Here is a 109340-nt window from a genome sequence, read left to right as displayed (position 1 = left end):
TTGCAATCGGCTGATGCAATATTATTTGATATGGATTGGGAAATTCCTCAAGATAGTGGAATCCATATATAGCAAACCTACAGCCAACATCATACTCAATGGACAGAAGCTGAAAGCATTCCCCCTCAGATCAGGGTCTAGACAGGGCTGTCCACTGTCACCATTACTCTTCAACATAGTATTGGAAGTTCTTGCCATAGCAATCAGGCAAGAGAAAGAAATCAAAGGAATACAGATTGGAAAGGAAGAAGTCAAGCTCTCACTATTTGCAGATGATATGATAGTATACATAGAAAAACCTAAAGAATCCAGCAGAAAACTACTGGAAGTTATTAGGCAATATAGCAAGGTGTCAGGCTACAAAATCAATGTACAAAAATCAGTGACATTTCTTTATGCAAACACTAAATCTGAAGAAGACATCCAGAAATCACTCCCATTCACTGTTGCAGCAAAATCAATAAAATACCTAGGAGTAAAGCTGACCAAAGAAGTGAAAGACTTGTATGCTGAAAACTCTGAGTCGCTACTCAAGGAAATAGAAACTGATACCAAGAAATGGAAAGATATCCCATGCTCATGGATTGGAAGAATAAATATCATCAAAATGAATATTCTCCCCAGAGCCATATACAAACTTAATGCAATACCCATCAAAGTTCCACCAAGCTTCTTTAAGAGAATAGAACAAACACTACAATCATTTATCTGGAACCTGAAAACACCTAGAATTACCAAAACCATCTTGAGGAAAAGAAACAGAAATGGAGGCATCACACCCCCAGATCTCAAACTATATTATAAAGCCATCATCATCAAACCAGCATGGTACTGGAACAAAAAGAGGCACACAGACCAGTGAAACAGAATTGAAAGCCCAGAAATAAATCCCCATACCTATGGACATCTAATCTTTGATAAGGGGGTCCAAAGCATTAAATGGAAGAAGGAGGCTCTCTTCAATAAATGGTGCTGGGAAAACTGGGTTGTAACATGCAGAAGAATGAAATTGAACCACTTTATCTCACCAGAAACAAAAATCAACTCCAAATGGATCAAAGACCTGGATGTTAGACCAGAAACTATCAAATACTTAGAGGAAAATATTGTAAAACACTTTCCCACCTACACCTCTAGAAGTTACATTTATTTATCTTACTCATAAGAATTCTGTTGGAATGTGACTGCAAATGGTATTTTTGTTATTGATTAATTTCACTTTGTTCCTTGCTACTATAAGATACAATTTATTTATTTATTTTTGTTGGATCGGACAGAGAGAAGTTGAGAGGGGAGGGGGAGACAGAAAGACACCTGCAGACCTGCTTCACCACTTGTGAAGTGACCCCCTACAGGTGTGGAGCTGAGGGCTTGGGTCCTTGTGCATGTACTATGTGTGCTTAACCTGGTGTCATGTCATGTATACACACACACAGACATGCACACACACAGACACACACACACACACACAGACACATTTTACTCTGACTTATGGTGGTGCAGAGTATTGAATATGTGACCTCGGAAGCTCAGGCATGAGAGACTTTCTCTCTCCCTCTCTCTCTTTTTTTTTTATTTGTAAAAAGGAAACATTGACAAAACCATAGGACAAGAGGGGTACAACTCCACACAATTCCCACCACCAGATCTCCATATCCCATACTTCCCTCTGGGAGTATGGACCCAAGGCCACTGTGGGATGCAGAAGGTGGAAGGTCTGGCTTCTGTATTTGCTTTCCCGCTGAACATGGGCGTTGACAGGTCCATCCATACTCCCAGCCTTCCTCTGTCTTTCCCTAGTAGGGTGGGGGCTCTGGGGATCTTTTCCTAAAACCATTATGTTATCTACCAAGGCCCTGCCTCCACATACTCTAAATTTTAACCCTAACCCTACTTTCCTTGTCTAATTTGCATATACTTTTATTTCTTTTTCCTCCTCATTCCCCTAGCTAGAATCTTCCTATAGACTACTGAACAAGAATGGCTGGAGTAGAAAACCTTGCTCTGTTCCAGAATTATGGGAAATGCTTTTAATTTTCACCACTAATAAGTGGGCTATTGAATGTGGATTTTCCTTCTTGCCTGCCTGCCTTCCTTCCTGCCTGCCTCCTTCTCTCTCTCTCTTTTTCTCACTTTCTCTTTTCTCTCCCTCTTGCTCTCCTTTCTTTCTTTTCTTTCTCCCTCTCTCTTTCTCTCCTTTCCCTCCCTCCCTCCCTCCCTTCCTTCCTTCCTTCCTTCCTTCCTTTCTTTCTTTCTTTCTTCCTTCCGTCCTTTTCACATTTTGTTCTGTCTTTTTAGGCCTTCACTGCTCCAGGCAGAAATTTTCATATATAAAATCAGAGACTGACCTTCTGCTCCCCATAGAGATCTTTGGTCCATACTCCCAGAGGGATAAAGAATGGGGAAGTTTGTAGTGGAGGGGATGGGATATGGCGCTAGTGGTAGGAGTTGTGTGAATTGTGCCCCTTTTATTCCACAATCTTGTCTGTCAGTATAAAACACTAATAAAAAAAGAGAGAGAGAGAGAAGAGAAGCTGAAAAATATGAGAATACAAAGCAGAACTTAGACTGAAGTTGGTGTATTGCACCAAGGTAAAAGACTCTGGGTTCGGGGTGGGCATTCAGGTCCTAGAACATAATGACAGAGGAGGACCTAGAGGGGGTTGAATTATTATGTGGAAAACTGGGAAACGTTACACATGTACCAACCACTGTATCTTACTATTGACTATAAACCCTTAATCACCCTAACAGAGAAAAAAATTAGCAAAAAAGAAAAGAAAAGGAAAAAAGAAAAGAAAAGCAGAGACAGAGACAAAGAGATAGCACGAGAGAGGGAAAGATGCCACAGAACCAAAACTTTTCCCAGTACAGCAGGGGTCAGACCTGGGTCATACCCATGGCAAAGTGGGCACCTTACCAGGGGATCTATTTCACTGGCCTTTTGACTATGAGCGTTTGAAATTTGTATATATTAATTTAATTTTGTAGGAGAGAGAATTTGAGAGGGATGGAGGACAGAGAGGGGGAGAGAAAGAGAAAGATACCTGCAGCACTGATTCACCTTTCATGAAGCTTTTCCTCTGCAGAGGGGCTTGAACGTAGGTCCTTGCACACTGTGATGTGTGTGCTCAAGCAGCTGTGCTACCACCTGGCCCCATGAGTTTGTTTGTTTGTTTTTTAAAGACTTATTATGGGAGAGAGCGAACCAGAGTATCTCTCTGGTACATGATATACTAAGGATAGAATTCAGGATCTCACTCTTGAGAGTCAAGTGGCTTATCCACTATGTACACACACACACACACACACACACACACAGAGACACACAGACACACACACACACAGACACACACACACACAGACACACACAGACACACACACACACACACACACACACACACACTTTATTTTGGCTATGGTAGTGCAGAGAATTGAACCTGTGATCTCAGAGACTCATGCATGAGAATCTTTTTCCAGGACCTTGACTGTGAGTTTTTAGAGATGACTTTTACTGTGTTGAGGAAGATCCCTTCTATTTCTAATCTGAATGTACTTAAGATGAAATGGTTTTAAATTTTGTCAAGTGACTTTTCTCAGTCTGTTGAAATAGTATGTAGTTTTGTTCACTTTCTATTGGTATGATGTATTATATTGAATGGCATTTAATAAAATGTTAAAGGTCAAGCTACCTTGACTTCCTGGAATAAATACCAATTTGGTATAGATAAGTTTATACTTGTATCTTCCTGAAAAATTGACCTTTTTGTTTATATAATAAGTTCCTAATTAGCTCTAATCATGTGCCTCCCATCCTCACACTTATTTTGTCTGGTATTTCTATAACCATTTCAGCTCTCTTAATATACCTGTTTATGGCATATTTCTTTCTCTTTAAATATTTATTTATTTCTTATTGGACAGAGACAGAGAGAAATTTAGAAGAGAAGGGGAGACAGAGAGGGAAAGAGACAATGAGAGACACCTGCAGCCCTGCTTCACCACTTTCCCCTGCAGGTGGGGGCCAGGGACTCAAACCTGGATCCTGCATACTGTAATGTGTCCGCTTAACTATCTGGCCCCTTCTTAAAAAATTTAATTAGTGAGCTAATAATAGTTTGCAAGATTATAATATAGCAAGGGGTATAGCTTCCCATCAGACCCATCATAGCACTTCTGTGCTCATCCTCTACCCATCCTGACTCTCCCTGCTCTCCCTCTCTCGTGGATAACCATGAGAGCATTCAAAGTCTTAGTGGCAGACTACTTTATTTATTTTTTAACATATGTTTCCATTATTTCTTAGTATATGTGTTCTTATGAATGATTTTATGATGGTATAGAGGATTATAAGATAATAGAAGTATCATTCCACACCACCCCCACGTCATAGTTCTGTGCCCCCATCCTCCTCTAATGGTAACCACCATAGTTCTTCCAAGCTTACAGATATGAATATATATATACATATATATATATATATATATTTTCCAAGTCCATGTGTTTCAATTCTCTATATTCCACATATAAGTAAAGTAATCTCATTTTTCTTCACTTGCTTACTTATTTCACTAAGCGTAATCACTGCCAGTTCCATCCATTTAGTCTCAAAGGACACACTGCAGTCCTTTTTTTTTTTTTTAACTGCTGAGTGGTACTCTATTGAATATATGTCCCATGATTTCTTCTTTGTGTGTGTGTGTGTTTTTTTTTTGTATTTATAAGACTAAAGTTAGTGATCTTTATTTCATTGTTACAGGCTTTTCTTCTCCTAACTCTAAGTATTCCTCATAGGGTTGGCACTGCTACTTTCAATATTTTACACTTTTAATCAGGTGGATGAAGAGGTATGAGCCAGAGAAGCACATGGGTCATTTGGACAAAGATGACTGACATCATATGGAAGTTGATGTTCATTTTATTCACTTCTTCTTATTATTCTTTTTAAATTTTCTCAGTGACTTAATATTGATATACAAAACTACAAGGTAATAGGGGTATAATTCCACACTGTTCCCACTACTAGAGTTCTGTACCCCCAATCCTTCCATTGGAAGCTACATTAGTTCTCCCAAGGTTGCAGATATGGGTTGAATATTATTTCTATAACAATCTGTCTATATTTTTATATATTTGCCCATTTTAAAAAAATATTTATTTTATTTATTTATTCCCTTTGTTGCCCTTGTTGTTTTATTGTTGTGGTTATTATTGTTGTTGTCGTTGTTGGATAGGACAGAGAGAAATGGAGAGAGGAGGGGAAGACAGAGAGAGGGAGAGAAAGATAGACACCTGCAGACCTGCTTCACCGCCTGTGAAGCGTCTCCCCTGCAGGTGGGGAGCCGGAGCTCGAACCGGGATCCTTATGCCGGTCCTTGTGCTTTGCGCCACCTGCGCTTAACCCTCTGCTCTACAGCCCAACTCCCTTATTTGCCCATTTTTAATGGTCCTACCTTCTCTTCCCTTCTAAGTCACACCTACATTTATCACTACTTCTGAATGTTCTTCCTATTTCCTCTTCTCTCTGAGGGTCTTGATGAAATTGGAGTTCAGAGCCCTCTGGCCATCTTCCCATATCATTTCTACCTCTCTGGGAGTATGGACCAAAGATCTTGATGAAGTGCAGAAGGTGGGAGTTCTGGCTTCTCTAGTTGCTTTTATGCTGGACATGGGCATTGGCAGGTCAATGCATACCCACAGCCTCTTCCTATCTTTCCCTAGTTGGGTAGGGTTCTGAGGAGGTGAGATTCCAGGACACTTTGGTGAGGTCATCTGCCCAGGGAAGTCAGGATGGAATAATGATAGCACCAGCAACTTGATGGCTGAAAGGTGGTAAGATATAGGTAGGACAAAATGATTAACGAACAGGAACCAAAAAGTAGGAATAGAGCAGATAAGAATAGGGATCTCAGGATGAAAAGAAGTGAGGAAATCTATTTTAGGTATGTTCCTAAGGGCCTACGACTTTTGTAGTTTTTGCTTGAGTTTGATAGCTAACATGGAATTGGACAAAAATATTGTCTGGGAAGATGGTGTCAGAGTTGAGAACAGGGCTAGAGAGTTGGATTAGGGCAGAGAGTAGCTTCCAACTTGAGGAAAATCCATGCCTAAAATTAACTGTTTACCACATCAACCTGAGCCAGGGCCCACATATATTCATTTTTACCACATATGTCTGTGTAACCTCTGTCAGTCTGAGCTCACAGTCCATGGCCACAGCTGGGAACATTCTAGGCTGCACTCATTTCAGAACCAGTTTTCCTTGAATGTCAGGGTAGGATGACCCTACCTCCCTTTGGAGAGTGGAGCAGCCCCTACCATTACTACTTTACAGTGAGGACAAGGTCCTGAAGAGGCCCACAAGAGGGCTTATCTTGAACTTCCTGATGGAAGTGACCAGTGATGGTGGAGAGAGAGATCTATTAGAAGTCTAGGACCATCATATCTGTGTGGGAATTCAATGATTCCCTGACTAGAACCCCAGTTGATGGGGTGGTCTGGTATTGACCAAAAAGGCCATTATTAAGTGACTCAGTCTCTTGCCCTTATACAGTTTTATTTATTTATTTATTTATTTGACCACTAATCAGTTCTGACTTGTGGTGGTGCAGGGGATTGAATCTCCTGGGGCTTTGGAGGTTTAGGCATAAGAGTCTCTTTGCATAATCATTATGCTATCTACCTTCACATGCCCTTATCCAGCTTTCATAGTCCTTTCTTTTTCTGAGGAGTTAGATTTTCTCGCAGTTGTTAAAGTATTGAGTGTCTTTTTTTTTTTTTTTTTTTTTTTTTTTTTTTTTTTATCCAAACCAGTATTAGGTTTGTGGGGTCTGCCTTCTTTGGGTCTTTCTTTTTTCCTTCCTTCCTTCCTTCCTTCCTTCCTTCCTTCCTTCCTTCCTTCCTTCCTCCCTCCCTCCCTCCCTCCCTCCCTCCCTTCCTTCCTTCCTTTTCTTTCTTTCTTTTTCTTTTCCTTCATTGTTGTTGCTGCTGTTGTTGTTGGATAGGACAGAGAGAAATTGAGAGAGGAAGGGGAGATGGAGAGGAAGAGATAAAGAAATACACTTGCAGATCTGCTTCACCACTTGCGAAGTGACCCACCTGTAGGTGGGGAGCCAGTAGTTCCTTGCACTGATCCTTGTGCTTTGCACTATGTGCGTTTAACCTGCTGCACTACCGTCTGGCTCCCAGGCTGTTCTACTATATTGCCAAGCTTATTTGCTCTAAGTTTAATGGGTTTGAGAATTTATGATGCCTTCTTTAGGCCCTTCTACAAAGATCCCAGGCTTATTAGGTCTAAGTCTGATCACAGAAGGCTATTAAGCACTTTTACTGTGAGTAATATAATTGCCCCTTGCTTATGGATGCATGTACACCTGTACCCAGTACCCTAGACCTTAGCCAGTAGCTACTATCTGTAACTTAGATAATGTGTCATCTGAAATGGGGCTTGGGAGTACCATGTGTTAAGAAAGATCTCACTAGGTTAGTTTTATCCATATGTTTTGGTTGCTTTGATGGCCAGCAGGTGGCACTGGGTTCTGCTCTGTATGTGACTTCTGGGGGAGGGGAGCAGTTTTGAAGAAGTGACATATTATAGTATCATGTCACCCGATGTTCCTATAACAGAGCTGTACAAAAATTAGTAAAGTCATGGCCCCCTTTAAATATACCTAAAATAGACTCCCTAGCTTCTTCCCACATAAAGACCCCAAATCTGCTATATTCTTATCTTTAGGTTCCTGATTCTTAAACAATTTGTTTATATCTTAATGCTTTTCAGCCACCAATTTGCAGATGCTACCATGATGCCAACCTGACTTCCCTGAGCAAACAACCTCATCTATGGCTCCTGGAACCCCACCTCCCCAGAGCCCTACCCCACTAGGGAATGATAGAAACAGGCTGGGGGGTATGGATCGACTTATCAACACCCATGTCCAGTGGAGAAGCAATTACAGAATCCTTAATTCCCACTTTCTATACCCCCAAAATAATTTTGATCCATACCTCCAGAGGGATAAAAAACAAATAGAGAAACTTCCAATTCAGGAGATGGGACATGGGACTCTGGTAGTGGAAATTATATGGAATTGTACCCCTCTTATCCTACAATCTTGTTAATCATTATTAAATCACAAAACAAAACAAAGACAAACAAACAAAGAAAGAGCCCCTAACAGAGCCCTAGTCTGGGGGTGGGAAACGATGAGGGGTGATAAATCCCAGGCCTCCTCCTATTCACAGACAGATTCTAGAAAATGGGAACTCTGCTGTGAGAACCTTAAGACAATCTGATCCAGGGTCTCTACGGCAGATGGGACACCTTTGAGTTTGTTTAACTTCTCCGTTGCCACAAGCGTACAGTGTTCAGTTCCCTGTTTCTCCTGAATGGCTCTCTGGGATTCACTTAAGTACTTGTGGTATTCACAACTCTAAACAGCTGTTCTGAGCACCTTTTTTTTTTCTTTCACTATTGGGGGGATTAATGGTTTGCAGTTGGCAATAATAAACATCCTTCCTTCCTTTTTTTTTTTTTTTTTTTTTACTAGACCATTGCTCAGCTCAGGCTTATGATGTATGTGGGGGGGGGGAGGGGGGAGGGGGTGATAGTGGGGATTGAACCAAGGACTTTGGAACCTCAGGCATGAAAGTCTTTTTGCATAATCACTATGCTATCTTCCTCCACCCGTAAACACCTTTTCTTTCTTTTTTTTAAAAAGTTTTTCTTAATCTTTATTTATTTATTGGCTAGAGACAGCCAGAAATTGAGAGGGAAGGTGGTTATAGAGAGGGAGAGAGACTTAAGCCACTTAGCTCTTGAATTATTCAGCATAGGCCCTTTAAGTTTATTTCATAGATTTGAAGCAATTGCAGATATGGTACTTGCTGGGCTTCATTGCTTGTGAAGCTTTCCCCTTGCATGTGGGGACCATGGGCTTGAACCTGGGTCCTTGCACATGGTAATGTGTGCACTCTATCTGGTGCACCAATTTCTAGACCCATCACTGTTTTAAATAGTGTCCTCAGACTTCAACATGTTTGCTTTATGTTCCAAATAAGATTAGTCCCACTACAGATACCTATGAAGTTCTCTGTCCTATGGCATGCCTTCACAATCTCTCTCTATCCCACTCTCCCTTTCTTCTTTCCTTCCTTCCTTTCTTCCTTCCAGCAGAGCACTGCTCAGCGCTGGTTTATGATGCTTCTACATTTTGTATGTGGGACTTCATATTCTTAGGTCATGAAATTTTTTTGCAGGACCATTATGCTGTTTCCCCAGCTCTGCCTCTATTTTCTTTTTTATTTTTATTTTTATTTTTTTTTAACAAAACCATAGGGTAGGAGGGGTACAACTCCACACAATTCCCACCGCCCAATCTCCATATCCCACCCCCTCCCCCGATAGCTTTCCCATTCTCTATCCCTCTGGGAGCATGGACCCAGGGTCATTGAGGGTTGCAGAAGGTAGAAGGTCTGGCTTCTGTAATTGCTTCCTCGCTGAACATGGGCGTTGACTGGTCGGTCCATACTCCCAGTCTGCCTCTCTCTTTCCCTAGTAGGATGGGTCTCTGGGGAAGCTGAGCTCCAGGACACATTGGTGGGGTCTTCAATCCAGGGAAGTCTGGCCGGCATCCTGATGACACCTGGAACCTGGTGACTGAAAAGAGAGTTAACATACAAAGCCAAACAAATTGTTGAGCAATCATGGACCCAAAGCTTGGAAAAGTGGAGAGGAAGTATTAGGGAGGTACTCACTGCAAACTCTAGTATACTTCTGCTTTCTTACTTTGGTGCCATACTCCAAACTCAGTCAATTTCTGCTTTTCTGCCTCTATTTTCTAATGGTCTTTGCTGAATGCGTGTTTGTGTGTATGTGGGAGGTGCAGGGGAATTATCCTCTGTACTCACTAATGTGAACTAGAAATATGATTGGCCTACTGTAAATTAGCATGTGTCACTTTGGTGCTAGGCATAGTGTGGATCTAGACATTGTAACCTTACAATCTTGTAACACATTATTAATAACAAATAAGAAATTATTAACAAAAACACTTGTCACATGCCTATTATATCTTAAACACTTTACCTGCTCATAAGATAAGTATTATTGTCCTCTACCTTTTCAGATAAGGACACTTGGATGTAGCAGATGCAAGGACTGCAAGGAGAAACTAGCAGGTTCACAAAATCGATTTAAATTTTTTTTCCAGAAATATCCTATTATGCAAATGTACCTTTTTGAGCAGATTGTCCGTAATCAAATTCTTTAAGGTGATGATTTTGGATATGTCAGGGTGTTTTTCAAAACTCCTTGTCATCTTGGATTTTTTAAAAAAATTTTATATTTATTTATTCCCTTTTGTTGTCCTTGTTGTTTTATTGTTGTAGTTATTATTGATGTCGTCATTGTTGGACAGGACAGAGAGAAATGGAGAGAGGAGGAGAAGACAGAGAAGGGGAGAGAAAGACAGACACCTGCAGACATGCTTCACCGTCTGTGAAGCGACTCCCCCTGCAGGTGGGGAGCCAGGGGGCTTGAACCGGGATCCTTACGCTGGTCCTTGCGCTTTGTGCCACCTGCGCTTAACCCGCTGCCCTACCGTTGGACTCCCGTCGTCTTGGATTTTATAAAGTACTTTGTAAAGTTAATGGAGAGCTGGAATTCTCTCTGAATTACAACCCATGGAGTCCAGGGCTGCTCTACACTAGCTCTCCCACCCCCACTCCCTCATTCTTTGTTTATAAATACCACAGGACACACTTGGGATGCATTGGATCGACCTTCTCGTGGTGCATCCCGTGAGTATCCATTCATTGGGGAAACTGACGATCCTTCCTAGCCGACTGAATCCACATGGATCCCAGTCACTTTCAAAGCCAGCAACAAGCAGCTCCTGACAGCTTTCAACCTGACCTGTTGACTGGCTACGGAAGAAGGGCAAACGCTAGAAGAAGAACAGGACACACTTTCAAAGTACAATCATACTTGGTGCCAGAATCCTGCACAGTTGTCTATGACAGTTCTTTTTTTTTTTTTTTTTCTCAGAAGTTTCTGGTTCTGTGTGTTAACCATACGTTCATTTTTTCCTTTTTTTTTTTTTTAAATTTTTTATTTAAGAAAGGATTAGTGAACAAAAGCATAAGGTAGGAGGAGTACAACTCCACACAATTCCCAACACCCAATCCCCATAACCCACCCCCTCCCATGGTAGCTTTCCCATTCTCTATCCCTCTGGGAGCATGGACCCAGGGTCGTTGAGGGTTGCAGAAGGTAGAAGGTCTGGCTTCTGTAATTGCTTCCCCGCTGAACATGGGCGTTGACTGGTCGGTCCATACCCCCAGTCTGCCTCTCTCTTTCCCTAGTAGGGTGTGACTCTGGGGAAGCTGAGCTCCAGGACACATTGGTGGGGTCTTCAATCCAGGGAAGCCTAGCCAGCATCCTGGTGGCATCTGGAACCTGGTGATTGAAAAGAGAGTTAACATATGAAGCCAAACAATTTGTTGAGCAATCATGGATCCCAAGCTTGGAATAGTGGAGAGGAAGTGTTAGGGAGGTACTCACTGCAAACTCTAGTGTAGTCCTGCTTTCAGGTATATATTTTGCAGTAGTTTATGGATACGTGTGCACATAAGCTCTCTCTCACAGAAACTGGTGTATATCTAGGTTATGGGACTTTGTTAGAAAGTGAACTACCTGAGATGAAATTAGAGTGTACTATTAAAGGAAAGGTCTCACCCGAGTAATGAAGCTGAAGGGTTGTCATTCCACACGTGGAGTCTCTGGATACATTCTGAGGTGAAGCATGTTGAGGTAGCAATCGTTGCTTTGGTTAGGTTGTGATCGGCAGATGCAATGTTATTTGGTTTGGATTGGGAGATGCATACGGGAAAGTGGGCCCTATCCAAGGGTTCCAGGACTGGGGGAAGTAGGGGCTCTATAGTGAAGATGTGAGGTTCCTGCTGTCTTAGGGTTCAAAAAGACAATCAATAGTTAATATTATCATCACATTATTTGTTAATTGGGTTAACTTTGAAAAGTCCCTTTGTTATGGTTTGCTGGACAGTACCCAGTATCTTGTATATAGCTGTGCTATTGGAAGCTTCTAATCTACTTGGTCTAGGCTTTTGAGAGAGTCCGCATATCAAATACATAGCCTATATATTAAAAAGATTCAGTTTGTCTTTTGAGAAACTTTGAGACATACAATTGATTTCCCCCTCTCATATTAATTAGCTACTGATTTATATGTCTACATTTTAAAAAAATGTATGTTCACCTTAATCATGTGTCCTTGAACCTGCTAAGGTGTGGTGTTGCAACTGTCCACTAGGTGTCAGCATTGTAACCTACTGCAAACCCCACCTTTCACTGTAAAAGTCAAATAATTAAGTAAAGCCCAAAGCTACCTGCAGCCTTAACCATTCAAAACAAGTGGAAGGGGGGGGGGAGGGAGGAGGAACAGGTGCAAACAGGTAACTCCTGCTTGTTCTCTGGTAGACAGACAAGTCCTTTCCTAAACTCACTCTCTGGAATGAGCACCAACGGATTTCAATCTTTTATTCACAAGACAGAAACAGTGTACAGGGAAAGGAGGAAACAGCCGTGAATGAAGACACACATATATATTTGCCCTTCAGGAACAGCTCTTCAAATCATGATCTGGTGAAGATTTCACATGTAACTCCTTGAATTGTAACCAGTCTGTGGAATGCCTGCAGTTGAGTCAGAAGCTGAGCTTGTTGAATCCTTTCAAGGCATTTTTTTTTTCAAACGTCTACACTGCTTTATGAGGCACACCTGACTCCTTCTTGAAATGACCCACAAACTGTATGTACATCACCTTTGACCCGGGTGGATGCCGCTGCTCTCCAGCAACCCTCCTCACCTCTAGTGTGTGGCACACTGTGCCACACCAGGGAAGAGACATGGATTGTGACAGGTCTTTGCATTTCAGAGCTTGGACTTGGTTGCTCTTGTTAGTGGCCCTTAACGATTCTGAAGCATCTTCTGATCTGAACAAATCCACAAATTCCACTGCCCAGCCTGACCCTAATGTTCGGTTTGCGGCTGCCAGCACAGAGCCCGATGAGAAGATAGCTGTTTTTGCACTGGATTATGACTATGTGCAGATTCCTTATGAAGTCACCCTCTGGATACTTCTAGCATCCCTGGCAAAAATAGGTAAGTCCCCCATGGTTGTGGGAGTTGTTATCCACAAGAGATAATGTGTGTGAAAATGCTTTGCAGATGGGGAGATCCATGTCTTGTAACTGCTGCTATCAGGCAGAAAGAATTCTGCTCGGCAAAAATCCCGTGTTTTTTTTTTTTTTTTTTTCAAAGCCATTTCATTCTGATCCCAGGTTGGTTTGATTTTTTTTTTCTTTCTCATTTCTGAGTGGCATCCATGTGATTTTATTTGACATGAGGATTTGGCTCAAGCTCTGTGCTTAAAAACAAACAAAAAGGTGGATTAAAATATATAGACTCTTGAATGATGGGGACTTCAGGAGCCATACCACCTTTTATAAAACATTCTCCCTAGATTCTTGGCTACTTAACCATGAACTTGATCAATGGCTCTCATTGTTTATTCTTGAAAAGTGGCACATGCTTCATGCATACTGACAGAAGGAAGAGAGCAAGACACTTCTTATATGGCTCAGTGATGGAACATGGGGGCAAAGGAGTAGATAGCTATCAGTAAAATTTTGACTTACATCTAAGCTAACTGGAGTTGGAGGGATGACTCTGATTTCCTTTGTGAAATAAAGAGGATTCAATTTGATGGGTTAGATTTTAGTTAAGAGTTCTTTGTGCCCAAGGCCAAAGTGATAGTTTACACTCTGTGGCTGTTAATCCCTGACTCCACTGTCCCTTGTCTTCTTAAAACCAGCATAGCCCCAAGTAAAGAACTGATAAAATTATCTTGGATACTAAGAAAAACCACTTCTCTACCTCAATTATGAGCGCTGTTATTTTTGCAGCTAGGTCTCCTGACTGACATAGAATCTGTGAAACATTTTAATGCTCATTTATGTACTTCGTCTGGAAAGAATGTGAGAAATGGGCTTAGGCATAGGATTTTTGAGTTAACTTCATGGTATCAGGACTATTGTCTCTTAATTTAACTTCCTCCACTAGGTTGTTGTGGGCATTGATATATTCATTATTGCTTCCCCATGACTTCTGTTTATTTTCAACTACCAAGAAGTGAGAATTAAGTCGAAAATGTCAGCTTGAAGAACATGCATGTTATTTGTCAAGAAATTAAATTCTTTAAAAAAATATTTTATTTCCCTTTTGTTGCCTTTGTTTTTATTTTTTATTGTTGTTGTAGTTGTTATCATTGTTGTTATTGATGTCATCATGTTGTTAGATAGGACAGGGAGAAATGGAGAGAGGAAGGGATGACAGAGGGGGAGAGAAAGACACCTGCAGACCTGCTTCACCGCCTGTGAAGAGACTCCCCTGCAGATGTGAAGCTGGAGGCGCTAACCAGGATCCATAAGCAGGTCCTTGGCACTTTGCGCCACGTGTACTTAACCCGCTGTGCTACCGCCTGACTCCCAAGAAATTAAATTCTATGAAGGGCTTTACATTTTCTATGAAATGGCACATGCAAAGGTCTAATAGGATATTTTCAACAGAGAGGTCGAGATCTGACACCTCCTGTGCAACTCTGTGGACACAGAGAATATTCCAGCTGATTTTCTGAGTGACTTGAGTTTCCTCTGTAAACAGTTGCTAGAAACTCTGTCCCAAATTCTCTTTCCTACTCCACAGTATGGACTAAATTGGTCAGGAAATCGGAAACTAGATCTGCCCTTGAGTCACTTTGTCTTAAGTCTCAGTTTGCCCATCTGTGAGATTTCTAAGATCTCTTTTTGGTCCAAGCAAGAGTTTCTTGTGTAAACATGGCTTACACTCTATGCCATCAAGCAACTGAATAAAGAATTTGATCTTGATTTCATATTAACTTAAAACAGAAGTTGTTCTCTATATTGTCTATATTTACATTCACAGGTGTCTAGAAGTTTACAGTGCTGCCTAAGTGTACCTTTCTAGAACTGCTGGTTTTAATCTTTTTCATTTTTTTAAAAAAAATTATCTTTATTTATTGGATAGAGACAGGCAGAAATTGAGAGGGAGGATGAGATAGAGAGGGAGAGAGACAGAGAGACACCTACAGGTCTGCTTCACCACTCATGTGGCTTTCTCTCTATATCTGGGGACTGAGCGTCTCGAACCTGGGTCCTTGTGCACTATAACACATATGCGCTTAGCCAGGTGCACCACCACCTGGCTCCTAATCATCTTGATTTCCATGTCAGTATAATATAATATGCTTTAGAAGAAAGGAAATAACTTAAGTTGGTAATTTGTTATACCTAATTAGATATAATTTCATTATTGTTGGTCTTTAATAACAATCATATTATTATTATATTACAAATGGAAAGATTTGTCTATAAATATATAATGTATGCTAAATACTAGACTTGTAGCTTTAAAATTTCTTATTTGTGTTTATATTTATATATTTGTGGGTTACAAGATTGTAAGATTACAGCATATAGTTCCACACCACACCTACCACCAAAGTTCTGTGTCCCACCTCTTCAAAGATAACCATAATAGTACTCACAATGGGCTTAAAGTCTTATATATGGTGAATCTGAAGCAAAAAAAAAATCAGTAGTTCTGTTTTGTCATGTGCTCGACCCAAATTCAAGTCCTGACCCCACTGCATTGAAGGAAGCGTCCATGTTGCGACACCCCCCTCTCCCCTTCTCTCTGCCTCTTTGTTGCTATCTAAAAAAAAATAATAATAAGGGGCCAGGCAGTGGTATATCTGGTTAAGTGCTCACACTACAGTGCTTAAGGACCCAGGTTTAAGCCCCTGGTCCCGACCTTCAAGGGGAAAGCTTTATGAGTTGTGAAGCAGGGCTGCAGGTGTCTCTCTGTCTCTTTCCCTCTGTATCTCCCCTCTGCTCTCAATTTTTCTTTGTCTCTAATAATAAGTAAATAAAAATTAAAAAAAATAATAGTGAAGACAGGGGGCTGGGCAGTAGTGCAGTGGATTAAGTGCACATAGCACAAAGCTTAAAGACCAGCATAAGGATCCTGTTTCGAGTCCCCGGCTCCCCACCTGCAGGAGTCTATCTTTTTCTCCCCATCTCTGTCTTCCCCTTCTCTCTCAAGTTCTTTCTGTCCTATCCAAAAAAAGAAAAAGAAAAAGAAAGAAATAATAGTGAAGAGATAAAACATATTGCCCATGGAATTTGTGGGAATGAACACAACAGCACTGACCTCATGGGAGCTATATGCTAGCTCTGCCCAGTTGTCACTCTGGGAGAGGATGAAGGCACCATGGGGTGCTGGTGTGTCTCCTAGACACCTCTGTAGGGGAGATGAGAGGCTATGCCTATGTGTTAAAGACTATACTGCAAGCCATTAACCCCCCAATCAAAAAAAAATACACTACAACTCTTCCCCAACCTTTCTTCTCCCCTGCCAACATAATTGAAACCTAATTGACAAAAAGATGTGATATATATATATATATGTATATATATATAATCTTTAAATATATATTTAAATATAAGACAGGAAGAGAGAGAGAGAAGGAACCAGACTCACTCTTGTGCTGCCAGAGATTTACTTGGGACCTGATGTTTGAAGAGTCCAATGCCTTTTCCACTGATCCATCTCCTGGACCACAGATGTGTAATACATATATAGGACAGTAGAAATTGAGAGTGGTGGGGGAAATAGATAGGGAGAGAGACAGACACTTGCAGACCTGCTTCAACACTCATTAAGCGTCCCTCTTGCAGGTGGGGAGTGGAGGGGCTTGAGCTGGGGTTCTTGCACTTATCCTTACCCATAGTCCTATGTGCACTTAACCTATTACTCCACCACCTGGCTTCTGATGTGTGATATTTTGAGTATACAATACCCCTAATCCTTTTTAGCAATTATTATTATTATTATTTTATCAGAGTCTTCTCAGCTCTGGTTTATGGTGGTGTGGGGGATTGAACCTCTGACATCAGAGCCTCAAGCCTCAAGTTTCTTTGCATAACCATTATGCTATCTATGCCCCACCTCCAATCCTTTTTTATGCATGTCATAAAACAGAGGTGTTACACAGCAAAAATAATAGTTACCTCAGACTCTATAGTTTGTCTTTTTTATTTATATAATTTTTATTTATAAAATAGAGATACTGACAAGACCACAGAAAAGAGGGATACATTTCCCACCACCAGAACTCCATATCCCATCCCCTCTCTTGATAGCTTTCCTATTCTTTATCCCTCATATTTTTTTTAATTAAAAAAAATATGAGACAGAGAAAAACTGAGAGGGGGGAATAAATAGAGAGGGAGAGAGACAGAGAGACACCTATAGCCCTGCTTTACTGCTTGTGAAACTTTCACCCTGCAGGTGGGGACCAAGGGCTTGAACCTGGGTCCTTGAGCACTCGGTCCCCTTAGTTTGCCTTTTGTTTTAGCTTCATTTCTTGGAAGATTATAAAGGAAGATTTCTGGAATTCTTGGGTAGAATGGAACTGCATGACTGTCTTTGGCTAGTAAGCAGTATGTCAAAATTTGTGACTATTCATGTTTCAGTCACTAGAACTATAAAATCTCAACTTGACTGGCCTTATTGCCCATCATGAATGGGGAGAGAGTTGTAAACTGTGAAATATATAGTGTTTCCATTAACAATGTCCTACTTATAGGCATAAAGCCCTTTCCTGTTACTAGTGAGTAGGTGCAACTTAGCTTAACATAGGTAGAATTGGAGCCATTTCAAAATACTCAATTCCTAGAAGCAGAACCAAACTGGAAAGACTTGTGGCCTGAGGAAATCATGCAGGGGCCTCTTGTACTTCCTTTGCACACCGAGAAGTTAAATGTGCTTAAAATAAGCACACTGGAGAAGGAGGAAGAATAGGGAGAGGGAGAAAATTGTCATTCAGTAATGGCAGAAATAGGATTTCTGAGGGAGCTCTTAATCTGGTCTTGAAGTCAATAGGCTAGGAATGTGGTTTGGCATTGTGTCTCTTGGTACTAATCATGTCAAGTTGTAGTAACCTACCTGCTATTCTGCAACCCATAATTCCCCTGGGTCCGTACTCCCAGAGGGATAGAGAATGGGAAAGCTATCGGGGAGGGGATGGGATATGGAGATCGGGTGGTGGGAATTGTGTAGAGTTGTACCCCTCCTATCCTATGGTTTTGTTAATGTCTCCTTTCTTAAATAAATAAATAAATAAATAAATAAAGAAAGAAAGAAAGAAAGAAAGAAAGAAAGAAAGAAAGAAAGAAAGAAGAAAACAGAGACATTCAGAGCTATGGGCTAGGAAACCCACATGTTCTTTGGAAGGAAGAATGCCCAAATTCCCAGGGAGATTTTTAATGGTTCCCATGGCCCTCCATTACTTGGCTCATTATCTTTTAACCCTTCTTCCAATATTCTCCAAGTTCAAATTTTGTTCCAACCAGGTGGGTGTTGTCTGTAAATGTCCAAAAATGAGCTGGTTTGGCCAGCCTTACCTTTTTTTGTTTGTTGGTTCATTTGTTTTCTCTTGAGGTTTTTCTTCACTAAACTGTTTTCTATTCTCTTGCCCAATAATGTAAATCATACTAATTCTCCAACAGCCCTTTCAATTTCTACCTCCCATTCAAAACACTCTCCTGTGAATGTTCACTCATTCACTTAGTCACAAAAAATTCTCCCAGCAAATCAATCAGCAGCTGTGGCCTAAGCCACTTGCTAAATTTTTGGGGGGAGAGGTAAAGATACATACCTTTCTCCCAAGTTTAGTGGTTGGTAGGGGACATAAGTCATGCACTCCCGAAATAGCTGAAGGACATTGTTGTTAGGCACACATAAAATGCTACAGTAAGACATTATTTCCTCGAAAAAATATGGGCAAAAGTGTAAGCTCAGAGAGTGAATAGAGTCTAAATAAGTTGAGGAAAAATATAAACCTTACTGCTATTCCTCAGTAGCAATAGATAGAGACAAGAAAGGGGTTCTGTTGTGTAATAGAGCCTGAGTTTGATTGCAGTGTGAGAACATACGAAGATAAAGACCAAAAAGACAGTGTAGGGAATAGGGACATAGACCTAGAGAAAGCCCAATTGTACCCTGACCTCTTAACATATATTTTGGTATAATCAACACACATTTTGTTCTTTACTTACACGTTATAATCTTATTAGTTACTCACGTCTTATTTCTAACGTTTCATCAAAAGTTGGAATTGTAGGAATCTTGCTTGGTCCTCTATCTTAAACTACTTGTCAAAAAATTGGCCTTTGGGAGTTGGGTGGTAGCACAGCGGGTTAAGCGCATTGTTGTATGCTTTACATTGGGTTGTTCTAGCTCTCCCCCACCAAGAAAATTGGATCAGTCCTGCTAATTTCGCGGGCCCGCTTGGCCCCGCCCCAAGGAACCCCAAGAGGGTTCCAGAGTTCCAGAGTTCCAGAGTTAGAGAGTTGGAGAGTTGCAGAGTTAGAGAGTGCTTGGCGCCGTCGCGGGGGAAAGAGGCAGCAGAGTTCTGTTTGGTGATTAGTTTGGTTTAGTTTATGAATCGTTGTTCTTGAATAAAGAAATACAGCTTCCCTGCCCAGCCGTATGTCTCTGGTCGTCTCTGTTACCCGCCTGTGAAGCTAGCCCGGTCAGCTAGAGCCACCGAATTTTAACAACAAATGGTGTCCACGTGGACCTGACCTGCGAATCTCTCAGATAAGTGAAGACAATTTGGCTACCTATGTACTATGGCCTTCTCTTCTGCTTGTGAAGAGATCTCCAAAGGCCTCTGCTCTTTCTTCACGAGACTGTTTTGCTGTTTCTGGAACATTTATCTCTTGACCACTCTGTGGTTTCCACTCGCTTGGGCGAACTCAAAACAGCCAGAGGATTTGGGAAGAGCCAGTGGGCAAGAGGCGAGGCGCGGAGCTGCCTTTTCCACCTGGTGGAACAGCCAGCCAGCCGGCTGCACCCAGACAACCCCGCGCACCGCGCCCGCAGCCCCGCAGCCCCGCAGCCCTGCAGCCCGCAGGAGGCCGACGCCAGCACACAGGAGCCCGACGCCAACATGCTGGAGCCCGATGCCACCACACAGGAGCCCGATCCCAACATGCTGGAGCCCGATGCCAACACGCTGGAGCCCGATGCCAACACACAAGAGCCCGAGGCCAACACACAAGAGCCCGAGGCCAGCCCACAAGAGCCGGCTCTCCACCGCCTGGCTCGCTGCTCAGCCACTGCGAGCAGGGCAGCAGATATGACAGGGCCATGGGGCAGGGCTGCGGCGGCCTATCATGGCCGCCACCCCTGGGCACCTAGGCCCACGCCTTCTACAAGGCTGGCCCGCCCACCCTCGTGCTATGAATTCTGGAACGATCCCGGACCTCCCGGACCCCCGGCTCCTTGCCAAAACTGGACACGCTGGCCGAGATCCCCAGCTGCCAGTCCAGTCTGAAGGCAGACAAGCTGGAATACACAGAGATCGCAACCTGCAATTCCTTGAAGTGGAGCTGCGCAGGAAGCCATCTCCAGATGGTGACCCCCCCCCAACAACTAAGACAATACAGATTTAAATTCGTGTTTAAAATGACATGTCTTCGTAACAAAGGTTTCTCTCCTTGTGCATTAATGACCATGTTTGTGTGTGTGTTTAAAGTTTGGTAAACAGTAACTTTAAGGCTAAATTCTTACTAGTGAAAGTTAAATGAAAAAGGTTTTCAACATAATTCTCATAAAGATAAAATTAACTTACATTTAAAGTCTGAGGTAAAATTAGTTAACAATCAATATATTTTAACTAAGTTGGTCTAAACAAAAGGTTAAATAGACTTGTTGATATGTAAAACTCTCCATTACCTTCTCTATTAGAAATGGTAGATCGCACAATGGCTATGCTAATTATTCTCATGCCTGAGGTTTCCTTTCCTGCACACACCTAGGGTGTGTCTCCATCTTGAATGGGTGTAACAAAAGGTTAAAAAGACGTTGTTGATATGTACAAATTCCTTCTCTATTAGAAACGTTAGATTGTGCTATGGTTATGCTAATAAGTTTTGTTTCATAGTAAGTATTGCAGCCAGCTGCCTTTGGGACTCTAGGCCATTCCCCACCCCCATGCAAATGCCTGTCAAGACAAGTACACCCCCCAGAGGCAAGAAATGTTTTTTTTTAAGCTGATAAAGTTTTGCCCACAGAGGCAAAATATGGCCCCCTCAGGCCTTCCCTTGGCAGCACACTGGTTCTTGTTACTTGCTTATATGTTTCTCCATGTTTGTGCCAGTTTCTTTTTTTAAAAAATGCCTGTACGATATAGGTTTCTGTTCACCCCACACCCTTGATACTGTAGTCATTTAGTTAAAAAGAAAAAGGGGAATTGTTGTATGCTTTACATTGTGTTGTTCTAGCTCTCCCCCGCCAAGAAAATTGGATCAGTCCTGCTAATTTCGTGGGCCCGCTTGGCCCCACCCCAAGGAACCCCGAGAGGGTTCCAGAGTTCCAGAGTTGGAGAGTTGCAGAGTTAGAGAGTGCTTGGCGCCGTCGTGGGGGAAAAAGGCAACAGAGTTCTGTTTGGTGATTAGTTTGGTTTAGTTTATGAATCGTTGTTCCTGAATAAAGAAATACAGCTTCCCTGCCCAGCCGTACGTCTCTGGTCGTCTCTGTTACCCGCCCGTGAAGCTAGCCCGGCCAGCTAGAGCCTCCCAATTTTAACAACAGTGCATGTGGCGCAAAGCACAAGGACAGGAGTAAGGATCCTGGTTCGAGCCCCTGGCTCCCCACCTGCAGGGGAGTCATTTTACAGGTGGTGAAGCAGGTCTTCAGGTGTCTGTCTTTCTCTCCCCCTCCCTGTCTTCCTCTCCTCTTTCCATTTCTCTCTGTCCTATCTGACAGTGACAACAATAATAACTACAACAATAAAACAAGGGCAACAGAAGGGAATAAATAAATATTTTAAAAAATTGACCTTGGTTTACAGATGCCTAACAAATCTTCTCATTCTTTTATTTTTTATTGCCAAAGGTAAGTACAACTCCCAAAGATAACCACAATAGTTCTCACAGATTTATAGGTTTATATCCGGTGAAGGAAAAAAAAAAGTAGTAGTAGCCGGGTCAGCACTTAAATTATGTGCTGCTTTGCCTTGGGCTCCAGCCAGCTTCAAGTCTTGCCCCTACTGCATTGAAGGAAGCTTTCATGCTGTGATCTCTCTCTCTCTCTCCCTAAATTAATAAATAATAATAGGGGGGCAGGTGGTGGTACATCTAGTTAAATACACACATTATAGTGTGCAAGGACTGTTGGATTGTTCCTGCTGCTCAGTGACAGCACTACAGATCCATTTCTCCCAGTGGCCATTTTTTCCTTTTTTTTTTTTTTCTTCTATTTTTATTTGATAGAACAGAGTAATTGATAAGGGAGAGAGAAATATAGACACCTGCAGACCTGCTTCACTGCTCACAGAGTTTACCACCTACTGGTGGTGATGGGGAGGGTGGGGCTTGAACCTGGGTCCTTGTGAATGATAACGTGTGCACTTAACTGGTGTGCCACTGCCTAGTCCCTTCAGATATACTCATTCCTAAATCCATGAGTGTCTGGGTGAGGTAGTAGAATGGTGGTATTCCAAGTTTCATCCTCAGCATCATATGTGCCAGAGTGAAGCTCTGGTCTTCTCTTTCTCACTTAATCAATAAATGCATTTTTTTTAAAGTAAAAAAAGGGATGAGGTTGATGAGATATCGCTCAGTGTCAGAGCACCAAACCTGCCTGCCTGATGTCCCGGATGCTTCAGGTTGATCCCCTGAGGCACTGTCTGCCAGAGACGAGCAGTTCTCTAGTCTTTCTTATGAATCCTTAAAAATTTTAAAAAACTAGAATGTAAACCCAGGAGATGCTTTGTGTGCCTTCAATCCAAGGTGGGAAATGAGATGGATAGAGGCACATGATGTGGGAAAAATCATCTGGTAGCAGGATGAGGGATGGGCTGGAGGGTTGAGGGTGAGAACCGGACATCACGACGGTGATGCAGCAATTCCACTGAGGAGTGGGAAGGCATTATAAAAAAGGTAATAGCCGGGAGTTGGGTGGTAGCACAGTGGGTTAAGCACCCGTGGCGCAAAGCGCAAGAACTGGCGTAAGGATTCCAGTTCTAGCCCCGGCTCCCCACCTGCAGGGGAGTCATTTCACAGGTGGTGAAGCAGGTCTGCAGATGTCTGTCTTTCTCTCCCCCTCTCTGTCTTCCCCTCCTCTCTGCATTTTTCTCTGTCCTGTCCAACAATGTGACATCAATAACAATAACAACAATGAAAAACAACAAGGGCAACAAAAGAAAAAGTAAATATAAAAAATTTAAAAAGAAAAATAAAAAAAGGTAATAGCTGCAGAAACTGAAATAAGATAATGAACACTAGGGGCAGTGAAGGAGAGTTGTGGGAGGAGGGGTCTGATTGAACAAAAAGGCAAAGGTCATGGAAAGTGGGGTCAGGAGAAGTTGACATGTTTCCATTTGATGTGACTGACCAGACATAATGCCATGAGTTTTAACTATGAAAAACAAAACTGAGAATGCACATTTAAAAAATTTGTTTGGTGGAGAGGGATGTGAAGTAAACTTGGAGTAAGTCCAAGTTGAGGGGACTGAGATAGACTCCATATAAATTTTACTTTTTTTTTTTTTTTTTTTTTTGCTTCCAGGGTTATTGCTGAAGCTTGGTGCCTGCAGTATGGTTCCACTATTCCTGGAGGACATTTTCCCCATTTTTATTGCCCTTGTTGTCATTGTTGTTGTTGTATAGGACAGAGAGAAATGGAGAGAGGAGGGCAAGAAATGGAGAGAGAAAGATAGACACCTACAGAACTGCTTCATTGCTTGTGAAGCGACCCCCTTTGCAGGTGGGGAGCTGGGGGCTCGAACTGGGACCCCTATGCTTTTTGCCATGTGTACTTAACTTATTGCACTACTGCCTTTCCTCCTGAGTTTTACTTTTATATATTTGTTTTTGCAACCAGGGTCATATGCTGCTCAGTACCTGAAGGACAAATCTACTGCTTCAGGAGCCTATCTCCTCCCTCTCTCTCTCTTTCCCTCCCTTCCTCCCATCCTCTTCCTTCCTTCATTTGTTACTTTTTCTTTTCTTTTACTTACTTATTTTTATTAGTGATTTAATATTGATTTACAAAATTAAAAGATAACAGGGGTACAACTCCACATGTTCCTATCACCAGGGCTCTGAATCCCTAATCCCTCTATTATAAGCTACAGCAGTTCTCCTAAGGGTGCAGATAGGGGTTGGCTATTATTTCTACAACTACTTGTCTATATTTGTATATGTTTGCCAGTTTTTATTTTATTTAATTATTTTAAAAATTTTAAATTAAAAAATTGTTTTTTATTTCCTCCAGGGTTATCGCTGGGGCTCACTGTCTGCAACATGAATCCACTGCTCCTGGAGGCTATTTTTCCTCCTTTTATTGCCCTTGTTGTTTATCATTGCTCTTATCATTATTGTTGTTAGTAGTACTGTTGTTATTGTTGTTGGATAGGACAGTAAGAAATGGAGAGAGGAGGGCAAGAGAAAGATAGATACCTGCAGACCTGCTTCACCACCTGTGAAGTGACCCCCCCCCCCTGCAGGTGGGGAGCCAGGGGCTCGAACCAGGATCTTTACAGTGGTCCTTGGGCTTCAGGTCATGTGCGCTTAACCCGCTGTGCCACCACCTGGCACTCTATGTTTGCCAGTTTTTAAAAGTCTCATCTTTTCTTCCTTTCCAGTTCACACATACACCTATTACTACATTCAAATGTCCCTCCCCTTTTCCTCTTCTTTCTCTGGGTCCTGATGGAGTTGGAGTTCAGAACCCTCTGGACATCTTTCCTCTTATCATTTCTCTCCCACTGGGAATATGGACCAAAATTCTTTTTGGGGTACAGAAGGTGGAAGGTCTGGCTTCTGTAATAGCTTTTGTGCTAGACATGGGTATTGGTAGGTGGATCCACAGCCTCAGCCTGTTTCTGTCTTTCCCTAGTGGGGGTAGGGTTCTGGAAAGGTGAGGTTCCTGGACAGATTGGTGTATTTGTCTGTCCAGGGAAGTCAGGATGGAATCATGATAGCTTCTGTAACTTGGTGGCTGAAAGACAGCAAGATATAAGCAGGACAAAATTATTAATGAACTGGAACCCCAAAATAGGAATAGAGCACATGAGAATAGGGATGTTGGGATGGAAGGAAGCTAGGAAATCCATTTTAGGCATGTTCCTAGAGGCCCACGGCTACTGTACTTTTTGCTTGAGTTTGATAGCTAACATGGAGTTGGATAAATATATTGTCTGAGAAGATGGTGCCAGAGTAGAGAAAAGGGCTAGAAAGTTGAGTTAAGGCTGAGAGTAGCTCCCACTCTTGGAAAAAGCCAGAACAATTTTCTAACTTCGGTTCTCTGCTCTCTCCCAGGCTTCCATCTGTACCACAGACTACCTGGGTTCATGCCTGAGAGTTGCCTCCTCATTATCGTTGGGGCTCTGGTGGGTGCCATCATCTTTGGTACCGACCATAAATCACCTCCGGTCATGGATTCCAGCATCTACTTCCTGTACCTCCTGCCACCCATTGTTCTGGAGGGTGGCTACTTTATGCCCACCCGGCCCTTCTTCGAGAACATTGGCTCCATCCTGTGGTGGGCGGGCCTGGGGGCCCTGATCAACGCCTTTGGCATTGGCCTCTCCCTCTACCTCATCTGCCAGATCAAAGCCTTTGGCCTTGGTGATGTCAACCTTCTTCAGAACCTGCTGTTTGGCAGCCTGATCTCTGCCGTAGACCCTGTGGCCGTGCTGGCTGTGTTTGAGGAGGCGCGGGTGAATGAGCCGCTCTACATGATGATCTTTGGGGAGGCCCTGCTCAATGATGGAATCAGTGTGGTGAGTGCTCAGTGGGGACTGAGGGACAGGGTAAGGACAGTCCTATTCCAAGGCTAGTGACTGAGCCTGGCTGGGCTGGTTGTAGCAGGCCAGAGACAGACTTTGGCCAAGTCAGAGTGGCCTATGGTCTAATGACTCCTTCAGATGGGCCTGGTGTGCATAGCTCCTTACTTAGGCTACTTGCCTTTCATACACCAATAGCTTCTTTTAAAATTTTTTTTATGTTTATTTATTCCCTTTTGTTGTCCTTGTTGTTTTATTGTTGTAGTTATTATTGATGTCGTCATTGTTGGATAGGACAGAGAGAAATGGAGAGAGGAGGGGTAGACAGAGAGGGGGAGAGAAAGATAGACACCTGAAGACCCGCTTCACCGCCTGTGAAGCGACTTCCCTGCAGGTGGGGAGCCGGGGGCTCGAACCGGGATCCTTAGCAGGTCTTTGCGCTTTGTGCCATGTGCACTTAACCTACTGCGCTATTGCCCGAGTCCTGGACCAATAGCTTCTTTAAAGAGAAGTAAAGTGAGGGGCTGGGTGGTAGCACACCTGGTTGAGTGCACATATTATAATGCATGAGGAGCCGAGTTTGAGCCCCCTTCCCTACCTGCAGAAGGAAAGCTTTGTGAGTGGTGAAGCAATGTTGCAGGTATCTCTCTTTCTCTCTCCTTCACTATCTCTCCCTTTCCTCTCAATTTCTGGCTGTCTCTATCCAATAAATAAAGATAATAATAAAAAGAGAGGTAGAGTGAGCAGGCCAGGGAGCTCACCCAGGTCTGAGCCCAGCCCTCACTACACTGGAGGAAGCTTCAGCATTTTGTTGTCTCTCCCCCTGCCCCTGTACTATCTATGTGAGAAAGTTGGCCCAGAGTGTTGAAGCCTAGTGTTGACAAAAAAAATAAATTAAAGAAAGTAGAGATGAAATATAGTATACAGAGAATTCTTTTGTCTGAATCAGTTCTTGACTTAGTAAGCAGAAGCTGTTGCCAAAGACTCTTCTGGATTTTCATATAGACCAAGTAGTGGTTTATGTCTTTCTTTCTCTTTCCTTCCTTCCTTCCTTCCTTCCTTCCTTCCTTCCTTCCTTCCTTCCTTTCTTTCTTTCTTTCTTTCTTTCTTTCTTTCTTTCTTTCTCTTCTTTCTCTCCAGGGTTACCACTGGGGCTCAGTGCCTAGGAGTCTCCACTGGTCCTAGCAGCCATTCTTTTCTTTCCTCTAGATAGATGATGAAAGGTAGAGATAGATAGAGAGAAAAGACAGAGAGAGAAGGAAAGGCATTACACTCCCATGTGGTGGCTTAGAGCTCAAACCCAGGTACTCATGCGTGCACTTTATGAGGTCAATCATCTGCCAGCCTCATGACTGATGTTTTTATCTTTTCTCACTCACTGAACCTCACCTGTGCTCTCTCTCTCTCTCCATATATATATAATGTTTATATCTCGTAATACATAAAATGATGGAATTAAATGAAAGGTGGGGGTGGGGAAAGATGGCTGAGGATTGGTACAATGTGCTAATTTATAATTCAATCTCAAATGTATGAGTCATAAGGAAAATACAAAAGGGGCATTTTTACATAAGAGTCCTTCTGGAGAGAAGAACCTACAGTTTAGATCAACACAGTCTGAAGATCAGGAGAATATCTTTGGCTGGGTGTGCCAGACTCTGTCAGACTAACCAGTCCCGTCAGATGTTGCTCTATGAAGCTTTTATATACACCTTAAAAGACTTTTCTCATTTAAAAATCTATGCCAACACACACGCACACGCACACGCACACGCACACGCACACACACACACACACACACACACACACACACTAGAATTCACTTTCATTGTAAAAGAATCAATCAAGGGCTGGCAAAATAGTTCCCCTGGATAGTACGTTGCTTTATCAGCTGTGCAACCTGGGTTCGAACTGGCCCCTATCATATTGGAGGAAGCCTTAGTGCTGTGGTGTCTTTCCCTTACTCCCCCCTCTCTCTTTTTCTTTTATGTTTTCTTAAAAACATTAAAATTTTTTGAATCTTTATTTATTTATTGGGTAGAGACAGCCAGAAATCAAGAGGGAAAGGGGGGGATAGTGAGGGAGAGACAGAGAGATACCTACAGCCCTGCTTCATCACTCACAAAGCAGGTGGGGACTAGGGGTTGAACCTGGGTCCTTGCACATTGCAACATGTTCATTCAACCAGATGCACCACTGCCCAGCCCTTCTCTTATGTTTGTTTATTTGTTTATTTATTTATTTAAGAAAGGAGACATTAACAAAACCGTAGGATAGGAGGGGTACAACTCCACACAATTCCCACCACCCGGTCTCCATATCCCACCCCCTCCCCTGACAGCTTTCCCATTCTCTATCCCTCTGGGGGCATAGACCCAGGGTCATTGTGTGTTGCAGAAGGTAGAAGGTCTGACTTCTGTAATTGCTTCCCTGCTGAACATGGGCGTTGAGTGGTCGATCCATACTCCCAGTCTGCCTCTCTCTTTCCCTAGTAGGGTGCAGCTCTTTTAAGTTTTTATTAGTGGTTTAATAATGATTAACAATTTCTTTTTTTTTCACTTTTTTTTTTATACTGTCATTTCTTTAACTCAGACCTGACCAAAATTTAGTTGCTCTCACTGGGACATTTGTTAAACAATACTTTCAGGATGCAAGTGTTCTTTGGGGGGTGACTAGCATATCTGAAAGAGTACTGCTCTCCCCACAAGTGGGCAAAGCTGCTGGAGCACTGCTTTGGCATGGGGTCAGGCTCTCATTCCCGCGTCACTCTGGTCACCAGCAGTGCAGTGTGCGCTGTGGCTCTTCTGTGTGTGGATGTGAAACCAGAGAAGCTCCAGGGCAGATTTTGACCGCACTTTGAAAGCAACTGGTATTTCCTGCTTCCTGTTGTATTTTGAGCCCAGGGCTTGAACTCACCCTCTCATTAAGGAGAGATCCTTCTAAGGGGTGGCAGTCATTGTCAGGCCAAGTTGGAAACATCTGAAAAGTGGCCTGTGATTTGTGGGCTCTTTGTGACAACTCCATAAGTCTTGATCCACTTCGGGAACTGACTACTTCCTACAGAGAAGAATGTACCACAGAGCTGTGCTGCAGAGCTTTCTCTCTCTCCCTTTTTTCTCTGTCTTTCACTTTCTATCAATAAAAATGCCTACCAGGAATGGTGGAGTTGTGCAGGTACTGAGGCCTAGCGATAACCCTGGTGGCAAATAAATAAACAAATAAAATAAGTGAACCTGGTTCTCCAGGTCCCTGTCTCTCTCACTCCTTCCTATTGTGGCATGTTTGGGGTTCAGACCCATTAGCAGAACATAACCATCATGATAGGCAGAGGGAACAGGAACAAAACCTAAATAGTTCTAAACTGAAATTCTCTGCAGTCAAATCTTATGTCCAAAAATCATAGCAGGCATAAAGGTGAATGGAGTGCTTTCTGGGGTCTCTGTATCTATCCTGGGTCCTGTGCAAGCTTTACCTTTACCGTCACACGATTAAGTACTTTGGTTGTACTATATTCACATTTTTCAGCTGAGAAAATTATGGGGGAGGAGTTTAAAATAGAGGAGCACAGGCACACAGCCTGAGCATGCCAAATCAGACACAGGTGCACAGGTCTGTCTTGTTGCAGTCTCTCTCTTTTATTCTTTTTTAATTTTTTTATTTATAAAAAGGAAACATTGACTAAACCATAGGATAAGAGGGGTACAAATCCACACAATTCCTACCACCAGAACTCTGTATCCTATCCCCTCACTGATAGCTTTCCTATTCTTTAACCCTCTGGGAGTAATTGCTTTCCCACTGAACATGGGTGTTGACAGGTCGATCCATACTCCTAGCCTGCGTTTTTCTTGCCCTAGTGGGGAAGGGCTCTGGGGAAGCAGAGCTCCAGGACACATTGGTGGGGTTGTCTGTCCAGGGAAGTCTGGTTGGCATCCTGCTAGCATCTGGAACTTGGTGGTTGAAAGAGAGTTTACATTCAAAGACAAACAAATTGTTAACTAATCATGAACCTAAAGGCTGAGGTAGTGCAGATGAAGAGTTGGGGTTCATTTTGTAGATATCTAGTAGGTATATTTTAGTTGTATTCCAAAGGTCCTGTGGTTGTACTAGTGTTTTTTCTCTCTTTTATTCTTACAAAGAGGATGCAAGTGAGAGAGAAAGGCAGAGAGAGAGAGGGAGAGAGAGAAGGAGAGGGAGAGGGAGAGGAAGAAGGCAAGGGAGAAGGAAGAGGAGAGAGGAGAGAGAGAGACAGAAAGAGAGAGAAAAGAGATCACTATACCAAAACTTCCTTCAGTACCACAGGGACTGGATTTGAACCTGGGTCTCTTATGTGGCAAAGCAGTACACCAACCAAGTGTGCTTTGACCAGACCCTCTCCTTTCATTCTTCCCTTCTGAATTTTTAAATTTTTAGCTCTCAGCATTAGGACAGAAGAGATCCTATGGGCTACTGATGTGGAGGCTAAACTCAAGGCCAGTGAGTAGTGAAGACAGAGTCTTTTTCCCAGACAGAATTGGCCACCTTGGCAGAGTCCCAATCATGGCTCTGAGAAAGATTCCAATAATCTATGTGCCTTGTTTTTATAAAATTAGAATGATGGTGTGCTACTTAGCTCATAGCATTGTGGGAAAATTATAGTAAACTTTTGGTACAGTGACTGCCCAGCATGTAGGTAATAATTAGCATTCGCTCACTGCTATCTTTATATCACACCAATGACTTTTGATTTGCTCTGAGTAGGAAGCCATATTTGATTGTCACATTGTTCTTTTTTTATTAAAACATTTTTAGTGATTTAATAATTACTAACAAGATTTTAAGATAAGAGGGCTACAATTCGACACAATTCCCACCACCAGAGTTTCATGTTCCACCCCCTTCACTGAGAACTTTCCTATTTTTTATGCCTCTGGGAGTATGGACCAAAATCCTTTATGGGGTGCAGAAGGTGGAAGGTCTGGATTCTTTAATTACTTCTGCACTGGATATGGACTCTGGTAGGTGGATCCATACCCCCAAACTATTTTTATCTTTCTTTAGTGGAGGTAGGACTCTGTAGAGATGAGGTTCCAGGATACATTGGTGAGGATATCCCCTTCTCTTCTCTTCCCTCCTCTTCCCTCCTCTTCCCTCCTCTTCCCTCCTCTTCCCTCCTCTTCCCTCCTCTTCCCTCCTCTTCCCTTCTCTTCTCTTCTCTTCTCTTCTCTTCTCTTCTCTTCTCTTCTCTTCTCTTCTCTTCTCTTCTCTTCCCTTCCCTTCCCTTCCCTTCCCTTCCCTTCCTTTCCCTTCCCCTCCCCTCCTCCTCCCCTTCTTCTTCTACTTCTTCTTCAACTTCTTCTTCTTCTTCTTCTTCTTCTTCTTCTTCTTCTTCTTCTTCTTCGTCTCCTCCTCCTCCTCCTCCTTCTTCTTCTTCTTTTTCTTCTTCTCTCTCTCCCCCCCTTCCATCAGGGTTATTACTGTGCTTGCATGACAATACCATACTGTTCCCTATGACTATTTTTTTTTGTTTTGTTTTTTTCCTGCGGATTTTTTTTAATTTATGAAAGGATTAATTAACAAAACCATAAGGTAGGAGGGGTACAACTCCACACAATTCACACCACCCAATCTCCATAACCCACCCCCTCCCCTGATAGCTTTCCCATTCTCTATCCCTCTGGGAGCATGGACCCAGGGTCATTGAGGGTTGCAGAAGGTAGAAGGTCTGGCTTCTGTAATTGCTTCCCCGCTGAACATGGGCATTGACTGGTTGGTCCATACTCCCAGTCTTCCTCTCTCTTTCCCTAGTAGGGTGGCAATTCTAGGTGTTTTCAGTTTCCAGATAAATGATTGTAGTGTTTGTTCTATTCTCTCAAAGAAGCTTGGTGGAACTTTGATGGGTACTGCATTAAATTTGTATATGGCTCTGGGGATAATATTCATTTTGATGATATTTATTCTTCCAATCCATGAGCATGGGATATCTTTCCATTTCTTGGTATCAGTTTCTATTTCCTTGAGTAGCGACTCATAGTTTTCAGCATACAAATCTTTCACTTCTTTGGTCAACTTTATTCCTAGGTATTTGATTGATTTTGCTGAAACAGTCAATGGGAGTGCTTTCTGGATGTCTTCTTCTTCAGATTTAGTGTTTGCATAAAGAAATGCCACTGATTTTTGTACATTGATTTTGTAGCCTGATACCTTGCTATATTGCCTAATAACTTCCAGTAATTTTCTGCTGGATTCTTTAGGTCTCTCTATGTATAGTATCATATCATCTGCAAATAGTGAGAGCTTGACTTCCTCCCTTCCAATCTGTATTCCTTTGATTTCTTTATCTTGCCTGATTGCTATGGCAAGAACTTCCATATGTTGAAGAGTAACGGTGACAGTGGACAGCCCTGTCTAGTCCCTGATATGAGGGGGAATGCTTTCAACTTCTGTCCATTGAGTATGATGTTGGCTGTCGGTTTGCTATATATAGACTCCACTATCTTGAGGAATTTCCCATCTATTCCCATTTTTTGTAGAGTTTTGAGCATGAATGGGTGTTGGATTTTGTCAAAGGCTTTCTCTGCATCGATTGAGATAATCATGTGGTTTTTGGCTTTGCTTTTATTGATGTGGTGAATGACATTGATTGACTTACGGATGTTGAACCAACCTTGCATTCCTGGGATGAATCCTGGGATGAACAATCTTTTTGATATGTTGCTGTATCCGGTTGGCCAAGATCTTGTTTAATATTTTGGCATCTATGTTCATCAGAGACATTGGTCTGTACTTTTCCTTTTTTGTTCTGTCCCTATCAGCTTTTGGTATCAGGGTGATTTTGGCTTCATAGAAGGTGGAAGGGAGTATTCCTGTTTCTTCAATCTTATGGAAAAGCTTGAGAAGTATGAGTACTAATTGTTTCCTGAAAGTTTTGTAGAATTCGTTTGTGAAGCCATCTGGTCCCGGACTTTTGTTGTTGGGGAGATTCTTAATAACGGTTTCAATTTCTTTGTCTGTGATTGGTGCATTTAGATTTTGTAGTTCTTCTTGGTTCAGTTTTGGAAGGGCATATGTTTCTAGGAATTGTTCCATTTCTTCCAGATTCTCTGGCTTGGTGGCATATAGTTCTTTATAGAAGTTTTGCAGGATTCTCTGGATTTCTGTGGTGTCAGTTGTGATATCTCCTCCATCATTTACAATTCTATTAATTTAAGTCTTCTCTCTTTTTTGTTTGGTGAGTCTGGCTAGGGGTTTGTCAATTTTGTTTAATCTTTCAAAGAACCAACATTTGGCTTCATTGATCTTTTGTATGGTTCTTTTATTTTCGATGTTGTTTATTTCTGCTCTAACTTTAGTGATTTCTGTCCTTCTGGTTGCTTTAGGGTTCCTTTGTTCCTATTCCTCCAAGTCCTTGAGGGGTGCAGTAAGGTCATTCATTTGAGCTTCTTCTTGGTGTTTAATATGTGATTGTATGGCTATAAGTTTCCCTCTCATTACTGCTTTAGCTGTGTCCCAAGTATTTTGATAGGTTGTGTCTTCATTTTCATTAGTTTCCAGGAACATTTGAATTTCCTGCTTGAGTGAGTCTCTGACCCAGTGGTTCTTAAGGAGCATGTTGTTTAGTTTCCAAATTCTGTGTCTTTTAATAATTTTCTGTTTTTTGTTAAATGTTAGTTTTACTCCACTGTGGTCTGAGAAGATACTTGGGATGATTTCAGTGCTCTTGAATTTATTTATGCTGTCTTTGTGGCCTAACATGTGGTCCATCCTTGAGTATGTGTTATGTGGATTTGAAAAGAAGGTGTATTCCAGTTTTTTGGGGTGGAGGAGTCTGAAAATGTCCAAGAGGTCTAGTCTGTCAATCTCTTCATTCAATTCTCTTGTATCTTTATTGGTTCTCTGCTTTGTTGATCTGTCTAAGTGTGAGAGTGGGGTATTGAAGTCTCCCACTATTATTGTAATTCTATTGATGTATTTTTGAAATTCTTTCAGTAGATGCTTAATGTATTTAGATGGTTCCTCATTGGGTGCATAGATGTTAATAATTGTTAAGTCTTCTTGGCTGATTGATCCTCTAATCACTATGTAATGTCCTAGCCTATCTTTTATTACTTTATTTAATTTAAAATCTATGGTGTCTGAGATGAGAATGGCTGTTCCTGCCCTTTTTTTGTGGTCCGTTAGCCTGTATGATAGTTTTCCATCCTTTCACTTTAAGTCTGTGTTTATCTTGTTGTGACAGATGGGATTCTTGCAAGCAGCATATGGTTGGGTTATGTTTTCTGATCCATCCCCCCACCCTGTGCCTTTTGATGGGTGAGTTTAAGCCATTGACATTTATTGATATTAATGATTTAATGTATTGTAGTGCCATTGTTCAAAAAAAATTGTTTGCTCTGATTTTGCAAACATATAATATTGCAAGTATTATAGTGATGTTCTTATTTATAAGAGGTCTTTTAGAACCTCTTTCAGGGCCGGCTTGGTGATGGTTGCCTCCTTTAACTGTTGTTTATCTAAGAGGGTTTTGATCCCTCCATCTAGTTTGAATGAAAGTCTAACAGGATATATTATCCTTGGTTGAAACCCTTTTTCATTCAGGGCTCCATAGATATCTTGCCACTCCCTTCTGGCTTTTAGAGTTTGAGTGGAGAAGTCTGCAGATAATCTTATGGGTTTTCCCTTGTATGTGACTTTTTGTTTCTCTCTTGCAGCCTTTAGGATCCTTTCTTTATCCTTAGTACTTCTCATTGTGACTATGATGTGTCTTGGTGTCTTCAGGTCTGGGTTGATTCTGTTTGGTACTCTCTGGGCCTCTTGAATCTTGATGTCCTTTCTGTTATTCAGGTCTGGGAAGTTTTCTTCTATTATTTCCTCTAGAATGTTTGCTTCCCCTTCCTCTCTTTCTTCCTCTGGCAGGCCAATTATACGAATGTTACTTCTTTTGAGATCATCCCATATGTCTCTGTTGTTGTTTTCAGTGTCTCTCAATCTCTTTTTAAGCTCTTTCACCTCTTTCTTTGTTTTCTCTAACTCATCCTCTGTCTGACTAATTCTGTTTTCTGCTTCTGTTGGTCTGCTTTCCCTTGCCTCAGCTTCTTTCTTCATTACAGCTATTTCAGCTTTCAGTTCTCTAATTGCCTCAAGATAGTCAGTATTTTCCTTGGGGGTCTCAACTGTTGTTTCCCTAATACTGCCATTCCTTTCCTCCAATGTTGTTTTCATTTCTGTGATTAATAAGTTTATTATTGCTTGCATACTTTTCTTATCTATGGTTACTTCTGGCTGATTTGTAGTTTCTTCTGGGCTCTTGTCTTCATTCATTGGAGTAGCAGTTTTATTTGTTTTTGATCTACCCATTTTTTTGATTTATGTGTTTCCTTTTTTTTTATGCTCTGTTGTTCCTCAGTTGTTGTGTCTTGAGTACAAGTAACACTGCACTAAATACCTTTATGACAATTGTACTCACCAACCTCAGGAATTACAGTAGCAACTGAAGCAAGTATTGAAGTAGTTTAATTGTTACCAGTTAGCCAAACAATTTCTCCAATCCGTGAAAAAATAGTAACCAAATCCCCGTGAAGAAAGAGAAAAGAAGGAAAGGATAGCAAGAATAGACAGTTATGCAAATCTACTATCCACTGTATATTTCTAGTGGTAACAAGAGGGTAAAGGGAACTAGAGCAGAGATACACACAGAGAGTCCACTCTGAGTCAGATTTCTTCCCCAAAATAATTCACAAATTCAGAACGGCAAAGAAGAAGGAAGAAGTGTATGACAAGATTAAAAAAAAATAGAGAGACAGAGATAAGAGAGAGAAAAGGTAAAAGATAAGAAAAAGAGCTGTAATTAAAGAGCAGTGAAAGGAAATTCCCAAATGTGTATCAGTGAATTCAAAAAAGCACACTGTGGTGTGGGGGTTGGGGGCTGTAGGATTTTTTTTGACTTTGGAAGCTGTAGTATTAAGGAAGAAGGGATGACAAGAATGAGAAAAAGAAAAAAAAGAAAGAGAGAGAGAGAAAAAAGAAAAAGATAAGAAAAAGAACAGTCATAAAAGGGCAGTGAAAGGAAAGGGTTTTTTTGTATTTATGTTTAATTATTTAATTAGCTATGTGGGGTGAGGTGGGGGGATTGGCTACTTAGAAAGAGAAAAAAGGCCAGAGGTTTCAGAAGGGTATAGACTTAGAATTAATGATACTCCCTGATGGGGCAGGAATTTGGTAAAGAAAAGGAGCTCCCCTCCCCTGCTAGGAGCTGGTCCCCAGGGACTGGTTATGGGGGCGGCCGGGAAGGAGGTATGCTTAAAAATTAAAAGGAAGAGAAAAAAAATTTTTTTTTTTACCCTTTTTTCCCTACTCTAATTCTTAACCTAAGTTTAGTTATAGTAACCTCCTTGGTGTCACCGCTAAGACCCCTTATTGGCTGGCCTGCTAAAGGCAGAAAATCCTACAGTTTCCAGGAGATGTGGTCAGAGCTCAGCCACTAGCAGCTTCTCAGTCCGCCATCTTCCGGGAAACCCCCCCTCCCCGAAGCTTTTTTAAAGGATTTCTCAAAGATGAAAACTAGCTCCAAGTCCTTTTGACCCAATGAGAGCTGTACTGAAGGTTGTCCTCGGATCCGCCCTCAGGGTTGTGGTGGTCCCCGGAGACTCCCAAGAGAAAGCCCCCGAGCTACAGTGCTCCCTTCCAGTCCTCTGCCGGCCGCCCAGCAGCGCTCTGCAACCGGCGGAGGAGCCGCCTTCCCGGGCTGAGGACAGTGCCCGGTGCACCCGCCTTGCCCACTGCCGCCTGGGAAGTCTGGAGCAGCCCGCCCGCTAGTCCGCACCACCTCTACTCTAATTCTTAACCCAAATTAAGTTATAGTCACCTCCTTGGTGTCACCGCTAGGACCCCTTATTGACTGGCTTACTAAAGGCAGAAAATCCTACCGTTTCCAGAAGATGTGATCAGAGCTCAAGCCACTAGCAGCTTCTCAGTCCGCCATCTTCCCTCCTGGGCCCCTATGACTATTTTTTTCACTTTCTGATAGAGACAGAAAGAAAGACAAGAGAGGAGTGAGGGAGAGGTAAAGAGACAGACACCTATATACTGCTTCATCAGTCATGAAGCTTACCCCTGAAGGTGGGGGCTGGGGCTTGAACTCAGGTCTTGCACATGATAAGCCATGTGGTCTAGCAGACACCCCAGATTGTACTTGCATTTACATTCTTCCCTGGTTGTCCTGGATCAATTTTCTGAATAAGCAACAGTGAAATGCTGCCAAGGTTCCTGCCATCACCCATCCCTTCCAATTGTCATTTGCTCCCACTCATCTGAGAGATATGAATATCTCCTCCTTTTTCTCCTCCTTCTTCTCTTCCAACTCAGCCAACAGGTTCCAACATGTCTCAGTCAGGCTTCACATCTCTGTACTGTCTCTTCTTGGTGCTTTTGACCTCTCAGGGGAGTTATCAGCCCTATGCTTTTTCACTGTTACTGTTATTCTAAAAAGACAGATTCTCTGAGTAGTCATCTATTCATTGAATGGAATATATTTTGTGCAACTTGAGTATCCCTCAAAATAGTCAGTGAAAGATACACTCTTGCTGCTTTTCCCAGCCTACAATTAATTCCCTTCTGCAGAGACTATAAGCAACAGCTGTTTCTCAGTAGATACATTGTACCTTGCATTCACTCTATCCTCTACTTAACATATGTCCTTAAACCTCAAGTAAGGCCTCTCAACCTTGGTTGGCTGGTCGGTTTCTGGTGCTCTTGGGAGGTGAGGGTGGGGTGGGGGGAGTGGACTTCATCCCCCAAGGATGCAATACCTGTATCTGTAATGACAGGAGGAGGGAGTTGGCTCCTTGGGATTGTTTCTGACTCTCCTCTAGAGGAGCTTAGATGTTCGGTGACATGGAGGTCCAGTATTTTCTTGTAGATATGCACTCTCATCAGTACACCTAGTTGTTTATCTGGTGAACTTCTGAGTCAGTGAGTGGCCTCCAGAGATAGTGAGATAGGGTGCTAGGTGTGTGTGTGTGTGTGTGTGAGAGAGAGAGAGAGAGAGAGAGAGAGAGAAATGGGGGAGAGAAGTATGTGGCTATGGCTATGGGTTTGTATAAGTGTGCATTGAGAGTTTGTATGTGAGATACAATACACCTTGGGATGATACTTTGTCCAGATTGAGGAGGAGCTGGGTAGAATGTCAGTCACAGCAAATAGTGACACTGGAGAGGACAACAGCTCACTCACAAGGAGAAAGCAAGTGTGAATATTAAACTTCTCCAATTAGACTTCACCTTCGCCTCCACATATCTGGGGCTTAAGTTGTGTTGACCTTGTAATACCTGTCACTTAGACACTGTTAATTACTCAAAGACATGTTATTGCTTCAGTGGGATTTGTCAAATTGCATTTATCAAATGCAAGTCTGGTTCATTGTTTCCTGGCTGAAGAAACTGAATGATTGAAGTTCAATCCATCTGTTTTGTGAGCACTTAATGGGGTCACCAGGGGTTGTGAGTTCCCTTCCTGAAAAACTGTGTTGGCTCTTGTCTGAGTAGCAAAATAGGTATTCTAGATGTGAACTCCATCAGTAGGTCTTGTGAAAAAGAAAGTTTAGGGGTTGGATGGTGGCACACCCAGTGGAGTACATACTTCTATGTGTTGCAAATGTCTCTTTTTCTCTCTCCCTCTTGAACTCCCCCTTTCATCTCAACTTCTCACTGTCTCTTTTCTAATAGATAAGCAAATGATATATATATATATATATATATATGTTTATTAAGAAATATGGGCATGGTTTGTTAGGAAAATAAGAAAACAAAAGTGAGAGATAACAGGATACTTTTCCCCCTATTTTTATTTAAAATTTTATTAATGATTTAATATTGGTCTACAGAACTATAAAATAACAGGGGTACAACTCCACACTGTTGCATGGGAGGAAGGTGCAGCAGTGCTGTCTCTTCTTTCTGTTTCTTTTTCCTTCTCTCTCTCTATTTCTTTCATCTGTTAAAAAAAAAGGGGTGTTGGACAGTAGCGTGAGTTAAGCGCAGGTGGCATGAAGTGCAAGTACCAGCATAGGGATTCCGGTTCGAGCCCCCGGCTCCCCACCTGCAGGAGAGTTGCTTCACAGGTGGTAAAGCAGGTCTGCAGGTGTCTATCTTTCTCTCCCCCCTCTCTCTTCCCCTCCTCTCTCCATTTCTCTCTGTCCTGTCTAACAACAACAACAACAACAATAATAACCACAACAAGGATAAAACAACAAGGGCAACAAAAGAGAGAAAAAAAAAAAAGCAGGAGCAGTGGATTCAGGCACTGAGCCCCAGCAATAACTCTGGTGACCAAAAAAAAAAAAAGAAGAAGAAAAGAAATGGCTGCCGAGAATGGTTGGCACTGAGTTCTAGGGATAACCCTGAAAATAAAAAAATAAAAAAAACCACTCCTTTGCATTCTGCATTAAACAGGAATGCATGCATGCATTCTCAAGGCTGTGTGATGTTTGTTGGGCTACAGTGTGGAAAAATATGCTCAGTGAAAACCCCAGCGAACTGACTTGACTGAGAAGTGCTAGTTGAAAAGTTGTTTGTCTGTAACTTCCTCAATGCTTATGTACAATGAAAAGCATCCAGCAGGACCTGTTGTACAGGACTGCTGGGTGATGTTGGACCCAGGAGACAGGTCAGACAACAGAGGTGCAGGTTAAGAGTGGCTCCAGACAGGTGAGGATACAGGACTCTGATGGTGGGTGTGGTGTAGAACTATACATTTTAATCTTACACTCTTGTATATGTTTATTTATTTATTTTAACTAGAGAACTGCTCAGCTCTGGTTTACGGTGGTGTGGGGGATTGAATCTGGGACTTTGAAGCCTCAGGCATGAGAGTCTCTTTGCATAATCATTATGCTATCTACACCCCCCCCCGTGTAATCTTACAATCTTGAAACAAAATATTAATACCAAATAAAAAAATAAAAACAAACAACAACAATAAAAAAAAGAGTGGCTCTAGACCAAGGTAATATATACTTACTCCTCATGGGGCCAGGTGGTGATGCACTTGGTTGAGAACATAGGTTATCATATTTACTCCTCACCACCCAGAGCCAGCTTCCATGGGTTTAGGTGTTGTATTAATAGTACAGGAGAAAACACATCATGACCTCCACTACTATCTTTTAAAATTAATTAATTAGCTCAATAATTAATTAATTAATTTTTCCACCAGAGTTATCACTGGGGCTTGGTACCTGCATGACAAATCTACCACTCCCAGCAGCCATTTTTACTTTTTAATTTCTTTCTCCTCTTCCTCCTCCTCCTCCTTCTCCTCCTCCTCCTCCTTCTTCTTCTTTTTCTTCTTCTGTAGAGACAGAGGAAAATTGAGAGAAGATCCCTGCCCCACTAGGGAAAGAGAGAGACAGGCTGGGAGTATGGATAGACCTGGCAACACCCATGTTCAGCATTTACAGCAATTACAAAAGCCAGACCTTCCACCTTCTGCATCCCACAATAATCCTGGGTCCATACTCCCAAAGGGATAAAGAATAGGGAAGCTATCAAGGGAGGGGATTTGATATGGAGCTCTGGGGGTGGGCATTGTGTGGAAATGTATCCCTTTTATCTTATAGTCTTGTCAACATTTCCAGCTGTCTCTATCTAATAACTAAATGTAATAAAATTTTTTAAAAAGAGATAAAGTTTTGGGTTGGGAAATAGCTCACCTGTTAGAGCATCTGCTTTGTGGTGGGAGTGCTGCAGCATCTGGGGAAGCATTCCTTCCCCTCCCCAAGTCAAATGAATGAAAAAAGTTGGCCCAAGAGCAGCGAAATCACACATTTGTGGGATCCTAGTACAGGGAGAGGGGGGGAAGATAAAATTCAGTTCTCTTTGTGTAAACCAGAGTTTCCTTGTGTCTGAATCACTCATTCGTTTGTTTTCACTCACAAAAACATTACTGAGCAAGTACATGTTGTGAGGAACTGCATTTTTCTACTCTGCCGGAGTTCCATTCTTCTTCAAAGAGACACTCACTGAGTGTGTCTCCAGTGAATTTGAATCTGTTGACCACAAGGGAGGGTTTGCTTTGAGAGTGAAAAGTGCTTTGTGGTTAAGTGGCCCCGCTGAGGTCTCTTTCCATCCTGTAGTTGTGTTGTCAGCACATGGTGAAAGATAGTCAGTCGTGTGGGCTTTTGCTCCCAGCAGATAGTAGAGGGGAGGAGAGGGGGTGCTTGGTGGAGCAGTTCTTCAGACTTGTTACAGAGGAGTCTGCCCTCCTCTCTCACCTATGTAAAGACACAAACAAAATGGACTAAGTTAGAGAGGAAATGAAAACTCCATGAATATCACAGGCGTTTAAATACCTATATATTTATTTATTTATTTATTTTCCCTTTTGTTGCTCTTTTTTATCATTGTTATGGTTATTATTATTATTGTTGTTATTGCTGTCATCATTGTTGGATAGGACAGAGAGAAATGGAGAGAAGAGGGGAAGATAGAGAGGGGGAGAGAAAGATAGACATCAGCAGACCTGCTTCATCACCTGTGAAAATACCTCCATGCAGGTGGGGAGCTGGGGGCTCGAACCGGGTTCCTTAGGCCAGTCCATACTCTTTGCACCACATGCGCTTAACCTGTTGTGCTACCGCCCAACCCCCTAAATACCTGTATCTTAGGAAAAGATACAAAAATGCAAAATGTCAGTAAGTCAATGAGAATACTGAACACTCAAATTGCTTCCCCACTGAACATGGGGGTTGACAGACAACTTTGTCTTCATTGCTGTTTACAGACTTTAGTAACCAATGCCTTCAAATCACATTTCCCTTTCAGATATGTATGGCATGTTTATAAAAATGGCCATGTCCTTGACAATAAAAGAAATTTCAATGACTTTAGAAGGTATGAATGCAGCCAGGATATTTTTTTTATCTACACAGCATTAAATTAAATTAAAAATAAACTACATTATAATATCTGGGAAAATACACAATTCAAACAGCATTTACTTTTAAAGATACAGAAAGATAAAGAGGACAAGAGAGAAAGAGAGACCCCAGCACTGAAGCTTCCTTCAGTGTAGTGAGTGCTGGGTTTGAACCTGGGTTTTGCATGTGGCAAACGAGTACTATTTATTTATTTATTTATTTAATCTCCAGGGTTACTACTGGGGCTCAATATCTGTGCACCTTTACCTCCCTCCCTTTCTTGGGGGGATTAATAATTTACAGTTAACAGTAAAATACAGTAGTTGGTGCATGTGTAACATTTCTCAGTCTTCCACATAACAATTCTTTTTTTTTTTTTAACCCTTTATTTATTTATGAGACAGATCGGAGGAGAGAGAAAGAACCAGACATCACTCTGGTACATGTGCTGCCAGGGATTGAACTCAGGACCTCATGCTTGAGAATCCAAAGCTTTATCACTGTGCGACCTCCTGGACCACCCACATAACAATTCTAACCTCCCACCTAGGTCCTCCTCTGCCATCATGTTCCAGGACCTGAACACTCCCCACCCCCACCTCAGAGTCTTTTATGTTGGTGCCATACACCAAAAAAAAAAAAAATTACCTTTCTTTCTTTTTAAAATTTTTATTTATAAAAAAAAAAAAAACTGACAAAAACCATAGGATAAGCGGGGTACAACTCCACACGATTCCCACCACCAGAACTCTGTATCCCTACCCCTTCCCTGATAGCTTTCCTATTCTTTATTCCTCTGGGAGTATGGACCCAAGGTCATTGTGGGATGCAGAAGGTGGAAGGTCTGGCTTCTGTAATTGCTTCCCCACTGAATATGGGCATTGACAGACAACTTTACCTTTCTTGGTAGCCATATTTTTTGATAATGAGAGACAGAGAGATGAAGAGACAGCTGTAGCACTGCTCCATCAATCATGAAGTTTCCCCCAGTAGTTGGGGACTCAGGACTTGAACCCTGTGTGTGGGTTGTGTACATGTTCTACTTTGTCAGTCACCCTCACCCTTCCAAAAAAAAAAAAATCATGCTTCTAAATTATCTGTTATTCAAAGAAGAAGTTAAACAGGAAAGTAAAAAAAAAAGTCTATTTTAACTAAACGATACTTGAAATGAGAGTATGTCAAAACTTGGGGGAAGTTGTTAAAGATATATTAGAGAAAACAGCATGACTTCTGAATGTTTCTGTAAAAGAATTAAAAGATGTAAAATCAGTCAAATCAGATCCAGAAAGCTTCATGAACAGTAAAGCAGATCTGAGCTAGTCTCTTTCTCTTATAGGACGTGTACATATGATGCCCTCACTTCCATACCTGGCACCACATATGCCATAATTAATTTCTATTCTCTTTTTCATTAATCAACTAACAAGCTGACTAAAATTAAAAAATAAGGACAAGGTCCAAAAGATAACTCATGGGGGGAGGTGCAAACAGTGGCACACTGGGTTAAGTGCACATAGTGCGAAGCTCAAGGACCTGCACAAGGATCCTGGTTAGAGCCCCTGGCTCCCCATCTGTAGAGGGGTCACCTCGAAAGTGAGACCTGCAGGTCTGCAGGTGTCTATCTTTCTCTCTCCTTCCCTATCTTCCCCCCCACAATTTCTTTCTGTCCTATAAAAAAAAAAAGAAAAAAGAAAAAGAAAAGAAAAAAAGTGGCCACAAGAGCAGTGGATTCATAGTGCAGGCACCAAGCAAGCCCCAACAATAACCCTGGAGGCAAAAAAAAAAAAAAAAAAAGAAAGAAAAGAAAAGAAAAGAAAAGAAGTAACTTACCTGGTAGTACATGTGCCTTTTCATTCATGCAGCCTGGGTGCAAATCCTTATATCACATGGGAGTACCCAAACACTGGGAGAAGATTCAGTGGTATGGTATCTCTCCCTGAAGTAAAAAGAGTGAAAAAAGTCAGCTTGAGAGTGGTGAAAATTACCCATTTGCAAGTCCCAGTTGCCATAAAAAAATGAAAAAGTCACTATAAGGCCAAGCAGTGGCACACCTGGTTGAGTGCACACATTATGTGTAAGGATTCAAGCCCCTGGTCCCTATCTGCAGAGGGGAAGCTTCATAAGAAGTGAAGTAAGGGCTGTAGGTGACTCCTCTCTTTCTTTCTCTCTGTCTCACCTTCTCCTCTCACTTACTCTCTATCTTATCAAATGAAAGAAAAACTGAAAAGTAAAAAGAAAAGAAGAACAAAAGAAAAAGTGGCCAACAGGAGTTGTGGATTCCTCATGCGGGCACCAACCCCCAGACATAACCTTGGTGACAACAACAAACAAATGTCAATACATCTGAAATCAAATCTCCATTCTCCTTAAGCCTTGATTAGCATCTTCAGTCATTTTTTTTTTTTTTTGGTGTAAGTGCTTTGAATTAATACTGTTCCTGACACAAAAAGTGTGCTTGCTTTAACCCCTACACCAACCAGCTCTACATACCAACTTGAATGCCCTATAATTTAATTCCGGCCTGATACTGAACTACCTAGAAGGAGAATCATCTCCACAGGTTAATGGCTCAGCCCAAGTCTGCCCTTACTTTAGACACCAGTCAGCAGCTTAGAGCACCCATATGTCTCCCTGACCAGCTGTAAAGTTGGAGGCCACCACCTCCAAGTTTGACAGTTTGCCACAACAATTCATCTAACTGATGAAAACAATCTACTTATTATTGTTGGTTTATTATCGAGGTTATGACTCAGGTATGACCAAATGGAAGACATACCTAGGGCCAGGTCTAGGGGGGGAGGGCTGCTGAGCCTCCCTCAGAGGTACCACCCCCCCAGCACTAGTCTGGAAGCTTCTTGAACCCCATTGCTGGAGGGGTTGATATAAATTCAGTTACCTGGCATGGTTGATTAAGCCACTTGCCATTGGTTACTAAAGTCAACTTCCAGCCCTTCTCTCCCCCTTGAATGTCCTTGAATGCCTCTCTTCCTTGAATACAGGGCTGAAAGGTATGACCCTCAAATCATATGACTGATTCCTCTGACCACTAACTCTCACTTTGAAGCTATCTAGGGAGTCTGCAAGTATCACCCCATTATCAAAATCTCAGAAATGGTAAAAAAAAAGACTCATTATTGAGAACAGAATACACTCCTCTCACCCCCTGTTACTCAGGAAATTGCTTGTAAGGATATGGGTCAAAGGAAAAAAAAAAGGGTTTATGACAGCACCATACCCCCACGTTGAATGAAGAAGGCTAACTTAACCTTGTTCTCTATTTAATCTACATGTGTGAGATTTAGCATTTACAAGGGTTTCCTCTCCAGCAAATGAAAAAAATCATTATTGAATTTAAAATGAAAACTTAAAAAGATAAGAATTGTTTCTTGTGAGCTGGCAAGATAGCTTACTTAGGAGTGTGACTTGGGTTCTAGCTCAACCCCAAAGGGGAAGCTTCAGTGCTGTGGTCTCCCTCTCTCTCCCCCTCTCCTTCCCTTCACCTCCCTCTCCCCTTCCTCTTCCCCCTTCCCCTTTTCTCATTCTTTATCTCTTCCCCTCTATCCCCTTTCTATCTGAACATATTGGCCTGGAGCAGTGAATCTTAGCTATTGCAAAAAAAAAATTGTTTTTCATGGATTGTGTCTGTAAATGTAGTCTTTTTAATTACACATGCTATTTTAGCTTCTGAAACTGAATGACATCTTCTTGGCTGGGTGCACTGGTGCCCACGGCCAGGGCTTCTCCAACTGACTTTTCCAGGCCCTTGAATAGACCAGCTAGCTACCCATAATCTGGAGAGCTACGCCAGAGAATTCTCTTCAGCAACAACATACAAATCTCTGAGTTTCAGTCCTATTCCCTGAGTTTCCTCAGGGTTTAGAGTCAAACTCCAAGGTCTCACTTAAAACTCATTGGAACCTGCCTTCCCTGGGGCTGGTGAAAACATCTGACTCTTCACCTTGGCTTCACTCCCTGGAATATAAATGTGAAAGGTACTACCATAGGGCTTCTAAGACCTGTTAAGGGGTTGTTCCCTGGTCAGAAAGAAAGCCCTAAGCCAGACAAAAGGTGAAACTGGATGACATACACTTACTGAGTTAGGATATTTGCACCATGATTTTTGTGGATTTATTGAAATTTTGCTGCCTTTATTGAAATCTTAAGTCACAGGTTTCCTTCAGACATTCAATCAAAGATCTTCTTGAGGCATTGCCTTCCCTTTGTGTAAGCAGGCTGGCACCATAACAGTTCTGAAAAGTGGGGTTGATACAAACCAATAAACTTCATTTATGTTATCCAGGTCTCAGACAACAACATTCATTGTAAGTGCAAGAGATATAAAGGGGAAACTCCTGTGAAAGGAATTTGGGAGGAAGCCCAGGGACAGAGGACCTCTGTGGTGCAGCATTAGAGCACAGAACTTGCATGCCTGAGATCCTAGAGTCTGCAGTTTTTATCCTTTGCACTACCATATGCCAGAGCTAAGCAGTACTTGGGTCTCTCTTGCTCTCTGTCTCATTGTCTTTCATTAAAACAAATCTTTGTGTTTATGTGTGTGTGTGTGGGGGGGGTTGTGTGATGATTTACCCAGCAGAGGATACACGTGTCCTCACCTGCAAGTGTCTTCCATTCTCTCTGTCTCTATCTCTCAACTTCTAGAAAAAAGATAAAAAAGGAAGGAAGGAAGAAAAAGAATGAAAAAGAAAGAAAGAAGGAAAGAAAGAAAGAAAGAAAGGAAGAAAGAAAGAAAGAAAAGTAGTGCCAGAAATGGTGGAGTCATGTAGGCATCGAGCCCTGGTGATTATCCTGGTAACAACACACACACACACACACACACACACACACACACACACACACACACACACACACACACACACACACACACTTAAGAAAGGAACTCTCAGACTATGTGCAGAGTGAGCCCAGGTAGAGAAGAATGGAAACTGAATGTGACTGTCCCACTGTACTTTATAAAGAGTTCATTAAGCTCATGGTGGGCTTCAGGCTAAGCACACCTATCAGCAGAGCTACATCTTCCAGAAATGGACCTGTTACAGTGTCATGTGATTGAGGCACTGTGTTCCCAGCTGACAGTGGCAGCCTATCGAGCAAATGAAGAAGCTGCTGGTCAGTTTTAGTCCTTGACACCTCTCCTTACATATATAGAGGTAGAGGCCAGATAGATACATAGGTATATAGATAGCTAGATGACAGATAAACCAAGAGATAGACAGTCAAATATAAAGACTCACAAGGTTAGAAAGGATATGTGTATATGTATGTATTTACAGTGACTTTCTCTGGGAAGGACTGTGGGCCATTTGTGGAGTTTTCCTTTGATTTTCTTATGTTCTAAAATTCCTCATTCTTCATATTTATGCTTCAGTAAATCCATTTTGAGATTTCAGCAAGTCTGTCTGTGTAATCCCTTCTTAATTTACAAAAATGTCTAATGTTCATGGTGGTTTGTACACCTATACACACTGTTCTCATTTGGGTACAATTTTACCAAGCTTTCTGATTCTGCTAATTCACCGCCTACACACTTCTTTCCCTCTCCCAGAAAATGCACTAGAAACATCTCTTCAGAGGAGGGAGTAAGATTGTTCATAATCCTCTGTTCACATTCTCTTCTTTAACCAAGCTTGTTGGTTATTCACTGCAAAGTGCACTAAATATCAGGAAGTAACTGAAACACTCAAATATCATTTCTTGGCTTGCTAAGAAACACAATTGATCCGTTTGGGGGATAAGACACAGATTAGAACCTTGAGAAATTCAAAATACAACTGAAATCTGCCAGCCTATAATACAACTGACCATCAGAAGGCCATTTTGGTTATAGAGACCCACCACCCCCTGCAACAAAAAAAAAGCCAGACCCACTCCCCCGCCTATTTATATCCACCAAGAACTTCAAGATATGATCTTATTTGAAATAGTTTCTGAAGATATCATTAGTGAAGATAAACTTGCACTGTATTAAAATAAGCCTGAGACCAATGACTGATGACTGTATAAACAGACAAACTAGAGACACACAGGCAGGACCACATGGAAACAATGGCTGAGACTGGAGAGACATTTAGATAAGCTGGAAGCACCAAGGATATTGAAGGACTTGAAACCAGGGAGAGGCAAGGAAGGACCTTCAGAGGTAGTTTGGGCTGTCTACACCTTGCATCTAGACTTCTGCCCTCCAGAACAGTGAGAAAGTACAGTTTTGTTGAATTATGCCACCTGGCTTATCATACTTTGTCACAACAGTCCCAGGAAATGATTATGGAAACTCATGCCCAGAGGTACACTGTCAAGGTGCATGTAGACTGAACTCTGTGGGCAGAGGGGCTGTTAGCTCACTTCTATCTGTGCCACCTTTTGTGTCAACAGAGCTCCTTAGCTTAGCTCCTAGATGAGGTTTGGTGATTCCTGAGTGACTTTAAGGAATGGCCCTTTCTACCAGTTTGCATTCCAAAGTCACAAAGCTATGATGCACTAGATAAGATTTTTTTTTTTTAATCTCTGCACATAGATGGGGAACAAAACCTGTGTCAACCAGTTGCTTGGCAATTCCAGGGCACCCAAGAGTAAAGGTGCTTGTTTCCACAGGTCATCTGCTGCCTCTGCTTCTCCCTGCAAGGAAAGAACACTTTCACTCAAACTAGTGCAGGCACTCCTTAGAAAAGTGGGTCAGCCAGAGGTGGTGGGGACAAAGACCCTTCTACACTACTGGTGGGAATGTAATTTAGTCTGACTCCTGGGGACAGCACTCTGGAGAATTCTCAGAAGGCTAGAAGTGAACCTCCCCTGTGACCCTGCAATTCCTCCCCTGGGGATAGATACTAAGGAAACAAACATACCCATTCAAAAAATTATGTATGCCTATGTTCATAGAGGCACAATTTGTAATAGCCAAAAACCTGGAAGCAACCCAAGTGTCCAACAACAGATGAGTGGCTGAGTAAGTTGTGGTATATATATATATATATACAGTGGAATACTACTCAGCTATTAAAAATGGTGGTTTCACTTTCTTCACCCCATCTTGGATGGAGCTTGAAGGAAACATGTTAAGTGAGTTAAGTTAGAAAGAAAAGGATAAATATGGGATGATCTCACTCACAGACAGAAATTGAAAAATAAGAACAGAAAGGAAAACACAAAGCAGAACTTCGACTGGACTTGGTGTATTGCATCAAAGTGAAGGACTCTGGAGTGGTAGAGTGTTCAGGTCCTAGAACATGATGGTGGAGAAGGACCTAGGTGTGTGTGTTGGGAGTTAGATTGTTATATAGAAAACTGAGAAATGTTACACATGTACAAAGTGTGTTAATTGTAAGCCATTAATCCTTCCAATAAAGAAAAATTATATATATGAAAGAAAAGTGGGCCAGTGAGATACTATGGGCTTTGTGTTAAACGCACCTTGACTACTTATGGTAATGATAGTTGCAAGAACCACACTGAGGGGCCATTTGAAAATTACTACTCCCTGTCAACCTCTTTTTAAAAATTTATTTTATTTTTATTAGTGTGTTAATAGTTATTTACATGATTATAAAGAATAAAAGTATAATTTCACACCACACCATTCCCATCAACAAAATTCAGTGTCTTAATCCCTAGAGGTAATAGCCATAGTTCTCCCAAGCTGCTAGATACAGGTTAACTATATATTTCCATTTTTATTCACTTTAATGACTCTACCTTCACTTCCTTTCTTTGTTCTTTTAATTTTTATTTATAAAATAGAAATGCAGACAAAACCATAGGATAAGAGGGGTACAATTCCCACCAACCAGAACTCTGTATCCCATCCCCTACACTGATAGCTTTCCTATTCTTTATCCCTCTGGGAGTATGGACCCAGGGTCATTATGGGGTGCAGAAGGTGGAAGTTCTGACTTCTGTAATTGCTTCCCTGCCGAACATGGGCATTGGCAGGTCGATCCATACTCCTAGCCTGTCTCTTTCTTTTCCTAGTGAGGCAGAGCTCTGGGGAAGCAGGGCTCCAGGACACATTGGTGGGGTTGTCTGCCCAGGGAATTCCAGTTGACATCATGCTAGCCTCTAGAACCTGGTGGCTGAAAAAAGAATTAAGATAGAAAGCAGAGCAAATTGTTGACTAATCATGAACCTAAGGGCAAGAATATTGCAGATGGAGATATGGGGTCTCCGTTGGAAATAGCTAGTAGGTCTATTTTAGGTATATTCCAAGGGCCACATGACTTTACAAGTTTTTGCCTGAGCCTGACATCTGATATGCAGGTGGACCCAAGTTATTGTCTGGGAAGATGATGTCATGGTTGGAAAAGGGCTAGAAAGCTGGACCAGGGAAGAGAGTAGCTCTCAAATATGGGAAAAGTATATAAATATTGTTGATGGTAAACCCCAATGATTGATATTCAGCATAAAAGACTATGTGACCTCTGCAAACCTGTAGATCTGAGCTCTCATTCTGTGGTCATGAGTAGGAACATTCCAAGTTGTACCTATTTCAGGACCCATTTTCCTCAGGTGGTAGATAGAGTATGTTGTCCAAACCCCCTTCGGAGGATGGGACATTCTCTAATATTGTTGATCCACATTAAGTACCTTTCAGGCTCTTGTGGGAAACTAACAATCTTTGATTATAAACACGATACCCTGGGAAGTCAGTGGAGGCCCTGCACCCAGCTGATTACTGCTGCAAGGGCTGGGTCAGGAAAGGAGCTGAAGGAGGAATGGCTTCATTTGTTTCCAAAAGGACAGGCAATACTGGGGATGGGGAGGCCAGAGTGGAGTAGGAAATTAATGCCTGGGGCAGCATGAAAGGCTGCAGGGGACCAGGTTGTTGTTGTGGTAGTCCTCACTCTCTTAAGGCAAGAACAGAGTGAGGTGAAGGATGAATGGGCACAGAGGCCTCATTCCTCTGGGACCTATAGCTCTCCTGAGGTTGTCAGGCACACAGGATATATATAATCACTGGTGTGATCTCCTTGAGTATTGACTTTTTTTTCTTTATTGGGGGGGATTAATGGTTTATAGTCAATAGTAAAATACAGTAGTTGGTACATATGTAACATTTCACAGCTTTCCACTTAACAATCTCTCCCTCCCCCCCTCTTCTATCATCATGTTCGAGGACCTGAACACTACCCCAACCCCCACCCCAGAGTCCTTTACTTTGGAGCAAATACCAACTCTTGTCCAAGTTCTGCTTTGTGTGTTCCCTTCTGTTCTTATTTTTCAGAGCACTGAATTTTGCCCTGCACTGCTCTCACTTTTCCTGAAATAGACCCACAAAGGCTAGTAGGGTGTGCTGTGCTTTAGCAGGGCTGTTCAGAGCCTGATCTTTTCAGTGGTTTTCTTTCTCGGCTAAGAGCCTAACTTTAGCTGGGCCATGTGTCTCATTAACTGTGTGGCAGCTGCCACTTTTCAGAACTGTGTTCTAGGTTCTGGGTTGCCAAGTGACACAAAATAGTGACAAATAGATCACTGCAACTTCATATATTTGGAGGAGGAGGAAAATTGGAGTGGGTATTTCATGGGCTAAAGCTGTTGGAGAGATTTAATGGCATGATATGCAGAGAAAAATAGAACCCACAGTATAGGTTAAAGAGAGATTTTCGTGTCAAACTACAAGGTATAAGAAGAGCTTAGTAGAATAAGATATAAAGATACCAAACAGCTGAGAGATAGCTTTCAAAGGAGAAACACAGAAGGGATTCAAACTTCACCAAAGAACTTAAACCTAGACACCCTCCTGGCCTACTTCCTATTTCACTTCCCTCAATCACTCAAAGACTGACAGGGATGCAGAGGTTACACAGGCTCCTGTGCTGAATATGAATAGACATGGGCCCCAGATGAGATCAATGGGGGCATATGGTTCATGGTATTTATATCCTCCAATATTTGGGAGCTAGTCTCTGCCCTGATCCAGCTTTCTAGTTTTATTCTCAACTCTGAAACCATCTCCCCAGATAATACCTTTAGTCTACCCGCATGTTAGCTATGGGGCTCAGGCAAAAATTAATAAAGTCATGGGCCCCTTTGGATATACCTAAAATAGACTTCCTAGCTTTTAAAAAAAATGGAGACCCCAAATTTCATCTGCTATATTCTTACCTGTAGGTTCCTGACTATTAAATGATTTATTCTGCTTTATATCTTAATGCTTTTCAGCCACCAAGTTGCAGCTGCTACCATGACACCAACCTGACATCCCTGGGCAGATGACTTCACCAATGAACCCCACCTCCCCAGAACCCTAACCCACTAGGGAAAGATAGAAATAGGCTGGGAGTACGGATCGACCTGCCAATGCCTATGTCCAGTAGAGAAACTATTTTAGAAGTCAGACCTTCCACCTTCTGCACCCTTTAATGATCCTAGGTCCATACTCCCAGAGGAATAAAGAATAGAGAAACTTCCAATGGAGGGGATAGGATACGGAACTTTGGTGGTATGAATTGTATGGAATTGTACCCCTCTTATCCTACAATCTTGTCAATCATTATTAAATCAACTAGTCCCCCCCCAAAAAAAAAGGTATGAAGGGGCCACTAGCATTAGAAAAAGCTAGTTGGTTTAGCCAGACTGGAGCTGATTTGGAGTCACTAGGTAAGCAATGGACTCCCGGGTGCAAACAGGAAGCAGGCAAAGTGGGTGTGGGCACTCAGTAGTACCAGCAGTGGAATGGGAACTTAGGTTCAAGAAGCCTTCAGAGAAGCAGGCTGTGCGGACTCGGGAGAGGACAGAGGGAGGGGTGCTGGTTGGATCCCTAGGCATAGGGTGCTGCATGTGAGGCATTTCTTTTTTTCCCCCTTTTCTTTCTTTCTGTCCTCTATCTTGCTAAGTACAGGGACAGCCCTCCCTCCCTTCCTTCTTCTCTTCCTAAGTTGTAAAGGATCTGTGAACAAGTAATTACCTGGCAGCTGCTGTAACCTCTTGAGAGACCAATTTCAGGGCCTTAATCTTCGTATCAATTGTGGTATGGCTGACTCTTCCTCAACATCTCCCTGCAATGTCCTGTCAGCTCCCTCACTGAGCTTAACATGGTGCTCACATACTAGGGGGAAATACTTAAAGAAATTTTACTGTTTAATATGAAATTCACAGTGAAGGGTACAGTCATAGCTCAGAGCAAATAAACTGATAAGAGACAAAAACACTCAGTAGTTGTTCAGTGACTGCAAACAAGTGTGACATTTTATGATGTCAAACTTAATAAAAATAACATTTGGAATATATTTGGAAACATAGATAGCCATGTTAATATTTACTGTCATACAACTTATTGTATATTGCTTAGACACAAAAAGTCTGTATAAAATATTTCCCATGTCTAATTCAGATTTTTTACTTTCTCATTTTTCTTTGGCATAGGTCCTGTACAATATCTTAATTGCCTTTACAAAGATGCATAAGTTTGAAGACATAGAACCTGTGGACATTTTGGCTGGGTGTGCCCGCTTCATCATCGTGGGAGTTGGGGGAGTATTTTTTGGCGTGATTTTTGGATTCATTTCTGCTTTTATCACACGCTTCACTCAGAACATCTCTGCAATCGAGCCACTCATCGTCTTCATGTTCAGCTATTTGTCTTACTTAGTTGCTGAGACACTCTATCTTTCTGGCATCCTGGCGTGAGTACTAACAAATGACCTACCGTGAGAGCAGTGGTAGACAATTGAGCACCATGTCTTGTGAACCGGTAGCTAGAAAAGGTTTGGCTCCCGACAGGAATTCTCAAAAGGTGTTGGGAGGATTTAAGGCTCTGACAGTTTTGTGAAACCTGACTCAGGATCTTTGCCAAGCAAATTCTCTCACCTGTGTTTGTGTTTACTTTCATTTTTGTGATTTGCCTGAGGGGGGCAGAGCAATTTCAATCTGAAAGACTATGTAGAGAAGAGATAGGGAAAACTCAAGGTTAAAGTTTCATCTAGGTGTTTTAGTCTCCTTAAAAAATATCAACTATTTTGAGGGCCAGGTGATGGCGAACCTGGTTAAGTGCTCATATTATAATGCACAAGGACCCAGATTCAAGCTGCTCAGGTCCCCACCTGCAGGGGAAATGCTTCACATATGGTGGAGCAGTGTTGCAGGTGTCTCTCTGTCTCTCTCTCTATTTCCTCCTTCCATTCCCAATTTCTCTCTGTCTCTATCCAATAATGAATAAAAAAACTATTTTTACTTTTTTAGAATATTTATGCATTGATTAAAGATCGAGCTATCGAGGGAAAGACCAGAATATCAGTCTGATGTATGCAGTGCTGGGGGATGAAATTCAGGACCATATGCTGAAATCCTAATACTCATTCCATCCACTGAGCCACCTCTCAGGCCATAAATAAATAAATAATAAATAAATAAATAAATAAACTGCCCCCCCAAAAGGGAAATAGGCCATAAAGGACTGTCATTCCTGGGCTCTTTTTGCCATTTTCCTCAAACCTAAGTCAAATGAGGGCCTGCTGTCTGGTGCCACAGAAAAACCAAATTCTGTTACAACAGCTTTTGCATAAAGGGAAATTGATTCATTGCCATTTAAACTAACAAGCAGAGAATGGAGTATATGAATTCAACCTCTTGTCCTCCAAGGAGTGTCAGCTTTTCACACAGGTGAACATATGGAAGAGTGAGTAAGCCAAGAGTTGGATGGGGGTGGTGGTGGCTAATCAGGGAGGGCTCAAAGCACTGCCCCCCTCCCCATTCTTCTATTTCTAGAAGCACGGCTCTTTAGACTACCTCCTAAGACAGAGCCCATAATGGGTCTTAACTGTTATTTAGTATATGAACTGCTGGAGTTCAATTCATCCCACAGTGTCAGTATCAGACCGTCTCTCCCCACTATGTTCACACCATAGAGTCTGGCCCTTTTGGGGTTCAGTTTCAGAACCCTATCACAGCTCCAGTATGGGAAGAAATGAGATAGAATAAAGCCTGACATTTGGATTCATTTTTCCCCAATGAAACTATTTTTGAGCTGGTTTTCTTGATATAATCTTGGAATAATCCATCTCAATATGACTTATTGTGTCTGGTCTTTAAAAAAAAGCTCTTGTAGGGAGCCAGCAGTAGCACAACAGGTTAAGCACACATGGCACAAAGCGCAAGGATGGGGTAAGGCTCCCTTCACAGACGGTGAAGCAGATCTGCAGGTGTCTATCATTCTCTCCTCCTCTCTGTCTTCCCCTTCTCTCTCCATTTCTCTCTGTCCTATCCAACAACAACAACAACATTATTATCAATAATAACTACAACAGTAAAACAACAAGGGCAACAAAAGGGATTAAATAAATAAATATGTAAAAAAGCTTTTGTGGAGCTGGGGCCTCCTATTTCAATGATTTTAATGCTGTAATCCATTAAAATCTTTTCAGAGAGAGAGAAAGAGGGACAGGGGCAGGCAGACACTATAGCACTGGTCTTCCTCCATTGCCATAGCACTTTCCTTATGACATCCGGGTTTGAACCTGCACTGAAGTCATGTTATTTTCTTTATGATATTATTCTCTCACCCTGCTCCTAGGCCAAAAAAGAGTTTTCATTTTCATTGCATAGTTTAATATTCATTGCATAAATAAAAAAGCCCATTTTATTTAATTACAATAGAGTCCGTGAAAATCTGGTCACTAAAAAATAATAAACACTGGGGGCCAAGTGGGGACACACCTGGCTGAGCACACACGTTACCATGCTCAGAGACTCAGGTTCATACCCCTGGCTCCCACCTGCAGGGGAAAAGCTTCATGAGTAGTGAAGCAGTGTTACAGGTGCTCCTCTTTCCCTCTCCATCCCTATCTCCCCTTTCCCTTTCAAGTTCTCTCTGCTTTTATCCAAAATAAAATAAATCAAATCAGATCATTAAAACAGAATAGTAAACATTGCTCAGTTGGAGGAAGTAAGGGGTCATCTTGATGGTGGCAACTGTACTGGATTGATTTCCACTGGGTTGCTGGACCAGCCAGGATGCATGTTTGCATGGAAAAAACACAGAAACGGCTTTTATGAGGCTGGAGAGACAGCATAAAGAGTATGCAAAAGACTGTCATGCTTGAGGCTCGAAGATCCCAGGTTTAGTCCCCAGTACACCATAAATCAGAGCTGAACAGGCTCTTCTCTCTCTCTCTCTCTCTCTCTCTCTCTCTCTCTCTCATTAAAAATAAATAAAATAAGGGGGCCAGGAGCACCTGGTTGAGCACATATGTTACAATGTGCAAGGACTGGGGTTTGAGCCCCCAGTCCCCACCTGCAGTGGGAAAGCTTTGTGAGTGGTGAAGCAGTGCTGCAGGTGTCTCTCTGTCTTTCTCCCTCTCTATCTCTTACTACCCTCTTGATTTATGGCTGTCTCTATCCAATAAATGAAAATAATAAAAAATAAAATATTCAAAAACATTTGTGACTTTTCCAACAAAGCAATATTTATAGCAGAGGGAAGGAAAGTGTTAGATCTGGGCTTGATACAGTTCTTGATGAGGGAAGACAAAATAGACATAGTTTTCTTTGTTTTTGTGCATAAATTGGTGCTGGATTTTTTTTTTTTTTTTTTGTGGAAAAGCCTTCCACTGCCACTTTGCTCACTAGACTCGATTTGAGCAAAACCTATAGAGAGAGAAGAGGAAAGATGATAGCCAATGAAGATAAACTTTCTGAATAAAGACGGGGGGTGGCAAGAATAGCTTACTTGGCCAGTGTATAGTTTTGCCATGTGTACCACCTAAGTTTGTGTCTGCCTAGCCCCACCACAATCAAGAAATCTTCAGTACTGTGGTTTCTTTCCCTCTCACTCTCTGCCTCTCTTTCTACCTGAGAAGGAAAAGGAAGCTTCCCCCCCACAAAACAAACAAACAAACAAAAACAGGATGTATGTGTCTGTGGCATTTCCAATAGTGAGATGTTTCCGTGGAGGAGTAAACTTTTATAGCTTCTTACTGAGACTCTTCCTTCTGCAGAATCACAGCGTGTGCAGTGACAATGAAAAAGTATGTAGAAGAAAATGTATCCCAGACATCTTATACAACCATCAAGTACTTCATGAAGATGCTGAGCAGTGTCAGTGAGACCTTGATCTTCATCTTCATGGGGGTGTCCACTGTTGGGAAGAACCATGATTGGAACTGGGCCTTTATCTGCTTCACCCTGGTCTTTTGCCAGATCTGGAGAGCCATCAGTAAGAGACAGCAGAGTCTCCTGTCTGCTTCTTCTTCTTCTTCTTCTTCTTCTTCTTCTTCTTCTTCTTCTTCTTCTTCTTCTTCTTCTTCTTCTTCTTCTTCTTCTTCTCTTCTCTCTTCTTTTCTTTTCTTTCTTTCTTTCCCTTTTTAAAAAAATTGTCTCACTTCTTCTTGTCACGTAAAAGTAGAAATCACTAGGTGATGCTAACTGGCTTTACTAGGTAGGGGAGCATAGGGCCCCTTAGCATGGACAGGAATGCTTTCTGTTTGCTCCTTCAGTTGGTTCACAAAATCATTACCTGTTGATAAGATTCTGCAATGAAGCAAGGCAGATATATATATATATATATATATATATATATATATATATATATATATTCTGGGGACATCTTATTTTTTAATTGGGAAGAGAACTTTCTCATTCACACATTTAAATATAACGTGGTAAATTTATCCCTTGTTTTTCACTCTTTGCCAATCTGTACCCTATTGCTCCTTAAATCCTATGTATGTTATAGACTGTGGGCATTTACACTTTTGCAACAGGAAAGGTGGAAAGGTGAGATATCACAAAATGTATCCTAGATGAGGCAATTTCTGTTAGGAAACAGTCCCCTAAACGGTATAGGTAGTTAGAGCTGAGGACTGAGCATGACGTATTGAAAACTTAATGGCCAGAAAAGGGATCTTTAGTTTTCAAAAGTGCTTACTATTAATTTGTAAAGGTGACTGTAATGTAACTGGCATCACTACTTTGAAATGTACTTAATTTTTTAAAAAAAATGAGATGTTTTGGTGAATGACTGCTGATTTAGGGTATACATTTATATGTTTCTTTTTAATTTTTTAAAAAATTATTTATTATTATTGGATAGAGACAGAGAGAAATTGACAGAGGAAATAGAGGGAGATACCTGACAGAGAGATACCTGCAGCCCTGCTTCACTGCTTGTGAAGATTTTGCCATGCAGGTGGGGACCAGGGGCTTAAACCTGGGTCCTTACTCACTATAGTGTGTGTGCTTAACCAGGTGTGCCACTGCCTGGCCCCCATTTATATGTTTCTGGAGCTATAAAGTACATTCAACACTGACTACAAATAGATGTGTTATCTTTTGACTAGAAACAGTGATATTTTTAAATGATTTTGTCCAAGATTTGAAACATTTTTAAAATGACTTTGACCAGTATTTTCAAGTTAACTATTCAAAAAAGAAATTAGGAGAAATGGATGAGGAATTCTCTTGATCATATCAATTTAAAAATAATTTAGGGTGAGTTTAGGACCTAGGAAAGAATAACAGAATGAGGCAACATTCAAGTAGTCATAAACTTAGCTCTGGATATAGGTATCTGTTGGGCCCCCAAGTGAGAAGAGAAACTGACATCAATTTACAATCTCACAATCTCACATCAAGTCATAGTATTGTGACTCACTATTTGACCTTAGACAGACATTAAGCCACTCAAAATCCATCTCCTCAACCATAAATTGGTGAGTGTGGACACAGTTCTCATGTTCCTTTTAGCTCTAAGAGAATAGAGATCTGGTGGGGAAAATAGTCCAGGTCAAAGAGAAGTGACACTGTAGATATCTGTTCAGTCAACAAATAGAAGCCATCTAGGAAAGGATTAGCATTATGAACACTGTAACACTACTGACTATAGGTGGCCATAAAGCCCACATTCTTCCAGAGGGAACTGATAGAATAGTCATGGGGAGAATGGCTGAGTTGGTGACACTCCAGTGAAGGACAGAGCTCTGGGCCCAAATTCACTTTAGTCTGCTCCCTTCCCAGTCTGACTTACCATAGCTAATGACAACTTTCACTCACAAAGGCTTATAACATATGAGACCCTGCTTTATGTTATTAATAAACATTTCATTTATTTAAACCTTCATCCACCCACCTTCTCAGATAAACACTTTATTGCCTTTGTTATGCATAGGAAATTGAGGGGATCTAGTCCAAGATGATATCGGGAGTACCTGGAGGAACCAGGACAAACTAAACAGAACAGAAAAATGTATAATTCTACTGTCTGTTGTGCTGTCACTGTGCCTATTCTGTATTGATGCTTTTTGAAAAGCCTGTAGGACTAGGAATGATGGGATGCTGACAGCTCTGTTATTCTACAGAGAAATCTCTTCTTTAATTAGTCAGGATTTTAGCAGAGTGGTATGTCATAGGAAGCTGCCCTGCATTGGTGGTAGCCAGACTATATGGGCTACTCAGAGATAGAAAATCAGTGCTGTAGAAAATCCCAACTCTCCCACCTTCCATTTACTGACAGTCAGAAATTCTTCCTTGGAGCTCTTACCAACTTCCTTTCTTGTGTATTGAATAGCTTGATCCTCCTATAGAACTAAAGCTTTCCCATAGTCAGCAAGAAGACTCATATTTAAATATATACATCCTTGTGGTTACTCAGCAGCAACATGAACTGCTGAAAATATCTTTGTCTTCTAAGCGATAGCACTGACTATTTTGAAAGGCAGAGAAAAATATTGAGCATAGGTAAACAGACGTATGATATAGCTTACATGAAAAACTATCAAGTTGCATTTTAACATACACACACACACACACACACACACACACACACACCCTTACTCAACTCATACTCACACACAACTATGCCTGCACAAATGCTAGAAACTATCAGAAAAGATTGCCAGTGTGAAGCATCACTCTGAAAACTGAAGCCTTTTAAGATAACCCTTCTGTGATAGACAATCCAGTTGTGATGAAATTTTCTTGCCTTGTTCTGAGGGCACATGAGCACAACTTGGATTCATTGTATCTCTCTCATTAATGGCCCTTCTCTCTAATATATGTTTCCCCCTTTCTAGGCGTATTTGCTCTCTTCTATGTCAGTAACCAGTTTCGGACTTTCCCCTTCTCCATCAAGGACCAGTGCATAATTTTCTACAGTGGTGTTCGAGGAGCTGGAAGTTTTTCACTTGCATTTTTGCTTCCTCTGTCTCTTTTTCCTAGGAAGAAAATGTTTGTCACTGCTACTCTAGTAGTTATATACTTTACTGTATTTATTCAGGTTGGTGGATTTGTTTCATTTTTAAACTAAGTAAAAGTCTTTCAGAATTATAATTATACTAGCATAACACCAAAAAGGGAGCATTTAATCTCATTTCCAGACATGTGCTTACAAGTAATATGAAACTCCCTAATATTTAAAAATCATGTTTGTGGTCATTCTTTAATATCTAAAACATGTTTTTAAATAAAGAAAAATATTAATTGGGCTAGGGTGACAGCTTAGTGGTTATGGAAAAAAACTTTCATGTTTGAGGCACTAAGGGTCCCAGATTCAATCCCTAGCACCAGAATAAGCCAGAGCAGTGTTCTGGATTAATAATAATAAAAAGGTGAATATATATATATATATACACACATATATATGTAACAGATAAATGATAGCTACTGTGTATTGCTGGAAAGGAGTTTTTTTTATCATTTAAAAAATTTATCTTTATTTATTTGGATAGAGACAGCCAGAAATCGAGAGACAGAGAGACACCTGCAGCCCTGCTTCACTACTTATGAAGCTTTTCTCTTGCAGGTGGGGGCTGGAGGCTTGAACCCAGGTCCTTGCACATTGTAACATGTGCGCTCAATCAGGTTGGTGCACCACCACCTGGCCCCTGGAAAGGAATTTTAATTAAGACTAGTGTGAGGTTTTATGTTAGTTGGAGTTATCAGCAAACTAATTTAATGTTGCCTTAATGGATGAAGATAAATCATGCTCCTAAATATAGGCACAATGCCTGTTTTATTGCAGAATTTTATTTTATTTATTTATTTATTGTCTCCAGGGTTATCTTTGGAGCTTTGTGCTAGCACTATTAATCCACTGCTCCTGGCGACCGTTTTTCATTTTTATTGGATAGAGATAGAAATTGAGAGGGGAGGGGGAGATAGAGAAGGAGAAATACAGAGAGATACCTGCAGACCTGCTTCACTGCTTGTGAAGGGATCACCCCCCCCCTCAGGTGGGGAGGTGGGGGGGGGCTCGAAGTGGGATCTTTGCAAACATGTTTCCCTGCATTTTATACTATGTGTGCTTAACCTAGTATGCTACCACCTGATCCCTTTATTGTAGAACTTTAAAACACATTTTATCTATTTATTTTAATGAGAGAGAGAGCGACTGAGAGACCATAACACTACTCAGCTTTGCCTTATGGTGGTGCTGGAGACTGAACCTGGGACTTTAGAGCCTCAAGCATGAAAGACATAACCATTATGCTACCTCTCTAGCCTTTTTTGAGAATCTGAAAAAAAAAATTAAGTAAAACTAAGTTCTGGAGCACTTGTCCACTTAAAAATACTATAAATTAAATACATGAAAAATGGAAGTTCTAACACTTTTGCTAATAGACTTGGTCTCTAGAATGGCAATCCCCACCACAACAATGTTCTTTTTTCTTCTTTTTTTGTTATTTATGATCTAGGGAATTACAATTGGTCCACTGGTCAGGTACCTGGATGTTAAGAAGACCAATAAAAAAGAATCCATCAATGAAGAACTTCATATTCGTGTAAGTTATCATTGTCATAGTTATTCAAAGCAAATAGAGGATACCTTATTTCCTTTGCAGATTATATGAATTACTAAAAAGAGCTTACCTACAAAGTTTTCAAGTCAAAAAACTGAGTAAATTATATGAAAGGCACATGCTTTCCTTACGTTAACAGAAATTATATGGAAAAAAAAGGATGTATTCTAGGAAATTAGAACCACTTTTTCCATGTCACTTATTTATTCATTTGCTTTTTTGCAGAGCAGAAGCCTTATGCATACATAATGTCACTACTCTAAACTGATATTTCATTCAGATAGATACAGAGAGATACTGTAGCACCAAATCTACTACCAGTGCCAGATTACCTCCCATGTGGTGTCAGGGCTCAAACCTGGGCTGCACACATGGGTAGCAAGCCACATAGCATGCCTAGTGAGCTATCTCTCTGTTCACCTTGTTTTTCTTTTAAAGTTAACATTCTATCACTAATTATTTTCTTGTGTTTGGCTTGGCAGCTAATGGATCATTTGAAGGCTGGAATTGAGGATGTATGTGGGCAATGGAGCCACTACCAAGTGAGAGATAAGTAAGGAGACTGATCTCCTTGTTTCAGAATATTTGTGCTTTGGGTGAACCTCAAAAGTTTACACTGGAGGCTGAACATCATACTAGAAACTACTAGGTATATAAAAAGTGTGAGGGCCTTGGTGGACAAAGACGAGATGGGAGACCTGGGATACCCTAGTCTGGAAGTAGGAAGGATCAGAAGGAAGGAAACCGTAGTGGCTGCTGCTTCAGGGAGAATAAGTACAATTGATGGAGAAGTCAGACTTTAGTTTATGACAGAGACAAACTTCCCAATGATAAGAGAACACATAATTATGAAACAATTGCAGACTTCATAAGGCTGCCAGAGGAGTTGGTGACTCTGAAATGACTCCTGCAGAGATTCTGCCGATGTGGTAGAGGACCTTGGAGGGTCCTTCCCACTTAATGATTTTCCAAGCATGCACAGATGTAAGAGTTAGCACTATCCAATTAACCAAATAGAAGATGTTTCCAAACTCTAGGACTTGTCTTCTAGAATCCAAACATAATGGATATTGGTGATTACCAGAAAGACTAGACCTTTAAAAAATCAGCTGCTGTGAGGTGATTGAGTTGGAGAACCCAAGTAGAATCTGTTTATGAGACAGAAAGAAGGGTAGTTATAGCCCCCCCTCAGAGTATAAAGGTAGAATTTAAATTATGTGAAGATCTACTCATCCAGAATTTAAGTCAGGGATTTAAATTTTTTTGTTAATTATTTTTATTTATTTATTGGATGTTGACAGCCAGAAAGTGAGAAGAAGGGGGTAGAGAGTGTGAAAGACTGAGAGACACCTGCAGCTCTGCTTCAACACTCTTGAAGCTTTCCCCCCTACAGGTGGGGATAGGAAGCTTGAACCTGCATCCGTGTGTTGTTGTTATGATAAATACTATAAAAGCAACAACAGATAAATACATAGACCTGTAATAATATAGAGATAGGAGGTAAGTCTGAAAATGGCTTGTCCAGATTTAGAATAATAAAGGCATGCCAAGCAGCAGCATAAGCAAGAAGAGCATTGAGTGATTGGAGACTGTCAGAAAGAGTGATATGATGACACAAGAGGTTGGGAAAACAGGTAAATTCTTCTTCCTTCTTTTTCTTTCTTTCTCTCTTTCTTTCTTTCTTTCTTTCTTTCTTTCTTTCTTTCTTTCTTTCTTTCTTTCTTTCAGCTAAAACCAGAACTTAATTAGTCTGAGCTGACTTTTTCAGAGATAAAGAGAGACATACAGACAGGGAGAGAGGGAAGGAGAGGAATATAAGAAAGGGGGGAAGGCTAGAAGGGGAGGGAAGAGAGAGAGAAGAGAGGCCACAACAGCAAAGTTTCCTTCAGTGCAGTGGGAACCAGGTTCCAATCTGGATTGTGTAGTAGCAAAGGAACACTCACTATTGGGTTGTCAGAAAAGTTATGGCATATTTTTTTATATTTTTTGCTTTCTTTCTTTCCTTATTTTCTTCCTTCCTTTTTTTTTTTTCTTCAGGGTTATTACTGGGGCTCAGTGCTGACTATGAATCCACTGTGCCTGGTGGCCATTTCCCCCATTTTATTGGATAGAACAGAGAGAAATTGTGAGAGGAGGGGGAGATAAAGAGGGAGAGAGAAAGACACTTGGTGATCTGCTTCACCTCTTGTGAAGCAATCCTCCCTGCAGATGGGGAACTAGGGGTTCAAACTGGGACCTTGTGTGGGTCCTTGTGGTTACTATCTGCACTTAACCCAGTGTGTCACTGCCGGGCCCCAGCAGTGGACACTCTTATGGAGCAGTTAAGGAAGAGGAGGGTAGAGAGGATGCAGAAGTCAGCAGGAAGACTGAGAGAGAAGCATATGTGAATCTGGATGTAGAAGGCACAGAGGAAATCATTTAGTGTCCAGGGAGCTGCCAAGTATCAGGGAAGACAAGGACAGTGGCAACCACTAGTGTTGAATAGCACTAGGCCAAACTGAGCTCTGTGTTAAGAGTGTCAGAGAAATCGTGATGACCAGGGAGTCAATTGTAGTAGGTTGAGGAATAAACAGGAACAACAACCCTTCAAAAAAAAAAAAAAGCTCAAGACACCAGAATACCAAGGAGTGACCCTACTAGAGAAAAATGGACTCTGTATAAGCCACACACAGACCACAATGTGCAGATGAACTTTAGCCTTTTAGACTTGGAGGAGACTAGACTGAGAAAGAATTCATCCACCTCTCAGACTAGGAAACCAATAACAAGATAATAAGCCAGCATCCCATGGAGTTCTGTCCCCTTCCAGAAAAAAAATCAAGCAAGCAGGCAAATTACACTTTGAATGTAAAATGATTGCAAGTGTTGAAAATTCCAACTCTAAACAAATAGTTGACTTGAAAAGCACCCTATGCCTACGTGCAGCTCAGTTTAATGGGTCGGCCAGGGGTTCACTACAATAGTCAGCGGCCATCAGCATCTAGCCTATTCAGTCCCCATCATTCAAACTGTCGGGACATATGTGGATTTCCCCCCTCCCTTTAATTGGCAGGATTCAAAGTGATCTGCAGTATAATGGGGCAAAACTACTGTAACTACCGGGCCATTTCAATTTATTGGGTTCTGGCTGAAAAGCCCAGCATTACTGTAAGTGCAGCTGCCACTGTTATGAGCTATTAGAATGGAACACTTGCTCAAAAGCCTCAACCTCCTCATTTCTGCTCTTACAATTGGAGCTGGGCTGGGCTGGGCCAAGCCTCCCCCACTCCCCACTTATGCACACGTTTTTTTGCCCTGATTGCAGCTTGTCCCTTCTTTTTGTTTAGTTGATTTTCAATGTCTTCAGGCGAGTAGTCTTTCTTTTCCTTTTTTCTTTTTTTATTAAAAAAAAACGGAGAGAAAAATATATATGTATTGTGATTGACACATACATAAAAATGTTTTTGAAAGCTGTGAATTCCAGGCACTGTCCTAGTGTTTTTCAGGATAAGCAACCATTTTGAGAAAAGTGCACACTTAACATGATGGTAGATGATTTCCAACATATTGATCTTTCTTTTTTTTATTTTTAGATTCAAAAAGTTTGACCACAGGTATTTACGAAAAATCCTAATCCGAAAGAACCTGCCCAAATCAAGCATTGTTTCTTTGTATAAGAAGCTAGAAATGAAGCAGGCTATCGAGATGGTGGAGACTGGAATGTTGACTTCTACGGCCTTTTCCATATCCAATCAGTAAGTCATGTGTGTTCTTTGATCTGGGCAAACTCATTTTTTGATTTAGAGATAATAGCTAGAGGTGAAGACAGAAATATGAGGAAGGAATCATGGGGATTAAAGGATTATCTAATTCTCGAATTCTTGTTTTGCTTTCCAACAAAATTTGCATTATGTGTATAGTTGCATGACATTTGACTGGGATAGAGTGAGTGAAATAAAAAATATTGCAAGCATATTATTATTGTTGTTTTTATTTGAGAGAAAGAGAGAGAGAGAGAAATGGAGTGAAAGAGACAACAGCACTAAAATTTCCTTCAAGGTAGTGGGGACTGGACTGAAACATGAGTCATTCACATGACGAAGCAGTACACTGGGGGTGGGGGGTGCATAGATAGCATAATGGTTATGTAAGGAGAGTCTTGTGGCTGAGGCTAAGTATAGGTTCAGTTTCCTGCACCACCATAAACCAGAGCTAAGCAGTGCTCTGATAAAACAGAAACAAAAACAAACAAACAAAAAACAAACAAAACAAACAAAAAACCAGCACACTGTTCAAGTTAGCTTAATTTGTTGATTTCTTTTACAGATGTTACCCATACCTGAAGTGTTAACATTTCTAATTAATTTTTTAGCTTTTCTTTTTTGTAAAAAAAAAAAAAAAAAAGATTGATGAGGCAATGCAATACCTTAAATTCAAGGAAATGGCATGGTTTTCCAACCTTCTGTGGATATAGTGCATAATATAAACCTATTATACAAGTACAAGTTCATAACAGGCATGATTTATAAGATTTTATCTTTCTTTCATTAAATCTTTTTCTATTTCTTTATTATTATTATTTTACAAGATAACAGGGGTACAACTCCACACCATTCCCACCATCAGAGTACTGAAACCCCAATCCCTCCACAGTAAGCTACAGAAGTTCTATTAAGGTCGTAGATATGGATTAACTATTATTTCTACATCTATCTGTCTATATTTGTATGTTTGCCAGTTTTTTTCTATGGTCCCATCTTCTCTTCTTTTCCAAGTCATACCTACACCTATGACTACATCCAAATATCACTTCCTTTTTCTCCTCTCTCTGGGTCCTGATGGAGTTGGAATTCATAGCCCTCTGATCATCTTTCCCCTGTCATTTCTCCCCCACTGGGAGTATGAACCAAAAGTCTTTTTGAGGTACAGAAAGTGGGTGTTCAGGCTTCTGTAGTTGCTTCAATATTGGACATGGATGTTGGCAGGTTGACCCATACCCTCAGCCTGTTTCTATCTTTCCTAGTGGGGTAGAGCTCTGCAGAGGTGAGGTTCGGGGACATATTGGTGAGGTTGTCTGCACAGGGAAGTCAGGATGGAGTCATAGTAGAGTCTGCAACTTGGCTGAAAGGTGGCAAGATACAAAGGAGAACAAATGTAAATCTCTCTATTTCTTTCAGGTATTCCTACTAATACATTTCAAGTTATTCATGTCCCTCTCTGTTTGAAGAGACACCTGGTCAACCATCAGATGCTAACTGGGATTTGGGAATAAGTTGTGATAGTGGAGGTGGTTGAGGAGCGATTTAGAGAGAATCTGTGTTTGTAATTGTGTCTAAATCCAAGATATGTGTAAGACTGTGAAATATGCCTTGATTTTATTTGAAATAGAAACTTTTTGGGGTGTGTGTGTCGGGGGAGGGGTCAGCTGGAGGGAACAGAGAACCTTAAGGATATGATATGGAGGTAGGGGAATACTTCTGTTGGAATACTTGAAAACCAGTTATCACAACAGCTGACTAAATATGTTTAAAAGCCTTGTTAGCTTTCTTATATTTGACAAGAGGCCCTTTAATATCACAAGAAATAAATCTCCTCCCCCCCCACACAGCCTACACACCGCCACAACCACCACCACTACCACCCAGTTTTCTTTCAAGAAATGAATGAATCATGAAGATCACTCACAAGAATAAAGAAAATCATCTTGACCTTGTCCTGTACCTTCATCATGTGATGACACTTGATCATGAACTTAAATTATGCCCTTGTGTTTGAAAAGCAAGTTGAGAGAAGTGCTAAGAATAGAGAGCAATAAAATCCCCACTAATGCGTGAGTGTTATTTCTCATTCCTTACTTGCTAATGAATCAGAAACACCATCCTCTATCTTATAGAGCCTGGGGCGGGGGGGAATCTGAATTAACATCCCAAGGGCATCTTGTTATAAACACAAAGCACTTTGCCTTCTCATCAAGATTGTTTTTGTGGTTAGTTGGCTTGTTTTGGTATTGCCCAAAGCTTTTTTATAAAATTTTATTTATTTATTTATTGGATAGAGACAGTCAGAAATTGAGAGGGAAGGGGGTGATAAATAAGGGAGAGAGATAGAGAAATACTTGCCATACTGGTTCACCACTTGCAAAGCTTTCCTCTTGCAGGTGGGGACTGGGAGCTCAAACCTGGGTCCTTGTGCATTGTAACATGTGTGCTCAACCATGTGTGCCATCACCCGGCCCCCTTTTTTCTTTCTTTTTTTTTTTTTATCAGTGACTTACAAAATTACAAAATAACAGGGATTCAATTCCACATTGTTCCCACCACCAGAGTTCTGTGTCCTCATTCCCTCCATAGGAAACTGCAGTGGTTCTCCCAAGTTCATATCTATCTGTCCGTCTGTCTGTCTGTCTATCTATCTATCTATCTATCTACCTACCTACCTATTATATCTATCTATATTTTTGCCCACTTTTTCTATGGTCCTGCCTTCTCTCTCTCTTTTAAAGTCACACCTATATCTACTACTATTTCCAAATGTCCTTTTTTTCTCTTCTCTCTCTGGGTCCTAATGGAATTGGAGTTCAGAGCTCTCTGGTACTTTCCCCATAACACTCCCCCACCCTTTGGGACAAATATTCTTTTTGGGGAGCAGAAGGCAGGAGGAGTTCTGGCTTCTGTGAGTGCTTCTCTGCTGGACATGGGCATTGGCAGATCGATCCATACCCTCAGCCTATTTCTATCTTTCCCTAGTGGGCTAGGGCTCTGAGAGGTGATGTCTTGGAACATGTTGGTGAGGTTGTCTGCCCAGGGAAGTCAGGATGGAGTCATAGTAGCATTTGATACTTGGTGTTTGAAAGACGGTAAGTTATGAGACAGGACAAAATGTTTAATAAATAGGACAGCAAGTAGGAACCAGCAAGTAGAAATAAATCAGGTGAGGATAGGGATTTTAGGGTGGTAAGAAGTTAGGAAGTCTATTTTGGGTATGTTCCTAGGGACCCATAACTTTAGTGTTTTTTGTCTAAGCAACATGGAGACAGACTAAAAATATTTTCTGGGAAGATATAGTCAGAGCTGAGAATAGAACTAGAAAGCTGGATTAGAGCAGAGAGTATCTCCCAAACTTGAAGAAAATATATAAATACAGTTAACTGTTCTTTTTTTAACACCACTCACAAAGATTCCCCCCTGCAGTTGGGAGCCAGGGGGCTTGAACTCAGGTCCTAGTGCATTGTAACATGTGCACACAACCAGGTGTGCCACCACCTGCCCCCTAAATACAGTTCACTGTTCACCACATCAGTCTGACCCACAGCCCATGTATATTCCTACTTATCACAGGATCCTGTGCAACCTCTGTCCCTGCCAGTCTGAGCTCACAGTTCATGGTCATAGCTGGGAACATTCTAGGCTGCACTCATTTTAGACCAGTCATCCTTGAGTGGCATAATAGGTTGACCCAGCCTTCCTTTGGAGAGTGGGACAGTCCCTAACATTGCTACTTTATAATGAGGACAAGTTTCTGAAGAGGCCCTTGAAAGGGGTTATAGTGATGTTCCTGATGGAAGTGACCTGTGATAATGGAGAGAGGGGTCTGTTAGAAGTCTAGGCCTATGGTATCTATGGGGGAAATCCTAATATTTCCTAATTTTGCCCCCAATTTTTTAAATTTAGATTTTATTTATTTAAGAAAGAGATAGGAAGTGAGAAAGAGAACCAGACATCATTCTGTAACATACACTGCCAGGGATCAAACTTGGGATCTCATGCTTAAAAATCCATGCTTAAGAATCCATCACTATTGGCTAACCACTCCTAACTTGATGTTAAGAAAACTGTTGATACTCAAATGAAATTTGCTACCAAAAATTATCTGCAATGGTCTTCTGAGTCTTATTGAAATTTAATGAAAATCAAATATTACATCTTTTTTTTTAATCAGTCAACACTTTATTTTCAATGTTGATAGGGTAGAGGAGATAGCATAATGGTTATACAAAGAGACTCTCATGCTTGAGGCTCCCAGGTTAATTCTTTGCACCATCATCAGAAAGCTGAGCAGTACTTTGGTTAAAAAAAAAAAGTAGGTGTCAGGTGGTAGCACACCAGGTTAAGCGCACACAGTGTAAATAAAGCACAAGGGAAAAGAATGACTATTCTACCCAGAGCCATCTACAAATTTAATGCATTATATATCAAAGTCCCACCAAGCTATAGCCACCTACACCCACCTACAGCCAACATCATACTGAATGGACAAAAGCTGAAAGCATTCCCCCTCAGATTGGGGACTAGATAGAGCTGTCCATTATCATCATTACTCTTCAACATAGTATTGGAAGTTCTCACCATAGCAATTAGGCAGGAGAAAGGAATCAAACAATACAGACTGGAAGGGAAGAAGTCAAACTCTCACTATTTGCAGATGATATGAGAGTATACATAGGAAAAACCTAAAGTATCCAGAAGAAAACTACTGGAAATCATTAGGCAATATAGCAAGGTGTCAGGCTATAATATCAATGTACAAAAATCAGTGGCATTTCTTTTTTTTATTGTTGTTGTTATTGATGTCATCATTGTTGGATAGGACAGAGAGAAATGGAGAGAGGAGGGGAAGACAGAGAAGAGGAGAGAAAGATAGACACCTGCAGACCTACTTCACCACTTGTGAAGTGACTCCCCTGCAGGTGGGGAGCCGGGGTCCACCAGTCCTTGCACTTTGCGCCATGTGCACTTAACCTGCTGAGCTACCACCCGACCGCCCCTCAGTAGCATTTCTTTATCCAAACACTAAGTCCGAAGAAGAGGATATCCAGAAATCACTCCATTCACCATCACAGCAAAATCAATAAAATACCTAGTAATAAACCTGGCCAAAGAAATGAAAGGCTTGTATACTGAAAACTATGAGTCACTATTCAAGGAAATAGAAAATGATACCAAGAAATAGAAAGACATCCAATGATCATGGATTGGGAGAATTAATAGCATCAAAGTGAATATTCTACCCAGAGCCATATACAAATTCAATATGATATCCATCAAAGTCTCACCTATCTTCTTTGAGAGAGTAGAACAAAAATTACAATCATTAATCTGGAACCAGAAAACACCAAGTATCACCAAAACAGTCTTGAAGAAAAGAAACAGAAATGGAGATATCACACTCCAGGAGCTCAAACTATACTGTAAGGCCATCATAATCAAAACAGCCTACTACTAGAACAGAAACAGGTACACAGATCAGTGGAACAGAATTGAAAGCCCAGAACTAAACCTCCACACTTATTGGTAGAACACTTTCCCACCTAAAATTCAAGGGCAGCTATGATACAAACCCACTTGCAAGGAAGGCTCAAGCAAAAACAAATCAATGGGACTACATCAAATTGAAAAGCTTCTGCACAGCCAAAGAAACTATCACACAAACAAGGAGATCCCTCACAGAATGGGAGATCTTCACATGTCATACATCAGACAAGAGACTAATAACCAAAGTATTTATATCTTTATAGAGCTCAACAAACGTAGCAACAAAAAAGGAAATGGCCCCAACCAAAATTGGGCAAAGAATATGAACAGAATATTCATGACAGAAGAGATCCAAAAGGCCAACAAGCATATGAAAAATTGCTCCACGTCACTGATTATCAGAGAAATGCAAGTAAAGACAACAATGAGATACCACTTCACCCCTGTGAAAATGTCATACATCAAAATTGATAGCAGCAACAAATGTTAGAGAGGTTGTGGGGACAAAGTAACCCTCCTTCCCTGCTGGTTGGAATGTAAATGGGCCCAGCTTCTGTGGAGAGCAGTCTGGAGAACCCTCACAAGGCTATAAATAGACCTCCCATATGACCCAGTAATTTCACTCTTAGGGATATATCCTAAGGACTCCATAGCACCTAGCCAAAAAGATATGTGTACAACTATGTTCACAGCAGCACAATTTGTAATAACTAAAACCTGGAAGCAACCCAGGTACCCAACAAAAGATGAATGGCTGAGAAAGCTGTGGTATATATACTCAATGGAATACTATGATGCTATAAAGAATAATAAACCTACCTACTTGACCTATCTTGGATGGAGCTCGAATGAATTATGTTATGTGAGATAAGTCAGAAAGACAAAGACAAGTATGGGATGATCCTACTCATAAATAGAAGTTGAGAAAGAAGTATAGAATGGGAAACTCAAAGCAGAATCTGACTGAGTTTGGAGTGTTACAACAAAGTAAAAATCTCTAGGAGGAGGGTGAGGGTGAATGTTCAGTTTCACTTGGTGTGTGTGTGTGTGTGTGTGTGTGTGTGTGTGTGTGTGTGTGTGTGTGTGTAGGGGCGGGACACAGACTTTGAGTGATGGGACTTGCACTCCTATTAACTTATAGTATCACAAATCATTATTTAATTAGTATTAGAGGGGAGAATAAATAACAACAACAAAAAATAGGGGCCAGGAGGTAGCACAACAGGTTAAGCACACATAGTGCAAAGCTCAAGGATCCTGGTTTGAGCCCCTGGCTACACATCTGGGGGCTTCCCACAAGCAGTGAAGCAGGTCTGCCGGTGTCTATCTTTCTCTCCCCATCTCTGTCTTCCCTTCCTCTCTTGATTTCTCTCTGCCTTATCCTACAACAGAAGCAATGGCAACAATAACAACAACAGTCAAAACAAAAAAGAGAAAATAGTCTCCAGGAGTAATGGATTTGTAGTGCAGGCATTCTTCTTCTTCTTCTAGCGTTTGCCCTTCTTCCGTAGCCAGTTAATGGCTTTGAAAGTGACTGGGATCCATGTGGATTCAGTCGGCTAGGAAGGATCGTCAGTTTCCCCAATGAATGGGTACTCACGGGATGCACCACGAGAAGGTTGATCCAATGCATCCCAGTGCAGGCATTGATCCCCAGAAATAACCCTGGAGGCAAAAAAAAAAAGGATAGTATGTCTATTGAAATTTTTCATTGAATTGGCCTTTATTTCCTATAAGATGGCACCTCAACTTCACTGAACTTGGTTACTGAATTTTTGGCATCCACTTTCATGGCCTCATCTTTGACCCAGCTACAGTCCCTGTCCTCATGGAACTCACACTCTAGCAGGGTGTTAGCATTAATAAACTTAAAAGGTCATATACGTTTTAAAAACAGTCACATAAGTATATAATTACAAGGTTAAAATGTCCACAGTGAACTTCACCTGGCCCACTGATTAAACGGTGAAGAAAAGTGAGTAAACTGCTTGGCAGGAAGGCTGCATAGCTGCAGGCAATGCCCACCATGAGGAACTTCCTCAACTGATTTGCTTGCTTATTCTGTGAGCACTTGGTCTGAGAATGTAAGAGGACTTATCTCAAATGACGATCAGTCTATCATGTGCGGCAACATATTTTGAATCTCTATATTACATTGCAGTGGTCATAAGTGAGTGCCCCCATTTCTGACCACAAGACAATCTTTAAGCCAACTCTTTGGAAGTGGTCTCTTTGTTGAGCCAACTATTTTTTTCAAACATCAATTCAAGATTAGCAAAAGATTCTTATAGATAAGAAGGGTTTATTATTTTATTCTTTCTTTCTATAGCCTAAATCGGTTAGTTTACTGAGGTGGGAGAAGAGATTTTTAAAGCTTGTATTTAATACTTCAGGTATTTAAATTGGATTTATTTGATCTCAACAGAAATCTGTAGGACATCAAGCAAAAAGGAATTCCTCTCCTGAGATCAAAGCTGTTCATTTCTTAAAAACAAACCTTCAGACAATAATAGGAAAAAGAAGTATATACTTAGCTCGATTTTGGTTGTTCTGTTTGAGGTAACAGCAAAATGCACATATATTTTTCTCTTTAGAAGTTTAAGCAAAAGGTTTTCATTTCTGCTTTGTGATCTTCAGAACACCAACACCATTTTTTTTTTTGTCTATAGCACAGTGTGTATGGTAGTGATTGTATTTATTTCATTACTTTTACATATTTTTTCAATTTGATCCTCAGAATAGCTATGTGGAATAAGCAGAGTAGATAACTTTGATTAGAATTTAAATTCCAGGCACTACATTTTACCAGTCATACTTGATTCTTGGAAATATCAGAGGATAGATACTCAAACCAATTAAAGAGGCTGATGTTTTAAAATATATTTGGCTTACTAATATTAAAGAATATCAAAATATTTATAAATTCATAAGCATAATAGACAACTGTATGACTTCAGAATGTTCTATTTTAAAACTCCCAAATGTTTTGACATGTTTATAAAAGGAATGACTTTATTATTATTAATTTAATAAAGTAGTCAGTTTATTTAAAACATTTTAACTGATCACAAGTTTATGAGCATAAATTTACATTTATGCATTCTTATACCAAAGACTCCAGAACAAAGATTTGGTTGCCATTTTCACCTCTGATTAATGTTGCATTAGCAACATTATGTTGAGGGGAACCAGACTTATTTTTCTGCCATTCTTAATTTATTCTTTTTTAAAAAATATTTACTTATTCTCTTTTGTTGCCTTTGTTGTTTTATTGTTGTAGTTATTATTGATGTCGTCATTGTTGGATAGGACAGAGAGAAATGGAGAGAGGAGGGGAAGACAGAGAGGGGGAGAGAAAGACACCTGCAGACCTGCTTCACCACCTGTGAAGCGACTCCCCTGCAGGTGGGGAGCCGGGGGCTCGAACCGGGATCCTTACGCTAGTCCTTGCACTTTGAGCCACCTGTGCTTTACCTGCTGTGCTACTGCCTGATTCCCCTCTTAATTTATTCTATATGTTAGTCATTTTGGTAACCTTTTAAAAGGAGAGAAGGGTCCTTTGGAGGTAGAAATAGGTGGAGGTGTGACTTAGAAAGGAAGAGAAGGCAGGACCATAGAATAAATGGATAGATATATAGATGATATATAGATAATAGATAGATGATGATGATAGATATATAGATAGATGATAGAGATACAAATATAGAGGGATAGTTATAGATATATAAAGATATTTATAAATATAGATAATTATGGGAGTTGGGCTGTAGTGCAGCGGGTTAAGCGCAGGTGGCGCTAAGCTCAAGGACTGGCGTTAGGGTCCTGTTCAAGCCCCCGGCTCCCCACCTGCAGGCAGGTCCCTTCAAAGGCGGTGAAGCAGGTCTGCAGGTGTCTGTCTTTCTCTCCCCTTCTCTGTCTTCCCCTCCTCTCTCCATTTCTCTCTGTCCTATCCAACAACAATGACATCAATAATAACTACAACAATAAAACAAGGGCAACAAAAGGGAATAAATAAAAATATATATATAGATAATTATATAAATGATAGTCAATTCATATCTGTGACATTTGGAGAACTACTGCAGTTTGCAGTAGAGGGAGTGGGTCACAAAACTCTGGTGGTGGGAACAGTGCACCCCTGTTAACTCATAACTTTGAAAATCAATATTAAATCACTAATAAAAATTTTAAAAATTTAAAAGAGAGAGAGAGAGAGAGAGAGGAGGGTGACCCAGGAGATGGCACAGCGGATAAAGCATTGATCTCTCAGACATAAACATCTGAGTTCAATCCCCAGCGTTGCATGTGCCTGAGTGATACTCTGGTGTTCTCTCTCTCTCTCCCTCTCTTATAAGTAAATAAACCTGAGAGAGCGGGAGGGAGGGAGAGAGAGAGTAGACAAGCTATTCTAGTCTAGAGTGCCAACGGGTTTCTGGATGAAGGTACTAAAAGAGGATAGCTCCTCCTAAATGAATCAGGTTATGGTTTTGTCTTTTGGAAATCGGTATTTATGACAAGAACCTACTCTATTTCATGTTTGTGTTGCTATGTTTAGAGTCGGAATCTCTTTGCATTTATTATAGCATCCACTGTTGTGTGTGTTTTTTTTATTTTGTTTAAAGTAAGAGAAATGTGAATCTCTTATTCAAATGTGGTTAGATTTAGATTTTTCTAGTTTGATTTAAATAACTATGTAATTAGCATATAACTTTTACTTAAGGCAATAGTAAGTCCCTTGACTGATAATGGATGAATGTTCCAGTAACAAGAGTTTGGTCATTTATAATTGTACTTTGACCTGAAGATTGTTAGGATGCTGTTTCCCCAATGATTGCATATTTCCCCTGTGTTTATGGTCTGATCATTTCAGTGATGCCTTTGCTACTGAAGTGGTATGTAGGAAACTCCAGGTGTCACCTTTCCCAAGTTAATCGTTGCTCTGTGTAAGTAGATAGCTATAGCTTCCAGTGTGAACCACAAGAGATGATGCCTTTGGGGGTACCTGCATTACTCATGCAGCCAGCAGCCTGAACAGGCAGACCTTCATTAACTCTGGGACTTTCCCAAAGTGATCCTTATAAGGCAGGGGAGAATGCCAGGGTAAGTCCACTGCTATTTCAAGCTCAGCTTTACCATTTCTTTTATCAATGGATGATTTTCCCCTTTGGACATAAAATGTTTGAGCTCTGTAATTCAATTTTTTTTTTAAGAGAGACTCAGAAGGGTGCCAGGAGATGGTGCATCTGGTTAAGCACACATTTTCACCAAGCATAAGGATCCAAGTTGGAGTCCTCACTCCCCACCTATAGGGAGGGTGCTTCATGTGCAGTGAAACAGGTCTGCAGGTGTCTTTCTCTCTCCCTCTCTATCTCCCCTTCCCCTCTCATTTTTTTCCTCTGTCTTATCAAATAAAACTAAAAAGAAAAAAAAAAAAGGAAGAATGGTCACCAGAAGCAGTGGATTCATAGTGCAGGCACCAACTCCAGCAATAATCCTGGTGGCAAAAATTAGTATTAGTAATAATAATAAATAAAATAAAAAAAGAAAAACTGAGAGAAGTTAAGAGGCAAGAGGGATGGGGAGAGAGAGACACACCTGTAGCACAACTTCACTGATTATGAAACACCCTCCCCACCTGTGGACCCAGCTCTTTGCATAAGGCAATGTATGCCTTCGACTGGGTATGCCACTGCACTGCCCCACAATGAGCTGCTTTTTTCTTCTAGGTAATAGATTACACCCAGTACAATCAAGGGATGTGTTTTAGACTGTGGAAATATGTGTGGATATCTAAAGCAGAAAAAATTCTATTTGAAGGAAACTTAAACAGGTTGAAATGCCCTGATAACAATGTTTAGATCACCAAGGGCAGTGACTAAATATCAATAATGCTGATATTTGCAACTTGAGATATGAGAATTCTGATTTCATTGACTTTCAGTGAAAAGGTATTTGGTCAGTCTCCAACTAGCATAGTTGAGTAAGTCCTCACATACTGTGAGTTCATTATTCATGCCCTTAAAAATAATTTATCTGTTGAACATTACTTATGGAATGGACTTGATATTTATGATTATATTGTAATAATGATTGGAAAAATCTGTAAACTGTAACCTGCTTTGAAACTAAAATCCTCATATGATTTCTATGATCAATTATCCTAAGAACTTTTGCACACATGTATCTTTTTTATTTTGCTCTCATGTTCTAGTGAGTATAATATTCATGCAAGGAGAAGTCTGTAAAATTATCACCACTAGATTAAAAACAATTGAACTGGGGGTTGGGCGGTACTGCAACGGGTTAAGCGCATGTGGTGCAAAGGGTAAGGACTGGCATAAAGATCCCGGTTCGAGCCCCCGGCTCCCCACCTGCAGGGGAGTCGCTTCACAGGCAGTGAAGCAAGTCTGCAAGTGTCTATCTTTCTCTCCTCTGTCTTCCCCTCCTCTATCCATTTCTCTCTGTCCTATCTAACAATGACGACATCAATAACAACAATAATAACTACAACAATTAAAAAACACAGGCAACAAAAGGGAAAATAAATAAATATTTTTTAAAAAATGATTAAACTCAAATATGTCTGTCCCATGAGATTCCTGCATAGCAATTCCATGACTTAAGTTTTTTCCAGAGGACTAATGGGCATTAACTGCCAATATGCACATGACTTGGAGTTGGTACCACTTCAAGGTTGAGTGGGGTGGGTGGGGCTCATGGTGAAGGAAGCTGTGAGATGCCCATCAATGGGAAAACAGTGAACAGCTAGTTGCTTCTAGAATATCAGAGTCCCCAATGTCTCATTTCTGAACTGGCTTTTGTGGTGGAAAGGGTGGAAAGGCTCTTTGAAAACATGACTCTAGTTTCTCATAATTATTCTCTCTTTTCTTATAAATTATTTTTAAAATATTTATTTATTTTGGATAGAGACAAGGAGGAATTGAGAAGGGAGAGTGAGACTAGCTGAAAGAGAGACAAAGAGACACCTGCAGCACTGTTTCACCATTTGTGAAGTTTCCCTACTGCAGGTAGGAACCAGGAGCTTGAACCTGGATCCCTGTGCATTGTGATATGTGCAGCTGCACCATCACCAGCCCCCTCATGATTATTCTTTAAGCAAAGATGAACTTCTCAGAAGGATAGATTCAAAGTACATGTGCTCGTAAATGTAATTATAAAGCTTTCACACTCTTAGATCAATGTTTCTGCAAGTGTGGTGTAAATAACTGGTGTTATCTATCCATGTTACCTGTCTGCTTTGAGGATAGACTTAACCAATAGCCTGTACTCAGCCATTTATTTCTGTGGACTCTTAGCAGTAAAGCATTAAACTGATACTTTATGATATCCAAAAAAACCTGGTTTTCTAGCCATTGATTTTTACTATAATCTACCAATATGCCTGTTCATAATAGAAAAAATACTAATTTTTGGTTTGTCACTATCTACTTTTAAAAATAGGTTAGCTATGACCACAGAATGTGAGCTCAGACCTATAGGGTTACAGGGGCCATATAGGCTCCTATGCTGAATATGGGCCCCAGATCAAATCGACAGGGTTTATGGTTATTTATTTATATACTTTCTTCATATTCGGGAGCCACTCTCTTCCCTGATCCAGCTCTTTTTTCTTTTCCTTTTTCTTTTGATCCAGCTTTCTAGTCCTTTTTTCAACTATGACATCATCTCCCCAGACAATACCTTGGGTCCACCTGCAAGTTAGCTGTCAGACTCAAGCAAAAACTAGTAGAGTCATGGGCCCCTTGGAATATACCTAAAATAGACCTATTAGCTTTTTCTAAGACAGAGACCCCAAATCTTCATCTGCAATATTCTTGCCTTTAGGTTCATGATTAGTCAACATTTTTTTCTGCTTTATATCTTAACTCTTTTTCAGCTACCAGATTCCAGGTGCTACCATGATGCCAACCTGACTTCCCTGGGCAAATGACCCCACCAATGTGTCCTGAAGCCCTGCCTACCCAGATCCCTGCCCCACTAGGGAAAGAGAGCGACAAACTGCCAACACCCATGTTCATCGAGGAAGCAATTCTAGAAGCCAGACCTCCCACCTACTGTACTCCATAATGACCCAGGGTCCATACTTCCAGAGGGATAAAGAATAGGAGAGCTTTGGGGGGGCAGATGGGATAGGGAGTTCTGGTGGTGGGAACTGTGTGGAATTATACCCCTCTTATCCTATGGTCTTGTCAATATCTCCATTTAATAAATTTCAAAAAAGAAAAGAAAATTAAAAAGAAAAAATAGGCTAGAGTAATTCCTACAGAAAAGCCATAGTCAAAGAAACCTTATCTTGAAAATTGTAAGGGCACACACTGACACTTTACATGAATTTGCTAAATTAATAGAAAAAAGTCATGTGAAAACAGGGGCTCTAAAAGCAAGAAGTCCTATAAGCACATTTATACTTTTGTTAATATTGTTGTCAAACTGGAAAAATAATAGTTGGCTTCCTTTCTATGGTGTTTCCAGGGCCCAGAGGATACAAGGAACTAAAAGGCTTTCCCCAGAAGATGTGGAGTCCATGAAGGACATTCTGACACACAACATGTACCAAGTTAGACAAAGGGTATGTATCAGCCACCTAACTTGTCCATATTGCCTGCTCTTGAAATAGATATCAAGAATACATTTTTTGTTCATATCATGCTCTCTAAGGCAGAGATAGATAATTTCTTTCTGTTTTTGCTTAGTTTGGAGAACAGAAAGTTAATCATTATATTTCTGCTACTAAACTGGAACCTGTGGCATAAAAGGAAATGCAAATCCAGTTTTTGGCCCTAGGGGTCAGGCTGCCCCAGTCCTAAAACTTGTTGCTTTCCAGACTCGTTGTCCTCACTCCATCCAGGGAAGGTTAAGAGTGACGCTTATCCAGGAAAGCACTGGGGGAAAATAGAGAATATATATATATATATGGCACCAAGATGTCTCTATGATAGAGAGAGAAAGAGAGAGAGACAGAGACAGAGAGAGACAGAGACAGAGAGAGAGAGTTGTGCTAGGCTGACATGTTAAAGCAACAACAGGGAACATAGAAATTCTATTATTATTCATTTTTGGAAACAAGAATAGAAAAACAAGAACTTGGAAACAGGAAAGTTTGCAGTGAGAAGATTTTTGAGCTGAGTAGATGAGACGTTCTAAAACTTCAGTTTAATCCAGTGATATTTAATGTTGTGTCTTCTGATTAGGAGTGTTCTTTTTTGTTGTTGTTGTTCAAATTGTGAGGGTCACTGGTCCATCCCAGTCCTATATGGTTAATGGAACAAAAACAAACTAAAATTCTCCAAATCAGTTAAATCACCTAGACAGAGTTCCTCATGTTTTTTTTTTTATTTGATTATTATTATTTTTTAACTAATTGGATAAAGACAGCCAGAAATTGAGAGGGAAGGGGGAGATAGAGAGGGAGAGAGGCAGAGAGACACCTGAAACACTGCTTCACCATTAGCAAAGCTTTCCCCCTGCAGGTGGGGACCAAGGGCTCAAACCTGGGTCCTTGCACACTGTAACATGTGCACTCAGCCAGGTGTGCCACCACCAGGTCCCGAGTTCCTTGTTTTTAAGGAGAAAAACTGGGCTAGGGAAATAGCATAATGGCTATCCAAAGGACTCCTAAGCCTGAAGCTCCCATTCCCATTCCTAGTACCACATAAGCCAGAGCTGAGCAGTGCTCTTGTTAAAATATTTAAAAATTAAGTAGAAGATATGGAGGTTGGGGAAGTTGATTATGTGACTTATTTAAGGTGATCAAACAGATCCATATTATTAAGAACCTAGGTCTTCTAACCATTACCCATTGCTTTTTTTTCCATGGTGCTAGTTTAAAACAACCCAGTAAAAGCGAATGTTTTCTGTTCCAAAAAGATCAGTGATTAAGAGGGAAATTCAGTACTTGGTGAAGAAATTAGAGGTCAGCATCACTCACAGATGCTTAGAGGGAATACAGCAGCTTTCAAACCATTCCAAGTGAAACTGTTTCAGTCAGATGACCACATGTAACCTTAGATAAATTGTTAAGAACTTCCTGGTATGAAGTAAGTCAACTGGTTTAGTTAAAGTCTGTATCCAAAGGGTACCTGGTACTCTATCTTTCCCTCACAAAGCCAAAGATCTACTTAACTAGATGTGTACGCACAGGAGAACATGAACTAGAAACCAGTGAAATCAGTGAAACCAGTGAGGATGGCACTGTTAACTCCCTCTTGTTACAAACACCCTCTTCTGTTACCACAGGAAATGTGACCAAGTCAGAGTGCTATACAGCCATCTTAATGTAATAATAAGTTTTAATTTCTTCTGCATATTTAAAAAGACCAAATAGAAATAAAAGATTAGTGTTTCTTTCTCACATTGCAGACTATTTGGGGATATCCTTTGGAGGCTATCCTAAGATTGCCTGGTCTACAAGATAGCATCTCTTTTCCCGATAGTTTTCTAATGGCCTGAGCTCCAGTCCTTTCCTGAAGTTTACTTTAATCTCTCACCACACTTTGAATGAATTTGATAACAAATTCCTAGCTTTGCTCCTGCATTCCCCCTAAATTATTTTGTGTATTATTTTTAAATACTTTATTAATATATTTGAGATGGATTGATGGATGGATGGATAGATAGATGGTAGATGTAAGAGGGAGGGAGGGAGGGAGAGAGAGAGAGAGAGAACTGCTCAGCCTCTGGCTTTGGCAGTGCCAGGAATAGACCCAGAGATCTTAGAGCCTGAGGCATACCAGTATTTTGTATAACCAATATGCTAATTCTTTGGCCTGTTAATTTATGCCTTAACATAGATGCTCCCTCTTCCTAGAGAGAATAGCTACTCTCTTTTCAAAACTCAACTCAGTGCAACATGTCTTTCCCACTTCATCATAGAGCTTTCCTCAGACCCCAATATTTTAGAACTTTAATAATCTGACCCTCTTAAGGTTTTTGAACGCCAGAATTGTCATTTATTCATTTTAAAGATTTTTGTGTCTACCTTGGCACCTGACACATAGACCATTTTCTCTACTACAGTTAAACTAAATATTCCCATTAAAACATCCACTAATTAGGAGATTAGTGTCTGTAGTTCTAGCTCCACTGTCTCATGGAGAAACTCGACATCCATTGATGAACCTTCAATGAGCAAGAAGTAGACATTTCAGTGGGCTGCATTGCAAACACCTGGCTAAGAATCAGTATTGGTCAGTGGTGCAAGACAGGTAAGTAAGGGGCAGAAACTAGGCGTAATAGAGGGACAGCACAGATCTGTCCTGACAAGGATGACTTCAGTTACAGAGATCACGTTTCATGGCCACAAGCTCCTCCTCTGTAGCAGGTATTCAGACCAACCCCATGACACCCCTCTTGCTCTCATAGTGTCAATTGGCGGTATTTATATTGTGTCTTGAGAGACCGGAAGCTGGACTGGAGATGTCCTGTTCTCTCTGCAGACCCTGTCCTACAACAAATACAGTCTCAAACCACGGTCAAGTGAGAAGCAGGCTAAAGAGATTCTGATACGCCGCCAGAACACCCTACGAGAGAGCATGAGAAAAGGCCACAGCCTGCCATGGGGGAAACCGGTAAATGTCACCTGTTACTGTGCTGGAACTTCTGGGGTCGGTCATTACCATCGAGGCTTAAACCAAACTGGTTTCCAGGGTTGGCAAAGTATCTCACTTATGCTGTTTTGCCATGTGCACAATCCAGGTTTGTGCACTGAAGGAGTACTCTGGTATTGTGGTCTCTCTCTCTCACACACTCTTTTTCTTCTTTGTCTCTATCTGGGAAAGTCATCCCACAGTGGTGAAGCCCCAGTGATTGTTGTTAAAATTCGGAGGCTCCAGCTGGCCGGGCTTGTTTCCAGATAAAGGTAGTAGCCAGAAGATGAGTACACAAACACAGTACACGTAGTCCTATGTCTGGGACTTTGAAACCAGAGGCATCTGTCCATCAACCTACTTGGCAGAAAATTGCTTTATATCTTGGGACCAAGCTGAACCCCCTTACTGGGCCAAGCCTAGCTTAGATGCCATAGTGACCTTGTACTGAGCTTCCCAGGGGAACCTCTGTGAACTAAGACACCCAGATTTAGGGGCTACCTTCTCTCCCTAGAAGGTACAGAGAAGGATTTGTCCTTACAAATTTGTCCTTAGTGACAGCCAAGACTTTTGGGTTGCATCTTCCTATCATCCACTATGCACCTGAGCTATTCTATTTGAGGCCACCTCACAGAAACCTTACTGGGATTTCTGCATGGAGGATGCATCTGGAGTTGACTTTTACCTTTCTCTTTTTAAATTAAAAATATTAATTAGTTAATTGGATAGAGACATCCAGAAATCAAAAGGGGAGAGGGTGATAGAGAAGGAGGGAGAAAGAGAGACACCTGCAACACTGTTTTACCATTTGCAAAGCTTTCCCTCTGTAGGTGGGAAAGTGGGGAATTGAACCCAGGTCCTTGAGCATTGTAATATGTGCTGTAATATGTGGTGCACCACCACAAGGTCCCATGACTTTTATCTCTAATTTCAGAGGAGCTATGGGAGCAATTTTGAATTTATGGTCTGTTGAATCATGACAAGGAAAAGTGAATATAATATATGGAAGGTGTTCTGCAATTCTTGGGGGAAAAAAGGTGTAACAACTAGACAATATACTAAGTGTGGGTCTGTGCCCTTTATTTTATTTATTCAATTACTTATTTGTTTTAAAATTTTTTTACTTGGGATTAATGGTTTACAGTAAACACAGTTGTTGGTATATATATAAAATTTCATAATTTTCTGCAAAACACACTAACCCCTTGCCTAGGTCCTCCTCCTGTGATTATTACCACCATCATGCACCAGGACTTGGGCACCCCCTACCCAGCTAGACTTGCAGTACACCAAATCCAGTCCAATTTCTACTTTGTGTTTCCATTTCTGTTCTTATTTCTCAGCTCTGTCTACGAGTGAGATCATCCCATATTCATCCTTCTCTTTCTGACATCTCATTTAACATGAGTCCTTTAAGCTCCATCCACGAAGAGGTGAAGAAGGTGAAGTCATCATTTTTAATAGCTGAGTGTAGTCCATATTTCTCATATACTCATCTGTTGTTGGACACCCAGGTTGCTTTCAGATTTTGGTTATTATAAATTGTGCTCCTATAAACATAGGTATACACAGATCTTTTTGGATGAGTGTGTTTAGTTCCTTAGGATATATCCCCAGGAGAGGAATTGTAAGGTCATAGGGTAGGTCCATTTCTAGCCTTCTGAGAGTTCTCCAGACAACTCTTTCCATGGGTTAGACCAACTGACATTGTTTATTTGAGCTTTTCCTTGTTTTTCTAATGTTCTCCCTATTGCTATGAAGTTTTCTTAGTACTGCCTTAGCTGTGTCCCAAATATTTTAATAGCTCATGTCTTTATTTTCATTTGATTCTAGAAACATTTTAATTTCTTCCTTTATTACCTTTTTTGCCCAGTGGTTGTTAAGTAGTATGTGGTTGAGCTTCCATATTTTGGGACTTTTACTAACTTTCTGCTTGTTGTTAAGTGTTAATTCCACTGCTGTTTGTTAAATGTTAATTTAATTCCACTGTGGTTAGTGCCATTATTCTAAACTTTTCTGAGTGGTCAGATATATGGCAAGTTTTTGGTGATGTTGTTATTGTTTATAAGAGACTTTTTAGAACTTTTGGAAGGGCATATTTGGTGATAGTTGATTCCTTCAACTATTGTTGGCCTCAGAAGGTTTTTATCCCTCCATCTAATCTGAACAACAGTCTATCAGGATACAATATTCTTGGCTGAAGGTCTTTCTTATTGAGTGCCTGATATATATTTTGCCATTCTATTCTGGCTTTCAGACTTTGTGTGGTGAAATCTTGTTGGTATGCATGAGACCCCTTCTGTTTCATTTGGTTTAAATCCCCCCTGCTTAACACTATTCTATTTACATAACCACTTCATTCTATTTACATAACCGCTGTTAACAAGCACCACCCTCCCTCCAGGGCATTAGTGGTTCAGTGATAGAATTCTCACCTGCTCCACCCCCTCTCCTTGTCACACCCTGATCCTCTCCTTGTCACACTCTGATTTTCACCAGTCACTTTTCTCTCCACCCTCTCTATGTCACATCCTGTTTCCACCCTACTTGGCAAGTATATATAAAGACAGCATTGTGAGTTTTAGGGGACCTTTAGTTTAGCTTAGCTCAGCTTAGATTGTGCTTTGTCCTGCATGAATAAAGAGATACTACCTACAGCTCAACCATGAGTCCCTGGTCATCTGTTACCCGCCCATGAAGCCAGCCCGGCGAAAACAACATAGCCCGGCGAAAACAACAAAATCTGTTGATAATCTTATGTGTTTTCTTTCCTCTGTATGTGATTCTTGTTTTTATCTTGAAGTCTTCAGAATCCTTTCTTTATTCTGACTTGTTTCACTTTAACTATGATGTATCTTAGTTTGTAGGTCTAGATTGATTATTTTGGGGACTTTCTGGGCTTCTTGAATCTTTATGTCCTTTCTGTTGTTTAGAATGGAGGAGTTTTCTTCTGTTATCTCCTCTAGTTTGCTTTCTTCAATCCTTCCTCTCTTTCCTTCCCTGGCATGCCAATAAGGCATATATTACCTCTTTTAAAGTCATCCTTTAAGTCTCTGTTGCTGTTTTCATTGTATCTTTATCTCTTTTAGTGCTCTTACTTCTTTCTTAGTTTTCTATAATTCAGCTTCCATTTTGTTAATTTTGTTTTCTGCCTCAGTTGTTCTATTCTCACCTCCCTCAACTCCATTGCTTAGTTCAGTTATTTTGTTACCATGTTCAGTTATAGTATTAGCTTGTTCAGCTAGTTGGGCTCTTAAATCAGCTATTTCAGCTTTTAGCTCTCTAGTTACCTGGAGATAGTTCATGTTTTCTTTCAGAATCTCATATATTGTTTCCCCATTTCTGATATTTTCCTCAAAAACCTTCCTCACTCCTGTGATTATCACCTCAATTAATGTTTGGATGTTTACTTATTTCTTATTTCTTTTGGTGTGTTGGAATTTTTTTTCTGGGCTTTTGTCCTGGTTCCTTGCTGCAGTGGTTCTTTTTGGTTTGACCTTTATATTTGCTTTATTTTAAAATTTGTCCTAGTGTGTTCTCATGTCCACTGACTCCTGGACCTCTGAAGCTGGTAACCTTGTGATGTGTCACAGGAGTGGGTGGAGCTGTTGCTCTAGTGGTGACACAACTGTCTTTGGAAGATGAGAGGTAGGGTCTCTTGTGTTCAAACTGAAGAGAGAAATTGACTGGAACAGTTAGGAAAAAAAAGAAGTAAAACTAATCAAACAACCCCCCCAAAAAAAAACAAATAAACTTTAGCACCCTCAAAACAAAACAAAATAAAAGACGGAGAAAATAAACATAAAGTAGCCAACCACTGCAAACAGAAGGACTATACATCAGGAACCAGAGAAGGAATTTAAAAACTAACAGAGCAAGTATAAACTCACAGCTGGGGAGGATGTTGGTCTGCTGAGGTTTCTCCAAATTCCCAAAGTGCCTATTTCTGCAGTTCTCTTCTGCAGTAGTAAGTGACTGGTCTGGATTTAAGGGGTGGTTGCCTGATTGTTTCAGTGGCAGACCAATCAGCCTGCAAGTTGCTCAGGCTGTTTATCGGCAGTTTAGTTCAAGTCAAGTAAAGTCATAGGGATCCACCTGTGTTCTGACAGAAGATGCATTTTCTGGGAAGTTCAGTCCAGGAATCTGTTCAAACCAGTTTTTATCCACAGAGGATCTCTGTTTCACTGGCTACTCCTACTTCCCAAATAAGCCAGCTTCTGGCTTGGGAACTGGAGTTGGGGTGCATTGGGAGATGCATCACTCAGCTTGTCATTGTCCTTTCTAGCACCATTTTGATAGTTCATAAATGGGTTATAATTTTCTACTGTGGTTTTTCTTTGGCCCCTCCTCTATTTTTTCTCTCCGAAAGGCCTGGAAATCCCACTGCCATTCAGAGATGCCAGGATCTGAAGGGATTTCTTGAGGAGAGTCAGCCTGGGTGTTGTCTTCATGCAGCCAGCCCTCTTATTGCCACTTGGGTTATTGCTTTGTGTTCAGTGCATGAATAATGAATCCACTGTTCTTGGAAACCATTTTTTCCTTTTTTAAAAATTTCATAGAACAGAGGGAAATTTAGGGGGGGGTAGAGAGGGAGAGAGAAAAAGAGAGATGCCTGTAGCACTTCTTCATGGCTCATGTAGCTTCTCCCCCACAGGTGGGGTCTGGGAGCTTGAATGTGTGCACTCAACAGATTGTGCCACCACTCTGATCCTCAGTTTGTTTATATGCTAGAGACAGAGAGACAGGGGGAGAGTGAAAAAGACTAGAATACCAGAGCTTCCTTCAGTGTAGTTTGGGTTGGGTTTGAATCAGCATTGTATACATACATTGTGTACATTGTACACACTATCCAAGTGAGCTATTTCGTGGGCCTCTCTTTCACTTTACTTAAATGCCTTTGAAACTCCAATTTTCACTGACTAATTCAGTTTTGTATTTATACTTGCTACCCACAGGCTGGCACCAAAAACATCCGCTACCTTTCCTTTCCTTATAGCAACCCCCAGTCATCAAGAAGAAGCATGAGGGCTGCTGAGTTCACAGGTAACCTACTGCTTTTCTTTTTCTAAAATGAAGCTTAAAGTATGGTATGTAAATAATTTCAGGCTTGTAGACCTAAAAAAGTGAAATCAAGTATTTTATTACATATGTTATATAACAAGGAAAAGAAAGAAAAAATACTGACTTAACCAGGAACTGAAATTTGAATTTTGTATAATTTTTGCTTGTCATGAAATATTCCTTTACTTTTCTTCAGTCATTTAAAAAAATGTGACAGCTGTTTTTAACTTACAAGTCACACAAAAAGGGGCAGGCAGTTAGATAAAACCCCAGGGTCAAATTTTGTTGATCCCTGCTTTGCATTTCTTTGAAGTTATGGGACTCACAGAGTTTAAAGATGATCAAAATTCTCCAAAATTGGTCATATTTACTAAAATAATTTCATCAAATGTACTGACTTAATTTTCACCATTGAATAGCTAATTCTAAGGAAAAGTCTTAGAACTACTGAAACTACCTCTTATTATGTAATCATATTATTTAATATAACAAAACCAAATTATTTATTTACACTTTTTATTTTCTGAAGATTTATTTCTTTATTTGTGTGTATGCGTGTGTGTGTGTGTGTGTGTGTGTGTGTGTGTGTGTGTGTGTGTGTGTGTGTGTGTGAGAGAGAGAGAGAATCAGAGCTCACCCTTACACATAAGATGCCAGGGATTGAACTCAGGACTTCATGCTTCAGAGTCCAATACTTTTTTCCACTATATCACCTTCTAAGCAGATTAAATTATTTTAAAAATGTGTATACATACCTAATTTTTCTAACAAAAGGTTACATATTATATTTATTTCCCTTTTTAATTTTAATTTTCCTAAATTTTAAAAACTTAAATCACATTTTTATTTCAAGTAGACTAAACACATGCAATCTAAGAATTTATTCTTGGAAGAATAAGTTTTTTTTTTAAATAAAAGTATTTTTTCTGATCTAAAAACATTATATGGTGGAGTTTATGTGCCACATTTCATTTTCAAATAGATCTCTGATGTTTAGTGAGGTTAAATATTTTTTTATATTTTTGGAAACAACTCCATTTATTTGAAGAAGTTTGTTTCTACTCTTTTTTTCTTTCTTCCTTTCTTCCTAGCTTTCTTTCTTTCCCTTCCTTCCTTTCTTCCTCCCTTCCTTCCTCCCTCCCTTCCTTTCTCTTCCTTCTTCCTTCCTTTCTTTCTTTTTTTCCTTTGTACTTGTTGTTGACAAGGCTTCATAGATTTGTGTGAAATTTTCAGTACTAAAGGAGATCAGAGAGAGAGAAAGAGAGAAAAAGATACCACAGCATTAACATAGTCCTCAATGTTGTATTACTCCTATGTGGTGTCCCAGGGATTTGAACTTGGGCCTGGAGAAGCACCCTTCCCATCTGAGCTATCTTGCCAGCTCCCATTTTTGAATCTGAAGGATACTGTGTAACAATGGCATTATTCATTGTCTATCACACATGGAATAAAATCTTAGTTCCAATGGATTTTTTTTTTCTATTTCTTATTTATTTTACTTTAATCTCTCTCTCTCTCTCTCTCTCTCTCTCTCTCTCTCTCTCACACACACACACACACACACATACACACACCAGAGGACTGCTCAGCCCTGCCTTATATTGCTACTTGGGATGAAACCTGGAACTTTGTAGCCTCAGGCATGAGAGTCTTTTGCATAATCATTATGCTGTCTCCTCCTCCCCAGCTCTTCATTGAGTTCTATTTTTTTCCTTCAAATATACTCAGCTGATTTTAAATTCTATTTGGTAAGCAAGAAGAATGATTAACCTAGAGACTCAAGAAGGAAAAACTAATGAAATAAGTCTTATCATCTACCCCTATTAAGTTTTATTTGAGTTCAAGAAGAATCAAGGTGAAACTGAAATCATCTTCAATGTGTCTCTAGGCCCAATTATTCAAAACCACCTTCTCAGCAAACTTCAAATCTTTTTGCATCAGGACAAGTCTGGGAGTGCTCAGAAGGTTTCCAGTGCAGATAAAGGCAGGAACAGTTCAAGGTGCAGGCAGGCCTTGACCAGCCAGGCTGCAAGGAGGCCAGCACTCTCCTTCCTCACTCTGCCTTTACCCTCTGGTGTCAGTACACTCAATGTAAATATCTGGAGCCTCCCTGCTGGTTTGAGGACCACTTAAACTCTTCAGAGTTTTCTTGTACCTTTCAATTTACTTGGTATAAGAAATAGAGAATTCTAACATCTTGGTGGTGGCTTGCCTGAGAAAGGGTACACATTACCATGTGTGAGGACACAGATTCAAACTACTGCTCTCTACCTGCAAGGAGGAAGCTTCATGAAAGGCATATCAGTGCTGCAGGTGTCTCTTCTCTCTCTCATTTCTTCTCTTCCTCCCTTTCTATCTCTCTCTGTAAAACAAAAATTATAATGGCTTCTGGGAATGGTGTAGTCACTGAGCCCCAGTGATGGTTTAGGAGCCTATGTAACCTCTGCATCCCTATAGCTGAATATGGGCCCCAGATCACATCAAATTGATGGGGTTCAGAGTCAACAATATTTATACACCTTTCCCATATTTGGGAGCTACTCTCTTCCCTGATCCAGCTTTCTGGTCCTTTTGCCATCCATGACATCATCTCTCTAGACCATAACTAGTATCCACCTGCATATAAGATTTCAGGCTCAGGGGAAAAAAACTAGTATAGCCACAGGCCCTTTGGAATATAGTTAAAATATGCCTACTAGCTATCTACAAAATGGAGACCCCTCCAACTCTTCATCTACACTACTCCAGCCTTTAGGTTCATGATTAGTCAACAACTTGTTTGGCTTTGTATGTTAACCATCTTTTCAGCCACCAGGTTCCAGATGCTAGCGTGATGCCAACCAGACTTCCCTGGACAGACAACCCCACCAATGTGTCTTGGAGCTCTGATTCCCTAGAACCCCGCCCCACTAGAGAAAAAGAGAGGCAGGCTGGGGTTATGGATTTACCTGTCAATGCCCATGTTCAGTGGGGAAGCAATTACAGAAGCCAGACCTACCACCTTCTGCATCCCACAATGACCCTGGGTCCATACTCCAGAGGGTTAAAGAACAGGAAAGCCATCAAGGGGAGGGGATGGGATACAGAGTTCTGGTGGTGGGAATTTTGTGGAGTTGTATCCCTCTTATCATATGTTTTTGTCAGTGTTTCCTTTTTATAAATAAACAAAAACAAAACAACAAAAAAGAAGTCTAGTCCAAGCCAGATCCTTGAGTACAAATTAAAGGAAGTCATAAAAACCAACCAAATATACTATTTTATCTTTTATGTTCAAAGTGTTGTTTCCCAGTCTCACTGCTTCTCCCCCCCCCAATAATATATTTTGGAAATGTATTATTGAACAGGATAATTGCAGATTTTTAAAAAATATTCCACACTTGAAGTACATTTATATATACCTTTGGGCACACTAGTTCTAGCTAGGGAGTTTCTCTTTTTATCTTGTTTTCTGAGGAGGAAGTAGAGAGTGGGAGGAAGAACCCTGCTTTCAGGCATAAATATAAAGGTCTTAAAATACTTAAGTTCTCAGGAGAATACTGAAAAAAATTAACTTATAATGCTCTAACTTAAAAGAAATGAGAATAGATGAGATGTGTATTAAAATATTTCTTTGGGGATGCAGTACAGTGAAAAGACTGTCCAGGGCAGGCTTTCAGTATTTGGAAGGTTGTCACAGAAGAGACATCATGGAGATTCCCAATGGCTCACCCACCTCTATTTTCTTTTTCTTCTCCTACATGTTTGCTACCATTTACCTTACCCACACATGACATATATAAGACAGACAGAAACAATCCGGTGAGGGGGATGCACAGCTGGGTATGCTCTGCTCATATTCGTTCTTCACTGCATGATGCTGAGAATCACCTAACCTCTTGAAAGCTCAACCTCTTCACCTATGAGATGTGTTGTATGCTTTACATTGGGTTGTTCTAGCTCTCCTCTGCCAAGAAAATTGGATCAGTCCTGCTAATTTCACAGGCCCGCTTGGCCTCGCCCCAAGGAACCCCAAGAGGGTTCCGGAGTTCCAGAGTTGAGGAGTTCGAGAGTGCTTGGCGCCGTCGCGGGGGAAAGAGGCAGCAGAGTTCTGTTTGGTGATTAGTTTGGTTTAGTTTATGAATCGTTGTTCCTGAATAAAGAAATACAGCTTCCCTGCCCAGCCGTATGTCTCTGGTCGTCTCTGTTACCTGCCCGTGAAGCTAGCCCGGCCAGCTGGAGCCTCCGAATTCTAACAACAGAGATGAAGATCACAATATCACTCATCTCAAAGCATTGATGTGAAGCTTAAAAGACACAACAGATGTGAAGTGATTGGCAGGATGACAGGCACATAGTAAGTTCTCAAGAGATCAGGTTAAGGGTATACAGTACATTCTTTAACCCATAGGCTAACCTCTCATATCCCCTTGATTGGTGTCTAGAGAACACAACAGGATCCCAATGTCCCTTCATCCTGTTCCTTTCTTTCCTCTCCCATAGTCATTTGCTTTGAAGTAATATACTACACCAGTTCATGGATCCCAGTCACTTTCAAAGCCAGCAACAAGCAGCTCCTGACAGCTTTCAAGCTGTTGGTCCTGCCCTTCAAGTCCTCCAACTTAATGTTGAGGGGCTGTCCTTTGCCAAACGCGTTCTTATTGGTCAATTGGCGATACAGCATCAGGCAGATGTCATTTGCCTACAAGAAACACATATAGCAGTCGATGAAGCTGCTTGATTCACCATCAGTGGATTCGATTTAATATGCTATAATCTCCATCCTAAACACCGCCGAGCCATCTACGCCAAATCATATCTTGCGGACGTTTACCATAAGGCCTCTTTGACCTTCTACGACTCCATTACTATTGGAACTATTCAGCTCGTCAACGTATATAAGCCTCCCAGTGCCTCATGGGATAATGAGGTCCTGCCTAGCCCGAATCACCCAGCCGTTTACGTTGGAGACTTTAATAGTCATCACCAAGACTGGGGATATTCCTCCACTCGTGCTGATGGCTCTATCTTAGCCGACTGGGCTTCAGCGAATGACCTCTCCCTATTATACGATCCCAAACAGCCAGGCTCTTTTCACAGTGCTAGATGGAATAAAGACTCGTCACCCGACCTGTGCTGGATTAGCACAGTCAACGGCCAAGCCTTTCCTGCTACGAGACAAGTTCTCAAGGACTTCCCGCATAGTCATCACTGCCCAGCTATCATCCACATTGGTCTCCACCTCTCACTGATTCTGTGCTCAGAGAAACTAAGATGGAACTTTCGGAAAGCAAACTGGCATCTGTTCCGTGATCTTACCAACAAATCTATTTCTGCAATTCCAATTAACTTTATTCCCTCTGAAGATTCCTACAGGCGCTTCTGCCAAGCCGTCTTCAAAGCAGCTTCCCAAGCTATTCCTCATGGGAGACGTGCTAACTATACGCCTTGTCTTGATGCTGAATGCGAGCAACTACTAAAGCAGTATGATGAGTCGGGTGACCCAGATGTGGTCGACCATCTCATTGCCTCTCTGGATGCAGCATGCCAAGCCCGCTGGCAACAACTCACGGAAAGTCTGAACTTCACCCACTCAAGTAGGAAGGCCTGGAAGCTTCTTCATAGTCTGGGTGCCGGTAGCCAACCCTCTCCCGTCTCCCATCCTCCCGTATCTCCAAACTCAGTGGCCAGTCACCTAACTCAAGTTGGACATGCTAAGATCGACCCAGTCTGGAAAAGAGAAATTTCCTATGAGTGGTCACCCCACTTCCGTTTATCTTGTCCATCTCCAAAACTCTCTCCCTTTACACTGTCTGAACTGGAAGACACTTTGAAGAGGGTTAAACCGGGAACGGCTGCTGGCTATGATAACATCACCCCAGAACTCTTTCTTAACTTGGGCACCGTGGCAAAGAAGTGGCTCACTACATTCCTGTCCCACATCTTAGAATCCGAATCTATGCCCAAAATTTGGCGTCGTGCGAAGATAATAGCAGTTTTGAAACCAAAGAACGACCCAACACTGGCCGCCAGCTATAGACCAATTTCTCTCCTCTCCATGTGTTACAAACTCCTTGAGAGGCTGCTTCTGTCACGTATTTCTCCTCTTACAGAGAAATTCCTATCACCCGCCCAAGCTGGTTTCCGCCCAGGAAGATCTACCTGCAAACAAGTCCTGGCCCTCTCAACTTACATTGAAAATGGATTCCAGAAGAATTTAAAGACGGGTGCTGTCTTTGTTGATCTCACAGCAGCCTATGACATGGTCTGGCACCGTGGTCTCCTAGTCAAGATCTCAAGATGCCTGCCTCCATGGGTGGCCAACACTATATCGTTTCTTCTCCAAAACAGAAGATTCCGGGTGCATCTGGGTGACAAGTCTAGCAGATGGAGACTTGTCTCAAGTGGCCTCCCCCAGGGCTCTGTTCTGGTTCCTTCGCTATTTAATATTTACATCAATGACCTCCCAGAAACTTCTTCAAGGAAGTTCATCTACACCGATGACATCTGCTGTGCAACTCAGGCATCCAAGTTCGACATCCTCGAGGAAACACTCATGAAAGACATGTCTCTGATATCTGATTACTGTAAAAAATGGTGACTAATCCCTAGCACTGCAAAAATGGTATCATCTGTTTTCCATCTACACCATGCCTCGGCCTCGCGTGAGCTTAATGTGCAGCTTGACAATATGAGAATCCGGCATGAAGCCCAGCCAGTCTATCTTGGCGTTACTCTCGATCGCACTCTGTCATTTCACGAACATCTCATAAAAACTGCAGCAAAGGTGGGCGTGAGGAATAACATCATTGCAAGACTGGCCAGCTCCTCATGGGACGCGAGTGTTTCCACACTACGATCATCATCTCTGGCATTATGCTATTCCACTGCAGAATACTGTGCCCCAGTATGGTTCCGTAGCCCCCATGTCCACTTGGTTGATTCCAAATTATATTCCTCCATGAGGATAATTTCTGGAACCATCCATTCCACCCCGGTTCCATGGATGCCAGTTCTTAGCAACATCGCCCCACCAGATATTCGTTGGGATGCGGCATCATCTAAGTTTATTTCCCACGTCTAGGCTCGACCGGCCCTGCCAATATACGAGGATATCTTCGCCCGCCCTGTTCAACGCTTGACGTCTCGTCATCCAATCTGGTCTCCTACGCCTACACTGAACTTCTCTGTTCCAGACTCTTGGAAACAGAGTTGGCAGTCAGCTGAGGTAAAGAACAAACACCTCATCACAGACCCCTGCAAGCATCAACCTGGCTTTGACCTAGCACGTTATGATTGGGCCCTCCTCACTATCTATTCGATAGCCCTCCTATTCGCTATCGAATAGGCCATGGCCGGTGCGCCGCTATGTTCCATTGCTGGGGAACCAGAGATGACTCGAACTGCCCCTGTGGCTACAGACAGACTATGACCCACATAGTCAATGACTGCCACCTCTCCAGATTCAAAGGAGGTCTCAAAACTTTACATCAGGCTCAACCTGATGCTGTTAACTGACTACGGAAGAAGGGCAAACGCTAGAAGAAGTTCATGTTTCATCTTATATTTTCCCTTATTGTTCTTTGGTTATAAGCTTCACCTATAAGTGATATCATTCAATGTTAGTCTTTCTCTTTCTGTCTTATCTCACCCAAGATGATGCCTTCAAGATCTGACCACAATATTGCAAGGAAGATGACTCCATTGTGTATATGTACCATAACTTCCTTAGCTATTCATCTGTCTATGTTACTTCTAAGTTTTGGCTATTACAAACTGTGCTGTTAAAAACATTGGTGTGCATAGGTCTTTTGGGGTAGTTTTTTTTTTCTGGGTAAATCCCTAGGAGACAGATTTCTGGGTCACATGGTAGGTTCATTCCTAGAGTTCTGATGAGTCTTCAGACTGTTTTCCATGTCGGTTTGACCAACTCACATTCCCACCAGCAATATAGCAGAGTCCCTTACTGACCACCACAGCCTCTTCAACAGTTGGTGTTTCTGTCTTTTCTAGTGTATGACGTTCTGACAGGTGTAAAGTGGTATCTCATTGTTGTTTTTATTTGCATTTTCCTGATCAACAAAGACTTTGGGCATTTTTTTCATATGCATGTTGGCCTCTTCTTTTTTTTAAAATATTTTTTTATTATTTATTTATTCCCTTTTGTTGCCCTTGCTGTTTTATTGTTGTAGCCTTCATTGATGTCGTTGTTGTTGGATAGGACAGAGAGAAATGGAGAGGGGAAGGGAAGACAGAGAGAGGGAGAGAAAGAGAGACACCTGCAGACCTGCTTCACCGCTTGTGAAGCGACTCCCCTACAGGTGGGGAGCTGGGGGCTTGAACCGGGATCCTTACAGAGGTCCTTGCACTTTGCGCCACCTGCGCTTAACCCGCTGCGCTACAGCCTGACTCCCTGCCTCTTCTTTTTAAAAATATTTTTCTTTACTTGTTATTGGATAGAGACAGAAAGAAATTGAGGGGGTGGGGAAGATAAAGAGGGAGAGAGACAGAGAAACACCTGCAGCCCTGCTTCTCCCCTGCAGGTGGGGACCATGGATCTCTTCTTTGGAGAAGATTCTGCCCATATCTTAGGCCCATAACAGGGTTGTCTTTTTATTGTTGAGTTTAGTGAGTTCCTTGTGTACTTTGGTGATTAATCCTCTGTGAGGTCTTTATGATGCATAAAGATTTTCTCCCATTCTGTGTTTGTGGGAGGTCTATTTGTTATGGTAGTGACCCCCTTTGCTGCACAGAAACTTTTTGTTGTTCCATTGATCTACTTTTGTCTTTGTTTTCCTTGCAATTGGTTTTGAATCAGTAAAGGTGTTTCAGAAACTTATGTGGAAGAGAGTTCTGCCTGTGTTTTCTTCTAAGCCTATGTGACCTCTGCATCTCTGTAGATCCGAGCTCACATTCTGTGGTCATCAGTAGGAACATTCCAAGCTGCCCCATTATCGACCCATCTTCCTCAGGTGTAATGTAGAATATGTTGTCCATCCTTCCTTCGGAGGATGGAACATTCTCTACCATTGTTGATCCATGTTGAGGGCAAGGTCTTATGGGGGCCCACAAAGGGGTCTGTTTTGTTGTTCCTGATAAAAATGACCGGTAACAATAGAGAGAGGGATTTATTCGAGGTCTAGGCCCATCATGTCTGTTTGGGAATCAGTTAACAATATTTATATACTTCTCCCATACTGGGAATATTGTTAACTGTAAACTCCATTGATTTGATCTGGGGCCTATAGTCTATGTAACCTTTGCATCCCTGTAGGTCTGAGCTTGCATTCTGTAGTCATGGCTAGGAACATTCCATGCTGCACTAATTTCAGAACCCATCTTCCTCGGGTGATAAGTAGAGTATGTTGTCCAACCTCCCTTTGGAGAATGGAACATTCCCTACCATTATTGATCCACATTGAGGGCAAGGTCCTCTAGGAACCCACAAAGAGATCCATTATGTTGTTCCTGATAAAGATGACCAGTGACAGTGGCAAGAGGGATCTGTTAGAGGGCTAGGCCCATCATATCTGTGTGGGAAACACAGAACTCCCTGCCTAGGGCCCCAGGTGATGGGGTGGCCTGGTAAGTTTCATTCTTCTGCATGTTTCAACCCAATTTTCCCAATACCATTTATTGAATCAGCTCTACTTTTCCCATTTGATGGGCTCCCTTGTCAAAAATTAGTTGACCATAGTCACAGGGTACTGATTTCTGGGCTCTCAAGTCTATTTCACTGATCTATGTATCAATTTAGGTTCTAGTACCTGGTCATTTAGAGTATGGTGGCTTTTCAGTATGTTTTGAGGTTAGGTAGCATAATGCCTCTATAGTTGCCCTTTTTAAAAACATTTTTTATATTTATTTATTTATTTTCCCTTTTGTTGTCCTTTTTGTTGTTGTTGCTGTTGTAGTTATTGTTGTTGTTATTGATGCCATTGTTGTTAGATAAGACAGAGAGAAATGGAGAGAGGAGGGGAAGACAGAGGGGGGAGAGAAAGATAGACACCTGCAGACCTGCTTCACTGCTCGTGAAGCGACTCCCCTGCAGGTGGGGAGCCGGGGGCTCTAACGGGGATCCTTATGCTGGTCCTTGTGGTTAAGCGCCACATGTGCTATGCCTGACTCCCTTATAGTTGCTATTTTCTCTCAAGATTGCCTTGGCTATTCTTGGTATTTCTTTTGATCTCTTTGTTCTACTCTCTTGAAGAATTTTGGTGGGACCATCATAAGGATTGCATTAAATTTGTATATGGCCCTAGGTAGAATAGTCACTTTGATGGTGTTAATTCTTCCAATCCATGGAAGAATTTTTTTTTTTTGTATCTGTTTACATGAGAAGTGTCCCATAGTTTTCAATATAAAGGTCTTTAATAACTTTGTTAGTTAGGTTTATCCCTGGATATTTGCTTGTGTTTTCTGCTACGGTGGATAGAATTTATACCATTGCCAGCATGTGTCAGCTACAGTCTCTTTTGGAAGGACTACATCTTGTCATTTGCCATGTAGCTGTCTCCAGTGATTTACCCTCCATTTCCTGTTTTCCTCAAAACACCTATCTTTATACCAAGAGGATGAAACTATGATTTAATGGTTTGGGGGTAACCATTAAGAATAAAAAATTATGGACTGGTTGTGGTGTATTACATCAGTAAAGAACTCCGAGGAAGGAAGGAAAGGGACAGGGTCAAGGACTGGGATCGTACTGCATGATGATAGAAACAGACCTAAATTGAAGTGTGAGAGTATTTTGCAGATACCTATCACAGGGAGAAGAGATATTGTACCCATATGTCAACAACTGTATTGTCAATCATTAACCATCCAAATAAAATGATAGAATAGAAGAGGGGTAGAGGAGATAGTACAGTGGTTATGCAAAAAGACTCTCATGACTGAGGCACCAATGCCCCAAGTTCAGTTCTCTGTGGTACCATAAGCCAGAGTCAAGCAGTGCTCTGGGAATAAGAAGGATGAGGAGGAGGAGGAGGAGGAGGAGAAGAAAGAGAAAGAGGAGGAGAAGGAGGAGGAGAAGAAGGAGAAGAAGAAGTAGAAGAAGGGAAAAAGAAAGAAAGAAAAAGAAGGGGAAGAACCAAGATAGTGGCTTGGAGACAACACCTGGTGTAAGATCTGTAAGAAGCTATTTTCAACCTGGGAATCTGGAGTGAGGCCACCACGTTCCAGATGATACAATAATGCCAACCTGACTCCCTCGGGCAGAGGACCTCACCATGTGTCTTGGAGCCCCACCTCCCCAGATCCCTGCCCCACTAGGGAAAGAGAGAGATAGGCTGGGAGTATGAATTATCTGTCAATGCCCATGTTCAGCAGAGAAGCAATTACAGAAACCAGACCTTCCACCTTCTGCACCCCACAATATCCTGGGTCCATGCTCCCAGAGGGATGAAGAATAGGAAAGCTATCAAGGGAGGGGCATTGGATATGGAGCTCTGGGGGTGGGCATTGTGTGGAAATGTACCCCTTTTATGCTGTAGTCTTGGCAATATTTTCATTTTATAAATAAAAAAATAAAAAAGAAAGAAAAAGAAGGAAAGAAGGAAGGAAGGAAGGAAGTAAGGGATAGATGGATGGATAGATGGATGAATGGATGGATGGAAGGAGAGAGAAAGAAAATTTCAAACCAGCCATTTTCAGAGCACAGTGCCATAGTACCTTTTATTTACTATTGGTCTTTGACCACACAAAGCATCTTTGTGACTTAGGTCCTAATGCCTATAGCCAATGGGTTTGGTTTTGTAAAAACAGTAAAACAAACAAACAGTTCCTGCCTTACATACCTACAAGAGACTAGATTTTGCTTGGGCCCCCTTCTGGGGTAGCAACTTGGTAATGGATAACTGAGCTGAGGAGAAAGTTGAGTGTTTGCGTGGGAGCTCAGGAAGGACTCTGCTTCCTTCTGAGTCCTTGCCATCTGGAGACTAAGCCGTTATTCTATGATCTAAAGTCATGTTTTCTCCCTTCTCTCGTCCTGTTTTCTAGATTATGACGGCAGTGACTCAGAACTCCTGTCTGTCATGTTCAACCCACACTCCTGCACAGGCTCCCTTCAAGAAAGACGCTGTGCACAGGAATTCATTCCAATGAAGAGCTTGCACAGAGCAGGGAAGCCATCCAACTTCAGCTTCCAGATAAATACAAGTCAAAACCAGGATGTGGTTGGAGGGAGAAGGATGGCTTTAAGATCCCAACCATTCTTTCACGTGGTGCGTGAGGAGTATGAATCTGGAGAAGAGAGTGAAGAGGACTCAGTCATCAGATCCAGATGGTCTGTTGAGCACAGACACAGCAGGGATTACCAGAAGTCCCACAGTCCTTTGCTCCATAGGAAATAGCTTTCTTGTCCAAAAGATTATTTTGGGTCCCCGCCCCCAAATATATCATCCTAGTCTTGTGAGAGAAAGCTTTTAGGGAGATTTTTTGGACAACTGAGAGCAACTTTGCAGGGCTACCACATTCTAAACCAGTGTGCAATTTAGATGAGGTTTCTGTGAGTGACAGATATGAATCCCCCCACCCCAGGAATTATTCACCAAGCTTCCCTAATAGTGTGTGGTCCATGTAATTTATTGATATACATGTGTGATTGGCCTGTAATTCACCTTGGCTATATGCATGTGTAATTTAGAATCAAGTTAGAAGGGAGAGGGCTTAGAATTTACTTCTCCCAACCAGGCCCATGGCATGTCATGAGCCGGCTTCAAAGCTGATTGTCTTTTCTCTCAACTAAATGCAGTCAGTTTCGATTTTTAATCATCACTATGCAATAATTCTGTTTCTGAGGGAGGTACAATTTGTCATAGCATTGCTGTACATAATCAGTTGCAGTAATTGAAAGATGTGATGCAGGGATGATTGGTTAATAAAGGGCTTGTCATCTATTTTATCATTGGAATGTTTATTTATTTTTTATTAGTGATTTAATAATGATTAACAAGACTGTAAGATAACAGGGGTACTATTCTACACAGTTCCCATAACCAGAGTTCTGTGTCCCATCCCCTCCATTGGAAACTTCCCTATTCTTTATCCCTCTGGGAGTATGGACCAGAATTCTTTATGGGGTGCAGAAGGTGGAAGGCCTAGTTTCTGTAATTGCTTCTCCACTGGACATGGATGTTGGCAGTCTATCCATGCCCCCAGCTTGTTTCTATCTTTCCCTAGTGGGGTAGGGCTCTGGAGAGATGGGGTTCCAGGATCCATAGATGAGATGGTCTACTCAGGGAAGTCAGGTTGGCATCATGGTAGCATCTGCAACTTGGTGGCTGAAAAGCAGTAAGATATAAAGTGGGACTAGAAATATTGTCTGGGAAGATGTAGGTAGAGTTGTGAATTGGACTAGAAAGGTGGATTAGGGTACTATGTCAGTTTGGGAGAGGATGAGTCAAAATAGCAACTATACCCCAAACACCAGAAAACTTGTGAGCAACTTTAAAGCAGAACATTAATGTATAGAATAACTAAAACATTTTACACTCATTAAGGCCAAAGGTCATTCAGGCTATTGATATAAACAGATTTAAGAAAGTATCAAAACAAAACCACTCAAAATTATAAAGGGAGATTCAGGACTTTGTGAGTTGTGTGGAAAAATTAGGACTTGGTGAGTTGTAAGAAAAAAAATATCAATAAATAAAAGACATACTGCCCATGGCAGAGAAGAAGGGTTTATGGCAGGCCCCATAGAGACCATGCAGCAGACAAACAGGACCAGCCCTTCCTCAATAGTCAACAGGGAATTTGCTTGACTACGCTGCTTGCTGCTTATTGGACAAGCCCATCAAGCAAAATCCACACCTAACAACTAAGATTATAAGGGGTATATTTAAACATCGGGATGCATTGGATTGACCTTCCCGTGGTGCATCCCGTGAGTACCCATTCATTGGGGAAACTGACGATCCTTCCTAGCCGACTGAATCCACATGGATCCCAGTCACTTTCAAAACCAGCAACAAGCAGCTCCTGACAGCTTTCAACCTGACGCTGTTGACTGGCTATGGAAGAAGGGCAAACGCTAGAAGAAGAAGTTAAACATCACACCCACCACCAAATTTCTGTACGCAACACCACCACCACCATTCACACTTCCGGTCCAACAATAACTACCATAGTTCTCAAAAAGTCTCTATATCCATCTGAAGCTTAAGTCATGACTCACAGCCTCTCTCTCATGGGTCTTTATCCCCTCCTATTGTTTTGAATGATTATTTGTTTAAATGAACAAAATAAATAAAGACAGAGATCCCTGGATTTTACAATGGCCATCTGTCTCTTTGAACTAGTTACCATTTAGTAATATCAGAACACCAGTCTGGTATGTATGGTGTACCCAGTTAAGTGCACACATTACAGTGTGCAAGGACCCAGGTTCAAGCTCCTGGTCCCCACCGGCAGGGAGAAATCTTCATGAGTGGTGAAGCAGGGCTGCAGGTGTCTCTCTGTCTCTTTTTCTTTCTATCTCCGCCTTTCCTCTCAATTTCTCTCTGTCTCTATTCAATAATAAACTAAAACATGAAAGAAATGAAGAAACTATACTAAATTAAAATAAATAAGTAAATATCAGCTAGATGAAAATGATACAATGACAGATGAGAGCACTAGAAATCACCTTTCTGAAGTCATATATGAGCCTTGAGAGCAGATGAGTGACTTCAGTCCTTACTAGACTCAACAGAGCAGAAATACAGATTGCGAAGACTTATCCTCAGAGGGGAGGGCAAGAGTTAAGGTTTGGTGGGGTCCTTCTTATGACCCTGTTTCTCTCAGAGATGTTGGTAACATTATGAAAAAGGAGTCACATTTAGCGAAGACATTGGCACTTGCCTCTCTCTGGTAGGAGACTCAATGGAATTGCTTTCCCAGAAGACATTTGTTCATCTAGGCATGGTCTGGCCAGGCTGCTAATGTCTGGAAGCAATTTCGGGAGCTCCTGCCCTAAAGGTGTGGCACAGTAGAGGACCTGGTAGCTCTGAGAGATTTGGAGGGCTCATATAGGCAGTGACCTCTATGTCTGTCATCTGGTATTGTTTTAGAATGGAGATTGAACTGATTCATTCCATGAGTGACAGCCCACTGTGGAAATCGACTATAGGCATAAATAGCTACCCAGAAAAAGCTCTTAGGTGGGGCAGAGTGTTGGCACACCTGGTTGAGCACACATGTTACAACACGTAAAGATCCAGGTTCGAGCCCTCGGTCCCTACCTGCAGGGAGAAAGCTTTGTGAGTGGAGAAGCAGTGCTGCAGGTGTCTCTCTGTCTCTTTCCCTATCTTCTCCTTCCCTCATGATTTCTGGCTGTCTCTATCCAATAAATAAAGATAATAAAAAAAGAGGAAGTTCTTAGGTGTGGATTTTACTTGATGGGCTTGTCCAATAAGCAGCAAGCGGTGAAGCCAAGCAAATTCCCTCTTGACTATTGAGGAAGGGCTGGTCCTGTTTGTCTGCTGCATAGTCTCTATGGGGCCTGCCATAAGCCCTTCTTCTCTGCCATGGGCAATATTTGTCTTTTATTTATTGATATTTTATTTTCTTACAACTCACCAAGTCCTAATTTTTCCACACAACTCACAAAGTTCTGAATCTCCCTTTATAATTTTGAGTGGTTTTGTTTTGATACTTTCTTAAATCTGTTTATATCAATAGCCTGAATGACCTTTGGCCTTAATGAGTATAAAATATTTTAGTTATTCTATACATTAATGTTCTGCTTTAAAGTTGCTCACAAGTTTTCTGGTGTTTGGGGTATAGTTGCTATTTTGATTCTTCCTCTCCCAAACTGACATAGTACCATGATCACCTTTTTGGTCTTTAATCAGCCTGTTGAAGAGGAAACACTGACCATGGAATGGGGGTATGCCATGGCCAAGTGAAGAGGACTTGTGTGCTTCCTGCCAGCTTTTATCTCTCCCAGGAAGGCTATAGATTTAAAGGGTCCTGGGAGGTGGTGAACACTTGAAGTGAGAGATAGAATTAGCATTGCTGTATAAGAGTTGCTTCAGCTTAGAGTACTGATTTCAGTATGCAAGCAAGTCCCCAGAATCTCTTTTCATCATTTAGATAATTAAGCTTTATAAAAACCACCTTAGTTCAGAACTTAGATTCTGAACTCATGACATTGAACTGTGGGTTGCTGGGAAATTTAATTATCTTGCTGAAGCTGAAATTTGTCAACTGCACAAATAAAGTAATGATTTATCTGCCTCATAGAATGATTACACAGAGGACATGAAAAACTATATCATATTCTTAGCTTAGTCTAAGAGCTTATCACTAACAGCCATCCTTTCTTAGGCTAAAACATTTGTAGTCACAAGAGAAGGCATAGATTGGTTTGATTATGCAAAGAGGTTACATAGCAAGCAGTAAAGACTTCTCTGAGAAGCAGTTTGATTGACATGATGGGGTACTCGAGGGACTGGGGAGAATATATGAGAGAGGTAGAGAGTGTTAAAAACAGGACCACAACTCTACCTGATTGCCTCTCAGTGTAGCATCCATCAGCCACTGGCATAACTAAAGATAAGATCTGAATATAGCCCAGGAGAAGGAGGAGGAAGAGGAGGTGGAAAAGGAGGAGGGAGGGAAGAGGAGGAAGGAGAAGAGAAGATGGAAGAAAAGAGAGAGGTAGAGGAAGAGTAAGTAGAGAAGTAGGAGGAAGGGGAAAAGGAGGAGTAGGAGAAGGAGGAGGTATGAGTTCCCAAGTTCAAGTCCCCAGTCCTCATCTGCAGTGGGGAAGCTTCATGAGCAGTGGAACAGTGCTGTAGGTGGTTTTTCTTTCTATGTTTCTCATTTTCTATAAAAAGAAAAAAAAAGAAAAGAAGAAAGGAATATGAAGGAAGAACAGAAAATACAAATGGCTACTGGAATGGTAGAGCCATGCAGGCACCAAGCTCCAGTGATAATGCTGGTGACAAAAGAAAGCAAATAGGGAGCTGGGCAGTAGCACAGCGGGTTAAGTGCACATGGCCCAAAGCGCAAGGATCCTGGTTCGAGCCCCCAGTTCCCCACCTGTAAGAGGTCGCTTCGCAAGCAGTGAAGCAGGTCTGCAGGTGTCTATCTTTCTCTTCCCCTCTCTGTCTTCCCCTCCTCTCTCCATTTCTCTCTGTCCTATCCAACAACAACAGTTATGACAACAATAACAACTACAACAACAAGGGCAACAAAATGAGAAAAAATAGCCTCCAGGAGCAGTGGATTCATAGTGCAGGCACCAAGCCCCAGCAATAACCCTAGAGGAAAAAAGAAAGAAAGAAAGAGAGAGAGAGAGAGAGAGAGAGAGAAAGCAAGAAAGAAGACAAAGAATAAAAGATCTGAATATGAATTTTGGTTTTCAAAGTATGTTGATTTCCATCATTATCTCAAAATGATTCAGTTTCCTACTTTGAGATGGTAACCCTGGAATACAGCTCTAGTCATGGCTTATTCTCAGAATAAACAAAGATGCACGTTCTCTGCATATGGCAAATGTCCCTCCAGCAAAGAAATAAAGTTTTTCTTTATTGGGGGAAACATTTCATGGAGAACTATTACTCAGCTTGTGATGTCTTTGTAATAGATCTTCCCTTCCTGGAAGTGGCTCTCTTAAATTATGAATAGTAACATGAGAGATGGGTCTTGGTGGTGGCACACCTGGTTGAGTACACAAGTTACTGTGTGCAAGGACACAGATTGAAATCTCCACTCCTGCCTGTGGGGGGCAGGGGGAGGGTCATGAACAGCAAAGCGGTTTTGTAGTTGGCTCTTTTCTCTCTTTCTCTTTATCTTCCTCTCCCCTCTCAATCTCTCTCTGTCCTATCAAAAAAAAAAAAAAGAGAGAGAGAGAGAGAGAGAGAGAGAGAAGAAATAAGAATAAAAGGAAACGGAGAGAAAAAATGGCTGTTAGGAGTGTTGGATTAGATATACAGGCACTGAGCTCTAGCAATAACTCTGGCGGCAATTAAGAAATTTAAAGAGAGAGAGGTAAGGTTTTAAGAATTTTTCAAGGGGCTCGGGTGGTGGCAAACCCAGCTAAGTGTATAGATCACCATGCACATGGTCCTGGTTTTGAACCCCTGTTCCCCACCTGTGGTGGGGGATGTTTCATGTGTGGGGAAGAAGGTCTGCAGGTGCCTATCTTCTATCTTTCCTTTCCTTCCTTCCTTTCTTCCTCAGTTTCTCTCTGTTCTATCCAATAAAATAGAAAAAAGGGGGTGGGGAATGGCCACTGGGAACACTGGATTTGTAGTACAGGCACTGAGTCCCAGCAATAAACCTGGTGGCACAAAAAAAAAAAAAGGAACTTTTCAGGGATTCAGTAGTGGTATATCTGGTTGAGTGCACATGTTACTAGACACAGAGACCTGGGTTTAAGCCCCAGACACTATCTGCAGGGGGGAAGCTTCATGAGTGTTGAAGCAGTGCTGCTGGTATTTCTCTGCCTTTTTCCTCTCTGTCTCTGATTCTCCTTTGATTTATCTCTGTTTTTATCCAGTAAATAAAAATATTTATTTTATTTTATTTTTTATTTATGAGAAAGGAGGAGCGAGAAAGAACCAGACATCACTCTGGCACATGTGCTGCCGGGGATCGAACTCGGGACCTCATGCTTGAGAGTCCAAAGCTTTATCACTGCGCCACCTCCCGGACCACAATAAAAATATTTTTAAAAGATTTTTTCTCTTTTTTTATTAAAGATTTTATTTATTTATTCATGAGAAAGGCAGGAGAGAGAGAAAGAACCAGACATCACTTTGGTACATGTGCTGCTGGGGATTGAACTTGGGACCTCATGCTTGAGAGACCAGTGCCTTAGCTACTGCTCCACCTCCCAGACCACTAAAGAGTTTTCCAGCATTGGGTGGTGGTTCACCCAGAATAGTGCACAGGTTATAATGCAAGGACCTGGGTTTAAGACCTGAGTTCCCCTATCTGCAGAGGGAAGCTTCAGGATTAGTGGAGCAGTGCTGTAGGTGTCTCTCCCTCTCCCTCTCTCTCTCCCTCTCTCTCTCTCTCTCTCTCTCTCTCTCGCTCTCTCTGTCTCCTACCCTTAATAAAATAGTGGTTACTAGGCACAGTGGAGTCATGCAGACACCGAGCTCCATTGATAACTCTGGTGGCAGAAGGAGAAGAAAGAGAAGAAAAAGTAGAAGGAGGGAAAGGAACTTTCAGCATGACAAAATAGTTTTGTTTTTTTTTGCTTCCAAGGTTATTGCTGGGGATCAGACCTATACCACGAATCCACTGCTCCTGGAGGAGCCCCTTTTGTTGCTCTTGTTGTTTTATCATTGTTGTAGTTATTATTGTTGTTATTGATGTCAGATAAATCAAGAGAGAAAGGGAAGACAAAGAGGAGAGAAAAACAGACACCTGCAAACTTGCTTCACCGCTTGTGAAGCCACCCCCTGCAGGTGGGGAGCCAGGGGCTCGAACTGGGATCCTTATTGATGGTCCTTGCGCTTTGCACCATGTGCCCTTAACCCACTGTGCTACCTCCTGACCCCCAAAAAAATAGTTTCTAATACATTTCCTAGCTTTCCAAAATCAGTACAATCTTCTAAAAAGTTGCAATAAATAAAGTCCGTGAATGTGTTATTACCGAGCAGTGCAAGTATATTTCATCCACAAATAAAACATGTGGTCTCTTTTAATTTTTCCTTTCCTGACCAAAATCTGTCAAGTTTGTGATCTCTAAGCCCTCCTAAGAAAATATAGCCATGCAGACAGGAGGCTTCTTTTTAGGCTCTCAGGCTCTGTTAATTGCTAATTGGGCCTGAAACCTGGGGGCATGAAAGAAATGCCTGCATTGACACTTGTCCCTCCTGTAGTGACAAGTGAAATTAGCATGATGGTTAATTTAATAAATTCTTCTTTCTTTCTGAAATACTGAGCTCCAAACTAGGAGTGCTCTGGTGAGAAGAGCAGGTTGGAAACCCACATTTCAATTGCTTGGTGTTTTTTGAGTGAAGGTTTATTCATCAAGAAAGTAGGTGGTGGCATATTGTGAGACAATACTGTTTCTGGCCACAATGGTACAGCTCTGGAATGAAACGGATAGTTTCGCATCCAGGTATCTGTGTCCCAGTAAGTCGATTGTCCATAGAATAGTACTGGCCAGCATTTCTGGAGTGTTTATGTTGTATGATCCTCCACTCACCATGCTTGAGTCCACACAAGCTGGTATCAATCCATCTTCAGTGAAAGGACACAGGCTTAGCAAGATTAAGTAAGAGGCCCTTGGCCTTTCTGCTTCCAAGGTAGATCTTGGCAACCCAGGCTTTCTGATTCATTGTGACCCACCTGAACTTTCTCCCTGAGAATGACTGGGAGGTTCCTCAAGGAGTTCCTGGCCTGAGAAAGATCCTAAGAGAAAAACAATGTTGCTCTAAAAAGGACAACAGAAGATGGTGTGATTCTGAAAATCCAGGTGGTGATACCAAAAAATTGTAGCACTGAGTAGGATCAATCATTTGTGTCATTAAGATGATTTTGTGTGTGTGTGTGTGGGGGGGACAAATAAACTGTCTTGTGTCTGATTTTAAATTGAGTTTTTTTTTATAATATTAATTATATGTTGGGTGGAAGGAATTATATTATGTCCATCTGAAATATTCAAGGCTGGGCAAATAATCAGACCTGATTAATCAGATTTCTATAAACAGCCTGTGTATCTTCAGTTCACCTGAGCAACAACAACATCAATGGCAACAATAATAATATGGACAACAACAAGGGCAACAAAACGGGGGAAAAGGGCCTCAAGGAGCAGTGGATTCATAGTGCAGGCCCCGAGCCCCAGCAATAACCCTGGAGGGAAAATGAATGAATGAATGAATGAATGAATGAATGAATGAATGGATTTGGGTTCTAGTTACCAAGAGAGCTGCCCAAGGAGACAACCTCCACAGTTTTGGGAATCTCTGAAACACCTTTCTGTGTTACTTACTTCTGACAGAAAGATAAGCAAATAGCCCACTGAAGGGAAAGAAAGTGACAAGGATGATTATTTTGACTGTTGAAGCAATAACTTAATATTTAAGAGGGAACTTATATTCTATATTCTTGGTAAGCACTGCACTATACATTAAAAATATACTAGTGTCTTGATTTTTCCTCCATTAATTTCCCCAGTACATTTGGGGAGTCTCTTCAGATTTTTTTTTTAATTTTTATTTATAAAAAGGAAACACTAATAAAACAACAACGAGATACCACTTCACTCCTGTAAGAATGTCATATATCAGAAAATGTAACAGCAGCAAATGCTGGAGACGTTGTGGGGTCAAAGGAATCCTCCTACACTGCTGGTGGGAATGTAAATTGGTCCAACCTCTGTGGAGAACAATCTGGAGAACTCTCAGAAGGCTAGAAATGGACCTACCCTATGATCCTGCAATTCCTCTCTTGGGGATAGATCCTAAGGAACCCAACATATCCATCCAAAAAGATCTGTGTACACATATGTTCTTGGCAGCACAATTTGTAATACCCAAAACCTGGAAGCAACCCAAGTGTCCAACAACACTGAGCAAGTTGTGGTCTAGATACACAATGGAATACTACTCAGCTGTAAAAAATGGTGCCTTCACCGTTTTCAGCCGATCTTGAATGGACCTTGAAAAAATCATGTTGAGTGAAATAAGTCAGAAACAGAAGGATGAATATGGGATGATCTCACTCTCAGGCAGAAGTTGAAAAACAAGAGCAGAAAAGAAAACACAAGTAGAACCTGAAATGGAATTGGCATATCGCACCAAAGTAAAAGACTCTGGGGTGGGTGGGTGGGTGGGGAAAACACAGGTCCAAGAAGGATTCAGAGGACCTAGTGGGGGTTGTATTGTTATATGAGAAACTGGGGAATGTTATGCATGTACAAACCAATG

The 109340-nt window shown here is 41.3% G+C and overlaps 1 protein-coding gene across 1 annotated transcript; it reads left to right on the top strand.

Annotated features, from left to right (window-relative positions):
• Positions 1-12479: 12479 nt before the first annotated feature.
• Positions 12480-100366, top strand: SLC9A4 (solute carrier family 9 member A4). The gene is made up of 12 exons (XM_007532153.3): positions 12480-13183; positions 25495-25958; positions 53224-53483; positions 56793-57010; positions 59865-60067; positions 61485-61571; positions 62072-62142; positions 65162-65323; positions 79313-79409; positions 82276-82407; positions 87381-87468; positions 99463-100366. Exons 1-12 carry the CDS (start codon positions 12832-12834, stop codon positions 99813-99815), a joined length of 2487 nt encoding a protein of 828 aa, XP_007532215.2. The 5' UTR covers positions 12480-12831; the 3' UTR covers positions 99816-100366.
• Positions 100367-109340: the final 8974 nt, after the last annotated feature.

This window comes from Erinaceus europaeus, chromosome 3 (assembly GCF_950295315.1).
Source record: "Erinaceus europaeus chromosome 3, mEriEur2.1, whole genome shotgun sequence".
Classification (NCBI taxonomy): Eukaryota; Metazoa; Chordata; class Mammalia; order Eulipotyphla; family Erinaceidae; genus Erinaceus; species Erinaceus europaeus.
Note: the sequence above shows the minus strand (reverse complement) of the source record. Positions and strands in the feature narration are given on the sequence as shown.

Coding starts and splice junctions, on each gene's coding strand:
- SLC9A4 (XM_007532153.3), top strand. CDS start 12,832: ATGTACATCACCTTTGACCCGGGTGGATGCCGCTGCTCTCCAGCAACC. Junction 13,184..25,494: donor AGCATCCCTGGCAAAAATAG/GTAAGTCCCCCA, acceptor GCTCTCTCCCAG/GCTTCCATCTGTACCACAGA. Junction 79,410..82,275: donor TGTACCAAGTTAGACAAAGG/GTATGTATCAGC, acceptor TTCTCTCTGCAG/ACCCTGTCCTACAACAAATA.